The following is a 144,179-nucleotide window of genomic DNA, read 5'->3' as shown; positions in this document are numbered from 1 at the left end:
ACTTCTTACTTGATGTGCTTTGCCCTCTGAAGTAAACTGCACTGGGAATGGGTGTGTGTGGCTGGCTGACATACCCGGTAGCAGACGTGGTGGGGAGGAGGCGAGAGTTAGTGTGCTGCAGCATACTGGGACCTTCTCTGTGCTCTCCCCACCTGTTGCATCACATGGCATGGTGCAGTGCATTGCAGTGCAAATATCTTGGAAACACAGCATCCTGGGGCCTTGAAACATGGTTTTCCTATCAGTTTTGTTCCTCGCGCCAAGACACCTAAAATGAGCTTTGTCCGGTCCTTCCCAGATTGATGTTTTGCGGATTTCAGGCAGCAGTGTCATGTGTGAAGGGGCTGAAATCCAGGGAAAGTGGTGGGGTGTCCAAATGTCATGTAGCCAGTAATATCTGCAGGGTCCTAACAGGTAACTATGCAATTTGTGGGGCTGATTGGTGGAACAGTGTGGAATTGTACAAGGAACAAGGTAACAGATGCTCTGATTTATATGTATAGAGATAGAGATGCGCGAGTACATATCATGAATGGAGGAGTAATAAGAGAAGTCTATTGTTTCTCTGTACAGTACACGCCATAAGTCTATCAGATTGAAAATGTAAATACTCTTATGTATTTAATGCGATGCTAGGATAAGGGTTCAAAGCGCTGAACATTAAAATGAAAACACCTTACAAGAACAATGAGTAGGCAGTTACATCTAGATGGCAATCACTCAGGGTGTTGAAGTAGGTATGTTTTTAGAGAACCACGGAAAAGAGAATAGACAGTAATAGAGTAAAGAGAAAGTGGGAGGTCATTCCAGTGGAGAGGAGCAAGAAGTTCAAAAGAATGAAAACGAGACCGAGCACAGGGGGGGTGAGGAACCAGGACTCTAAAGTTGGAGGAAGACCGCAGAGGGTGAAAAGGAATGTAGAAAGATATGAGTACATTAAGATAGTTGGGAGAAAGGCCATAAAGAGATTTGAAAACAAGGCAAAGAAAGTTAAATTTAATTTGAGAGCAGAAGGACAGCCAACCAAGCGTTGCGAGAGATGAAGAAATTGAATCCTGATAAGAAAGAAGACACAGTAGAAGGATAGAAGAGTTAAAGACTGATTTTAAAGGGGCAAGACAAGATCTGGGAAGAACAAATAGAGTGGTAAAAGAATAGAAACGTTGAGAGAAGATCAGGGAGGAAATTCAAAGTTTAAGTTTGAAAAGTGAGAAATGGGCAAGCTTTGCAGATGTTGTGGCGATGAAAATGACAGGAACGCGAAGTGAGGTAGATATGATGAGAAAAATAAATGTTTGAGTCAAAGTGGAGACCAAGATTACGAGCTGTGGTTGATATTGAGAGCTTGGAAAGTGGAAAAGATATGAAAGGAGGTGGAAAATGAGGAGGAAGATTGTTGGCGCGGAAGAACAAAACCTCATTCTTCCCTGAGGGGCAGAAAATGAGAGAACATCTAAGATTTAATAGAGACACGACAGGCTGAGAGAGTGTGATGAATGTCCAGGGAAAAGGAGGAAAAGGATAGAAATAGTTGAGTGTCGTCTGCATAGAAATGATGTGATAGACCAAAGGAGGAGATAATGGCAGCCAGATGTGATGTGTATAAGGAAAAAAGGAAGCGGCCAAGAACTGACCCTTGAGGTACCCCATGATCGAGCCAGAAAGATGTACAAGTCTTATCACTTGATGCATTCATGATCGTATTAAAATCCTTAGCTCATATCATTTGGGTGTCTGCATATTTTAAACATCAATCTGCTAAATCAGAAAAGAACTGGAGGAAGTCAATGTTAGGAGCATATATGTTGATAAATGTAAGTTTCGTGCCAGCTAATAATCCAGAAATTATAACATACTGACCTTCGTGGTTGATTTACAAAGCTGTTACCTCAAATGGAAATGATTTGTGACTAACACTAAGCACGCAGTTCGAGTTAGATGAATAAGTTGTAAAGAACCATGTAGGACCCCATGATTTTGCAAAAGTCAGATTAATGAAGCCATTTCGATGTGAATCATGAAGCATGAGATGTTTGAACCCTGACGTTCACAAAACACTTTGATTCTTCTGGCTTTAATCACATTATTCAAACATCTAACATTCCAGGACGTTAGTGTGATATGGTCCCCTATTATGAGTTCAATTGTTTACTATTCATCAAATGAGAAAAGGGCGTACTATACTGATGTGTGTGATTTTTGGCAAATAGTGGCGTGTTTAATTTTAATAATACACTATCTAATGAAGATAACTAAATATTGAGTTTCATCTCACCCTCACTGCCAACCCCCAATTTGCTATGTCAAACCCACATTTAATAAACCTTGAACATATGAGAAACCATAACCATGGGCTACCACCAGAAGTTGTCAAATGTGCCATTTCCAAGATCATTACTAATATCTCCTGCTTAGGGGGTACACTTAAATCAATGAAATATAGGGTGGACTGCCACAATACATTCATAAAAACATTTATGAGATTTGTGGGCAAATCCTACCCTGTAACAACACAAATAATGTATTAAGGTACCTTATCGTGAGATGACCAATTCTACATATGTTGAAGGTAAGGCATCAAGGAATATATGGGTTTCCTGAGGGGTGATAAAAAAAGAGTTTTGGTTTTATGAATGACTGGTAGCTTGGAAGGGAAAAGCATTTCGCCTTTATGGCCAAAGCAGAAAGACAAGCTTTTTCAGTGGCCAACTTCAAATCAGGATAGATCTTTGTTATGTTATGTTATGTTAGAAGCATTTCCAAAGTGCAGCCTTCACCAGCTAGGGCGTCATGGCGATAAGTGGATAGAACTGTATAGGAGACTACTGGAAGAACACAAAGCTGGACACAAGCTGAGAACAGAAAGGTCTTTAAGACACGCCAAATAGACAGATGGTCAGAAATCTTATGAAGGAACAGCAGGATGGAGATCCACAACTAAGCAGTGGCCACTGAAAAAGAGCGACCTCCCACACAAGAGTACTTACAGCAAGTAACAAACAGGAATCAATGGGGCCGTGGAGCACCAGGGAGGGAGGGGGAAAATACTGACAGAATTTTTCTTGAAGATATTCAGGCCCCATTTTGTAAAAGGCCATGTGAACTATACAGAGGGCCTTAAACGTGATCTGTTTGGACACAGGCAACCAGTGCAGGGCATTATGGAGGGGAGAGGAAGACGAGTAGCGAGCAGTGCCCCTCTTTAATTTATATCTTCAACCGTTGATGGAGGTCTTGAGGCGTCACAGGATGAGCTATCATTCCTACACTGAGGATACCGAGATCTTCATCAAATATGGTGACTTTGAGGAAACCTTTACTATGGTTAAACATTGTCTGGAAGAAGTCAGTGGGCCTCATTACCACCCAGGCGGAAAAACATGGTGCTAATAGCACCATGGTCCATGCCAGTAACTTACCGACTCCGCCATGGAGAAAGGGGGAATTACCACCCCATTACAAGGTTGGCGGGGCGGTAATTTCCCCTTCCTTCATGGCCCTTCCCCATTCCCATTTTTGCCCCATAGGGCATAATGGGAATGGGGAAGGCGGTAATTATGGTACCGCAAATTGCGGTACCGTAATTAGCACCAAGGTCCCTTTGCGGGTCCATTCCTTAACGGCTGGTAAAACCAGCCGTTAAGGTGGGAACCCACAAAGGGACCTCGTAATCAGGCACTAAGGGATTACCGGTACGGGTACCCTTACCGGTACCGGTAATCCCTTAGCGCCAGGGTCATAATGAGGCCCAGTGAGTGGATGTCTACTAACCAACTCAAACTGAATGTGTCCAAAACAGAGTTTGGCCTGTTTGGACCTAGACATGAATTGTCAGTTCGCAATCCTTTGGGTGTAAAGTTAGGCTTTGCACCCACCGTAAAGAATCTGGGATATATTTGGCAAGACAATCTGGGTAGTGAAGGTAGTGAAGGCCAAGTACAGGCAATGTTCTACTCATTGAGACTGATATGGCAGGATTGCCATATATTCCAGATGAAGATCATGCAACAGTGCTGTGGGCATTAACGAATGCCCATATGCAATACTGTAATATCCTGCTGATGGGCATTCCAGCTAAACAATTTCCTAGACTTCAAAGGGACCAGAATGCGGCCATTAGATTGTTCTGCAGGCTGAGTAAGTCAACTCATGTATCTCCATCTCGCAGATCACTTCATTGCCTGGCAGTGGATGAGCGTATCAAATTTAAGGTGACATGCCTTATCTTTAAATGTCTAAACGGATCGGAACCAGTCTACCTGAAGGACAAGATTAGCCACTATCAATATCCAAGGTGCTTATGATCAAAAGACCAACTGCTATTGAGTGTTCCTTCATCTGTCTTTGTGTATTGCGGAGATGATTGGGCCAACCAAGAATGGCCTCTGGAGGCCAAAAGCTAGACACTTTTGTCAAGGCTCAAGTAGTCATGAAAAAGGAAGCGAGCACTCACGGTGGATTCTCCTCAGGAGATCAAAGGGCCGTTTCACGGAAGACCTGGGCAGAGTGTCACTGTTAGCAGATCTTAGACAGTTGCAAGTTCCAGCGGGGTTGGATTGGTCCGTCCGTCAGCCATTCTGCCCTGGCCGGGCCAAAATCATTTTGAGGGCGAGGCCCTGGGGGCCAGTACCACGCTCAGGCCAGTTTGGGGGTTATTACGCCCCCCCTAGTTCCCGCTCCCGAGCATATTGTTCGTCGTTCCCTCTTTCCTGGGCATGCACTGCTGACTGTATTTTGGTGCAAGAGTTTCATACATTTCACTGTTCGCTCAGATTTGTCTTATACTTTCTTTGTTGTTGTGCTTCTTTTGTTTGGACTAGCAATCACGCTAGTCTAACGAGATAAACAAACACCTACACAAACATGCCTTGCGAATGATGGTGTGAAGGATGGATGCAGGCGCTGGACCAAAACCTGAGCAAAGTCTGCCTAGCAGCTGGTTTAGGAAAGCGACTCAGCAACTACAGTAGAAACCGTCTCCATGGACGGTTGGCTCATCTTCCGTATAATGCAAATACCCAGACTTGCAGAATGCATGCTTCACTTTCTTTGTTCCAGTGGGGGTGACATGCTGTAGCATCAATTCATGCCATTTAAAATACCCCGCACAGTGCAGCTTCTGATCTCCTTTAACACAAACACTGGGAAATGGCCATGACTAGCTAACGCCACATTAATCAAAGCCAGGTCTCTAAAGAATGGTTCAAGTGTTGGGGAATCACCTGCTCACACTTTCTGTCGTGTGACCAACCAGTGCACAAAAGATGTTTCAGAGCGTGGGCCTCTTGATGCCATCCATTTCTGCATTTGATACACCTTGAGCTAAACACACCCTGGGCAGGCAGCTCCTTCTGCATAGTCAAGTTCTCTCCCAAGCTCGAGGCAATGTTCTTTACCATAATGGAGAATGTGAAAAAGCGCAGGGCTGCAAGGCTGGGGGATGGGAATGGAGGGAAAAGTGCACTACGCTTGGGGTACACTGGAGATGCCGCCCCTGATACCTGCAGTACTCCAAGTCCCTTGAAATTAAATTCGACTATACACTGCACAATGTGCATGGGATTCTGTTATTCAAGCAGCACGCGACTAGTAATTTGCAAAAAGTAAACTTAACGAGTTCCAAGAAAAGGTTGTCTTGCACTCCATAAGAATTTGATTGTTTTTGTTTTTATGTTCGGTTGGTAGACATCATTTTTCTTTGCGATCTTACAGTTTCATGGTGCTGTCAGAAACAAACCCCAATACTCGAACTGCCATTTCTCTGCCGCGGTAATGCACTGCAGTGTGTTTCAATGTAAAGTCCACATTGTAATGTCATAATTTTAGAACGCCACCGCTCCAACATTTACATTGGGAGCTATGTTGAATTCTACATGCATGTCAACTCTCTGCATATGTTTAAGGTAGACATTACCACTCACATGGAGTAGTGATATTGTTTACGTGTGTCCCTCCTAAATATATTTAACTTCCCGTGAAATATTTGATGCAATACAATGCATGTATTTTAATGCTGAGATAGACGGGCTTGTACAGCTATCGGTGGGTATGTTGCTGGTGCTTGTTCTTGGAGGTTCGAGTAACACTGTTCAAAACCAGTTCATCGCCTTTTAAGAGTGGCTAAATGTTTGAGGTCCTACGAATTACATTAGTGTAGATATGAAATTGTCGATTCTCTGACCTGAGTCACAGCAGCAAACTGGTAATTGTTACTAAAAATGAAGAGCAAAAGCAAACTAACATAGCCAGGCCTGTTCGGGTTTGACCCTCTTATTGCTGTTTTCTGAGGTTCATGAAATTCAGAAGATTTCAGCATTGACAATTATGTTAACTCATAGTCCCCACTCCCGCTGCTCAGCCCATGACACATGCATGAGATCACAGGTCGGGGATGAGGGGGCACCAACGATGCTTCCTGCCTGGGGTGCAATCTGGTGTAAGACCGGCCCTGTCCATGGGAGTCTCGAGGGTACTCATCTCTGCGGTGTTCTCTGTCGAGGTGCTTTCAAAACACACAGAATCACTCGCCCTTTCTAGAACAGGGTTCCGCTGAGTTTTGTGCATTGTGGAGAGTTGTGGCTAAGGTTTCAGAGGAAAATGCAGTGATTGTTTCCTGTTTGTTTTGGCCATAAATGTTTTGCTGTTTAGACATATCTGTGAAGAGTATTTCTTTCTAAGGTATAGTAACAACATGGACAGCAGGCCTCCTTTATTATGTGGGTAACCCACGGGTGTCGGGTGATCAAGGAATCCAGGGTTCCTCAACCAAGAGCTACATGGAGCAGCTTAGCATGTGTCAGTCCGTGTTTGGAAGGTTATGTTACCAGTCCCACCATCGTTGAAGCAATTAACTTGAACCCCCTTTAAGTTTCTTCTTTCAGTATGCCCTACCACGAGATAGTCGGAGAGGGGGGAACACAGTACTCCCTGTTTCCCACCGTAGGCGCAAGGGACGGTAGTTTACACCAGGCTCACCGGCCCACATGGGAGACCGGACGGGCCTTACGGAGTAGTTAGTGTGCTCCTGGTAACTATTTCCCCCTGATGTAATCGGTCAGAGGCTTACCGAAAACGATAGGGGTTCCATCCTAGAAAAAGGAATGGAGCCACGCCGGTCGGTGCGCTGGGCATCAGATAACTGACGGCACAGCGCAGCAGTGCCTCTGCGAGATCTCAGGCTGAGCCTCCCGGACCTTTGGTAGATGAGTCCAGCTCGGGGCGCAGTTTGCGTTCCGGTTGGCTTCATCCCACTAGCGCAACCGAAACCCGGCCACCCGAGTGCAAAGAAGTGTCGCTGGGCATTTGAGGAGGGAATTTACCGCTAACTGATGTGTCCACTGAAAAACGACTTTTGATCTGTTTTCCTCACAGAGCTTCGCAGCTAAGCTGTGATCTTGGGTAGTGACTCTCTGGTGCCCAAGCATGTGTTATTTATAATGCATGGAATAAGCGGGGCTGCTGATGTCTGATAGATGAATGTCGTGATCTCAACATGCGCCCTAACATTTTTGAAATATGACCTAACTTTTATCACTCATGACTTGGAGGTTCACACAATAAACATTGAACATTTCCCGTCAGAATGCGATTAATATAACTGATTAAATAGCAAGAAAAGGAAGGTGATGTACAGTGAAGAGAAGAGAGCGCTTGTAACTTTGCATGAAAGCGACAATGCTGCCAAACTAGTGCTCTCGTGGTTCAACCAGGAAAATCTAATACAAAATAATAGCTATGCAAATGTATTTCTATGCAGAATGCCATCTTTTCTCTTGTTGGGAAATATAACAGCATCTAATGGATTTAGTCTTAGCAAAAATGACTTTGTAGGATGAAGGGCATTCAGAGAAATGTAAGTTGCCAAGGACTACAAGGTTAAGGTGTGGGCAGAAAGCTGAACGGAGGACTTTACTGTTTAAAAGCACAAACAACAGTGGCTTTGATTAAAGTTTTCGCAATAAAAATGAAGTGGATAGTGTGAGGTCACTGAAACATTTTAAAAGGTATTAGTAAGGAACAAGAATCCAACCCTACACAAATCATACACGGCCTTGCAAACAGGTTCAATAGCAAAGTTGTTTTACAAAGATAAGTTCATGAAGACGATTTATCCGAATTAGAAGCCCCAGGAACCCTATGTGTGTTCGCAAAATAGCAATTAAATGTTAATTAACAATTAATTCTAACGAAAAATGTCATGAATGTTTGAATACATCATGTTTTCACGTATTCCTTTTACATCCTCCTGGAAAAATGATACTGCTACATGTCCCATAGGGGATAGTTTTCAGAATACAGTCTGAGAAGCACTATGTAAACGCCTAGAGGCACTTTCATTTGTGGGCACATTTCCACAAGGCCACGACAATTGGTGCTGTGTACCCCCTGATCTTGGAGCATGCAACAGATTTGTATCTTTGTTCTGTTCCCTCCCATGTGTTTTTAAAGAGCCCACTGGATGAAGCGTTGCCCCATCAGGGGCTTCTCAAAGCAGACAATCCACCATAAAACAAGAAACAAGAAAAGAAAGCAAAATGATGCATAGAAAAAACACCTGTAGAATGGCGGGAACAAATAAAAAGTGTAGGAAAGAAGTCCAAGAGTGAGCCCCATCAGTAGATCCTAGGTGAACAGAACATGTCCCAGCTGACAATTTAGCCCTGCAGTAGGAATCGATAACTCCAGGTCCATGCCTTCTGCTATGCACATGAGTGTGACATCCCCCAATTCAGGCCGATCCACAAGCCTTTGCCCTCAAAAGGTGTAAAGGAAGAGAGGGATGCTATGATACATTTGTGGTAGGAGGACAGAATAGTTAATCCAGGGGCCTGGGGGAGAAAGAAGAACCCAGAGCCAGCCGAAAAAGGCAAGGACCCAACAAGGGTCTCCAGTCCTCCTACTGTGCCCCGGGAGGCCTGTCAAAGAACATTGTAATGGATCTCAAGAGTAGGTTGGAGGGAAATACAATGAAACGTCACACAGTGGTAGATGTTGTGTTATTTCAACTTATAGATCACTCTACTTCCACAGGTGAATTTTGGGGGAAGAGATGTCTGGCTGTAACATCTAGAGTTGTGTTCAATTGTGTTAGTTACTGAATGTGCTAGATTTGTCCCTCAGAGCTAGGTTTGGAATATGCTTTGGCTGGGTGGTTTGGACGTGAACTGGATTTAGTTGCCATTTTTAGCAACATTTAGAAATATGGATGGTGACATCTCAAGATCAATCACTTGACTGCCCTAAAGATATATGTATACATCCTATGAAAATGGCCTTGTTTTACCATTGGTCATATGCTAAGTTACTATGCTTTTCTGCTGTACTACACCACCAAAGCAGTAGTTTTTCTCTCTCCCTGGTGTGTATGGGAGTCAATTCCTAGCAGCCTGGGACTCTGGGCCCCTGTGGGGACCAAGGCGAAAGGGTTAAGTAACCAGTGTGAATCTCACTGATGCCGACTGCATCAGCCCTATCTACTGTCACTGTGTCACATGCTCAACCAGTGCTGCATCAAAAGTACAGCAACCAAGTATAATTATCCTACCTAAATGTTCCAGCTGAAGCTGAGTAATGAAACTCTTTTTTCCCCGCATATCGACATACTGTCCCTTTCGCACAGTTCCTGGTTGTTCTAGCTACTCTTAAAAGGCAAACTGGCCATTTGTAGCCGAAAACATGAATGAATGTATACCACTAATTCAGGCACGATTTATAAGGTTTTACCCCAAAACATTAGAAAAACAGGGGCGTGGCATTATCTTGAATCAGGGGACACTTATCTAAGAGTGACAAATGTGCAGTGCAGGTTCTGGGATCTAGAAGGGCCTGTGTGGCAAAATACGTCTGTGTCTTTTTCTTTGCTTAATGTATCAACCTCACCAAAAATGGACTAACAGCACGTGGCATTAATGGAGTGACATCATTCTTTCATACACAAGGGCATCATGGGAAGTTATTTTACACAATGTTGCCTTTAAAAGGCCAAGAGCCAAATAATGTTGTGATGTGCCATATATGAACAATTTGTATTATTATAATATATCGGAAAATACTAAGAGTGAGGTTATTTCAAACAGCCTAGAGCAGGACGTGCAACCTTTGGATCTGCACACATGTTGGACTATGACCCCCACATAACGCCTCATGATTGGCTATGCTCAAAAGTACTTATGAGGATTGTAGTCAAAAACATCTGCAGAAACAAAGGTTGCACACCCCTGACCTAGACTACGAAGATAATCAGTACTATACTACATGTTTGGGCAGACAATGCACAGTGAGATAAAACGATTTATCCAGGATCACACACTTCAGTTAAGAGGGGAAGTTTGGATTTGAGATCCGTTTGCAACTTCGACTCTGTACAACATATCTTCTCAGGTTTAATTTGTAGCAACATGTGTTAATATTTGGCTTTTAAAAATACTGCTTTATAGAGATGACTTGAAACATATATATCATAATACAACCTGACAAATACAACAATCCATATTATAATATATCAAGCAAAAATAGTATGATTTTACTCATCTTTTTTGGAACATACAAGTACCAGAATGCAAAGTAATGTAAGGCTCATACATTTCTCTGGTTTCAAAAAATGTTTGTTTCAAGACTCAGACATACAATATAAAATGCTGTGTAATAAGGTATATTTACAATATGCAAAACAAGGGGGGTTCTGGGAACCTCTCTACCAGAACGGACACAGCCCAATGACCTGTTCTTGGGTGAATAAACCCTGGGAGAGACTCTACCAAGTCTTTAGCTCAGTGTCCCTTTCACAGAGAAGACATTTCCTTGCATATCAGTCTTTGTCCTGCCCAGGGGCAGCCCAGCACCGAAATACTAGGCAATTCTCCTCTGAACATGAGTACCAACAGCAACCCCATACATGTGTTTCAGCCTTGGTGGGCAACATAAGTGAGGTGAAGCTGTGCCTCTCTAAGAACAAAGAGCAAAGGAAGGAATTTCTGGAAGGAACTTGGGGTTGGTCACCCTAAGTTGCCTGGGGGCAACCAGACGTGGACTCCCTGCTCACTGTGCTCAGAGAGGCACAGCTTCACCTCACTGATGAGGCCCAACAAGGCTGAAACACGTGTATGGGGTTGCTGTTGGTACTCTTGTTCAGAAGGGAATTGTCATAGCATTTCGGTGCTGGACTGCCCATGTGGGCGCGACAAAGACTGATATGCAAATGAATATTTCCCATCTGTGAAAGGTACAGTGAGCAAAAAGCAGATGGCTGCAAACTCTCAAAGTGGTTCAAAACCTCTGAACAGGTTATCATGCCATGTTCTTTCAGAAGAGGGGCGCCTGCTACCTTTTTTATATTTACAATGTGTGTAAGATACATTTCTGTGGTTATTTTGGAGAATGGGGTTGGGGGTGCCAAGGATGCTTACTGCGTGGGTGCTGTCACTCCCTGCGTTTCCATCCACTGAACCCATCCCAAGGAGACCTTGAGACCTTGCAACAGCTTCAAAAAGGCGAGAATGGACTACTCTACAACCAAGCACTCATAGATCACAATAGACATATGAGGGTGTCAGTTAGCAATGCCAAGTGCATAGCTGTAAAAAAGGACGCAGAGTTGTGCAGGGGATGACTGGGTTTTGGTACTGCACACCATTGTAGTGTGATGTACATAGTACTTTGATGTGGTAGGGGTGGTTTAGGGTGATTTGCCATCATCCCACAATGATGAAATGCACATTGTGCATTAGCATACATTGAAACTGATTTTCAAACATGGAAAGTGCACTCAAGTGAAAATTGAGTTTTACGATAATTTTCCCTTTAAGTGTTACTACAATCCGGAAAAGAAAAGTGCAACATGGCTTTCAGAGATGCATTGAACCATATCATGGCAAGGGCACTTTGCATGTCTCCCGGGGTTAACAATGGATGTGAGACGTGTTGCACTTGCATAGGCCGCAATCGAACATTATGAAATGATGCCATTATAACAATGTCCCCTGTTAACAATGACCATATTGACAACACACATCTCTGTACTTCTTGCAAATGGTATCATGATAGTTGGCTACACAAAATATGTGATATTATAATGAATGGATCTGATTTCATTCATGTATTATTTAATTTTGATTGTATTGGTGTTATGAGTGTTACAAGTGTAATCAAAAGGTTCTATGTTAAAATAGCGAAAATAAAATAATGAGGCCGAAAATAACGGGAATATATATTTGAATTGCAGGAGGGCAAGGAGACCCACTCATGCCTCCCCCACATCCACCCACCTTTATGTATACCATTACCTCACCCCTATATATTTATTCAAAAAGGATACCAAAATACTGCAAACATTTTACTTTTAAAACTTCCTATTTTCGGCCTCGTTATTTTGGTTTTCGTTTTTTGGGGCTAATACCAGTATCAGGCCTCAATGTAAGAGGCAGGCTCTAAAGAAGCAGCTCTGTGGCAAGTCCCCTGCTTTATTTCCTATTTCCCCACATGCTTAATTTCCTCACTGTACTCTCAAAATCAGGCAAAGTTTTGATTTAGCTTGGGGGGATGTACGAAAGGATTCAGCGTATGTAGGGGAGTGAGGCAGGGATGTGTTCTGGCACCCCTGCTTTTTAACATCTATGTCCAAGAGATCATTGACGCCCTGTTAAAAGAATGCCCTAAAACAGGTGAGGTAAATCTCACCTTCTGGGTGAAAAAGATCAAAGGGGAAGTGCCTCAAAGAATGATGTTGGCACAGAACCGTCCTGAATATTTTAACGACGATATGGCCCAGGTGCCTGTCTCAGTATGGACCACAGGCCCCTATGACGTAGGCTTATTGAAAGGAGTCAGAGAAGTAAAAATTAAACTGATGCCAGGAGAAATTCTACCAAAACCACGACAATATCCCATGTCCAGGGAAGCAGATGAAGGGATTTTTAAGACAATTTTGGCTATGATGGAGCAGGGCAGCTTAGTGATGTCAGAGTCATCATGCAACACTGCGGTTTACCTGATTAAAAAATCAAAGGGAGGGTCTTGCCGTTTGATCCAGGATTTACGCCCGATAAATGATATTGTAGAGGCGAGTTCCCTTTAGTCCCTAACCTGGCTACAATTCTATGTGATATACCTGTTGAGGCAAAATATTTCACAGTGATTGATTTGAAAAATGCATCACAAGATCTGACGTCATTTACGTTCAGACAAATGCATCTGAAAAGCATGAGGCTACCCCAGGGGTGCTGTGAGTCTCCTTCTATTTTCAACAGAGTCCTGCAGATGGACGTAAGCAATATTTGCATTAGAAAGTGTTGTATTATTTTCATCATTGTTTCACTGTCACTGACGATTAGAACTGCATTTTCTAATGGTGCACAAACCATTCCAATTCCAGTGCACCCACCTAATGATGCACGCATTAAGCCTACAAAGGCACCCAGACCTTACATAGTAATTCCAGTGCCTAGGAGGTCTGATGGTGGAATGAATTAACTTGAGATGGATGTGATTAGCAATGACACACAAACATTTATGGCAACAAGCCAATTGAAAAGCCGGAGATAGGGTCGGCAAAGTATGAATGGAAAAAGGTTACCGACAACCACACGCATGCAAACATTGAATGCACACACACCAGGCCTAGTGTCAATAACTGCAGAACCACAGGCCAAAGAAGAAAGGAAGGTTGGACAACCAACAATGAGACGTTCTATGATTGGCAAAGTTAAGAGCCACAGGAAGAAAGCGAATCCCATGAAAAGACAAAAAGCGTTGGGGAGGAAACCAACAGAAATAACATTAATGAACACCCTTGATACAACACTGATGGAGACAAAGGGAAGCCCAGAGGAAATCTCACAGGCACATATGATAGCAGAATCAATATGGTCATTCATAACCAGAGCCAAGAAAATACAAGAGGACAAAGAAAGAATTGCCAGACTTTCCTCCACTCGACTGGCACAGATGAAGGTACCTGCACCATGGATCCGGATACCTGAGAATCCTCCAGCAAGAAGAAGCCATACAGATGCATTCAAGGATGTAGTTGTAGCAAACTACATGAAAAGCTTACGAATCAAGAGAAGCATACAAGGAGATGACAGTGAACTAAATGATTACTTGGACAGCATAGCACATTTGGGAAACAACATCTGGTACCAACACATGAAGGAAGCTGGAAGACGAAGTTCAGAGGGGGAATGCTTTGTTTGTGCACTCCTACCTTACAGAATGGGGAAGTCAAAGATCTTCGTAGCTGTAGAAACTGATGTCCAGATAGCACACTGTCTGTCGCACGTGGCAATGTGTAAGAACAGAGGCCAGTTCATGGGTAGTGATGCCTCACTTAAAAGGGCAACTGAAGCAACCGATCCAAATGAAGACGACTATGTACAGGACATAAAAACAAGAAACAATGGAAAGACAAAACACATTCTGCCTCATTACGACCCAGGCGGTAAGTTACCGCCTGGGCCGTGACTTTACCACCATGGCGTAAACTATGTTTACGCCATGGTGGTTGGCGGACTTACCGCCCCATTCCGACCTTGGCGGGGCGGTAAGTCCCCAATCCCCATTTACCCTTCCCCATTCCCATTTTTGCCCCATAGGGCATAATGGGAGTGGGGAAGGCGTTAATTACGCCACCGTAAATTACGGTGGCGTAATTAACTCCATGGTCCCTTAGCGCCATGGATTTTAACACCTGCTAAAAGCAGGTGTTAAAAGCGCCATGGCGCTAAGGGACCTCGTACTCAGGCGGTAAGGGTCGGCGCTGTTAACGCTGCCGTAAACCCCTTACCGCCTGGGTCGTAATGAGGCCCAGTGATCAGATATGAGAAGCCTGGAGTTAAGGGGACAGACATCAAAAGAGAAGCGAACCAGAAGATAAATGTCCAAGGAAAATCTCCAGAAGAGGCTTGAAGTTGGAAGAACAGAGGCCAAATGCAGATTTGGGGAACAGTGCTTTCGCCAGACAAATGGGAGAAAGGATTAGTGATTTGCAGAGCATGGATGGTCATTGGAGCCTGCAAAGAAGCAATTGAAAATGCACAAAGGATATGCAAGCCATTGTGGCCAAGGCTTGCAAAGCTGCTGACATGGGTCAAAGATAGAGGTAGAACCCTGCAGATAGTATCACTGCAAAGCTCAAAACTGTGCTTCAGGAATAATGGCACATGAAAGATGGGAGAGAATTAGAACTGTGGACGAGTCTTTGATGCTCCAGGAATGTTGCATGGAACTGCAGTAATTATGGAACATTAGTGGGCATGTGGATCCAAAGCATACATCAGACTGCCGAGAAACTGGGGAGGTATATGCACATTAGTGAATGTCCATGTTCCAGCGATGGTGATTCCAAAAAGTTATCTGAACATTGACAGTTTCCCGAAAGCAGTTGCTCACCTGAGAAAGAAGAGATCTGTGAATCTGATGAACCGAATTAAGAGAGAGAATTACTTTTCTGCAAAATCAGAAGAAACTTTTCATGCAATCCCGTATGAACACAGGCTGTTCAGCCTCACCACATCAGTGTTCACGACAATCTTCATGCCAAGAATTCAGGTTGGGGCTAATACTAAATGGTTGTAGGTAATCAGATGAGAGTTACTGCAAACCATCAACACGACCATAAAAGGATTCAATGCAGTTAAAGAAGAGTTAAGGGCAATACGACTGATGATTTTCCAGAACAGATATGTACTTGACATGATCACAGCAATGGATGCAGGTGTTTGTGCAAAAATTGGAGAATCATGTTGCAAATTTATACCATGGGCCTCATTACGACCCTGGCGGTAAGTTACCGCCTGGGTCGTACCTTTACCACCATAACGTAAACTACATTTACGCCATGGTGGTTGGCGGACTTACCGCCCCATTCCGAGGTGAGTGGGGCGGTAAGTCCCCATTAATCCATTTACCCTTCCCCATTCCCATTTTGGCCCCATAGGGCATAATGGGAGTGGGGAAGGCGTTAATTACGCCACCGTAAATTACGGTGGCGTAATTAACAACAAGGTCCCTTAGCGCCATGGATTTTAACACCTGCTAAAAGCAGGTGTTAAAACCTCCATGGCGCTAAGGGACCTCGGAATCAGGCGGTAAGGGTCGGCGCTTTTTACGCCGCCGTAAACCCCTTACCGCCTGGGTCCTAATGAGGCCCCATATCACGATGAAGAAAATTGAACTCTAAGAGAGGCTATAGGTATGCTGACAACACTACAGAATCAGATGATTGATGAAACTGACGAAGTTGACGAAGACAGCTGGTCTGGATCACTAGTTTCATGGGTTCCGCTATGGATGGCAGATGCATTCAAGTCCCTAGGAGCCCTGCTAGTGTTGATATTGCTTGGATTTTGTGTTATCAAGGTAACAATCTCTCAGTGTCAGAAAACTGCAAAAAAGCTATAGGGATGAAAATCATGATTGATGTCGAGCCAGGATGGAAGCCTAAAGACTTGACTGATGAAGAAATAAGAGACTTTGCGAAGGCCAGCATTCATGCACCAGAAGGAACAAAGTTTCAATATCCCAGGAAGCATTGAAATTATGTGGGATGATGGTTCTACTGCAGCCAAAATGGACAGTGTCAACTAATGACATTGAACAAGGACGAACACGTGAGAACAGCAGGAAGTTTAAAAGGAGTCTTAAAGATATGGACCCCAAACAGACATTTCTTAGACCCAGAAAATGAAGAAAGAATGGACCCAGGCGATGAAATGAAGGTGAATACAGAGGAACCAAAGAAGATGGATCCAAAGGAAGAGATGAAAGTGGTTGATGAATCGCCCAGAGGGGGGAGTATAGAGTAGGTCCCAAGTCCAGCCCACACTCCAACCGTCCATGTTGAAGTACCAGGAACATTCATGCCAAAGTATGTGACGTATGATGAGCAAATAAACCAGCAAAGAGCCGCAGTGGGGCTCTGTCCAGTACCCATCGGAAGGACAATGCCTATTGAAGATCGGCTAAGTACAGTTCCTGAAGAAGCCAAAAAGGCCTTAATGGAAGACGAATGGTGACATCACAAGAACCCGGATTGACTCACATATAGAAGATATGACGACCAGAGAATGACTTAAAGAGACGAAACGCCATAGACAAGGGACATCGTGAACCTAAAATGAAAGAACAATGTCAAATGCAAGAAGCCTATGCTCTGAGCATGACGAAGATGTTCAACCAGTTTACAAATGTACATATGCTTGGAACCGCAAGAAAGCTAAGAAAATCGTGCGGCTTGCTATGCTTAGTAGAAGACAGATTGCGACAAGGGCCACCTATACATATCTACCTCAAAAGAAGCATGTTATAAAGTATACTTCAACTATGCATAAGAAGCAGAATCAACCAAAGGTTACTAAAGGCCACACGAGGAGAGCTTCATATTTAACAAATCAAGAATAAGCGGCAGAAATGAAACTCAGCAGAGGCAAATCATGTCAAAAAAGCCAAGGTTGTATCAGTTAAAATAGACAAACAGTAGCTACAATTAATTGAAGCAAAGAACAGAATATCCTGCTCAGAAAGGTCAAGATAAGAAACTGAAGGCAGGTGGTGGATAAAACGAAAATCAAATACACAAATTACATGAAGAAGAGGCAAATTCACGGTGTCTGAATCTGACCAGCCGAGCGAGAAGAAGTGAGACTTCCACACCTACACATTGCATGGCAGTGGGCCCGGCCAAGATAGCAGAACTTTTCCAGACAGGAGATGCAGTCTCGAGACCAACCACAGTGAAATAATTGACACATGCCCACTAAAGTGATGATTGATTGTAACAATAATCGGAGGAAGGCCAGGGAGCTGGTGGGCACCCTGGACCTGGCTGACCATTCTGTGTGCTGCTAAGAAAGGTGGAAAAGTATGAGTGGGGTTGGTGCCAACCCAATGATAATGAACCAAGTAATCTAGGGTCCTATAGTTAGTAGAACCAATGGGACGTCATACTTTTAGTGATGTGTACAGTAGCCATTTTGAAGGAAGGGCTTAGATGTCCCACCTGACAGTGTTTACCCAATCCCCTTACTCTGTTACCATATACAGATATAGTACCTATATTAAAGTTACTTTCTTAGAACCAATAGAATTGTGTTTTCAGTATAAATGTTATGTGTTTTATGAAGTTCGTAGGAGTTGTGAAGCGAGAGAGAAGATCACACATCCGTGATATTCATATGACTCCCCGTTTTTTGTACTTGTCATTAAATGGACTCCCTTAGCCAAACCGTTGAGTTGTCAGTATTGATTTGATGCTTGAGTATAAATCTGCATCCCCATCCATCTCACGGGTGCTGCTATTCCATCTTAAAGTGCTATTGGGCAAACCCCAGCTCTATTGGCCAGTTGGGGCTCCTGGTTTGCAGAAAGGAGTGGTTAAGGGAAAGAAAAGGGTTAAACAGGTTCTCGGAGCATGTGAGCACTTACATCTTCCAATGAAGACAAAAACCTTTCCCACCAAAAATAGTTAAAAACCAAGTTATCACCCCTGAGGGACAGTAAATATCTAAGTCAAATGGGCTAGAAGAGTCTTCAGGGATCCAGGACAGACAAAGTCAATTGGCGCACAGCCTATGAAGCTGAGGCACTTCTTAGATAACAAAGTCTTGCACAAAGTTAGAGAGTTTGTTGAAGACAAATTACTGTAGGGTCACAAGCTATTACACTTTTGAAGGGTACAGCTGAAATCAACTTTAGCAAAGTAGCTACTGCAAGGCAAGGGTCTACTGAGAAGAGCAAAACTAAAGACACAGAGGTAAGTACCTCAAGTTGGAATAGTACCTTTGCTTAGAAGAAGAAGAGTGGTCCAGCTGGCTTCTGTCTGGTTGCAGTGATGCAGATCCTGGGTTCCTGGACCTCAGTCGTGGGGACAAGAGGGAGGACGTTTGGAGGACACCTGTGGCAGCAATTCGGAGGTCGGGGGCAGCTACAATCTCTTTTTGTGTCAGCGGCACTTTGCGGTTTCAGCGCTCGGTAAAAAGCACCATCGCGGATCTTGGACATCGGTTGGGCTTCCTTCACTCCTTGAGTCCTGCACTCTGGTGAGGGGACTCTAGCTCTGGTCTTCCTTCTTCTGGAAGGTCCTGGGGAGACCCCTGGTGCTTCTGGCAGGATTGCAGACATTGCACTCGACTATGGATTTCTAGACACCTGGCACTCGGTTCCTGCAGAGAAGTACAGCCAGTCAGGGAAGATGGTCCAGTGGAGTTCGTCTCAGGGTTAGTTGGTCCCACTAACCCAAGGGAAGAAGTTGTCCCTTCTGGAGCTTCTCTTGTCGATCAGAAAAAGGAGTTTCAGCACAGCAGCAGGGTTTCACCGCGCAATTCAAAGATCCAGGAGGATGCAGCAAGCTACGTTCATGGTTTCTGCATCGGGTTGTTCTTCCCAGTGGTTGACTCTGTCTTCAGTCCTGAAATCCTCGCCTTTTGAGCAGGTTTCTCACATTCATGCACAGCCTAGCTGTCAATCAAACAGCAGGGTGGCTGTCCTTTCACCAGCCAGCCAGTCAGGACTGGGTGCATTCAGGCATTCCTAAAGACAAAAGACAGGGGAGCTTCGGGAACCTCCCTCACTTCCTGCCCTTCCAGACACACTGGAGCCAGAGACGGGTTTCAATACCGAAGCCCGCCAAAGGCAAAATAAACAAAGGACTCAAACCTGGCTTGGCGCACAGAGTAAAACCCAAGATGACCTCATAAACAGAAAAATGGCAAAAAAAGAAGACCGGGGCCATTTTGACAAAAAGATCACCCATGGGTGCTATACTGCAGCTGAGGATTCAGTGTGTGGTAGAAAAGCACTTGGTAGGAACATTAAACCACTGCCACCAGCCACCATTTAAAGTAGTGAGGGTAACATAACATTTTTTACATGAGTAAGTAGGATAAGGGGCTACTAAGTAACCCCCCCCCAGCACTCCACATAGGATGGTGTGTGCTGGAGCTACAAAGAGAAAAAGTAAGTCAATTTCACTTTATTGTTCTTGGGAACAGTAGTTCACACAAGAAACTGTATTTAAACCTTAGGAGAAATCTAATGGATTTCTCTGTGACACTGCTGCACTGGAGGTGCTGTGTGCCACCATACAAAAAGTGGATGCCTATGGAGTCTGTCAGACTCCAAAAACAAAGGAAACACATAATCCAAATCAGGTCAAAACACATGAGAGAGTGAGAAAAAGGGCTCACTCACTCCAGAGTTAAAATTGAAAAGTCCTAAAGTCCAGCAAATGAGATGGGGGTCTCTAAGGTTGAAGCAAATTAGCACCGAAATGAGAGTTCTCCCTAACAGGATGCTTACGGTTGCAAGAGTCCCTAATCTTTGGACATCTCAAGCATCGTTCATGTGTCCATTATACAAGACCTCCATAGAAGATGTAATGCATTTTAAGGTATTCTGCCAAAATAATTTCGCAGATATTTGAGACCAACTTTAATTTCTGCTGGGATTCATAACACAAGAGAGGCGTTGATATTCTTAAGTAACCCCCAAAGTGTTTGTGTGGTATTCGCCACAGCTCGTTATATTCACAGAGCTTCATTATTGAGGGCAAGAGTGTTGAATAAATAGGGGGCTAACACCCTGAGATGAATAGTATGAGGAGACAATAGCAGTGCTCTCCTTATGGTTACTCTGCATATATAAATTGTAATGTTTTAGAATATCGTGATGGATTTATTAGTTTTAATGTTGTGTAAATGAGTTATCATGTCATTTTATGTATTGTTCTGTGTTGCTTTTTGTTATAATGTGTCTTATGTATATCGGTATATATGAATCGCTGGATGTTTTTTCGCATAGGTTTTTTACCGCAGTTTGCTTAATAGAAAAATCCCATCAAATCTTTTTTAAATTATGGTTGGGCGGGTTCCCCTCCCAGCCCCCCATTCCCTTTAATTTTTTATTGTATTCATAAACACCACCACCCAGATATATAATTTTCTACCCCCCCCTAAAAAATGTGATGGGTTTTTTCATTATAAAATTCACGGTAAACAACCCTGCGAAAAAACACCCCGCGGTGAAAGGACGTTGTACCATTTAAATGGTGCCAGGTAGGGACAGTGTGATGTAACTAACAATCTAAGTGGAGTGTTATGTGTTAAAAGGGTTCCAGTGACAGCCATTGTTCCTTTAGTCAAGAGGGAGGCTGTGCTGGGGGTTTGTGTATTGTTACTCAAATAAACGGTCGTAAAGACGTTCCCGTGTAACATTCTTACACTTCTATGGTCTTATGACTGAACAAAAAGATTTAGAAAATATTTTTTTCTATTACCCCACATGCTTTATCTTGTGTCTTTAGACTTTTCCGTGCTGAGTCCTAATTCCTAGAGTTTATCAGGATGGGCTATCTGGCCTTCATATTGCTACTGTTCCTCCTTCCTCCATACCAAGACACGCCATGCCTCTTTACAGTTTATACCCCTCCTGGACGAGTGCCATCTTTCAGATGTTTTGTAAAACTTCCACCCTGGCAGAGTACTTAATTTACAGAGAGCATATCGGTCTAACCCTGACTTTTCACAACCAAAATCTCCCCTCCAGAAAGCACGTCAAGCCCCAGGTCTCATTTACACTGTCTGAAGGAAGACAACATCAGTAAAAAAATCCAAAATGATTCACAGTGTCATAGTGTGCTCTCTTTATCGCCTGTTCTTGGAAATTGACCAACATGTGAAGTCTTCTGAAACTTCAAATATGTTACATTACGATGTGCCTAATCCAAGTGGTGGGCCACCGATGTTAATTCTGAAAGTTCAATGCAATTTTTTATACCTCTAGTAGTTCCGCCAGTGTAAGCCTGTGAAACTTGTTTGAAACGGTCTGATCTCTGTTTCGACTCATGATATCTGCCCTTACATGCGGATATCTGATATTTTTCTGCCACTTACAGAAAACCAGGCCAAAAGAACTGTTCTCATGTATACAAAATGGCTCCTGATTCTTTAATGAGATATGACACCTATTCCAAAATGAGATATCTTGATGCAGACACTAGCCCTTAAAAAAAGTTCTGCTGTTTTACATCCACTGTTTTCCGATCATCAACCTTTAAAGCTTTATCAAAAGCCATGTCAATGGGCTCCACCTTGGTTGAGCATGACGAGCCAACTCTACTGTTTTTATTGACAAAGACATGTGCAAGAACCTAAATTGTGGCATCGCCATTCTTTATTTACACTTCTGTATCCCTTTCTGCAAAGCATTTTTTTCCATTTAAATTATATGTTACTGTTCATATGTACTCGGGCAAGGAATTAAAATATCCACAATATTCACACACAATCTCAGTTCAGTACGTGTACAACTTGTGCATATACCTCCTCCATTAACATGTTTGTTTCATTATATGATAGGTTATTTATAACACGCTTAATATCCAGAGGCATCTAAGCGCAGACCCGTGGATTGAACCTGTGTTGCTCCCTGTCTTCTTGCTTCCAAGGGGAGAAGGTTGTCCCTGAGCTATCCTCCGGAGACCCGCAAAACAAAGCATGTGCTTTGTCGGTTGGGTGATATTGGGCCTCATTACGACCCTGGCAGAAATCCATGGTGCTAATAGCACCATGGTCCATGCCGGTAACTTACCAACTCCGCCATGGAGAAAGGGGGAATTACCACCCCATTAAAAGGTTGGCAGGGCGGTAATACCCCCTTCCTCCATGGCCCTTCCCCATTCCCATTTTTGCCCCATAGGGCTCAATGGGAATGGGGAAGGCGCTAAGTACGGTACCGCAAATTGTGTTACCGTACTTAGCACCAAGGTCCCTTTGCGGGTCCCTACTTTAACGGCTGGTGGAGACCAGCCGTCAAGGTCGGGTCCCACAAAGGGACCTCGTAATCAGGCGCTAATGGGTTAACGGCGCTGCAGCCTTTTACGGCGCCGTTAACCCATTAGCGCCAGGGTCGTAATGAGGCCCATTGTATGTAAATAAGTGCTCTGTAAAGCGCTCTGGATTAAGGCGCTATACAAATATCATTACTTAAAGTCTATTATAAATATTACAACCCAGGCAGTAAGTTCCCTACTTTACCACCATGGTGTAAACTCCGTTTACACCATGGTGGATGGCGGATTTACCGCCCCATTCCAAGGTGAGTGGGGCGGTAAATCCCCATTCCCCATTTACCCTTCCCCATTCCCATTTTTGCCCCATAGGGCATAATGGGAGTGGGGAAGGCGCTAATTACGGCACCGTAAATTACGGTGCCGTAATTAGCACCAAGGCGGGTTAGCGCCTTGCATTTTAACACCTGCTAAAAGCAGGCGTTAAAATGGTAATCAGGCGTTAAGGGTTAACGGCGCCGACGGCGCCGTTAAACCCTTAACGCCTGGGTTGTAATGAGGCCCATTGGGCCTCATTAGGACCCAGGCGGATTTCGCGGTGCTAAATGCACCGCGAAGCACGGCGGAAAGCCGTCGATAGCGCCATGGGGGTTGGCGGATTTACCGCCCCATTCCGACCTCGGCGGAGCGGTAAATCCCCAATCCCCATTCTGCCCTTCCCCATTCCCATTCTTGCCCCATAGGGTATAATGGGAGTGGGGAAGGAGTTAATTACGCCACCGTAAAATACGGTGGCGTAATTAACAACGAGGTCCCGTAGCGCCATGGTTTTCTCCGCCTGGTAAAACCAGGCGGAGAAAACCTCCATGGCGCTAAGGGAACTCGTAGTACGGCGGACGGGTCCGCCGCGATTAGCGCTGGCGGAAACCCACTCCGCCTGGGTCCTAATGAGGCCCATTGTCTTTTCTGAAACTGTCCTTTCCTTGTTCCACAAAAACCCAGGCTTTGTGCAGTTCTTTTTCTACTCGTGTGCTCGCTCTGTTCTGCAGCAGGGAGACCAGCAATTGAAAGGCCTTTTTAGTTTAGCTATTAGGTGGTGCTTAAACAGCACCTGTAAATATTGCAGCACAGGTCGGATAGAGATGACATGTTAGGTGGGACACACAGGTTGTGGGTGCTGCTTGTTTACCCACCCATTAACTGCCCACGGCCATGTTAATCATTTTACCGGTCCCATTGCGCCCAAAACACATCCACCTGGGATCTCCTTGAACGTTCTTTATCAAGCAGTAACATCACATGTTAGCCTGCCAGAGTTATTCTTTGCACCATGCTAAGACTCTTAATTGCAGCTGCAAAATGACTACGGGTGTAATAAAATATCAGTTCCTTGTTCTGAAGTTTAGTTAAAAACAAGCACTGACAAAGCCAACAGTTTTTGCTCGAGGCCTCTTATAGGCATTTTCCAGATACTGCCATCATATGTCCATTACTCACTGTACTTTTCAGCTCTTTTGATCTGATGGCCAGGCAATATCATTATATCAGTGCCTAGTAAATGCATATCCCGTACCAGAACTATACAAAACTCCAAACTGTTGGCTTTGCCAATGCGTGTTTATTGTCTCCCGCTTCTGGGAGATCATGTGCCACACATGCCACTCCCCACTACCAATCCCCCTGTACCCGCTCTCTACTGCCCATACAGCCATTTCGGAGGTGGCATTATGGCCTCGGATCAGCCAAGGAACACAGCACCACCATGGATCATGGCAGTACCGCATTCAGCAGAACCCTCCATGCCCAGTAGCCAGGGCTCTGCCAGCGTGGCGTCCCCCATTCGTTGTGCTTGAACCGCCGCTCTCTGAAGAATTGTTGGCTGCAGGAAGAAAGCCCAGAAAGCCTTTTCCCAAAGTCACCCCACCCCACATCAGAATACTAGCGACGTTTCTAGAATAAGACACTAAGATACATTGCATAATGTGCAAATGGTAGAATTCAATTAATAATGATCTTCGCATTGTTCCTACTTCAGTCAATCCTACAAAAAGAGAAGTGTAACGCCAGCGTACTTTGGTTTCCTCTCTTCTTAGAACGGCTGCTCTCCACTAATGCATCTTCAGAAAGGGCCTGCGCCTGAAATCTCGCAGAAGGGACCAGTCACTCTGACATTTCTGTTCCCTTCTCTGAAGAATGCCCGAGCATTACACCGCGGAGTTATGCCCGTGCACAAAGGAACGCTTGATTGCCTCGCCAGACCCTCTCCTGCGGCGCAGCCCCTGCATTAAGCTCTTTCTTTCCGAGCCTGAGGTGAGGCTGGGACTTCTGAGAGGGAAGCGGTGCGACTGCACTGGGGGACAAAAGGAGGTTGGAGCTGCCTAATGAAGCCGCCAATCAGAAGAGAGCGCAGCCACACACACAATGTCCCCATCTGACCAAGGAACAGTATTTGATGAAATCAAAACCGCTTTAAACGCGGGCCGGTGTTAATTCAATAGGACGAGTCTTCATGTGGATGTGTTAGGTTTTGAACAGGATGAAGGACACAAAGGCACAATTGCCATCAAAGTGGGGCTTGTAAGTGATACCAGACAAAGGGCAATTGTGACAATAATTGATATGCTTTTCCCAACCCTGAGCCTGTGTGTAGACCAGACAGGTGGTGGGCATGTGTGTCTACCATGCGGAGCTATCTGATTCTTGCCACTGTAATGCCAGCTATAACTACGCTGGCGGCAGCATTCCACCCCCTTTTTTTATAGGCTCCCCACCATACCACTTCCACTCACCACTGTCTACTACCCTTCCCGTTACCCATCATTTTGCTGGAAGCAACCAGGAACACTGTTGCCGTCTTGGGGGGATAGCTCAGGGCAACGTGCTCGCCTTAGAAGCCGACAGCGCGGAGCAACACAGGTTTGATCCCCGGGTCCGCGTTTAGAAACCTCTGGGTATTAAGCGCATTATAAATAACCAATTACAAATTTACCACTACCGGAATGCACGATCAGCTCTGCATCAAGCAGACGGGCTGTGCTCCACACAGAGGACAGACACAGCCGCTCTACTTTTACCCTGGTTTATTCAGTATGACTTCTTGACTGAAAAATGAAACACGCATCTGTAAAACCAACAGTCATTTTCCAAGCCCTGCCATAAGGCTACTTCCTAGCCATAGGATGGCAACAGCTGGCAAATGGCTTTAGCAGCTGTGCATACTATGGCAGTGCTAGCTAATGTATTGCATTTATATTCAATGCTTTTAGCTCACAAGGAACTTTTCACATCAATAAAAATGAACAAATACAAAACTGTTAAACATGACTTCAATTAATCCAATAAAATACCATAGTTTGAAAAACAAATTGAATTTAGGAGAACTCTGAAATCAGAAACATTTCAACTATGGTCCAGATTCGATATAAAGCAATCTGGAGGTCTGTTAAACCAGAATTCTAACAATAAAACAACACATATTTAGGCTTCATTGAATTATGATCACACACAAATGATTCCAGATTAGACATATAAACATCTCCCAATCTCATAGCCTTATTCAAAACAAGTCCAGGGGTCTCAAGTACATGAGCAAGTTTTACAATACCTCATGTTAGGAGATAGGCCCAACCTAGGACCAATAAGTTAGAGGACCTGGAGTCGATTTGTGCGTAATTTCAATATTAACCTTCTGACTTTTGAATTCAGACTTTCCAATTAGCTATTTTAGGCCTATGCAAGTGCCAAAACAGCTGGCCTTTCAATTGTGCTGTAGGCCCACTTGATTAAGGCATTTCTGTTATGGCTAAACAGCTGCAGTTAGTTAAGCCATTGCACCTACGCCACTCCACTTAAACGCATAGCACTAAGTCAGAGATCCCAGATGTCCGTCTTTTGGGTGGGGAGGGGCAGGTAGTGTGTGGGACTAGCCATAGGGACTAGCATGAGCCTTGGCGTTCAATGGGTGAGCAAAAGCCAAACACCCCCCAGAATCAGCTTGTCCCTCCCCACCTCCCATGTCTCAGCTACCTTCACGTCCCATGCCAATAGTTTGGTTTATAGGCAGTGCGTTCAGTGCCACCTAGTAGCCAAAACTAAAAGGGGCAGGATGCCAAACTGGGCGACCTGTTGCTTCCATACACCCTCCTAGGAGTAGAATGAACCGCAGTAGAAAGTACATTTTGGGCTGGTTGTGCCACTCAACAAACAAAGAAAACAAATAATATGTTCACTCTCATATTACGTGTCTGTGAACTCGAACGACACAGTATCACGTATGTTTACATGTCAGTGAAGGACAAGGCTACTAATAAAGCCAAGATGCGCCATCATAAATAGAACCTCTCTAATAAAAGACAAATCAGAAATGCAGCTACGAAATTGAAATGCAAGAGCTAAGACGTGAAATTAGCAACACATTCACAGAAGGAAAGAATAGTATACTGGAGAATTAAAGAGAACAAAAAGAAAAAGTGTAACAATATTCAATTCTACGTAAGTAGAGCTCTCACATTTCCCCATGCATGAGACCATCATCGAGTTTTGATTTTTGCTTTGCATTATGGGTCTTGTAGTGCTGAACTACCTTAAAATAAGAAAGTTAACACTAAAGTCCCGGAATGCAAATAATAAAACCAGGACTGGGTAACCTACTCAGGCATGGCAAGGGGAAGCCTAGGATACTATCATGCAGTTGTGAAATTAATGGATTCCTATTGACTCTGCCTTTGTTTTCATCTGGTCAAAACCAGGTGGATTCCATAAGAATCCGTTAGTTAACGCTGCCTGCAACACATCAGTGATTACTTTTTCATGAGACATTGGGGAAACACGAAAGAGTAAAAGCTATTGTGCGTCGTTTTTACTCTTTCCTTCTTGCCTGCTGAAGTTTGTATGCACAGTACCCCGCAGCAAACACGTGCTAACGTTGCTGGTCTCCTGCATGCAATTTGCATTTCTTGAAATATTCGTCTGAATGTGTATTTTGACAGTCACCTTTTTATTGTTGCCATCAGGGCACCCATTCATTGCAAAGTGGTTTTATATGTGTGTGTCTAGTCTCTTATTTGGCGCATGCTACCTTTGTGATGCTGTTATGCTGGGTTACATTATTATTTGTCTGCTATGCTACACTATGCCTAGTTTTGGTACGTGGCGATTCTATGCTAAGTTATTCTATCTTCGCTTTGCTCTGCCTTTCTTTGTAAATGCTATCCTATCTGAGGTTTGATGTGGTGCGCTATGTTATGTTGTCCGACGCCATGTCATATTTAAACTGCTGGGGCCTGGTGTGAAAAGTTGGTTCTGTTAGGATCTATCCTGTACACACCTTCCTTTTGCTTTCCATCGGGGTACCCCTCTTAGACCGTGCAGGCCCCAGTTTGGACTTCCACTTCCTCGGTCACCTTATCTATAGATAACCCTACTCCACACTTTGCTTTCCTTTCTTAATTCTACCTTCCCATTTGCGAGCTTGTAACTGATTTTTTGGTTTAGAGTTTTTTTGGGGGTTCTTTTATGGATTTATTGTTCATATATTATTCTTTGATATTTTTGGGATTTTATACAAGCTGTTATTTTGTACTAGTCTGTCATATTGTTTCACATGGATGTCATGTTGCTCTGATCAATGCTGGCAAGCACTTAGAAGCATGGGCGTAATTTTAGGGGGGACAGGGGTGTTTGCCCCCCAACTTTCATGGCACACCATTTTGTCCCCATTCATTTGGCTGGGGCACCTTTTCTGCAGATGTCATGTCCCCCCCAACATTTTCAGCAAAGTCCCTCCACTGCTTAGAAGCAACCAGGAGGTGACATGTAGCACTCCTAAAATACCCAAGTCAAGAAAAGCTACGGGCAAGCAACACTTGAAAAAGGCCATTGCTCCAAAGGTAGACCTTCAAATAAGCTGGTAAGCAGACTCCACACCCCAGCTGGAACTAAGGTCCCCCCTATGCTTCCCTCTCTTAACAGGACAAGGTAACTGCATCCCAGCTCGAGACGGGTAGACAAGACTGCATTATGCATATTAATGTGCACCCTCACACCGAAATGATTCCTGGCTCAAACAGCATTATACCCATCACCATAACGTTCCTACCAGACCTCAACTTCCAGGGAGACCGTCCAGGGCTTTGCTCCCAAGGGAGCCACAGTACAAAACCATCCGCCTTGTAAGAGTGCCCACAGTTTCTCCCAGCTTTTCTGACCATAGAACGTGGCAAGGCAGTGCCTAGGGGAGTAAGTAGACGGGATATGTTACCCATCTTTCTTGGGCATGGTTTTAACATGTCCACGCGCACAATGACACCTCAGCAATGTGTAGTGCTTACGCGTATGACCTTTCCTGAGGCAGAGTTGTGCTCATGAATTGAAATGTTTTTCACAAAAGGACAATCCTCGGTGCTCTGAGACCACCATGGTGGTGAATTGTGCAGTTTAACATAACATAAAGAAAAAACAGGAAATGTTTTCCAAAATATAAATGTAAAATGTTGCCCATTTTTTAGAGAGTCTTGAAAATGGCAAATAAGCATTTCAGACACACAAGCACTCCCAACTGTTGTTATCAAAAGAATTTTTTTGGTGAAAACTGCCCTGATCACCAATTCTTTGTCCAATGAGTCCGTTTTGTAGCACGTTCACTTTTATTTCACTCCCATTCTCTCCACTTTCGCTGGCTGTGGTGCCCATGTATGTTAATCTTAGGACGCACTGCTGTTCAGGTTGTTGGCTTGCATCCTGAAAGAGTCCCTCCCTGCTCCTCACTGCTGTGATGTGGCCTTCTTGTGATTTAAGGTACTGTACTAGCAACAAAGTGTGTCATATCCTTACATTAACAGTCATGTAACATAGGCAGCTCCCTGCTCAAGAACCCGGAGCTGTGCAGTGACTGCACTTGCAGAGAATATGTCATCAGAATAGCAAACGATTCCCTTCTCCTTCTTGACAGGCTTGACACATGTCCTAGAATGTGTCCATGGATCCATGGCAGCCCATGGAGCAATTTGTGGAGTGCCAGAGCGTAAATGGAGGGGCTAAAGACAGGCGTAACAAAGGTATGGCTGTCTTAACGCCTCCATTCACCATCTGTGGGATTTTCATTGATTTTAAAGGCGGAGGGCAGAGGCGGGATGGGAGTTGCATTTCCGCCTCCCGTTTGCCCTCAGCCTTCAATAAATGAACTGCCTTTGCGTCAGCGTGACATTTTCATGACATTTGGGTTTTGCTAGTAAGCTTTGGCAATGACGGCTGCATGATTGATTGTGTTGCAGAAGGAACCTTTGCATGTGGACTTGCTCCTGGCGTGCGTCAACAGTGTGGATGACACACTCACTTCTGCTATTCACATTTAAAAGAGGCTGACAGGTATTTATACACCTGTGCCGGTGTAGAGGGATTGGACTTTAAGTTCTGACTGTAAGTTCCTGGTTTATAGCTCTTACTTCATTTGGTGTCTGCAAATGATCATTTTTGAATGTGACTCCTTTTTCAGACGTGTCTCTGTACCTTAGAATTTGAACAGTAAAGTGAACAGATAACAGTATTGGAAATGTTTTGTTTAGTCCAAGTTAAAAATAGGTATGTGCATGAATAATAATAAGTGTCCTTTCACATGGTATGTGTCCAGTGGTCTTTATTTAGTTTCTTGGTTTTGCTCCACAGTTGTGTCCTGACGGCCCTGAGGAAGACAGTAGCACTGTTTGTCATTGTCGAAACTATTGGCTTGTTTGGGTAGCTCTACATTTGGGTTAGATGTGTAGCCTCTGTTAGAGCCTTCTACTACAACCGGTATTCTTCTGTTGCAGTTGACCACTAGTTGGCCCTGTGTACCTTTGGTGCACGGTCTAGTGCACTTTAGATGTACAGTGTTTGGATGGTTTGTGCCATCACACGATTGCGCCTCCATACCAGTCACTTGAGGTATATATATATATAATATATATATATATATATATATATATATATATATATATATATGCATATATATATATATATATGAATATATATATATATATATATATATATATATATATATATATATATATATATATATATTACACGGCCACAGTAGTGGCTGTGTAGTTATGGTTAAGTTGCTGTTTCCATAGGAAGAGCACTTTTTGGGCGGCTTAAAACTCCGCTCCCCCTGGACGAATATATATATATATATATATATATATATATATATATATATATATATATGTACCTGATTTGATTTGTATCTTTTACGATGTCTGATTTTAGTGCTTTTATTATCTTTGAGATTCAATAAATATCCCCCTGTGCCATCCCATTGCTCAATCATGAAAATCATGAAACTAAGAGGGTCTAGAACCAGCTTTTTAAGTCATGATATGTTTATTCATCCATCCATTTCTCTATGGAGATATTTGTGTTGCAATTATTAGTATGTCCTGGTCTTTATAGTATGTTCAGGACCCCTGGTGTTATATGTTTGACATTGATCTACAGGAATGCTTGAGTAATTACAAATTCTCTGCTGTACCTCTTTCAATGTTCAACTTAGATGGTACAATGACTTTAGCTGCAACCAAAAGCAAGTTGATGAAGATACTGGAAGAGTAACAACATACAGAGGTTTCTAACATGACAGAGGTCTCTTCATCTGTTACTGAGGACAGATTATCTGTACCAGAGCAAACATATTCAGCAGCAGTCCTTAACGTAATGGCAGAATTGCAAGCCTGCAGAGACCATCACAGAAACCATCACATGTGAAGACATTCCGTGACCTTGCAATTGAATTCAATGAGAAAATAGAACCTTATCTGCCCAAGTACAATGAAACTCATTTATTATTTGATACCTGCCTAGAAAATTCATTGAAGAACTCCATGCGAACGAAAAGAGCAGGAAAAGCAACACCTATTCAGTACAAAATCACAGATTATACAAATATTTCAAACATTTCCATGAGAACCCTCCTATTGCATTCTAATACTAAAGATGAGTTAAGAGCTTACCCCTCCAATAAAGCAATTCTGCATGCATACAGAATAAAAAGAAACCTGGTAGCCAGTTGGAAAAACTAAGCCAAGTCATCAGATGGAAATGATGTTGGAGACACTGAAAGCAAACATGAGGAGGCAAACAAAAATATCTTCACTACCTTTATGTATCACATCGTCATGCTACTACCCTCCACCTTTTTCCACTTGATACCAATGTTTTTGTCCTTTCAATGTGTGGATCACTGTTATTCCCATCTGACAGCATGTTTGTCACAGGAGTTGGAACTAATAGAAGATGTATAGATCTGAAACATGTGTGCTATTTATTTATTTACTAATTTCTATTGCGCCGGTAATTCGCAAGTCTCGGAGCGCAGATACATGGACACAAGAGACAAACAGAAAAATATAACAGGACAACTCTATGTGGAGGCCTTAGATGTCCGAGGTATCTAGGTGCATTGGATTCGTTGAATAGATGAGTTTTCACCAGTTTACGAAAGCGTTGATAATTCCGTTCTTTCCTCATGTCAGATGGCAGGTTATTCCAGATGCCTGCTGTGATGACTGGGAAGGATTTACCCAATCCCAGCTTGCGTGTGTGTGTGTGTAGCTACTGCAATCCTGTTTTGATCCATTGATCTTAAACTGCGGCTGGGAGCGTCTGTGTAAATTATGGATTTCAGGTGGCCTGATGCCTTCCCATGAATTCATCTATGAGCTATTTTGAGGGCCTTGAAGTGGGTTCTACTTTCCACTTTGAGCCAATGTAGCTCCTTCCTAGAATCACTGATGTGGTCGAATTTAGATTTGCATTTGATAATCGTGACTGCATTGTTTTGAATGATCTGATACACCTGTAAGCTTTTTTTGTTTGCTCCTACCATTAATGCATTACCGTACTCTAGGCGGGATAGAATAGTTGCCCTTGCCACGGTAGCACAGTTGTTCTCAGAGAGGTATGGTCTGATGGATTTGAAAAGTTTTAGGTAGTAATTAAATGTTTTTTAAATGTATTGTGTCTGAGCTTTGGTTCGTAGGGATGCTTCCACCATCATACCTAGGGTTTTCACCTTCTCGAGTACTTTGATGTTTGTGTCTTCAATCTGGAAATGGACGTAGTCTGGAGAGAGAGAAATTCTGGCTTGAGAGGACTCAAAAACCATCAGCTCAGTTTTCTTGCCAGTCAGGCACATCCAGTTTGAGTCCATCCATTGTTCAATGATATTGTATATCCTAACTTAGTTGTCATTGTCTTTTTTATGGTCCCCGCTAAGTTCTAGCACCAGCTGTGTATCGTCAGCGTAGTTAGTAAAAAATATATCTACATGGTCTAATAAGTATCATAGAAATCTGATGTAAAGATTGAAAAATAGCAGTGACATGCTGACTCCCTGAGGAACCCCACAAAAACACCTGTTGGTATATTATTGTATGCTCCCCAGTAGGCATGCCTCCCCTTCATTTAAAATCCCACAGACCAGGTTATTTTAACAGATGCCCCTCAACTACAAGGGCTTTGCTCCCATGGTAGCCACACTACAAAACCATCCATCATTTAAGAGTGTGCATCATTTCTTTGAGCTTTTCTATCCATAGAACTTTTCCATTCGCTTCCTAGGAGAGTAAGTAGAAGGGATTTGCTCTCCTTCTTTCTTGTGCATGGTTTTAACATGGCAACGCTCAGAATGACAACTTAACAATGTGAAGTGCTTACAAGTTTGACCACTGCAGAGACGAAGTTGTGCTCATGTACTTCAATATTTTGCACAAAAGGACAATCATAGGTGCTCTAACACCACTGCGGCAGTGAGTTGGTGCAGTGTAACATAACATAATGAAAAAAACAAGAGGCTTTTCCAAAATGAAAACATAAACGTTTGCCGTTTTAGGGAGTCGTGAAAATGGCAAATTTGCATTTCTGACACATAACCACTCCTGACTGCTGTTATCAAAAGGATTTCTAGCTGTACAGCTGTCCTAATCACTGATTCTTTTGCCTGTGACTCAGTTTTGGAGCACATTCACTTGTGTTTCACGCCCATCCTTACCACTTTGGATGGCTGTGGTGCCCTTATATGTTGATCTTTGGACACACTGCTGTTCAGGTTGTTGGCCTGCATCCTGTAAGAGTCCCTGCTCCTCAGTGCTGTGATGCAGCCTTATTGTGATGTAAAGTGCTGTACTAGCAACGAAGTGTGCCATATCCTTACGGTAACAGTCATGCAACACAGGCAGCTCCCTGCTCAGGAACCCTGAGCTGTGCAATGATTGCACTTGCAGAGAATATGTCATCAGAATAGCAAACAATTCCCTTCTCCCTCTTGACAGGCTTGACACACGTCCTAGAATCTGCCATGGATCCATCGCAGTCAGTCCTACACTTTTGTTCTCTAACCACATTCATCTTTTGAAAACCCGGTCCTAGACCAACCAGACCATTCCAAATTACTATTTGGGAGTTTGCCCTGTGGAATAATTTTAAAGCTAATCCTGGGTCATTTAAAGTGGGTGGCTATTGCACCCTTTGAGCCAATCATGCAGGGAAACACTATGGAGCTCATTTTGGAGTCCCGGAGCGTAAATGAGGGGGCGAAAGACGAGCATAATGATGTTATTTTTGTCTTTAACACCTCCATTCACCCTCTGTGGGATTTTCATTGCTTTTAAAAGCAGAGGGCAGAAGCGCAACAGGAGTTACATTTCCACCTCCCGTTTGCCCTCCACCTTAAAGCAAAAGTGTTTTACACCAGCATGACATTTTCATGCTGGCGTAAAATCTATGATTTCCTTTGCAACCCGCCTGCTTTTGGCACCATTGCCATGCATGTGTGGCAGGCAGCATTTACTCCATTTGCACATTTGCAAATTTGCACTTCACTGCAGACATAAGGCCCCCCGTCCAGGCATTTTACGAATTTTACAGAATTAGCTCCTATGTGGTTATTTCCTTTCTAAACAGCTTCTCATTTAGATCTGCTTCGTGGCAGGTCCATAGGAGATTGCTATATCTCCAAGGTCGGGTTCTACATTTTACACTAAATTCACACTTTCCGAATGCAAACCTTCCTTTTGTTGTGAACACTGCCATGCTTTCTGATTCTCACATCTACCAACACAACAACTAACTTAATCAGGGAAGGGCTCTGAGGCATTTTCTGCGCATTTTATAGATATATATAAGGAACTACATTCCTTAGGTAACTTTGGACACAATATGTTGCCATTGCTGCGTAACTCTAAAAGAGCATCTTATGCCTCTAGGTAGAGTAAAACAGTTAAAAATGTAAATAAGGAACATGGTTATCATTAAACAACCTCAGCTCTATCTAGAAGATAGTCCATATATAGTGGACTAAGATCCATTTACACTAATACGAAGAATTTCCCCCTGCCTGACTGCCTATCTGCACCTGACTGCCTACCTGTGCCTCACTGCCTATCTGCGCCTCACTGCCTACCCGTGCCTGACTGCCTACCTGTGCCTGACTGCCTATCTGCACCTGACTGCCTACCTGTGCCTCACTGCCTATCTGCGCCTCACTGCCTACCCGTGCCTGACTGCCTACCTGTGCCTGACTGCCTATCTGCACCTGACTGCCTATCTGCGCCTGACTGCCTATCTGCGTCTGCAACCCCTTGGGGAAAAATACACCTGGGTCAAGGATAGGCGCTTTGAAACTACTATAGAAGTACAAAAGCACAGCAACATGACATACCATAACTAATGGGTTTAGTGCTCTGTTAGGGCATTTCAGCCCCATGATGAGGGCTGTGCAAGTCACTCTGTATGTGCCTCTACTACCCTGTTAATAAGGCACAGGAGATAGACATGTAATAGGCACCACAGCCCCCGGCTGATGATTCATAACGCCTCTAGGACATTCTAACCATCATGGTTGCACTAGTAGGATATTTTATTGGGTGTGAACAATACTATTCTAAATAAAATAAATACAATGTGTACGAATGATGGATTGATTTTGTATTGGATAGGAAACATACATACACATACTGTCTGGTATTCCTATGCCTGATTTAAAGATTGTTAACATAAGACACAAGTAATTAGATCCACCTTATTTTTCACTTTTGCTACTTTGCTCTGAATAGCTATGTCATTGTAAGGACTATTTCTCTTAGCTATAGGTTCAGGGTGTGATAGTACACACTAATCAACTCAAGATCAACAGACCTTTGCTTCCTGAGAGCCTTTATGCTGCCACTATGCAGATTCTGAATAAAGATGCAGGTGGAGGCATTGAAATTATGAGTGCCAGTAATCAACAGGGCATGACACATTTGGCTACAAAATAACTGAACTGAAGTGGGTCGTCTTGAACCTGGTGCCCTCTGGAAGCTTTTGATGGCATTGCTCATTGCGCTGGGCCTGGTGAAGAATTGAGTTCACCTACATGGCAGAGACCCTGTAACTGTCTGAGTCTGAAGACGGCAGTAATACATTAGAGTCTTCTGCAATGGTGGCAGCAAGACTTTCTCGGGTTATATATGCAGGGTAATGCAGCTGCTCAAGTGCCACTCTTAGAAATGCTGCTGGCATCACTGGCTTTCCAGTGCTTTCCTGTCTCCATAGTGCTTCTGCTGGGGATAATGAACACCTCCTACATTTCCTTAGCTCCTGCTCTTCTTGTGTGACTCTACCCTGTATCTCTATTAGTTGCATGATTGACAGCATATTAAATCCCTCTCGTATCAGCATGCTTCTATTCAATACTTATTTCATATTTTCAGTTTCGAAACTCAAAATTATGGAAGAATAAACAAACCCTTTTGGCTTCTATGTTTCCGGCTTCATTTATGCAAGAAATAAAGTCTGTTCGTTTAGTATGAACTGCACATTTTATGACCGAAATGGCTACTGGGAGTTGTAGTGCCTTAATAAGCCTGTCTAATAAAGACGCACGTTGCACTGGAGTCCCATCTGCGCAGAGATAACCTCTCCTTGTCCAGCGTGACAGCCCTGCGTGTATGCTTGACGTCACATAGGTGGAGTCACTGTACACTGTCACTTCCTGACCTTTGTGTTTCTTGAGTGCAACAATAAGTGCTACTAATTCAGCTGCCTGTGCTGAAAAATGGAACGGTAGTCTTGCACTCGCCACTACCTCAAATTCACCATTTAATCTGGGTCTTAGAATTGGCATCCTGAATGCTTCTCCCTGCTTGTTTGGTTGATTTTTGAAGAACCATCAATGAAGAGCATCACCCCTCCCGATAAAGCATTAATTTTGTATGGGATATATAATCATAAAATTCCACATAATTAGAGCAATCGTACACATGATCACCCTCTTCTACAGGTTCTGCTACCAATGTGGCTGTGTTTACTATTTTGCACCTTACACATTTTATCACTGGATTAGAAATCATAGCTTCGTATGCAGATGCTCTTTGTGATGTCAATGTACCCTTGGGTTACTCTAAAATGGCAAATAAGGTGTGCTCCACGTATAGCCTCATGGCACAGCCCATGGTAATACTTGTAGACTTCTTAATTGCAAACACGGCAGCAGCCAAAGATTGTTCGCATGGAAAATATCCTCTCATAACTGGATCTAAAATTCCTCTGTAATACGCCAAAGGTTAATACCCTAGGGTTGTTTTTTGTGTGAGTACTGCAGTCATCACTATTATCATTATTACTGACCCATTGGTGTGTGAAAACAAATCAAATTCTTCACTATAATAGGGCATTCCCAAAACTGGAGCCGTACAGATTGTTCCTTTTATTTCGTCAAATCCTTCCTCCATTTCATCAGTCCATTCTATCTTTTCCTAACCGACATGTTCTTTCTTAAGTACTTGCAAAAGTCGTTTTGTGCATGTGCTATCATCAAACACCTAGACCCTGCAATAATTGCATAAACCCAGAAATCACTACATTTGTCTCACTGTGTTTGGCTTTGGTGTTGTAATGGCATCCTAAGCTCTTTCAGGTGTCACTTTCTTTCCTTCATGTGAAATTAACTGGCCTATGTACAACATCTCTTTCTGGCAATACTGTAATTTCTCCTTGTCTTCCTTCTATCCCTTGTCTGCCTATATATTCATTAACTGAACAGCGTCCTGCCTACATTCATCCTCTGTGTCACTGCAGATTAAGATGTCATCTATGTACCGAATAACAGTACTCTTCAGTAAAATGTTGCCTATATCCATCTGTAGGACCCTGTTAAAGATCGATGGGGACTCAGAGTACTCTGGAGGCAGTTGATTATGTTTTAGTCTCTTTTGTCTCAAGATAAAAGAAGAAAGGTCTTCAAATCGATCACTGTGAAGTCAACTGGGATGCTACACAATATTGCACGATTCAGAACTAATGGAAACTTTGTTTTTCCAATATGATTAAATGGGCACATGTCCTGGATAAATCTCTACAACCTCCCTTTTGATTTTTTAATCGGATACACCACAGTATCGCATGGCACTAGGATTCCCTGATTCATCAACACTGAAATAGTCTTAAATATGCCTTCATCAGCTTCTCGAGACATGGTGTACTGTTTTGCTCAGGGTAAAGTTGCTCCTGGCTTGAGTTTTATTTTAACCTCTCCTATTCCCTTCAAAATGCCAACGTCATATGGGACCACAGTCCAAAAGACACTTGGCACTTTTTCTAAGTCTTCCTGAAAGAACACTGGTCTTTGGCGCATGAGTGCCATTTGCTGTGAGGCTTCCCTTTTCTCAATCTTGATCCAATATGTAATGCTTATAAAAAACACTACCTCATCATCGATACATTCATCTCTGAAGCTATCTTCATCTGTTATTTCAGTCTATCTGTATCCCTCTTCAAGAGCTTTCACTGTTCTCCATGCTCTGCCTTCATCATCTACCCCTTCGAGCATTGTTATTTCTCCTCATACTATATCTGCTTCCAGTTCTATAGGAATAGTCTGCCCTTCTTCCTCATTCATAGGCACTTGCGGTCTAAATAAATATTCATCAGGTATAGTCACAAAATTCCCAACTAATCCAGGTACTCATGTTAATAATATGCTCACTCCATACATGAAGCCATCCAGATCTACCGTGACTCCTCATAGAGCCACTTGTCCTGTGAATTCCAGAATAAACTCTCCTATGTTTAAATAGTGTATTTCAGGAGTGGAGCACACTATTCCTTGATCAGTGAATTAAATCGACATGTTAGTTTCATCATTAAATCTCTACCCAGAATGTTAACTGGCATTTGTCTTGAATATAACAAGGGGACATACATGTCACATTCCCCTATAGAAAGAGGTAATGTGTCCATAAAAGGAACAACATTTGTATCTCCAGAGAACCCTAGAACATTCGTGGCAATACCTGACATTAGGTACTTTCCCTCACTGATGCAAGAGCGAGTTGTCCCAGTGTCTACAAGAAAAGAAAAAGATTTGCCTCCTATCATCACATCGACCCTTGGTTCCTCTTGGGGGTCTGGTGATACTGATAGTACTGAACATATCAAGTTACCCTGTGAGCTGTCCTATTGAGGGTACACATTTATCCCTGTCCCCGTGAAAGGATTCCCTCCTATCACAATGACACCCCCTATTCTAGGTGTCAGTCTTTGCCCTGCATTCGCATTCTGTTGTATTTGCATAGGTGCTTGTTGTGATTTCCCTTGTGGTGGGTGCATTTGCACTTATCCCTGTTGCTGTGCCTGCTGTGCTTGTGTTACCTGTGTCTGATAGGATGTGTGATCTTTGACATAGCCCTCTCATGTTTATGTGTTGTATGGCGGTGGGTGACCTGACCCCCCTCTTGAATTTTGTCAGTTCTGTTGTATGTTTCCTCAGCCTCCACATACACGCGCAATATGCCATGTTATCCAAAAATTCCAACATATTGGGGGTGGCCCTCTGGCAAACCCACCATTATATCCTCCCTGAGTACTCTGACTTCCACCCTGGGCATTTTGAAATCCACCTTGGGTGTTCTGAAATTTACCTTCGGTGTTTTGAAATCCACCTCCTCTTCCTCTAAATCCTCCACCTCTACCTTGTGGCCAAAATCCACTGGGTGTACATTATTCCCCTGCGATGCCCCCGTTATTTCTTGCATTCCTACTCCTTCTCCACTGGTCAATACCGCCCCTTCTATAGCAAAGTTTGACAACTTCTTCTGAACTAACTTGGCTTCCTCAATCTTTCTGTTCTCATCTTTCTTTCCGCTCTTCTCTTGTAATATTCAGCAATGATGCACAATAGACCACAGGTTTGTTCCATTCCTACTTGTTTCTTCATTTGTCTCTGTACTTGTTCTGGCAATCCCTGACACAAAATATGATAGAATAGCACCACTGTTTCTCCCACAGTTCACGTGTCTCAAGCTGCCATCTATCTTGAATATCCTAAATATAAGGAATGGGGTCATCATCTTCTTTCACTTTACGTGTCATAATTGAACCCATGTGTGACGAATCGGGATTCTGTACCCTAAGAGCCCTCCAAACGTCTGATATGCAATTATTAAATGGTGCACTATCATGAGCAGTATTTTGTGAATAATAGTAATAACTGACTATTGGCCCTTTGGCTTTAACGAATTTTGCCATGAGGTCTAAATCTCCCTGACATTTACAGGATTTACCTTATACCTGTAGGTTACTGAGTCTGCTTGTGCAAAGCTGACACAAATATCCATCACCTGGCTCATTACCCCTCTGAAGAATACTTGACTATTCATATTTGAACTGTAGTAAATTGACCCAAAATGAGGTCTAATGAGTTATGCGCTCCCCTGCAGTGACTTCAGAATGCTCCACCCAGTAAGTAATCCAATTATTACTTCCATCTCCCTCTTTCTCGTCCCAGTACTTGGCTGTGAGATAGACCAAAGTTAGAATGACAGGCAAGGGACCTATGACTAATAGCCACACCGACACAGCATTGAATGCCCAACCTCCCCATCACTATCTTTATTGTGCTTCTGAAAACCAGAGAATGCAGCACTCATTGTCACACAGATCTGAGTGCCCCACTCCAAAGGATGTGTACCTGGAACCCTCCACATTCAATTGGTAGAGTTTGATACATGTTGATGCTGAACCAAGATATAGCCCTACAAATGTCCAGTAGGGTAACACCATGCATACTTGCCCAAGAGGTGGACAATCCTCTCCTGGATCTCACCTGGATCAGACCCTTAGGACACTGGTCCGATTGTTTGTTACTCATTAGAATCAGAGATTTGATCCAGCTACTGATGGTAGCTGTGGAGGCCTTCTGACCACACACCTCCAACTCAAAACAAACCAGTATTTCATCAAATTGTATTCATTAAACAATTATTTAGTGCTTTTATCCAAAGTGCTGAACAATGCAACATTTGGTACAGCTAAATATGTAAACAAAGACACAAGACAACAATCTAGCACAGCAACAATGTTCCCTGGGTAAACTGTAAAAGATGGAGTTTCATATGGTTTTTGAACTGAGAAATAGTGCAACAAGACTGAATCTGAAGAGGGGGATCATTCCAAAGTGAAGGAGCAAGAAGTTGGACAGAGAGGAAACAACTAGAAGCACAGGGTGTACACAGAACAGAAAGGTAAAACTGGGAGGGCAGAACGCAAGTCTCTCTAGGGTGATAAAACGAAATCAAGGAACATAAGTAAGGGGGTGCCAGAGCATGAATGAACTTAAAGACGAAACACAAGACTTGAAATTAAAATTGTTATTTGATTGGAAGCCAATGGAGCTGAGCAAAGTAGAGAGAAATACTAACTGACCAGGGTAAACAAAACAAAATGTGAACAGCAGAATAAAGAATGGAGTGCAGAGGAGGAATAGCAAAGTGGGGAAGACCAAATTAGAGGGAGGCGCAATAGTTAAGACTAGATATAGAATAGTTTGGAGAATAATTTTAGTAGAAGTGAAGGTTAAACAATGTCAGATCTTTTTAATATCAAAAAAATGAAACCGTTAATTTTACTTTTACATTTGCAAAGCACTCAAACCCACAGGTATCATGGCGCTGGTAAAGAGTTTGTGAGGAGAGGAAAATACTGACAGTACATACCTTGAATTATGCATAATAATACATTCAGAACATAGATAAATTATGCATACTTATTAAACAGTCACATTTTAAAAAGTTTTCTGAAGGCAAGGTGAGATGTTTCATTTCTTATGTGACCATGGAGAACGTTCCAGAGGGTGGGCACAGTGACGCAAAAGCTGGAAACCCATACATGCTTGCAGTTGAATCTAGGCATGCATAGCTCCTGGTAGGACGAGGAGCGCAAGGGACGCACAGATGCTTTAGCTACGATGGGTAGAGGGGACATTCTGGTGTAAACAATGGTGGGTGATGCACAATGTTTTGAATTCAATTCTTGCTTTAAACAGAAGCCAGTGGGCTTCTCTTCCTATGGTGGATATGTGGTCAGAGAGTTTAAGACCTAGTGCTGCCCTTAGTGCCTTATTGTGTAAGAGCTGAAGTTTAGCAAGGTTCTGGGGTGCCTGGAAAAAGAACATTGCAATAATCAAGCTTACTGCAAATGATGGTGGGTGCAAGAGTCAGGTAGTTCTTTGGGGAGATGGATTTTCTATTCAGGGTGATGAGTATGGCAGGATGCAAGAGCACTGATATGCCGGGTCATGCGGGGTTCGGCATCAAGGTATACCCCCAGCGTCTTTACATGTTTGGAGACTTGGATGAGTGTTCCATCAATAGGAAAGGAGTAAGAAGGGTTCAAGGAGTTTAGGTGGTGAGACGAGCCCACGTGTAGCAGGTTAGTTTTCTCGTTGTTAAGGTAGAGATTATAGGCGGCCATCCATTTCTGAATGACACTGCATATTTGGTTGATTGCTTTGACGTCCAGGTCGTAATTCCTTGACATTAGAAGCAATATTTTCAATTTCGTCTGCAAAGTTTGTGTGAGGTATGCCGAAGGAATCAAGGTGATTGAAGAGGGGCTTAGTGTAGGTGTTATAGAAGGCAGGGGAGATGCAAGCCACCTCATATGGAACAGAGATGGGGTTGACAGTGGCGGCGTCTATGAAAACCCTGGAGGTTCTCTCGCTCTGAAAGGATTTAACCCAGAGTGCTGCTTCTCGTGTAAAGTGAAAGTTAGTCCCAAGATGCTGCCAAAGGATGTTGTGGTCACAAGATCAAAAGGTCAGGGAGAAGCTGGATGGCAATGTTGTCTGAGCCTCAGAAGTAGTCCAGTTGAATTTTGAGGTCTAAGAGAGCAGATTACGTGCTGTGTTGAGGTCAGAAACCTGATTGTCCCCATTAGCATTTGTTGTTCAAGATAGGTTAGAAACCTGAAAATATGCGATGTAGTCGAAGATTTTCAGGAGGAAAGTTACTGAAGTTATAGGCCTGCAATTTGTAGGGAGGGTTGGGTCAAGGGATGGTTTCTTGATGAGTTTAGAAATGCAGGCTTCTTTGAGGCAGGTGGTGACATTGTTGGCAGCAAATGAGGCATTCACGACATCCGATATAGCTGGTGCAAGGGTAGTCGCACAAACTTTGACAATGTGGGCTGGCCATTGGTCCCCTTTTCAGTTTGAGGGTTTAAGGTGCTGCACCATGGTAATGATGTCTTCTGATGTACCAGGAGAGAAGAGGAATTGAGTAGGTGGGGAGTTGGGTGAGGGCATGGAGAGGGGACAGAGCAAAGGGTTTGTATGAAATTTGTAGTTTCTTCTCTGTAATTTTTAGTGTTAAGCATTTCAATTTTATATGCAAGGGCTGATTGGATCGTTAAACACCCATTTATATTGATAAGGATAGATGAGGGGATGGGTGAAAGGTTTTCCAGTTCTTTAAGGATGGCAAATAACTTTTTCGAACTGGAGCTTGGTTTGTTGATCCTATTATTGAAGGAGTTAGCTTTGGCCGTGATGAGGGTACTTTTAAAAGCTTTATAAGCAGTGAGAAAAGTGTTGTGGTTTAAATGTGAGTTTTTTTATCTCCAAGTATGCTTACTGGCTCCTTTGAGCCTGAGTAGAGAGATAAGGTTGTCAGTAAACCAAAAGTTTGCCCTTCTGTCAGGTTTGGTAGATTTGAGCTTGAGTGTTGCATGGTAGTTGATAGTAGGAGAGAGGGCTTTGATTATATGAGAGGTGTGAGCAAGTGGATTATTAGGCTGGGGGAGAGGTTGGGCAAGATGTTTGAGCAGAGTAGTAGCAAAAGTGTCTTCAATGAGTTTGAACGTGTTTCGGGAGAGAATAGATGTCTGAGTCTTAGCTGGCTAACATTCAGGAGGAGAGTGGGAAAGGCATAACTCAATGAGGAAGTGGTCGGACCCTGGCGGGGGAAAACTAGACATGATATTAGCAGTCATATTTAGTGTGAGGAGCCAGTCCACGGTGTGCCCTTTGTAGTGGGTGTGGGGAGTGGATCATACAACAAATGCAGTTTGAGGTTGCAATGAAAAGGACTAATTAAAAATAAACCCAAGATTACCCGCCTGAAAACCAACAGAGAGCTGCAAAAGTGGAAAACACATAGTAAAAGGAAGGGAAAAAGAGGAATGAGCAGGGAAAAACAAGATTTCTGTTTTTTGGGATTAAGACAAGGAAACAAAGAATACATCCAAGATTTGATGGCAGAAAGACCAGAAGAAAGGTGTTGATGAATGGAATCATTAAATGAAGTGAAAGGAAAGAACCCGAGTATCATCAGCGTATAGATGTGCCTGGAAACGAAAATCAAGAATCACAGAACCCTTCTATGAAACTGTGAATTAACGGTTAGAAAGATGTGAAAGAATGTGGGGTTAACCGTTTTAGATCAATAGGCTCAATAGACTCACAATTCATCCTTTCTAATATATCCAGGACAAATCCCAAGGAGGGTCACCAGATAGCTCCACTGTTCTTGTTACCATTACACTCTTAAGCTGTCTGCTGACCTGTACCTCACCTAATCAATGAACCCTTCCCTGCTCCATCATGAAGGAATTGTAAAGTGTCAGGGAGCCCACAGTCTAAGGCCGGGAGATTCTTTCTGCCATCCCAAGCTATACAATTTGCCCAGTGGCGGTCATAAGATTTATGTTTAGATAACTGATGAGCCTTTGTTACTGCTTTTGCCACCCCAGAGACCAAGCTCCTGCAGTCCCCTCCTCCCAACTTAAAAAAACCCTGATTGAATAGAAGGGAAGAATGATCAACCCTCTTCTTCCTGCAGAGGGGATGGCCATATAGGCACCAACAAAAGGGCATCCATCGTTCTAGAAGTACTAGGATCACCTCCTCCTGTGCCAACCCGGGGACCACCAAAATTGCAGTAGTCATGAATCCACGGAACCGGTAGCAGGGTTAGATTTCTTCCGTAACTTGACCGCATGCTTGTCAGCTTCGAAGACCTTGTGGACATTGGTCTCCAAGGCATCTCTGAACAGCTTCTGGCCCTCAAATGGGAGCTTTAAGGGCTTTGGCTTCTGTGATCCCCCAACTTCCAATCTATGAGGCATATGTGATGTCTTGCAGAGAATGTGATGCCCATTACCATAGCTGTTCCTCTGACACCATGGTAGAACAGGTTGGACATGAACTCCACCTGCTTCTGCTTGTCCAGCAAAATCTGTGCGCAATCACTCCTTTTTCCAGGGACTGTTGGAGTCTCTTGAAACCTGTTAGTACCACGACTGCTGCATAGGAGCCATAGGTATTCAACCTAAGTGCCAGACGAGATCCTACATAAGTCTTCACGGCCGTTTCCACCTTCTTGTCCACCGAATTGCTTCTCCAGCAGATATGGAGGATCGCCCCACTAGCCTGGCCAGGATATCCTTCACTTCCACTACTGTTGGAAGACTGGTTTCCGCCCTCTTCAGATGGTACAATTTGGACAAGAACCTAGGCATGGATATATGTTCTAGGCCAGTCCATTTCCTCAAGATCCTATTCCTAATCTCAGAGATCATGGGGTGGCCCACCATAGCGGCATGCTTGTAATGGTGTATCTTTGGATCCAGGGATTGAGACACTCTGCTTGCTCCTTGAATCCAATGGGCTGGTAAATCTGCTGCAGCACTGTCGAGGTAGCTCCTTCGTCCTCATCTTCAGATGAGAATGACTAGGTGCTAGATGCTGAGGAGTGTGTGAAAGAGGCGGATGAAGATGAGGAGGAGGGAGGAGAAGGGGACTTCATCTTCATCCCCTTCCTTGTTTCATGCTCTGCCATGACCTCTTTGAACAGTAGCTGCAGTTCCTTTCTGGTCATGGAACCCGACTTCTCCTCCACTGTGGTATTCTTGTCTTCTTACTAATAGGCTTAGAGGAACCAGTAGACTCCAGCTATGTGTGCTTTCTTTTCTCTGAGCACTCCTCCATGTTTGTGTCGAGAAACAGACAACACGTTGTCTGTTGGCATTTTCAAGTGCCACTGCGTGCCTTGCCACTCTTCAAAATGTTGCTCATCAAGCAGGGAGCATAGACGTCCCTCTGCTCTGAATGCTCCCTTTGCTGCCTGGCAACTAGTGAATGTGAGCGTACCGCCACCCAGGCACAACCCCTTGTTGCCCCACACACAGGGATTGAGAGTGTCATGCTGCTTTGGATGTTGGCCTACGATTGGCTCTTGTTTTTTTAACCTGATATATTGGGCACGGAACACACCCCGGGAAATATGATCACCAGGAGCGCCAGCCCGAAGAATGCTTGATGGAGCCAGATGCCGTCGGGAACCTCCATTATCATGGCCCTTAGTCTCCGGCTCACCTCTGACACACCCTGCAGTCCCGGAAAGATATGGCAGGCATCTTCAAGTCTCGGTGGTGCTCAAGTCACACAGGAAGGTCGACGGGATAAGGGTCGCCAGCAATTGCTCCTCTATGCCCCACACGTAGAAGAGGCCTGAATCCAGGAAGGATCGAAAGAACTGAGGTCTCATGGGTAAAGAGGAGGTTAAACCTCCTAAGGGGGGCAGAGCCACAGGGAGTAACGGATTAAAAGGGAGGTTCCTGGGAGGGCACAGGCTCTCAAAGGTAAGTACTGGGACGAGAAAGAGGGACGTGGAGGTAACGGTGTGTCCTAATGCACAAGATAGTAAAATGACGTGTTCTATTGCACCGTTTGTTTAAAGTACAGAAAGCTGAGGTAAACTGTAAACCGGAAGTAAATGGCTGGGCATTCCCAGTGGGTTAAGTGAACATGGTAGTGCACTACAGTCCAGCAAACTGTGCATTGGAGCGCTACTAGGGCGTGTTGGCTTGCAATGATATCATTTATCAAATAGCTCTGAGCATATTATCGTGTGTTTATCTTCGCCCATTTCTGCACTGACAGTATTTAATTGTCACATTTTCAGCCTTCCGTGGCAGCAATTCCTCAATTGCCTGATGTGAATGTTTACATGCAGATTTTATCTTCAAAGCCCTAAACACATTACTCACATCTTCAGGCGACATGAAATCTGAAATTGCATTTTTATCTGTCCACAATTCCTCGTGCAATATGCTGTCTCTCAGAGAGCTTACTCCAACACTCCTTTATTTGTGAGCAAATGTGGGCTGATCAGCAAGGAAATGAATTACATCTGTGAACATATCTTAAAAAAAAGGCCAATTGTAGATGAGCTGATCCTGGCCAGGCGCTCTTCTTGAAGTCATTCGGCAAACATGCTGCCAAGCATTCTGCAGGGCTTGGCAGGTCCGGAACAAGTGTATTAAATTTCCTTCACAGCTTTGACATTTATAACAGTGAGGAAATAAATCTGATTTACATTTATGTAGTTAAACAGGTGTAGAGTACAGCCTAAAGGCCACCTTATAAAGTACTAGCTTAATTTCCAATTGATTGCTGCTCAATCTGCTGGCAGTAATGACTCGTGCCCAGCACTTCACTGAGCCATAGAAGTCCCAGGATTCCTTCCACTTGCATTTTAAAGAATAAATTGCTTTTCTTTTATGTGCAATCGCTGCACAGCATATGTATATCTAAATATGTAAATTGGCAAAGGATATATATAATACACAATATAATATATATATAAATACATAAAATAAGCATATATAAACTTATATTACACATATGTATGCACGCCCCATGCAAATCGATGCGGCATGTGGTATACATTCCAGTGTGTCTGTGTGTGCATGTGTGTGTGCGTGTGTCTATATATATATATATATATATATATATATATATATATATATATATATATAAACATGTATCGCATATGTGCAGATACATCAACATAAATAAGCATTCATTCACATATTTTAAACGTATATGGAGAGGGCTTAAGGATAATGTAAGCGAACAATGTTCTATTGCTCTGTAGTGAAAATGCAGGGGCAAAAGGCAGTTGTGCCTGTCTTAACACCTCCCTTCACTCTCCTTTGGAATTCTCATTTTTGCAGGAGGGTGCGGGCAGAACAGGATTTACATTTCCCCCTCTCGTTTACTCTCCGCCTCAAAAAAATAACTGGGTTTCACGCTAACATGAGATTTTCATGCTGGTGTAAAACCAATGATTTGCCGTGCAACACGCAGGCAGAGTCCTTAGGAAGTCATTGTAAACGCTGCCTGCCATGCGTACATGGATTAGCGGTTCTGCATCCTTGAATCTTCATCTCGAAACCCCAATGCTCGAGTACTTTGTGATGCTGGAGAACCCAAGGATGCGATCTGACTGCGCCAGAAGATGAATGTTGTGCTTCTATAGCTTTAGCGGAAGGAATTGGCGTCTCAAATGGTGCTCTTTTTTTTCCTGCCTCTCAATTTCTGGCGCCGAATCGATGGATGTCAGTTTTGGGTCGTGAGGGTTAGCAGCTGCTTCCCCTGGCAATCGCCTTATATCCATTGGCACTGCATAGAGAGCAGAAGAAACAGAGGCAAAGCTCTTCAGAGGCATGGGGTGGAGACTCCATGCCACTCACAATTTAACTAATCTGAATTACCCTTTTCCTTTGACATATTATTTACAGAACCCTCTGGCCAACGGAGGCAGATATGATACAGGAAAAATAATGAAAATGAGAATGCAGAATAATGGAGAAAGAAAGGAAAGACAGGAAAATAATAAGGGCGAGACTCGTGGAAAGGGGGGAGAAATAAAGAGGGGAAGACAAATGGGTGGAAAGAAGCAATAGAAAGGAACGACTGATAGGTAAAGGGCTCCACTGAGAAAGTAAAGGACGGAAATAGCCCCAGATTTAAAGAGTGATGGGAAGAAATGGAGTAAGGGAAAAAAAGAGAAAACATTAAAAGAAAGAAAAGACGAGATGAAAGAATCAAAGAAGCAAGGAGCAAAAGAAAAATAAAGAAAGAAAGTCCGAGAGACATAAGAAAGTAAATTACAGAAAGGAAGAAGAAAATATGAGAAAAGGTCATGAATAAAGTAAGAAGAGCAAGATAGAAGGAAATGGAAAAAATGGAGGAAAGGAAACGTGTAAAAGGAAAGAGTGGAGCAGGCAGAAGGAAATAATAAAATAAACAAAGCAAGAAAGAAGGAAACACAACCAACTGAAGAAAAACGATGGTATGAAAGTGTGAAAGAGACCTAGCAGGTTTGAAGGCAGTAAAAGAGAAGTTGAGGGAAAGGTTGAAAAGGCATTGATAGAAGATAGATGAAGACAAAATAGAAGGGGGTCGAAAGGAGTGGACAATTATAGGGGATTGATTAGAAAGAGGGGAAAAGATAGGCAGATAAGAAAGAGTGTGGGAAGTAGGGGAAGACGCAGGAATTCAAGATGAATCCATGGAAGCGATTTGGTTACGGTGACAACTGAGAGGGATGTGAACTGATGGGGCACGGATGATATGAGAATTGAGAGAGTGCCATGTGAGGGAGGTTAGGAAATTAAGATGAGGTAGGGCTGGCAGTCAGAGAAACTGAGAAGGAAAGGTAAGGAAAAATGAGTTTGCGGTAGAGAAGAGAGATGGGTGTGAGTTATAAATGTGAGGGAAACAGTGGCATCATGGATGTGAAGTGAGGGAGATGCGAGGGCATATAAGAGAACACATGGACTCTGTGTGAAATGGGGTGGAGAAGGCACTCAGAGGGAAGTGGAGACATGGAGGTCGAGGATAAGAGAGGCGGAACTGTGAGGGAAGAAGAAAGTGATTGACGCCAAATGACCACAGAATGATTGGGAAGAGATGGAAACAGAAAGGAAGAGTAGACAAGGACTGGCATTGAGGCTTAGGTAAGGGGTAAACAGAGAGGGGAAAGGGGAGCCATAGGTTTGAGAACATGTGAGAGGTAGAGGTGAGATGAGGAGGTAAATGAATGGAGGAAAGAATGCGAGCGTCATATTTGGAGGAGAAGGGGAAGTAAGAGTGAGGCAGTGAGGAAATGTTTGAGTTAGAGATTGATGTAAGAGGGAGAGATGTTGAGTTTGAGGTCTGAGGGGTTGTGCAATATATTTGTGAAAGGGCAGGAAAGGGATGGATTTATGCAACTTGTGTTGCTTTTTTGGTGTTTTTGTCAGACTACAATGGGAATCCCTTTGCAGTACCAAATGGGACAGGAAAACAGAGCGATGGGGAAAACAGAATGCTGAAAATTGTGGTAAAAGGAGGTTTTGCCACAGCAGAATTGGTCAAGGGAGAATTAATTTAATTCTATTTAACGGTTTTTGCTGCAAATATATGTGGGGGGAGGGTTTAGGTTAATAATGAATTTCCGGGGCTATGTGTGACTGTGGGGGGGTCTCCTCTATCAATTCGATAAAATCGCATAGAACCGACAACTAGAGAGTGGGGCTAAGCCTGGAGACCGCATCTCTGTCTGTGACCAATCAACTTCCGGGGCAGCGGTGGTCCATGAATGAATATCGGTTTCTAAACCATCAATCAGCCCCACACGTCTAGTACACCAGGGGAGCCGAGCAGATTGGAAACACAAGGAAATGATAAACCTCCTTGTCCAATTTTGGTAACGTAGACGTAACAGCTGGCTTATCTCTGCAAGGTCATGGATCACTGGTTAGTTGCAATACAGCAAAAATACATTTATTACCCAATAATAAAAGAGACTGTCCAGTCAAGGTTGTATAAAAATATCTACTTTATTATTATCACAACAGACAGTTTTAGCACACTACAAAATACAATGCACCCTGTAAAGGAATGCAGAGGACAGACAGTATCAAGAAGGAAAATGGATACACTCTGGATACTGACAGGAGGATAGTTGGTAAAGTAATGAATCGCGCTAGTTCAAGGATACTTGGTTTCAACACAAAGGGAGCAATGGGTCATAAAATGTCACTAGGGGCCTTCGGGTAAGGACCAGGGGGGCAGTACCACAATGTACCCTGTGCTGGTGAAGAGGAAGTGTCAGACATCGTCTGCACTCCGGCCACCCTCTTCGAAGTGCCAGGAGCGTTCACATCAAATTATGTGGTGTATGGAGAACAGATAAACCAGCTGAGAGCTGCAGTTGGGCTCTGCCCAGTGCCTATCGGAATAACAGCACCTATTGAAGTACCAACACCTAAGCAAACCTGGACAGTAAGGTACCCCCCTGAGAAATCCATGTCCACAGACACGACAAAAGAGCGGTTATCAGAATACCCGAAGAAACCAAGAAGATACTAAAAGAAGACGACAGGTGACATCATGAGAGATCGGACGGACGCACATATACAACATATAATGACCTAAGAATGCTGATAAAGAGACGTAATGCCATGGATAAGTGACATCTTGGGCCTAAGGGGAAACAGGTGACTCCAAGATGAAGAAACGTATGCCATATGCACGATGAAGACATTAAGCCAGTTTAAATGTGTGCGTGTGCAGGAAACCGCAAGAAGTGAAGAAATTGTGGAGCTTGCTTATGCTTAGTAGAAAGCAGATTGCGGCAGGCACCAAATATACATATATCTACTGCAAAAGCACTTTATAGAGGAGTGAAAAATCCACTACGCATATGAGCAGAGTTGAATAGAGGTTACTAAAAGTTTCAAGAAGAAAAGGCTGCAGCAACAAATCAAGAAGTAAAGACGGAGAGAAACCCTGCTGAAGGTAACCCTGCAAAGAGGTCACTGGTCGTATCAGGCTGAAATAGGTTGGCGATGCCAACAACTAGAGATAAGAATAACAAGAGTCTCCTGTTCAGCAAGGTCGAGATAAGCTGCAGATGGTATATGACTGACAGAACTAAATCAAATACACAAAACTGCATGAAGAAGAAGCCGATTTCATGGTGTCCAAGTCACATGGCAAGGCGGCAGAAAGGGATGAGACTTTCACACCTACGCATGGAGCCTTGTCGTGCCCATACTCCTTAACTTTCTCAGACCAAGAGGCAGACTCAAGGCCAAACTACAAAGCAGTAATTGATACACGGCCACTGAGGTGATGTATGGTTGTACCATAAATTGAAGGAAAGCTAGGGTGCAGGCTTACTCCCTGCACCTAGCCAATTATTCTTTATGCTGATAAGCGCAAGTGGAAAAGAATGTGTGGGATGCATGCCAACCCAATCATAGTGGACCATGTAATCTAGGGTCCTATAGATAGTAGAGCCAATGGGACATCGTACTTTTAGTGATGTTTACAGTAGCCAGTTCGAAGGAAGTGCTTAGTTGCCCCACCTGACATTATTACCCAATTCCTTCTCCCCGTTATCATATACAGATATAGTACCTATGTTAAAGTTACCTTCCTGTAACCAATCAAGTTGCATGTTAAGTTTGTAAGATTACACGTCAATGATGATGAGTTTTTGGTATGAAGGTTTTGGTTTTTCTGAAATTAATCGGAGTTTAAGGAAGAACGAAGATCGAGCGGTTGCTGATGTTCATTGAATTCCCCGTTTTTTGTACTTGTCATTAAACAGACTCCCTTTGCCAAACTATTCAGTTGTCATTATTAATATTTGATGCAAGAGTACGAATCTGCATCCCCATCTATCTCAAGGGTGCTGCTGCTCATCTTAAATGGCTGTTTGGGGACCCCCAGTCTTAAGAGCCAGCTGGGGTCCATCCAGTTCACTTGTAGAGGTTCTTGGTGCTCGACAGGGTCGAGTCAGTTTCAGGGTGCTTTACAGCTCCTGCAACAGAGTCCAAGATGGGAGACAGCTGAGGATATCAGACAGCAGGCAGTTTGGTGAGTAAGGCTAGATGGACGGCTGCAGGCTGTCCTACATGGTGACTCAGGGTCACGGAATCGTTGTCTCACTGCTGTTTGGTGGTCTGAAGCACTGGTTGAGGTGTCTCGGATGACAAAAGCAACTGTTAGTGATGCAATCTGTTGCAGCTCGAAGGGCGTGATTGGCTCGAAAATGTCATTTAGGACAGACGCTGGTTGATGCTTGTCTATACACTCGCCCTAGCTTCTTCCCCGGACCTGTGTTGTCCTTTAAGGAGGACGGCCTAAAGCTGAGCAGAGTGTTGCAGGCACCAGCCTTGTCCTGGGGTTGGTTCAAACACTCTCTGGCACTTCCCACCTTGGAAGCCTGCTTGTAGAGTCTAGCAGGGCACACTTTGTGCTGGCTGGGTACCAGTTTTGGATCTGCTGGAGGGTCTTCCAGATTCAGTATCTACCTATGTTCCTTAGGAGATGTTTAGGGGCGGGATCTTGCCTCCCTCTCTGAAAATCCTTCCCTTCCTTCAATCTTCACTGGCAGAAGCTGTAAAGCAGACTGTTCCTTCAGCCAGGGTCCAAATGAGTCCTTCTTGTTACTCATTGCAAAGTCCTCAGATGATATGCCCAAAAGAGGGGTTCAGCCCTCTTTTTAAACCAGATGGGGCACAGTGATTGGTGTAGGCTAAGCCTACCCTTAAAGACCAATCCTGGGTCCCCACCAACAATCACCTGTATCCAAGACGTCATATACAGAGTGCTTTGCAAAAGAAAGGTAAAGGGGTGAAAACATGTAATACTAAGTCCCACCCATTGTCCTGTCTATTGTCGATCAAAGGGTCTCTCTGTGGTTACTGATTAAAGCAGCAGGTCTCCCTTGAAGTTGCGGTGAGAACAGACTTTCTGTCTCCACCAATCCACATAGCCGTACCTTCTGAATGGGGTCCCTGAATTGCCTACTGTAAACACACAGTCCCAGACATGACAGGTCACTGCCCTTGATACTGAAAGGCGGGAGCTAGCTTCAGGTTGACACAGTGCATATCAAAGGTTGTTGGGGATTACCTGTCTATTGTTAGTCCTGCGATCATGCCTCCGATGGGCCTGCTTGAATTAAGTCTGATTAGTATGCAAAGCTTCCACCAGCAGCTAACAAAAGGCAGGGTGGATCCATGGAGCCTTTATTAGTTAATTAGGCTGTCCATGACAGGAAGAAGGTTTTGCCCTCCCCTTCTGAGATTTCTTGATGTACTCTTAACTGTCATATTCCAACTAAATATGACACGGGGGACAGCGTGGTGAGCATAGGAAAATGTGTGCGGATTAGCCCCACACCTTATCCAGAGATTTGTGTACCATCATTCAATTGATTTTCAAATTTCAGAAAAGCCCAGGTGAGTGCAGACCCACCATGCGGGTGGTCGAATTACTCACATTGTACCTGTCAGACAGGAGTGTGAAAGGGACACTGTGGGACAGAGGAAAGAGGGCAAGAAAGTACCTCCCCATCTGCTCAGCAGTCTTATATTTCCTATGGAGGAGTCTGGGGAGGGGCAAGTGGTGAGAGTCTTCTTTGTGCCCTCATAGCATTAGCCTCAATCAGAGCACATGGTGCAGAAAGGAAGAGAAGGACACAGTGTGGGGTATTGCGGCATTGCTGTTTCCTTCCTGCCTGCTGCCAGTTGCATGTCAGAAGCTGTCACGTGGCTTTCTCTAACCTCCTAATGCCTATCCCATCATGGGTGGGGGAGGTGGCTTGAGGCGCATAAGAGAATTGAGGCTGTACTTGTGCAAACAAGGCTGAACTTTAACATGTGAGTGTGCACTTCGGAATATGATGCCATTAACTGAGCATGTGAGGCAGTATCTTGCACTCAATGACTGCAACTAACATATGAGGGTATGCCAGAATAAAAGTGGAAGTACCTAGGAAGTACCACAGCAGTAATAGCAGTAGGTAGGTGCACACGTGCTTCAGTTGCCATACGACAGCACGACATGGGCATGTGATGATGTATCTAGTGGATGATGACAAATAGGCAATGAATGACTTGCAATAAGAATGCAGTACCTGATCCTGTAAGTCTGAATGTAGTGTATAATGTCACTATCTATACATGTGAGGACCATCTTGGCATCTGCTAGCAGTACCAGTTCGCATGAGGCTTTTTCCAGTATTTGATGCCTGCCATATGATACTTTAACTGGCATGGATTAACAGTATATTGGCAAAATAGGTTTACTTGACAGCGCAACTGTCTGGTGTGTGTATTTTCTGGGTCCTTGTAGGGTGCTTGTGCAATGCAATGCTTGGTTTAGAACTTGATGGCAGACGGGAATGTATGATTTTTAGAAAACAGTAATGGAATAAGAAGAGGCAGGAAATGAGTCCATGAGAACAGTAATGAATGCAAGTATTCACTTAGTTGCATGCTTGGACTGGGCTATAGGACAGCATGCTACTGTGGGCCAGTTTCTGGGTCAAGATGGGCCAGTTGTGTAGCCAAGGAAGACCAATTTGATGAGCTACTGTACTGTGCAATTGGTATTTCTGACCTGTGTTACTAATCGAAAATGCTTCAAAATTGTTCATTTGCAACACATTTTACCAGAAACTCCCCATTGGGCGTACTCAAACAGCCATGTGCAATTGTGGGCCACTATTTAATCAGTGCCTGGGCAAATTGTATGTCCCAGTCCAAAACTGCTTATAGGAGAGAAATAAATGTGTTTTTAAGGATCTGCAGAAGTATTATTAGTATTTTTCCCCTCGTATTTGATACTTGGCATATGGTGAAAGTGTGACCTACGATGTCAAGGGCCGTCCTTCCCTCAGAAGCATAATCCGTGAACGGGACCTTAAACAGCTTTTCTGGATATGCTAGTTGCATGGCAGATTGCAGCCTTTTGCACCTTCAGTCCAGCTGAGTGTGTTCCTTCTGGGAAAGTGAAAGTGCCCAGTGCTGCTTTCACTTTCACTACGTCATGGCGCTAATGGGACTGGAAGGAAGCAGCCACCAGGGCCCTGGTCTGATCACTATTCACCCCTTCTGTCGCTTGGTGACAGGGAATTGGGCTTTCGGACATGGCCCCCAAAGAGGCATTGCTATAATTGAATAAAGCGTCCAGGCGTCTCTGTGCATAAAGTTGCTCCTGCACAGGAGTGATGCATTTCCTGCACTAACCCCATGGCTCTCTTCCACTCCGCTTCTACCTTTTGCTGCAACTATATGTCCCTGACTGCTCTCTCCCAAAGAACGATGTGATTCTGTATTGGGGATCTCATAAAAACACGTTGGTGGAAGCACATGAAGTAACAAGGCCCAGCTGGTGCTTCGGTCATTTCATTGCCAAACGTCGGCAAGTTGCCATGCCAATGCTATGCACTGCTCCCGAACTCCCCTTTCGCCTTTCATTTACTGTACCAATGTTATGGCGATATTTGGTGGCTTAAGCCTTCAGAAAGCGCCAAAACCAAAAATGACTATGGGCATCATTACGAGTATGGAGGTAGCCATGCCGCTTTTAGCCAAAAATGGCTACCCCTATACCGGGTACCGGGTCCGGGTTCCAGGAATGAGGAATTACCGGGCCATTCCGACCTTGGAGGGCCCGGTAATTCCCTTTCCTGGGACCCGGTGCATCCCCATTCGGGAGGATGCTAACAACGGGCCCGTTAACGACGGGCCTTGTTAGCACCCTGGTCTTATTAGCGGGTCCCGCTAAGGACGCCTGGTTTTACTAGACGTCCTTAGCGGGACCCGCTAGCAGACCTCGCAATGAGGCGGTAGAGGGTTAACTGCGCCGGCAGCTCTACTGGCACCGTTAACCCTCTACCGCCTTCCTCGTAATGAGGCCCCATTTCTCGCATTTTCTGGAGCATTATGATTGCTCTTTCCTTAGCACTGGCAGTGATATGCCAGGTATTCCAGTGACCTCACAGGTGTCCAGACGAGTGGGCTATGAGCATACTTTCTTGTTAGAGGGGGTTCTGCCAGCAACAAAGGTCTCGGACGGTTTTGTTTCCCAACTGTTGTATTTAAATCAAAAAGGTTTCAGCTGGATTGATCTTCCATTCCGGGTCATCATGTACTGTGGAATCTGTTCAATGCAGTAGGTTGTTCATGCTTGGTTCCTGGGCCTTACAAACAGTCTCTATTAATTACCATCTTTACAAGCATTGGCAAAGCCAATAGTTTTGACATGTACTGCTGTTCTTTGCATTTTGCATAACTAGGCACCAGGGTGCAAGGAGGAGAGTGCAAAGTGCAAAGTTAGGGTGGGTGTAGAAAGAGTGAGGGGGGTTGGTGGGTGGGGGTTGAGGGGGAGAGGTATGGTAGAGAGAGTGCGGGTAGTGTGGGTGGGGTAGGGAGAGTGGGGGTAAAGTGGGTGGGTGGGGTAGGGATTGGGGGTACAGTGGGTGCGTGATAGTATCTGGTGGGGCCAAAAAACATGAAGAGCAAAGCAGCCTCAGGAAGACTTGTCAAAAGTACCCCTAAAAAGTCGAAGAAAAACTCAACCAGCACATGCAATGGGGTTGGGAGGGGTGGATAGGGGTAGAGAGAGTGGGAGTGGAGCGGGTGGGGGTAGAGAGAGTGGCTGTGGGGTGGGTGTAAAAAGACAGCCTTAGGACGACAAAAAACAGATCTGCCATCAAAAGTAGCCTGACATAGCCTAATTGTCTGCTATAAGTAGCCCAAAATAGCCCAATATAAAATCACTGTGCAGCTGGGAAATGGAAAGCCCAGCACCCGAGTTGCTTCTTACAAAGCTGCTGGTTGGAGTAAATATTGTTAGGGAACTTCTTACTAGGTAGTACGGCAGAGGAGTTTGGAAAAAGAGATTTTATTGATTTGGCGGTTTAATGCCAAAACTTTGGCTGTTGCTGTTGCTATGCCAAACAGACATTCTCAGTCCAGAATCCCCGTTTTCTTTCTCTCGTTCGCTCATGTAACAATGGTTTCAGCAATTATATGGCGCAAAAACGCCACAAAAATTAGCCAAAACCAAAATAAAGGAGCCTAACCGTAACCAGCCAAGCTGTTGCCATTCTTACTTGTAACTGGTAGCACACTCCACTTTTTTTCACATGGCTAGTCTCTTCTAGGCTGCTAGATTCTGTGCAAACACCTTTTCCCATATCATTTGTGATTCTGTGTGGGTCTGGGTACTAGAGAACAGGATCAAAATGTGGGGATACAATTCAGAGGTCTATTTGGCATTTATGGATTTGACTTGTGTCGTTAACTGCCTAAATAGGGAAATATTGTGGACCCCTCTGGAGTCCAAGGTTATTCCCAGTTGCTCTCTGGAAATCCTGAAGGGACTCCACTCAGATTGTAAAGTTTCAGTTATGTTTGGGCTCAATGGGAATTTTAGCTCTCCCTTTACATTTTTGAAAAGGGTCAGACAATGCCCCTATTGTTCAACCTTTATATAAATGATCTTGAGGAGAAACATTGGGCTATAGGAGATGTACCACATATGGCAGGGTGTTTGATTCCCCTCTCATTTTACGCAGATATCCGCCCATATGTGTGACTATTCCCATGACCACTCCAGACGTTAGTGGATATATATATTAATGTTATGTCTAGTAGAAACCTGGCGCAGTATCACAATTTGAAGCCATGGCTATTGGTGTAACTTTAAGGGTTCCCAGACCTATGGTGGACAGCCGGCATGTAGAGCAGATGCACTGTTACGTAGCTCTCCTGCCCAATCCGATACACTTTGATCCTGTGAACAGCAGTGCGAACAAATTGCAGCAGAAGTGATCCCAAATGGCCCGGCAGCATGAGAGCAGCACAGGACTCTAATTCTTGTGAAGGAAGTGGATACGCATGCTCTACATGAAACCATCAGCGAGAGTCCTCACAGGCAAAAATATATCGGATTCATTGCCGACTCGTAGAGGCACTAAAGAGGGCTGCCTGTGGTCACCGCTATTGTACATCTTAGCACTAGAACCTCTAGCGATCTACATAAGAGAATAATTCAAGGTCACAGGACTACAAATAGATGAGACCACACACACCATATCCCCCTATGCAGATGATATACTGTTGTATATAAAACACCCAGAGGACAATTTAGAGATGTACCTAGAAGTGCAACACAACTTTGCACAACTATCAGGAATTTTCATTAGCAAAACCAAATCCTGTTTGTTCCCCCTAGCAGGATGGGCAGGCAGATCAGAAGATCAACTTTCTCGTCTTTATCTCCAATGGAAACCACACACGTTTCGCTACCTGGGCATAAATATATGCCATAACATGGAAAACACCCACATAACCAATCCACTGAGAGAAAAAAAGGGCCTAGAAGCATCCATAAAATTCTGGGAAAAACTTCCCCTGTCAGTGATGGGACGGATTTCGCTGGTAAAAATGATAGTCCTCCCCAGATTACTGTACCATTTTCTAAATGTGCCATACCTCATACCAAAGGCCTTTTTCAAAGACCTAAACTCAATGCTAAGTAGCTTCATGTGGGGGAATGGCAAGAAACGAGTAGCCATGGAAGTACTATGTAGAGATTATACAGAGGGCAGAGTGCGCCTCCCACACTTCGAACTATACTACCAATTGGGCCAACTCCACCACGTCGCAAACTGGCTAGCAGACATGGAAAAAATAGAACACACCCTGCAGAGCGCCACTGTCGCATATCTTCTCAAAGAAGTGCTATGTCTGGAGAAAAACAGAATTGCACAACCTCCAACGTTTTTACAGCTAGGACAGCAGATATGGAGCAGGGCAAAGAAGATACTTAGGATAGACGAACCATACTCCACTCAGATACCACTAGCAGCACTGAATGCAACCAGTAGAGAACACCCTCAGCATAGCAGAACCCACTGAGAGAGCAAAGGACTGATTACGATAGAAGACCTAGCCCCTGCAGGGACAATACTAGAATTCCTAGATCTGGTTGACACCCATGAAATAAGCCATGGTCAATACATAACCCATGCAAGACTCACCACACAGCTAAAGACTAGATGGCCATCATTGACGGCCCTGCAAACCGAGAACCCTGTGCTAAGCCTACTGTACAATGTCACCAAAGGAGGACATATGGTATCCAGGTTGTATCAAATACTTTTAGAAGAAATACCCAAAGACCCAATCAAAGGGAGTCAGATATGGGAGGCCGAAATAGGAAGAGAAATCACGGATAAAGAATGGTCCAAGGCAAAGCTCTACCCAAAAAAGATATCCAGAAACACCAGACTAAAACAGTTACAATTCTGTATACTCCATAGAGCATATTTGACCCAGAAAAAGATATCACATTTCAACGAAGCAGATACACAGAGCTGCCCAAAATTCGGAGAAGAGAAAGCAGACATGGGACATATGTTCTGGCTCTGCCCAGTGATTCAAAACTACTGGCACAAAATAGAACAATGACTTTGACAGAATGGAATAAAGGGCCAAGAATGGACAATCGACGCTTGCCTCTTAGGTCTATACAATTATCCAAATAAAGATAGAGCAATGAAAAGGATCATAGACCTGGTGTGGGCATTAGCTAAACGCCGAATAGCAATGAAATGGAAGGCCAAAGAGGGACCAAAAGTAGAAACATGGCGGAAAGACCTGAAAAGGGGGTTAACGGCAGAGACGACTGTATGGTACGAGGCGCTGAGAAGAGGAGGGAGAGAAAGCTTTGCAGACATCACATTGTGGAATAAACTAGTACAAGAAATATTCATCTCGCCAGACGACAAACCCCCCTGAATATACCCTGTGGCAAAAGGACAAGAACAAATACCCAGAAAGACACAAAATTTCTAATGAACCAAAGCGCACATCATCCTTAAAGCTAATTTGATCTGGACTATTTGCACCTCTAAGAAAGTGAACCCTGTGACTTAGTTAACATTTAAGTTGGGGTTAGGGAGGGCACCACGGGGAGAACGGGAAAAGGGAACCTATATATTTGAACAATGATTGAATATGTTTACCTGTACCTGTACAACTTTAATAAAAAGACATTTTTAAAAAAGGGTTCCCAGACCTATTGATTGTGACAGTAAAACACTGAAATGCTTGGAATCGCATGATTATTTGGGTATTACATACTTGAAGTCCATCCCTTGGTTAGGGTGTGTTATTATAAAAGCTACTAAGATGAAGCAAAGTAATTCAACAATTTTTAGATTTACTAAAAGTGTTGCCAGCTATCCAGTTGAACCCTTTTTAATTCTTTATAGGGGCAACACAAAAGAAGCAATCATATATGGACCTGGGGCTGGCATTACACAAACAGTGAGCAATTTGTGCAGCTTGGAAATGTATTTTTCAGAAGGTTTCTTGGGCTACCATAATCCGTATCCACGTGTTTCCTGCCGGTAGAGCTAGGAGCGGAATACATTGGCGACTATTTCAGATTGGAACCCTTACTCTTATGGTGCTCTTTGTGGGCCAACCCAGTGGCCACATTAGCAAGGAGCATCCCAAACGTCCTACTTTTGAGTGATGCATGCCATACAATTCCATCATTAAAGTGTGAACACAGTGGCTTGGGAAGGTGTGGACCTCAATCATGGTATCTGAACCTGGAGCAAGTTGACTGAAAAGGATTGAATAGACTGAGGGCCAGATTTTGTGATCTGAGTGAACAAAACAGAGAGTTGTCCCAGGCACGCAAACCAACAGTGAGGCGTTATCTGTTACCATAGCCACCTGAAACCCACGCCAAATACCCTTACGTGGGGTAATAACATGTATGCAAGATCTTTGCATTCTAAATTTCAGTTGAGTTGGGCATCTCTACTAAATAGAAGGCGACATATTTGAATGTTGCATGTTGTGTATTTGTCATGGTGTCCTGCAGGATCTACTGCATATTTTTACAGTGCAGACATGTAAAAGACAGAAACTATTACACACGTTTAAAGTTCAAATTTCCAACATTTATTTTGTCTAAATATTTCTGCACTTACCATGAGTTGAAAATTGCGTGTTACGGGTACAATGGACCTATTACTTCAGCCAAACCTTTGGCAAATGTGCGTGACTACACATATGCACCCTGGCCACCCTGGTGATGTGTGCTTATTCCCTGCTCTTGCATGTTTCAGGAAGTGTGCTTTGCTGGAAAGTGTACGTCCTGCATGCACCCTAGTTGCAATTGGTCGCATCTGCTGTGGTTTCATTCAAAGAGTCCCAGATAACCAAGGCGTGACTGTTCACTGTATGTGACATCTAGTGCAGCCAGCAACTATGCTATGAGTATGGATAGGGGTGAATATAGATTGTACTTACTTTCTACCGTCACAGTGCTTTGAATGACTAGACCATTGCCAGCAACATCGTAATCTCCAGCATAATGCTGGCATGCAGAAGTGAAGCCTTTCCATCTATGCACCAGCCTTTGCAACATTGTGCCACTGCATGCCATGACGTTGTTCTGCCACTCACCTGCTGTGATGCTTCCCCGTAGATGCTTGTGGCCATAGAGCTCTGCTCAATAGCACAGTATACTGCTTTTCACCATTCCCAGGTGCAGTATTGTTTACAGCCCAAATGTGCCCCAAGCTCCACTTACCCCATTCGCCGCTTTTAACAGCACTAGCCACAGCGGTGGTCATGCTTATTTTAATTCTCTAAGGGAGAGTCCCTAATAAAAGTGGATACCTGGGTATAGGATTCCTGCTCTTCATCATAGACAGACAACACAGAGTTGCTGATTGCAGAAGCGGAGTGCTGACTGATGTCTCCTCGTTGCTATCTGTTCCTTACTGCACTCCTAATCCATCTGCTGCTGCTACAGCAGAAAGCAGAGAGTGGCATAGGAAAACGGAGGCCTAGAGATATGGGGGCTAGCACTGCAGTAGTATTTGCTTGGATATACTGGTGCTTTACAGTGCTCCTGCCCTGGCAGACTTCTGCAACCACTTCTTCACCACAGGAGGCTTCCCCTCCCCCCTGAAGCCCTCAGCCGACCCCTCCTGCCCAGCTAACTATCACCTGATATCCATCACTCCTTTCCTGGGCAAACTCCTGGAAAAGCTGGCCATCTCCCAGCTTAATCTTCACAATGAATCTGTTGCTTGTCTCCATGATCATCAGTCTGGCTTCAGAGCAGGCAGAAACATGGAAACTGTTCTCCTGAACATCCGTGAAGATCTTCTCCCTAACCTTGATTCTAATCTCCCCTTGGTCCTCATCTTACCTGATATCTCTTCTGCCTTTGGCATGGTCAACCATGTCATCCTGCTAAATCGTCTCCATAATAACCTGGGTATGACTGATCAGGCCCTGGCCTGGCTGACCTCGTTCCTCTCTGATTGACCCTCCCAGGTCCAACTTGGGTCCTTCCTTTCCTTTATCGCACTCTCTACCTGTGGTGTACCCCAGGGGTCTAACCTCTCTCCCTGGCTGTTCAACCAATACCTGGCACCTCTCGCCCACCGCATTAGCGCTCTCTGCTCCAACTTTCAGTGCTATGCAGATGACACTCAGCTCATTTTCAGGCTCCCCTCTGCCTCCCCTTCTCCTCCTCGCAACTCTCTGACTATCTGCTGCTATCCATGATTGGTCTGCCACCCGCAAACTCTGCCTTAATGTCAGTAAGACAGAGCTTCTCCTCATCTACAGACCTGCACTCTCCTTTCCTGTCACTCTCTGGCCGGCCTGTCTTGGCACTCTTCCTGCTCCCACCTGTGAGGATAAGAACCTAAGGGTCATCTTAGACTCCACACTCTCCTTTTCTCCTCACATCTCTGACGTCTCTAAGAAGTCACACTACCAACTGCACCTACACAGAGGTATTCTTCCTTTCCTCTCCTTCTACCAGAAGCTCACTGTCTCTAGAGCTCTGGTACTCTCTAGGTTTGACTACTGCAACAGCCTCTTTCTAAATATGCCTGCTTCTAACTCCACCCTCTGCAACTCAGCCAGAACAGGACTGCAAGTCTTGTCCTTGGCCTCAAGCCCAGGGATCGTATCTCTCCAGCACTGAAATCTCTGCATTGGCTCCCAGTGGCTGCAAGTATTCAGTTCAAGGCCCTCTGCATTGTCCACAAGGCCTTCTGGGGCCTTACCTCAATACCCACAACCTCCAACAAAGGGAAAAACCAATAATGCAGCTGCCTTAGCTGCACACAGGTCCTGAATAAAGCAATAAACTTCTTATCTGGCTTCTTTGTGGGCAAACTCATCAAATTGCATAAACTGTGGGTTGGTACAATAATACCTTGTTCAGCCTGTCGAAAGATAGGATTTTCTGGTACACATAGCAAGGTATTGGCAGGATTTAGAGTGATTTTGACTGGCTCAGCATTGACCATATAACCAGCATCACATGTATGGGTTGACCATAATTTGACTTGGACTCGCTCCAACAGTCCCTGTCGCAAGAGTGTCAGCCGGTCTCTAGGGTTTGAATGGGTAATTTCCTGCAATACTGCCAGTACATCATGTGCTCTGTGAGCGGGGATGTCAAGATATATAACATCAGGGGAACAGTAAATATAGCAATTTAGCTTACTCAGTGCATCTAATCCAAACAATTCACAGGAGTACAGGGACTTATCAAGAATGCATCTAGGTCAGAATTAGGACCTATCGTGACCATAAACGGAGTAGACACAGGGTGAGGTATTGGTGGACCCCCTCTACCTACAGCAGTAACAATGTAATCAGAATGCATCATTTGTGAAAACTCAGAGGATTTTAGTGCAGAGCGTGATGCTCCAGTGTCAACCAAACATGACATAATTTCAGCAGCAATAACACATTCAACATACCGTGCAGTAGGATCAATCAATATGAGTGGTGCAACAAGTTCTGAGGCCCCTTGGCAATCCTAACCATCGGTCTGAAGTGTCATTCTGCTTGGTGCTGTTGTCTGTCTGCCTCGATCTTCATACTAAGGCTGATGTTGACACTCAGATTTCCAGTGTTTAAACTCTTTGCAGTAATTGCACTGGTCACTATACTTATTCGACTAATACCTCTCAAAAGTTTGCACTGGATCATATCAATGGGGTGCTCCTCTTCCCCATGTTTGCCCATGCCATCATGGCGTGGTTCAGAACCCTCCCTTTCCCTGGGAAGGTGGTAATATATGTATCTGTATTCTGCATTCTGCATTCTGTATTCTGTATTCTGTATTCTTTATGTCTTTCAATCATTTCAAGAAAGTGTTGTGCAGCTAATAAAACCTCTAGCCAACCCTTTCCTTCCCATCTCATCAGTACTGCCTTAATTCCCTCTGATACCTTGGGTTGCAAACCCATAACAAACTGAGCCACCACGGCTTATGGTTCTATAAGGGTTCAACTATGATCCCAGAGTATTGTTCAAAGCATTGTTTCAAACTCTCGAGATATTCCGCAGGATTTTCACCTTTTGTTTGCTTGTGTGCATTTCAGTGATACTTTGTACCAGCCTATCAGTAAAGGTTTTCAGTTACCTAGCAGTGGAAGCTTCTTAAGCTGGCCAGTTGGCATGCACTTTCAGCAGGGTAAAAATATCTGTGGGCAGCACTGCTCGCAACAATTGATTCAAATCAACACATGTAGGGTGATAACAGTATATTGTAACTGGCAGCTCCACTTGAAACTTAACGGGATCTTCTCGTATCTTTGGAAATCTTCGAACGATATTAAACAAACGAGTAGTGCTCCAAGGGGGCATGTACAATAGCTAAAGTATTGCATTCTCCAGGCAACTTTCCGAGCAGGAATGCAGCAGTACTTGTATTGGGTGCTGAATTTGGGAACCCTTCAAATGTGTATGAGGAAGGCGAAAATAATTTGGAGAGCTGAGCTTGTATTTCAGGTGTAAACGAGCCAACCATAGAATTTGAACTTGCCAGCGAATTTAAGTGTCCAAAATATCTTCAGGGCTTTCCTTTGGCGTGGGCCACCCTTGTATTACGGGATATAATCATGTGCACCAGGCTTTGTGAAACGGTACCTGCAGGTTGAATTACTCCATTTTCAGGGACTTAACTTGCTCCTGGAGCTTTTCTTGAGTGTCTTTTAGTGTACTAGTCTAGATAGCTTTCCCATTGTCATTGGTGTACACGTGCACCTTTCTTCTTTAACGTCTTGCACAGGTTTGTTATTTATCTAAGACAAATGTGCCTTCCTGGGGAAAGTGTCTAGGTGACTCACTCTGTGTATATGTGTGCCATTTATCCAGGTGCAGGAAGTGCGCTGGACTTCCTTTATGAGGAAGTGCCACTTGTCTAGACTGACCTGAACCCATTCTCACAGAGGTAAGATAAGGTATGACTTATCATGGATACAGGTCCGTTCCTCACTTCATCTGCCTAGGGACGCTAACGTGTCCCGCAGCTGGTGGAGTTGGTATGGCTAATAGCTGACCATTCTGCTACATCTATCCAGAAGCTCAGGTGTCACCACCTGACCTCTCTTTCTCCCCTATACAGAAATGTCAGTGACACCCACACCTGTTGTAAGATTCAGATGACTTGTGGTTCACAGCCAGGATCCCCTGTTACGCTACCCACAATGAAGAGCATTATTTCAGCTTTTTACAGAAATTTGGCTAGGTGAGAGTCAAAGACAAGATACATAATTGGTAGGGACAAAGCCTGTTACAGCTCCTGTACTAGGACAGAGGAGAGTGTGAAATATAAATCAGGGTCGCAACTGAGTTGCCCATTCAAGGTTTCAAGTGTCAAGGTACGGGATAAGAGAGGAAAATCATGGGGCTCTCATCCAAAATATTTCTTCACACTCATGCAGAACACATCGATCCTGGTCCCTAATCCATATTACACTAATCTGACCAGCGCAGTGGTCTCATGTTCTCTGAAGTCAGTAGGGAGAATGGATGCACTATATTTGCTTTTTATTCTAAACTGCGGTGGCCAACTGCTTTTACCTTTTCTTATTCAGATAAACAGTTCTGTAGGCAGGGTAACTTCCCTCCTGTATTCTTGGATTATCACCACAGATTTCAGATTTCAGAATTCTTTAACCAGAGACAAACATTTACCCAACCCGTTTCAGAAAATACTATACAAGACATGACAATAGACTGATGCAATTACCTGTTTTCACCAACCCACTATTTTCTGCGCACTCTGATCAGCTCTCCTCTCTGATGAAATCATCTCTCCTGGGCCCACAGGGATCACTGGTAGGTGCGCTCATTGGTCCTTGGACTTGGCCACAGGGCAGTGGTATTCCTAGTCATGGCACCAAACTTGTTGTGGAAAAATTACTGGTGGACTGGTGAACAACATATTATTAAAAAGCAAGCAACAGAACAAAAAACAAACTAACAACAGTACGAGACTTTGATGCAAGTGAGCACCTCCTCCTTCCAAGCACTTCTCTTGCGCCTAGGAACACTTGTGTACAGGCATGTTATAAAGGCCACATCATATCTTATATCCAAAGGAACACATGCATTTCCATGGAAGGGAGAATCCAGAAAGGGCAAGGAATCATACTGAAACAATGTTTCATGCAGGGAACAAAGTCTCTTTATCCAAGTCTTTGATACCAGCTGCATTCTTACATGTAAGACAGTGTTTTGACGTAGCACAGCATAAATTGATACATTAAGTGGAGATTAATATGTTCATCAAAAGTTCACACACGGTCTGAGGCAGGCGAGCATGCTTACAGTATGATGATTTCTGTCTGCTGAAGCTGCTTTTCCCAAAAAAGAGGAAGCCTAAAATGCGCTTACATATGCCAAAAAGGAAACAAGTCTAACGTCGGGAGGCAACAGGGCGGGCTCTCCCTGTTGCCTCCCCACGTCAGAAAACCCCAACTCCCCTTCCCCCCACCCCAATTTACCTGCGGGGCCAGAGCCTTGCACTCCAGTCCCCAATGCTCCTCCTTTCTGGCTGCCACCATCGAAATAGAAAAGGGACTAGGTCCATTTTAGGATGATGGCAGCCATTTTGGAACATGTTTTCCATGGGTGCCGTCATCTGAAAAGGGACCTAGTCCCTTTCGCATTTGAATGGCGGGAGCCATTTATTTTTTTGCATTTTTTTTTCACCGACGGGGGATAGGTTTGTGCAGAGCCCATCTCCCGTCAGTTGAAAAAAATAATAAAAACTATCCACACCCAAGTAAATCCTGAGGTACGAATAGCATTCACTCCCCGGCCAGGGAACGGACATGGGGTTTAACGGCCCGCAGCCCGAGCTCAGGCTGGTGGGCTGTAAAAACCATGTCCACCCCACAGCTGGGGCGTCAAAGCTATAATATATTCACTATGGAACAGGTTCTAGAATGGAAGAACAGTCAAGCTGTCTGCATGCCACTGCTACCCTGAAGAGAGCGAGCACCCGCATTGTTCCTGAAGGATAAATGCATAGTATCTTCCCTACAAGATGTCACCAGTGAAAAAACAGATAATATAAGCAAAAGGGAATGCATGAACTGTGATGATGCCTTTCAGTGAGTCACTATATAAATGGCTCGGGAGGATAGCTCAGCTGCAACGTGCTTGCCCTGGAAATAAGACGACATGTAGCAACATGGATTTGATCCCAGGGTCCACGCTTAGAAACCTCTGGGTATTAAGCGCGTTATACATAACCTATCATATCATATCATAGCTGGCCTTTTGTCAGAGCCCTGGACATGTCCACCAGCCTTACAGGCAAACTGCTCCAGACTTTCCATTAATGATACCGTGGGCCTGCTTGTGGGGCGTGCGTTTCGCATTGCATGGGTAGCCAGGAGATGCCCCCTCAATACTTGACTTATAGATTCAACTCCACTTGATCCGTTCCTTAACATGCTCCTTAACAAAGCACATGGCATGCCACATCCTGACCGGCCCCCACCATCACGTGTGCAAAATGTCCATGATGATTATGCCGCTGCAGGGGCATGCACTACTCCAAGTTTGCAATCAGTTTTGTAGGGTGTAGGGTAACTCATGGAAAAATGTACAATAGATGAAAGTCACCAAAAGTGCACAAATGCATTTCCCAATGCATTATCATGCCAGTCCCTTCAATATATGCCAGTATAAAAAACATGTTCATGCTGGCTGTGCCCATAAATGTCCATGCTGGCTCCACCAACATATGCTAGTATTCCAATATAAGAACATACACATGTTCACTTTGAGATGTTTTTTACAGTTTCATTACTGGCATTAGGCACAAAGTTGGCTCTGCCAATATATGCCAGTACTCATATGTAAGAAAATACTCCTGTTTGTTTGGCCATTAAAAGTGACATGTCACAATTAGAAAACATGTCCAAACTGGTTCCAATTTAAGCAAGTCTAGACCAGTAAGAACACTTATCATTCTTGCTTCATATTAGCTGCTCAGTTAATAAAAGGTCAGGCTATAGTAAGAAATATGGTTGTATACGAATTGTTCGAACTGCAATTGTTCGAATCACAATTGACCTTTGCACAATTGACCGAATTGTGAAGGTCAATTGTTACATATATGCGGGGGGAAACACCCCGCAACCCCCCATTATATATATAAATATATATATTTATATATATATATATAGAACCAAACACACACACACATATATATATATATATATATATATATATATATATATATATATATATATATATATATATATATATATATATATATATATATATATATATGCAATCAGTTGTGCAAATGTCAATTCGGACCCTTGACTTTCGGTCAATTAGGTCATTTGAACAATTGTGTTCAAATAATTTGGGTAATACCAAAAATATACAGGTACTACACCAAAATGTCAATCTAGTGAGGTAATACTACTTATCATGCTTGCTTTATCAAACATGCTGAGTAATAGATGTCATGCCACAGTAAGCAATGTCTAGACCGGCTGTACCAAAATGCCAATCTAGCGAGGTAATGACACACATGAACTTGGCTTTGCCCGAAAATACCAGTAAAACATGCAAAGTCAATAAAGGATGTGTCAAAAAGGCTCAATTGATCCACAGTCTCCCAGGTACTTAGAAACACACACACTCAGGCATCCCCTGTCACCCACCTATACATCACCTCTCACATTCATTCACACTGCATTCACCACACAGGCATGCACCCACCCACCCAGAACATTCACACACACAATCATATTCACCCACCAGTCACTCCCCCATAATATACCTTCCCTCACATACACTTACACTGGCACCTACAACATTTAGACACACACTCACATTTCTACTCACTCACCCACCATTCACTCACCCATAAACCTCTTACTTCTATTTGCACTGCATTCTCCACACAGGAACGCACCCACCCACCCAGTACATTCAAACACACACTATCACATTCCTACTTATTCACTCGCCACTCACTGACCAAATCACCTTCTCTTGCTTCCACTCATACTGCATTCTCCACACAGACACGTACCACTCCAGAACATTGACACACACGATCACATTCATACTCATTCAACCTCTATTCACTCATTCATTTACCTTCTCTTACATCCAATCTCATTGCATTCTCTACACAGGCACACCCCCACCCACGCAGAACATGCAAGCACACACACTATCACATTTCATCTCATTATCCCATCACTCACTGACCCATAGCCACTACATACATCTGACACTCACTTCACACATACAAAACACACATCATATGTTTTGAAAAAAGCCTTCTGTCCTGTTTTTCCAGCTTTGGTCCGTCGCTCCAAGCCACCCTCAACTCCTCCATGCTGCTCACAAACAGGAACCAGAAAGCTTGGAGAACTTCCTTGTTCCTGTATACAAGCCACAAGGAAGCCGGGGGAGAAGGGGTTGGAGCTAAACGTGGCACGTGGCAAAATGTCCCGGTCGGCTCCAACCCTTACTGAGCGCTTCCTTCTCGTGCTGCAAGCTCCGGCCCTGCCTTCCCCATGATGGGCGAAGACTGCACTGGGGCACCCAAGACCTGGTGTGGCGATGCCCAGCAAAGCAGGGGCTCCCGCTACTCCAGTAGTCTAAGTTTAAAAAAGTATATATATATATTTATTTTTTTACAGGGGTAGCAAGGGAGATTGTAGGGATAGCAAGGGAGAACACAGGGGTGGTGGCTGCAACCCTTGGCGACCCCCAAATGACATCCCTGCACTTGAGTACAATTCCACAGTAAGGAAATGCAACACTCAGGGCCTGATTTACAATAGTGTTTTTCAATGGGAAAACCCCATTTAAAAAAGCTTTGTAAATCTGCAGAAGCCAGTTTATTTAACCATGGTGCTGTTGATGCTACCAAGCTTCCTATATATATTGCAGTCCTGCACCTAGAGGTCGTCTATATTTATAGTTTACTACACAACCTACCCACTCACTTAGCATGTATTAGTAGACACTAACTTTTTTATACTGTGTGCATAATAAACAGCACTTGGCAAGAACATACAATTCTATATACTGCAATAGTTCATGTTGAGTCAATCAAGCTTCCATGGGCATGTTAACAAGTCCCAGAACTCCACAGAAAGCAGGCTACCACAGACCGTATTACCAGGCACGTCCCTGTAATAAACCAGGTGGATTTGGGAAGTGTTTGCAAGGTCCACATCTCAGACCGCGATGTATAAAACCGTTCTGCCAGGTTTCACTTAGATCGTGTTCTTGAAATAAAGAGCAGAGGGCCTGGACTTATAATCCTAAGTGAAAACTCTTGTCAGCATTCATTACGAACATGACAAGTTCTCCACTTGAAAAAAATGCGGGTACGGGGACCATATTTCATTTTAGGGGACATAAAATGTCCACTTACCGCAGTAAAAAAATGAATAGTAACATTCTTTTTCTGGCCATAACACAGAAAAATAGCCTACGTTAAATGTTCCTTGCACTTCTATAAGGCGAAGGGACTAGATTCCAAAACTATGGCTTTTATAATTAAAATGCCAGAGGCTTGAATTAATTCTACGTCTGAATTAGCATCTTGCAGAATTGTCAATTTTTTATAAGAATTATCTCAAATGTAATCTAAGTGTGTGCTATAATGCTAGCTCTAATTAATTTCTGTAATTTGGCCCATTGTCTAGGTATTACCATAATCGTAATGATAGCGCCAGCTGATGTTGCTTGTGCTTCCATGGCAGATGGTACAGTTAGTTAAACCTGTCCAGAGGAAACACTCCCTCTGCATTATTTTTGGACCATTGTACAGAGCAATGTATTGGTACAAGGAATTCATACACACAGCTCAACCAGCCTATGATGTGATACCAACATCATATTGCATGCATTGGCTTTACAGACTGCTTTCTATAGAAATTAGGACCCCAAATTGGGTTTTTACAATTTCATATATTTACATATTTCTGAGGTATACATTATAGATTGTCGTTATCCTCAAAGTTAACCTGACTGTATTTGACTATTCATAAGGCGTTTCTAGAAAGTGTCTATCGCCATGATTTTTATTCTTATTCTTAGGGTATTTATTAAGCGCAGAACTAGCTTCGGGAGTCAACAGAGCACTTTACAATCATAGGGGCAAGAACACAGTGAGGGAAGCAGAGAAACAAGGGTGCAGGGTGTTAACAAGAAGGGAGGCGGAGGGTAGGCAATCTGACAGCAAGGGATCTACAATCAACCAGCGGAGAAAACAGTGGGCAGCAGAACACCTAGTCTAAGGTGGGCAGTTGGGGAGTGACAGGTGGGTAGACCTAGGTATGAGGGAGCAGACATTTCTTGAAGAGGAGGGTCTTGAGCTCCTTTCTGAACTGTATAAATTAGGGGGCAAGTCTGATGTTGATGGGGAGGAGGTTCCAGAGTTTTGGGGCATAGACAGAGAAGGCCTGTCTTCTGGTTATTTCCTTCCTGCACAGGCAGAGTTCAAATCTGCATGTGTCCTTAATTCTGGTGGATCAAAGGACACCATACATGCTGAGTCTCTCAGTGAGGTAGCTTGTCGACTTGAGGGTAACAACCTTGTACATGATGCAGCACGTTTTGAAGGTAATACAGGCTCCCAGTGGGAGCCAGCGCAGTTTAATGAGGGTCTAGTGATGTGTTTCAATTTGCAGCGTCCTTTCATGAGTCGTACTGCAGCATTCAAGAGACATCCCAGGAGTGCCAGCCGGAAGGCCTTCTAATAGGGCATTGCCACCATCCAGGTGAGAGAGGACCAAGGCTTGGACAGCAGATCTGAAGTTGTTTTCTGGAGTGTCGGGCTTCATCTTCCTTGCTATGTGAAGGAGAGGTGTCTATCGATGTTGAATGCAAGTGTCTTCTTACAGGTGGCCAGTTGTGACGTGAAGTCCTTGAGGTACAAAGCAGAGAGACAAGTCTTCATGTCAGAGTGTTCAGTGTTGTTGGTCAGGAGTAGGAATTCAGTCTTGGAGGGTTTGAGTTTCAGGTAAGCACTGGACATCCAGGACTGGATCAATGTGAGGCAGACATTGAGCCTGTGTTTGACTTCAATGGAGGCTATCTTGAGGAAGCGTGCGTGTGATCTGCATATTGGTGGATGTGGATCTTGTGTGGAGCAAGGAAGGTTCCAAGCATGTCCTTGATTGAGGCGCAAAAGACCCAATCACACCAGGTTTTGAGTATAATGACTGATTTCTGTAAAAAAATTACTCCATTGAAACGTGTTTTGCTGGGACTTTCTGAAAACATGGAGTGGATGAGGTGATGGATGTATTCACCCTCAGGTGGTGGTTAATGGTTTGCAAAAAGTACCTCTCCGCTTTATCCCCCCATCTGCCAACGGCTGACTCACTGCATTTTGAGTTGGGACATTTTGTTGCATTTTATCACAGTAGATTTGGGGCAGGTATGTGGTAGGTGTGGTAGAATGGGGTTGTGAGAGGTGCGAAGGGTAAGGGTGGAGGAAACAGGGTTTGGGGTAGGGTGCACCCCATAAAAAAAACACTATAAAATGTGGTGAAATGTTCAAGGAGGCTGGATTGGTGTGACGCAATAATAATTCTGTTTGGGGGGGTTCTGCTAAGCAGCAGCGAATATAGCAGCTTGAGAGCTGAGCTGTGAGCCCAGAAACATCCTGAATGTACTTAATCCTGTCTTCTGCCTGCGGAATCGTTGATCACAGCTGTGGCGGCTGGTGGGAGTGCATCCTGCAAGTTCCCAGCAGGGAGCGTGCATCGCTTCCTGCCAAGCGATGTTGCTGGCTCCCCGGGGCTGGGCCGGCACAAGTTCCTGGCTTTGTGGCAAACTGCTGATAGCGGCCGCGGAGTGAGCAGAAAGGCTCACTGTGATCCTTGGACAGTGTGGGTGGCTGGTGATGAGAGCCTGGTGTGTCTTGTAGCTCCTGATCGTCCTCCGCTGAACATTATCAGGCATCGGGAAACTCTTGCTGCTCTTCAAGTGGTCAGTTGAGAGCTATAGGATTTCAGATAACAAATCCCTTCACCCACGTGGGCAGGTTGAGCTGATGATAGTCTCCGGGACCAAAAATGCTTGGGGTAGCGGGCCGGGTCTGTGGTGGCCTGCATCAATGAGCCTGCAGGACATTTTCAAGTGCCTACATTACCATTACCAGCAGGGAAACTGCAATACTGGCCCATCTGACTTACCAGGTACTGTTTGCCCTTTATATTTGCCCTTTATACCTGGTGGAGGGGTCTACACTGCTTCATTTCATTTTTTTCTTAATACACCAAAATATATCTCTGGTGTGTCCTGCTGGAAGTCATGAATAACTGGTGTTATCTGTGTAGCCGCATGTGCTAGGCAAGTGCTGTGTCTCACTGGTGTTGCTCTTTACTACTATTTCAACACAGTGCTGGGATTTACCTTGCTCCTCCATATTCTGCTTTTATAAGGACAAAGGGAGCTGTGAGAAAGCATGGCCCATTGGACTCCTTTGCCAGCACCCCTAGTAGGGAGGTGATCAGTGTACCCGCCACCAAAGCGGTCCCTATGTGTGGCATAGCAGCACCTGTGTGTATGAAACCTCTGATGGCTGTGATGCAGTCTGGCTTCACCTCAGTTAACACCAAACTGGATGACATCATAGCTCCCTTCAGTGCAGACTGGATGAAGAGAGTGGGTGCATACATGAGGTTGAAAAACAGATTGGCAATCTGGAGAATACAGTTAGATCTCATGTTCAACTGCTGCGAATGGTCAAAAAGGAACTTATTTCCGCTGGGGCAAAGTGTGAAGATTTGGAATCACGGTCTTGCCGTAATAATGTTTGCATCGTTGGAGTGCCTGAGAGCGTGGCGAAGGGGCCCATGGAGCAGTTTGTGGAGGATCTCTCAAAGTCTCTTTTTTGGGGTTGTTCAATTTTCTGCGCAGTTCTTGGTGCAACGTGGCCATTGGGCACTGGTGCCTGCTACTAAGCCTGGCCCACCGCCATGCATGATTATTGCTTGACTGCTGAATTATCATTACAGAGATCAAATACTATGTTTATTTCACTCCAGTTTGCTTCCAGTAGCATCCATATCTACCCAGACATTTATGCTGGGGTCCAGGCAGCTAGGAGGTTGTATGATCCATTAAAGCGCCTGCTGCCCGACTGGCAAATTAAGTATGCCATTCTTTTTCCGTTTAAGCTGCTCATACAACATGGAGGGAGAGCACATTCCTTTGAAAGTCCTGGGGATGCTATGCAGTATATCGAGGCATCAATTCCTGTCCCTGGCATCAGGCCTACAATAATACATGACTTGCCCTTAAATCACTGCTGACTACATCTCCTATTGGGGTTTGACATCAAACTATACAATTGCTGAAGTTTCTACTCCTATGCAATTTAAGAGCTGGAAGAAGTATATTGTTTTTATACTGGGTTGTTCTCTCATTTCATGTTGAGTTTCTGCAAGCACTGTTTTTTCTCGATTGTTCAAATGGGCTGGCTGGAGGGTGACACTGTCTGGTTTTAGGAGACTATGGGGGTGGGATCTAAGGGCTGGTGCAGGGGTTAATTTCAAATGTTTGGCAAACGCAATGAGTATTGTGATGTGGCAAGATGATCTGGCGTGGGAGGTGCAATGGGAATGAGTAACCACACATGGCGAGCCATGACAACATTGGTGCCGGGAAGTCATGTATGGGGTTGCTGATGATACTCTTGTTCAGAGGAAAATTGCCTAGCATTTCGGTGCTGGACTGCCCATGTGGGTGGGAGAAAGACTGATATTCAAATGAATATTTCTCCTCTGTGAGTGGTGCAGTAGCTAAAACATGGTTGTAGACCCTCCTGAGTGAGATAAATTCCATAGAACAAGGCATTGTATCCATGTTCGATCTCTGTAGAGGGGCTTCCACACCCCTTTGTAATTTTGTAAAACTTGGGGTTTCACCCTACGTAACCCAAGGTAATACAAACGTGGACCACTTGCTCACTCTGCTTAGACATGCACAGCTACACCTCACAGATGTAGACCCACCTGAGTGGAGAAATTCCACACCCCTTTGTAACCATGTATTTTCATAGTTCCACCATGTCCTGAAAGGCAAGATTCAGCATTGCCAGTACCTTTTACAGGACTTCCTATGTCTGTAAGTCTGTCTGTAGGTCTCCACGCACCAGCTTGACTATGCCGGATATAACCTCAGCTCCACATCAGGTGAAAAGAAGCACTCAGCAGCTTAATGTATCCACCACCACACTGCCCAAAGGTTTGGAGTCCCTCAACAGTTTATTATCTTCATTGCAATCATCCAGCCTCAACATTAGCAAGCACACTCGCTTTCCATCTCTTAATGCTGCAGAATGCCGCACGCCACCCCGCGACAGAAGTCAGCCAGCTCCTCTTACAACTCCTCATGTAGCTTCCTCCACTGCTCGGACAACAAGTCATTCGGTATTCAGATGAATCCAACCCCAATCTACCCCCATTAACCCACAGACCATCACAGCAAAGTCCCATACCTTAAAGAAGCTATATATTGTACATCCTTGGATCAAAATAGAAGATTAACACCCAATGATGATGAACCTAACAGAACACTTGACAGCTGAACCCCTAGAGGACTGAATGGTTTCACATGAAAGACGCTACCCAAACCATTTTGTTACGTTTCATCCTGAACTTTGGGAAGCATATTCTCGTTAGGGGATCAAGATGCACTATGCTGTAAAGTCCTACCATTCCAGAACCATGTGAATATCATGTAAGGTAGGAGGTAGGAAGTATTGTGATGAGTTGAGGGAAGCCCAGTCTCTCACAGGCAACTATATTGAGAATGCATAGACAATACATAGTCCTTGCAATGGCTTCCATCTCACAGTTGACTCTAGGTCCAATAGTAAGCAATATAAATATGCAACCATATATAAACTTCAGACTCTTAAAATAAGTCTGCCTTAACTACTTTACATTAAATCAACCCACTACAAAGAGATCTGAAGGTTTTTAAACCATTACTCTGGCCAGACAACATTTTATGCAAGGTGAATAATCAGTTACTCTCTATCTCATCTCCCCAACTCCACTCATTACATTGAGACCACCAGTGATCACAAATATGACTGAATGTCAACACCTGTGACCACCTATAACCAAGACTCTTTGGGGCATCTGCATCGGACAGTGTACATCTGGTTACATAGGGTTTTCTTGGGCAAGCAATCCTCTTCACTGCACCAGGTAACCTGATCATGCAAACCTGTATGGATCTGTAAAATATCTACATCTTCTCCGCTGATATTACAAACAAAGCCCCCCAGCTCTTGAAAGTCTTTGCCCTACTTTTACTTTTGCATGCCACATGAACCAGGGCGTCCAAGTGTTTGCTTTGTATGTTCAAAAGAGAATGATTGCCTGAAAACCTCAACTAGGAATAATGGAATAAGGCTGTGGTTATATGCCAGTAGTTTGCAGAACTCTGCAATGCTTAAGAGGGGTGGCTGGGGGCATTCAAGTTGTGCACAACCGTTACAATTATTGGACAAATGCAAGGCAACCCAAAGAAAAGATTTGCCAGTAATCTTGTCATTAATCTAGCATTAAAGTCGAATGTTTGAAGTCAATAAGATACTGTTGTAGTTTCAACCATAAACAATGATGAATAGTGATCTAGCAGAGTTATTCTTATGACCTGCCAGTGCTGAGACGTTTCCAAGATGGAGTGTGTTTGCAAAACTGATAATTTAATGCATCAATGGAAGTGCACCCCAGGAGTGTAGCCTGTAGTTTAATTTAACTCAACACTAGAAACCTCAACCCAGGCTGGACACAGAAAGTACTGACAGATTGTTAGCTGTTTCTCGAAACTGGATGGGCTGATACATAGTCACTCGTTGGTGCTAGATTGATTTGTCTGGTGTATGTAAAGAAATAAAGATTACTCCATTCTAACCAGCTAGATGATACCCAGCGGTTGGCTTTCAAGTTCTTGCAGTCAGAAGAGGCATTCACACCTATACAAAAAGTTGATCAAGGCCATCATGTCATACATACTAAATTTCTTAATTCACCCTCTAAAGGCTCATAGTTTGTTATTTGCAAAAATACATTTCTTTATTCATGTAGTAACAATTTAAACATAGGTACTACTGTGACACCACTCTATACAATGTTCACATTTTCAAGCACAAAACAAAACCATTGTTCTCAACTTAAGACCCCATCAAAACCTGGATCCAACATATATGTGTATGATATAAAAGAGCCCCTGACCCATTCAGGGACTTCTACAGAACTCGTTAATTCTTCGTTTTAGTGCACCTGCCCTTTGTTTGCAGTGTCGTGGTTACTTCTTATAAAAGATGACACAGTGTGTTTCGGCTGTCTCTGGAGTATAACTTGTAACTCTTATCAATTGCAGCATTCATCGGGACATAGTCTTTTTTATATTCCCAACCAATGTGTTTCTGTGTCTACAAATAACGAGGAAAATTTTATATGTACAAATTAAACAAATGAGGGTGTATGACATATAATTAAAAAGCAGACGTCTTATTACATCTGGAGTTATTTAATTCATCAAATTATAATTCGCTCTGCTGCCTACCTATTCTGTTGTAGCAAAGCCACTGCAAGGGTTTAAATATCCCACTCCTTCACTACAGCCTTCTGCAAAGTGTGCCAGTATCTGTGAATGAATATAGAGCATACCATCAGTATACCTCTACTGTGGTAGGTAACTAGTATCCTCAATAAATGACAGACTTCTTACCTGTATATTAAGCGAAAATATCACTGGGTGAAGCCTCTGTAATCTCCACACAAGACAGCGTAGAACAAGAATGGTCTTACAAAGGGGCGGAGTGAATCCTACCACGTCAGTTGGAACTTTGTTGGAAAATGTTTCAGTATTAGTAGATGTCATCTCTGTATCACACCCATTTTAGTGGTGCATATATTCCCACCACCAGTGGTGTGTGCACTACAGCCCATGTGCCCTACACCAGGAATAGTGTCCCCCCATTCAGCCATTATGCATGGTGCCCGTCCGTCATTTAACGATTATTTTAAAATCAATCCCAACCATCTCCAGGAATTTGGGATAACTTCTGAGCACTGTAGTTACAAATCAAAAGCAATCTGCGCTCAGCGAGTATGGCCGCCCACAGCAGGGAGCTAGGTCCTTTAGGATCTATATAGGTGACAGTGCACCACAGCCACACATATTTGGCACTAGTAGGTCTGCGATACACATAGGCTGCAAGTGTGTTACACTGAACAGATAAGTGTGTGTCGACAATCCCTGTGCAGCTTTACATATCTTCACCTTCAAACGCTTCATGAAATTGGCCAAAAATATTTGTAAACTTCAGAAAGTTGCAATGTTTTTAGCGGCCACCATCAAAATTTGCAAATCGGGTTCGGCAAATCGGGTTCCGCTGGTATTTAAGTATGGATATGCTTTTATCAGCATAACAAATCGTGCTCTGGAGATGCTCCGTTTTGCATATTCTGCTAAGGTTATAATGGTAGAACCAGGAAGTGCGTATGGAGAAATATATTCACAAAAAAACACTTAACTGAAACTATTTCCCTCAAACCAATTCATTCCAGGTCAAACAAATTATAGCGGTATATTTAGTATGTGTATTATGCAACACTTCCACTTCCTGTTTTTCTCTTGTAAATACCATGGAGTGATGACATACTTGTGATGGGGAGAATCCGGATGCATTCCTTTGGTTTGCTGAGTGTACATTTATTAGAATGTATCCGTTAATTATCTGTGAAAGTTTTAAAATGTTTTTTGGAGGAATGGATGCTAGGCTGGAGGAAGCCTGTGCCAATGTACGATTTGTTTGTGTTTGCATAGTAGTCTTCTACACAACAGAAGAGGTAGAGGACGGGGAGTCAGTTCCCGCCCGGGCCCACCGCTCAGAGTGGCAGGGGAAAGGAGAGTAGGGTGCCTTGATTTGAGCTGCGGAACTGGAAGCTATATTGTATGTTCACCTACTTTCATTATTCAGTAAACTGGCAAGCTACCCACTGCTAGGCTGTTTCTTTTCTATTTGGGGATGACAGGCAAACCTCGAGGCTTTAAATTAAAATATGAGATTATTTCAAAATCATTAGAAGGTGAATACCAATGAAACATATAAATACTATATAGACATTTGTACACATTTCTAGAAACTACGTGAAGAATAGAAAAAAATATACCATTTATATTTCATTTAAATCACGTAGGTTTCTAAAAATGTATTGAAGGATAAATATAACACATCGGACCTTTTTAACTCTTTGCAATGATTTTTTGTAATTCATGAATTCTTTGTGAATAATTATATTAAATTATTTATTTGTATACTTCTTAATCGTATTACTTTATTTTACATTCATAATTTTAATACTTTTCATTTATATATTTTTGTGAAATGCTATTAACCTTCATAATTATTTCTGATCAACATTAATTTATTTGTTTCTACTGTATTTTTCAATGTTTAGTATTTTTTAGTAATCTACATTTGTCATATCAATATTGGTTATTATGTCTGAACAATACTAATTGCATTTGTTATTCCTATAAGATTTTTTATGAATTACTCAATTGTTTTGTTCATATTTTTGATCCATAATCATTCTATTTGTATTACTATTTTATTTTTAATGACTTATTATTAATCTTGATTATCTTTTCGAACCAATATTAAATTCATAGTTTAATATTCTGTTTTCACAAATTAAGGTACGCTTTTATTCATCTTGATTATCAATTCTGATCAATAGTAACTTTATTTTATATCACTATTATATTTCTCACTTTAAAACAAAAAAGACATACAATTTGTGGAATGTAGTGGGAATAATCCCAGGGGAAGCTGTGGGAGAAAATCGCAAAATATCATGGAATGAATGTTAAATGAAAAGTAAGAAAGAAGAAAAAAATCCTGTGACTTTGGCAATTTTGTAAAATTTAAAGCAGTGCACACATTTACAGAATTGGTGCAATCAGTAATTTGTCCATTTCACCGCTCACTAACTGACGTAACACAAAGTTTGAGGGCCCCCCTGCGAGCCCCTCCAACTCTGCAACAAATCATGGGTCATGCCACACTCTGGGCTGGCCTAGATTACCACGCTTGCACAATACGCACAAACGTGCTGATGCAGGGCTATGTCGCACACTGAACTAAGAGAAAGATATAAATATGATTTATTTTTTATGTATTATACAGCACACTTTCTGAGAAAAATGTGCTAAAAGACCAGAGCATTTGCAATTGTTTTGTAGGGTAACACCAATCCGAAAATCCAGTAAATGCAAGACCAACAGTGCACAGGAACATTGTTGCTTTAATTAAAATCATGGTTTGCTATTGAAAATGCCATGCCACAATGAAAACATGTCCAACTGTCTGCCCAATCTAGACCAGTCCAGACACCTAATCAAATATTACAGTAAAGCATCCTACGCCACATTTGAACATGCCTAGACTGGTTGCACCAAAATGCCAGTCGAAGCAATAACACTTATCATGGTTATTTTACAGAGATGCCCAGAAAAATATACACTGCTGCAGTAGGAAATGCCTAGACTGGCAGCACCCATATGCCAATCTAGCCAGGTAATTACACTTAACAGGACTGCTTTATCAGAGATGCCCAGTTAATAAAAAGTCAAGCTAAATTAAGAAATGACTAGACTGGTTGCACCAAAATGCCTCGCTAGCCACTGATACTACATATCATGCCTGATTAGCCTGGACATGGATGACCATTATGGCTTATCACACAATCACCATTCCACCCCACCCATCCCCCCTCCTTTCCGCCCCATGCTCCAACCCCCAAAATCAGCTTCTCTGCCCAGAACTACCTCTACATCTCTTGTCCTTGTCCCAGTGCTTACATATGAGGTTCCTTGCCTCATAGGTAAGTACTGGGATGAGGAAGAGTGGGACTAGGAGTGATGAAGTTTACAGGTAACTAAGCCAGGCATTACCTCCATGTCCCTCTACCTCATTGCAGTACTTGTGTATGAGTCAAAGTGCCTCATACACAAGCACGGGGACGAGGAGGAATAGGGCTATAAGTAATGAAGATTGCTGATAAGTAACCAAGGGGTTAAACACAAGTAGTGGTGCAACACTATTGAGCTGACTGGGCTTCATCCCTCCCCAAATCCCCCCTTTAAAAGTAGTGCTATGTTGACTCAACCTGGCTGACCTACAGAGCCATTGCCGGACAGAACAGGACATTGATGATAAACTGCAGCTGGGTTTCGTGCTAACAAAGGCCCAGCAATTACTATTGTAAAGCATTTCACGGTTAGTTTTTAGGCAGTTCAAATCATGATGTAAGTTTAGTACTTGAATGCCAGGGGAGTGATTGGAAGGGTACAGAGGGGACAGGAGACTGCTTATTCTCACAGCAGTCCATAAGTGGGTGCTTTCAGTGCTTGATAAATTGAAGCTGCACTAGAATAGTCTAATTAGAATGCATAAAGAAGTTAGATGCCCCACACAAATAAGTTTGCCCCTCCCTCAATGCCTGTGAAGTTAGCACCTCTCCCAACATTTGAAGGGTTAGCACCCCCTGCCTCCTGAAATTGATGTTTTGTTGCGCCCCTGACCACAAGCACACACACCATTCACCATACACACATGTGCACCCAAACACCCATACATTTAAGTGTGCACCCTTTCACCATACACTCACACACACGTATCATGGGGTTGAGGGGAGCCCAATTACTTCAAAAAGAAATGGTTTCTTTTTGAAGTCACTCTGCCTTCATAAAGAAATAATTTCCATTAAGGACCGAACCATAATAGAAATAACTTCTTTATGAAGGCAGGGTGATTTCAAAAAGAAACTATTACTTTTTAAAGTCATAGAGCTCCCCCAACCCATGACATGGAGGCCTCCAGCCTAGAGGCTTCCATGTCATGGGGTGGGAGGAGCCCTCGGACTTCAGAAATAAATTGTTTCTTTTTTTCAGTCACTCTGCCTTCATAAAGCAATGTTTTCTGTTACAAAGTAACAAAAATAATTTCTTTATGAAGGCAGAGTGACTAAAAACAATTACCCTAAAAATGTATTATTTGTAGTTTTCTAGTCCAAGAGGGCCCCTCCCTCCCAGGACATGTGGTGGTGAGACCACCAGCACCGCAGAGGGTGCAGGACCCCCCGTTACACCAGTGCTTTGATGCAGACAGGTCCAGCACCTCAGTCAATTTCAAAGGCATAAGACAAATACATATTTCTCACTTGGAGCGCAGATGCATGCTTTTGTTTTCATTTGCTTACCCAGAATGCATTGCTCAGTGGTTGACGACTGTAGGTGACATGCTTGCTTGTTGGATGAAATGGCCTAATCAACTCTCACATTTCAGGTAGAAGGTTTTCTACATGCATTTTTAAAACCCACCATGACTTTGACGGTATTTAGTAAACATGCCTAACGCTCCAACCACAATGTGTATCTGGATGTCTGCATCCTTGAGAGTTGGCTGTCCTAGATCGTTAAAGCTATGTATATAATAGTGCGGCCCTATAAGACAATGGCCCTCATTACGAGTTTGGCGGTAACCATGCCGCTATTGGCGGCATGGCTGCTGCCGAAATCGTGTCGGCGTCCGGGTCCTCGGAATGAGGACTTACCGGGCCATTCCGAGTTCAGAAGGCCTGGTAATTCCTCCCTCCAAGGACGCGGACACGGTCCTTCTCCATTCCCATTTCAGCCCCCATAGGGCTGAATGGGAATGGGAGAGGGAGCAAACAACGGGCCATTACGAGATGGCCCGTTGTTTGCCCCCTTTTCCCCTCACGGGACCCGGTAACCTCACGGGACCTGGTTTTCCCAGGCGTGCTTACCGTGTCCCGTGAGGGGAACTCGTAATGCGGCGGTACGGAGTGAACGGCGCCGGCACCTTTTACGGCGTGGTTCACTCCGTACCGCCAGGGTTGTAATGAGGCCCAATATCACTTACTCAAATGGAACAAAAATGTGTACTTTTGAGCAAATGTGCATGCCCTCAAAGGATTGCTCATTTGCTCAGAACTGAGGTGAACTTCCAGGCATGGTTACTGGATGGCGCTGTGGCATGTGTGCTTGTTAGCTGAAATGGCTTATCCTATTCTCACATTTGAGGAAGATGTTTTGTTTCCTCAAATGTATTAAACCCACAATAACTTTGATTGTGTTTGGTAGAAATGCCCAAATGTTCCAACGAGAAGGATGTCAGACTGCACCACACTGATGATCCTTAACGAAGGTAAAATGTGCATGTGATTGTCTGCATCCTTGAGAGTTACCTGTCTTGGGTTGATAAAGATAGGCATAAAACAGTGCTGTCCTATAGAATAAACACACCTTTCACATATAGAGCAAAAAAGCATGGGTTTGAGCTGCTTTGCAAACACGCAATGCATTGCTCAGTGATTCAGACATGGCAATGTACTTACAGGCATGCCTACTGGTGGGCACTGTGGCATATGTGCTTGTTAGCTGAAACGGCCTATTCTTTTTTTTATTTATTTTTTTATAAATGTTGTAGTTTTATTAAAAAACTTTTCATTTATCCATAATATCATATAATACCGAAATTCACAATAATAAAAAGAAAGAGAAAGGAAAGAGAGAAAAAAGAAATAAGAAAAAGCAAGGTTTTAGCACACAGATTTCCCCATTGTCCATCCTCTCCAAAGCATCTACGGTCACTTCCTTACTACATTGAAAACTGCTATGAGTAGTAAGGTTAAGTTCTCTTCATCATGGTTATATGGTTCCAAAATTGAATTATAACCATAGTAAGGCTCCTGTTGTTCCCTGACAGTATTAGATTCTATCTGTCCTGGCAAGTGAGTTCATGCCCGGGTTTTGTTATCATTTCTCGAAACCAGTTTCTTTTTTCGGCTAATGCAGGGCAATTCATTATGATATGATGGATAGTTTCGAGCATCTGTTTATTCTCACAGAATCGACAGAATGCTTCCTCTTTCAGGATTTGTCTGTTATTTGCCATCAATTCCCGGGTCGGTAGTTGATTTAATCGTAGTCTAATAAATGTGTCCCTAATTTTCCTATCTGGAAATTGCTTCAAATACGCAGGTAAAACATTGATAGCGCGATTGTCCAAGTCACAGTGCAAGTTCATCTGATAACTTGATTTCTCCGTTAGAGTAGCTATCCAATCATTTCGCTGTAGTCTTTTTTTGGCACATTGAGGGCGATTCACAAGCATTTCCATTGTTATGCTGTTTACTGCCATCACGCTTTCCATTGCATCCTTCCATAATGCTAATGCCGTGTTCGCCACCCTAATGTTTCTTCGTTGGAATAGTTTGTATGCTGGAATTTCATCCTCATTGATCATTTTTCTGAACAGATCAAGTTTTTTCCACTCGACTATTGATCTTAATGATTGTGTTGCAATCTCATGTCTAATTCTTTTAATCGGGAATGAGTTCGCTAGTCCAAGGATTTTCCTATTCTACTCAGGCAGAGATCATACATTTATCAAATAAATCACAATATGTATACACGGTCCTGTACATATTTCATTTTCCAAACAAACTTCTTCAAGCAAGTTCCTACTGCATAGTGTATTCATACTTATATTGTTTTCCCTTCCATGCCCGTAGTCTGGTCAATCAAGATGTGATTTCCTGAGAAGCTGAACTGAACTGTGGCTCCAGGAAAGCAAACCAGAGCAAGAAAGACTTCACCCACCTCCAGGAAACCAAGTCTGTGGCTCACTCTGGAATCCAAACATACCAAAAACGTAACTGGTGCAATCACTAGTACTGGACCTAGTAGTGAACATGAAACTGCTGATGAGCCCATGGGGGTCACCCAGATTGAATTATAGGGAAGGGAAGGTGACTGGCACAGTAGAGCTGAGTCGGTCTTAGGAAGTGAGATACAGCCACAGGAGGAGGCACAAGCACTAGGAAATAGGCAAGGGCGTGCATTGGTGTTTGTAGACAAGGCAATCACTCTGAAGAAGGTGGGGATGACAGTGAAAGCAAGTGAGGAAATGAGAAAGAGCTGCCATTCCTTACCATCTCCTCTGTCAAGCAATGATGCCAGTGACACTATATGGACTGCTACAGGCCCTGGGAAAAGGAGAATGCAATAATCGACAAGCCACTCTAGTGGTGCTAATGGTGCTGCAGGTAGTCCTGGAGGTGTGGGTTCAAGAGCGATTGAGAGGCAACAGACGCGCATCACACAGCAAACAATGTCTGTGTTACCCATCAGTACCGTATTTTTGATGAAAAGAAACTAAGCCACAATAGAGCAGGTATTCAAAGTACGATAGGAAGCACAGTGTCAGCAACCGGCATGGGTCTAACAGCTCTAAAGGTCTGGGAATGTACTATGTCCACTATTGAATAGCCAACACCACCACCAAAACAGGAAGCTCTGTCACCGACGTTGCCAGTGTGAAAAAGGCCACACCGCGATTGATAAGAACAATCACAAAAACATGAGTCATGGTAGGCCAGGCACACACTATGGTACTTTTGTTCTGTAGAGCATAGATGGAAATTGAGTGCTCAGCATAAAAAGAGTTAAATTTAGTTGGCAGCTGAAACGTCTTCAGAAAGTAGAGTGCTCATGGTCGAGGAAGAGGATGATGATGGTGAAGGAACTGTGAGAACACTCCCCCGCTACGTTCTAGGTGGTATTGGGATGTCACTCTTGCACATTGATAGTCACTAAGCCAGGCACTTCTGCAGGCATAGACGCACAATTTCACAGTCTCTTTAACAAGCCATCAACAAAACGCAACCTAAACCTCTTGAGAATATTGAATGCCCTGACACCAAGGTTCATTAAAAGTGAATACCTGCAATTTGTATAATACTTTTAATGTATATGTCAGTATCATCATCCCAAATGTTTCAAACATTACTTTCTTCATCAAAACTTTACAAATCTTGTATTGATCGCCTAACTCCACAGGATCTGATCATTGGATTACAATAGATGCTCCTTTTATACAATGCCAGAAAACAGCAGAATTTGTATTGTTAGATGACCCAATCTGTTTTTTGTTTGGTTAGAATGCTAAAAAAACAATAGCATTGGTATTCTAGTGACACAATCCATCCTTACCTTGGCTAACACATGTTTTGCATAGTCGCAAGTACAACATCCTGCCTCAGTGCTTCCTCGGAGCCATTATGCCAATATATACAGAACAAATATAAACTATTTTCAAAATATGATGATTGGAAAATAATTAAAAAGAGAAATGGGAAACAAAACAGGCAAAGAAGATTTTTAATTAGTTACTGAACTAAATTGAATTGCTAATAATCCTCAAGAAAAACATGCGATAGTGAGAACTGTATATTGTACTATTCCAATCCATAGAGTTTGGTTTAATATGATCCTTTCAAACCATCTTGTATAGATCACTCAATTGATTTGTGTATAGCAATTGTCTAACCTATGGAAGAAACCAGTGCACTATAATTTAGTGGTAAGTACTGCAATAGTACTTATGTACACATTTATATACGATTCAATGTTTAAAAATATTCTTATGATCACTTATTGAATTTTCAGATTTTAGTTTTACCTAGTTTAGTTGTACAACATCTGTAAGTGTATTGATTCCAGATTCAGGTGCTATAAATTGCAGTCCTCATGTTCAGGATTTCCTTATGGTTAATGGTTATTTGTATTGTGTTATCCTGGAAATAAATTATAGCTGTGTTTGGGTTTGTTGAAGTTTTTATAGTATTTACTTTTATACATCTACACCAAAAGAACGTCCTACTACAAACTGAGCATATTTTGATGTCTTACCTAAACCGTTACGTTAAGCAGTTGACGCTGCATATGTTTTAATGCGTGTTTGCTTTCTGGCTGCAACCATTTTGAGATCCAAATACCTGGTAAACAATATCAATAAAAAATTGACTAATATTGACATGTCCAGGGTACCACCATCTTGGAGTATACCACAATCCCCATTACACCCTTAATTTGGTTGGGCTATCCCAGTCTGATTATTGTACATAATTTAAGTTACACCCACACAGCATCAAAACACTTTTCACCAAATCCACAAAGTATCACAGAAACTATTCCTTGATGTGTTTTTAAAACGTGAAGGATGTGAACAGTTAATCTCCTGCTCTATTCTTTGCTGGGCTCCAAAGGATTCAGGGCAGCAACTCTTCCAATGTTTCCCATGGAGAAGGTGCCCACAGTAGCAAATAGCCCAGTAGTTCTCAATGTCAGGTTTTTAAGGTGACTTAGATCAACATGATTTGCGATAGTTTTATTTGTCAGAGACAAAGGTACAAACATTGTGCATGTAATGGTGGCTAACAATTACTACTGAGTGTTTGAACCCCATGGTACAAGGACACAGAGGTTGTCAACAAAATGTCTGTATGTAAAATGTCGGTCAGAGCCCAAAAGACAGTGAGAAAAAATCACATTTCTATTGGCTTCTCCCAGCTTGGCCTGACATAAGAGGATTCCTATTCCTGTCAGTGGAATTCTGCCTTAAATATGCTTCAATAACCCTTGCAAACAGCACACGGCCAGCAGTAATTCTGTGATGCAGCACAAAGGTAAAACGGCATCGTCTGTGCCTTTTGCTCCTAGGGAATGGGGTATTGTGAAATGACTCATTAAGCTTCTAGTGCCTTTTGAATATGCTACATAGGTTGTTAGCACTGATAACGCTCCCGTCAGTGATGTGTTGCCTCTGGTTCATGTGCTCAAACACCAGATTGTGACTACTACAACCCACTACTATGGGGCTGTAAACTGGGGAATTAGCAGATTGTGAAGCCTTGGGTCTGGCCAAACACCAGATTGTGACTACTACAACCCACTACTATGGGGCTGTAAACTAGGGAATCAGCAGATTGTGAAGCTTTGGGTCTGGCCAAACACCAGATTGTGACTACTACAACCCGCTGTAAACTAGGGAATCCGCAGATTGTGAAGCTTTGGGTCTGGCCAAACACCAGATTGTGACTACTACAACCCGCTGTAAACTAGGGAATCAGCAGATTGTGAAGCTTTGGGTCTGGCCAAACACCAGATTGCGACTACTACAACCCACTACTATGGGGCTGTAAACTGGGGAATCAGCAGATTGTAAAGCTCTGGGTCTGGCCAATCTAACTACACAGCTCTTAGAAATAAATACCACGATCAGAACAGACATAACTGGCTATGAGGAGTTCCTCTATGCCACCATTTTTAAGTGGGCTACAGAGCTCGATTGTCTGTTTTGGTGTGTGCCTCTTATGAAGGGTGATACGGCAAAAAACAAGACATGGATACTGGGTTGAATTGCAGCACATGATAGAGTGATATCTCACTTGCAACGTCCCAGAAAAGGAACTGAAGAAACAGCATCTTCTTCCTACCACTAGCATCGCCAAATAATCCAGAAATAACAATGAGATGAGCAGCACATATTCAAGTGTGTTCTTTTCTGCAGGTGCTTCCCAAATTCAGTCAAAAGCCCAGAAATATATTTGGAAACTCAAGACACAATGAACAGAACAGATGTCTATATCAAGAAGGACAGGAGAGGCAGTGCTCCCGTATTAACAAGTGATTATATGCTGCTGGCTATGGTGGATGATTCTCTGCTTTATTGGTGCAGCAAATTGGCACAATGACCAATACTGAGCAGACTAGAAATGTGATATCTACAGAGATGTGAGGCCTAGCTAGCATACTTCATATTTGAGTTGCTTTGCATGTTCGTGGGCGGGCTACCTTTGAGTTGTATCTCGGGGCTGTGAAATGCTATAACAAGATGAGGAAATTATGTACTGTAGCTGGGTGCTCGCCCCTAGTGGGAACCTTTGAATGAATGATATGAGGGGGAGGAAGATGAGGTGAGCAGTTCTTGAGCAGTGCATAAGCAGTGCTTCCAGGTCATATTGGCTGATCTCTGCCAATCCGAGTGTTCCCTGTGGCACACTCAGTTATGCTGTATGCTGGGGGCCTGAATTATAAACAAAAAGCTGAGGAAACGATGTGCTCTGGCACAATCCTGGCTGGGAGTGGGAACCTGTGAATGAAGGAGGTGAGTATAGGCTACAGTCGGCAGCTCACTTTGGCTGTTTGCTCCTTCTGGAGATTGTGTTGCTCTTACCTGGCCAGACGTGTGGTGTGCCCCTCCTACCCAGCAACATTTAAAAAACGAGATGCACGTGAAGCGCGCAAAGTGTGGAAAGTGTAGGCTGCAGCCGGCAGCTCACTTTGGCTGTTTGCTCCTTCTGGAGATTACGTTGTTGCTCCCTGGTGAGAGCTGTGGCGTGCCCCTCCTACCCAGGATCATCTAAAAAACTAGATACATGCGAAGCACACAAAGTGTGGAAAGTGTAGGCTGTAGCCGGCAGCTCACTTTGGCTGTTTTCTCCTTCTGGAGATTACGTTGTTGCTCCCTGGTAAGAGCTGTGGTGAGCCCCTCCTACCCAGGATCATTTGAAAAAAAGAGATGCACGAGAAGCGCGTGAAGTATGAAAAGTGTAGGCTGCAGTCGGCAGTCTGTGGTTGGTGGTGGAAAAAAATCTCAGCTGTTAATGCTATTAGGTAGTGTTTACAAGATTAACAGGTTAACTGTATATTGCACTCCGTTGATTATCTTGGACTCATCCTGTTTTGGTCTACTTCTATTAATGCTTTGCTTGATTTGACCAAGAAAGGGGGAGCAACGCTGGAGTAATTGGGGTAAGATTGGCCCGACGCACATTGGGTGCTCATTCATTTCTCCTTAATTTGAATATAGGCCTTAAAAAGGTTCCACCTAATATGTATGAACTTAGGAGCAAATCAGTGCCTAACGACAGCCTATTACCCCTCACTAATAATCCAAGCGACCTTCCAGAGTCTGAGGCTGTATTCCCTGTGATGAACACAGAGACCGCCTCTCTTGAAACATTGTCTGAACTGACCGCCTCTGTTAAATCAACCCCTCATACGACCACCCCAGTCCATCATATTACTGAGCCAACTGTGGGGTCTGCTGTTTGTTGTGAGGAGACATCCAGTTTGAGTATGCAGAGAGTAGAGGAAGACTTGATTATGGCAAGAAAATGCGGTTCCTACCCAAAAAGCAGCAGAAATATGTCACTACACCAAAAAAGATGAATGATTTGCATCCCTCTGCCGGCACGAGTATAGAGACTCGCCAGCACTTAAAATCAAGACTTTACTCACAGGAAGAAAGCAACTTTATCAATGAGGTGAGCATATTAGAAGTACATCTTTTTAATGAAGAATTACATCCGAACTCGAACTGGATGACATCCAATCCTTTGTGATTGAACACCATTTTTTGTAAGACAGTGATGCAGTAACAAATGGGAGGCCTAGCACAGCAGAGGGGCTACACAATACCCTATGGGGTTTAGATCACACTGTGAAATCGACAACGCATTCTGTCTAAGTGCTAAAAGTGTTCCTGAGTTTTGTTTGTCTCACCTTATAATAACATTAAAGCAGATTTGAAGGCGAATATAATTGAGTTAAGTGAAATAAAGTTGAAATTGGAAACAATGGATGGCACCCTGAGAAAATCTAATTGTAATAGTACTAACAAAGAAGCGTCCCAAAATGTACAATCTACTACTTTAAATCCAATTGCTATAGCACCCAAAGAGGTACATCTTGAAAGAACCCCTGTCATAAAAGTCAGAAGGGTGGAAAACACAACCAGTTACCGAAAAAGTCAACTAAGAAGTCAAAAAATGGGTAAAAGATGTAAATATCTAAGCAAGATTCGAGGAAGTTCTTGCTTAACCTTCACCTGACCAAAGAAAATGCAACCATGGCAATGAAAATAAGCCTGCACAGTCATCAAGAGTTACTACGAACAAGATATATTGAGCACACTATAGAAAAAAGGGGTAAACATGGCGCAAACACCCAAACAAATGTGGATAAATCTGCTTTCATAATGATGAGTCGTTTCAATGAGCCCAATACCACCAGTTTTGCCTACCATATGGTTGTCAAGTATGAACAAAGAAACACAGACAATAAAAGAAGCACCCTGAGAGGGACCTGAGGGCGTTCTCACTTCTTTTCCCCCTGTATCCTCCTCTCAAGTGGCCATGGTAAGGCCATTGCTCTTGGATCCTGACCTTGGGGGTGGATATGCGAGGGAGGAACACCTGGGTGGAGGAGACTTAGGGAGTGGGCAGAGGATGTCCTTAGATGAGACATGGTACCCCCATTTCCTTTTCACCATGTACCCTCTATCCCACAAGACTTCATAGGCTATTGTCAGCCCTTTCCCTATACTTCCCAGGGAAAAGACCAACTAAAGCAACACATCCTCATTTTATTAATGCACACACATATAGATCTCAGCTATGTACTGAGACGAGGAGGAGGACAGCACGAGTAAGGCAGGACTGGCGTTTCAGCAGTGAGCGGTCTAGTTCTTTTTGGACCAGCATTGATGGCGGGAACTTTAAAGTGCAGAATCATTGTGGAAAGGGAGGCAGCTGTGGAAGCAGGGCTACAAACTGCTGGGTGCAGGCAGATCTTTCCGGGTCAGCAGTGTGGCAAGCAGAGTGCTCCGCACACATTAGAGGATGCAGTGGGAAGTGAAGCTGAAGGATATTGGAGGCCGGTGGCAGACCGCGAGAGGGAGACCAGCGTGATAGAGCAAAGCGGTCGCAAGAATACCTAGCTGCAGGAGGAGCATTCCTGGGTGAGCAAAGCCACAGAGAACCCCTGGGAGAGTAAGCGAGGCACTGCACAATAACGCGAGAACCTGTGATGGCAAAAGATCTAGAAGAAAATCTGTAAGCTCTGACCGGTGAGTGCACCAAGAAGGGGGAACACCGGGCTGGCAGGTGAATATGCAAAACAAGCAATCAACATTGATTTGAACAGAAGTAAGTGTTTCTCTGAGTACCTATTTGAGTGAAAGCGATTATAAGTACTTTTGAATACCGAACCGAGTGAAAGCAATTATCAGTACATTTGAATTCTGAACGAAGTGAAAACAAGTCTTGAGCACTCTTAAATATTGAGTGGAGTGAGAGAAGCTTTGTGAATCTAGCTAATACCACAAACTGCATTATATGAGAAAACAAGCATTGGCAAAATCCAAGAGAATTCAAAAGAACTGCATTATATGAGAAAACGGGCATTGGCAGCAGCCAAGATACAAGGAACTGTATTACCCGAGAAACAATTATGGGAAAAAGCCAAGAGAATACTAAGAATTGTATGGTATGAGAAATCAAGCAGTAACCAAAGCCAAGAAAATTCAAGGAACTGTATTATGTGAGAAACTAAGCATTGGCCAATGTCAAGAGAATTCAAGGAACTGTATTATATGAGAAAACAAGCATTGGCAACTGCCGAGATACAAGGAACTGTATTACCTAAGAAACAAGTACTGGCAAAAGCCACGCGAATACAAAGAATTGTATGGTATGAGAAACAAGCATTTGCAATGGCCAAGAACATTTTAGGAACTATATGTAATGAGGAAACACGCATTGGCAAGAACCAGGAGAATACAAACAGTGTAACAAGTGCAAGGTGGCTAACCAAGCCAGGGTTCAGTGTCAGGAGAGTGTGACACAGCTTAATAAATCAAGCATCACTGTCAAATCAAAGCAGTGGCCTAGTGGTGATGGAAAAGCAGCAAAGAAGGGTTATTGGATGCGTGACCTCTAGTGGGTAGACCGTATGGTCCGAAAACTGTGCCTAGACCGAGTGCCCTCCTGTATGGAAAAGCCACTGAAAGCACCAATAAAGAAGCTTGTGTTTTACAACAACCTCTTATATGATTTTGATGTCAAGAAACTGAACTGCCTATGTGAAATAGTGAAAAGTAACAATATCATAAGAGCAGGGAAGTGTCTCCCGGAATTGTGTTGTTTTGAAAAGCTGGAAGATTTGAACTCTTGGGGAAGGGAACCCCTGTGCCTTATGATCTATTTTGAACTTAGGGAATAGGGTGCTGATTACAAGCCAAGAGCTGGAAGAAGCTCTGAACTTTATTTTGAACACTACTCATGTTGACGCTGACATCCTTAGACATTGTATACAGTTAGCAGTATCGATTTTGGACACAGACATTTGCTTTGGATTTCCTGACAAGGACTATACCTTAGCATAGGGCAAGTTAGGCCTTACTCCAACCTGCCTTTTGAGTTAATAAAATTGTGTGAACCAAACTTGAACCTGTTGTCAGTGTCTGCTTTGTGATGCCTTCACAAGTGGTGTCAAAGTGGGATACTCTGAATTGGTACAAATTAGGGAACCCTTATGCTTCTGGTAGTCCAGCAACCCTCTGGGAAGCAAACAATTACAAGAGTTCAGGCTTAGGAGAAAGTTTCAACAATCAAAACGTTAATTTCCACGCAGTTGTAGATTCCGATTGAGTGTCAGGATTTAGTATATGGATCACAAATCCTGCTTGACACTCTTTCCCCTGACCGCATATCAGCTGAAAAATGGTGAAAGAATCCTTTTAAATATCAGGAAACCACAAGTATTTCTTCGACCCAGGGCCTTTGGTTCCTTTAGCTCTGGAAAAGAATTTTCCCTCTCCACTCCGCCTCACCCTTGTCCAGAGGTAGTCGGTGTCAAAGGGGAGAAAACAAACACATGTTTACACAGCCCAACTGAGACTGATTCAAGTCTTGAAACAGACAGGCACTCAGAATTTGTTTCTCTTTCTGATTCTGAAGAAAACCCAAGTAAAACCATTTTGCATCAAAATGCCATGGCATCACTAGAAGAGGTGTTGGGCCAATTGGCAGCGCACAAAATACAAGCAGAGAAAAACTTTCAAACAGGGTTAGAATGGCTGATTGTCACTCAAGAGAAACCAAATATCTTGCAGGGGGTTCTTCAACCCTTTAAAGAGGGGGGTGATTTAGGAAAAAAAGATTTAATCTTTGAAAGGCTAGAAACCCAATTCCAATAGGGGGATGAGTTGAAACTCTTTTATCTAGGTCCTTTATTAAAGAGGGAACTACAAACCTCCTACCAATTACTGAACCTCCCAGGAACAGCCACCTTTGCTGAAATCAAGGAAAGTGTCTTACAAAGAGTAGGATAAACCAATCATTTCTATCATCAAACATTAAGAAGTATTACATTACACCCCAGGGAAACACCAGTGGAATTGGGAGAGTGAGTTACGAAAACAATGGGCCTCATTACACGAATGGCGGTAAGGGTTTACCGGTACCAGTAAGGGCACCAGTGCCGGTAAACCTTTACCGCCTTACCATGAGGTCCCTTTGTGGGACCCTACCTTAACGGCTGGTTTTACCAGCCATTAAGCACGGGACCCGCAAAGGGACCTAGGAGGTAATTACGGTACCGCAATTTGCGGTACCGTACTTACCGCCTTCCCCATTCCCATTGAGCCCTATGGGGGCAAAAATGGGAATGGGGAAGTGCCATGGTGAATGGGGAATTACCGCCCCCACACACCTTGGAATAGGGCGGTAATTCCGCCATTCACCATGGCGGACTCGGTAAAATCCCGGCGGCAACCATGGCGCTAATAGCGCCATGGTTACCGCCGTCCGTGTAATGAGGCACAATGTCTTCATGGTTGGGAAAGAAAACATTGCTGGAAGTGCTGGAAGTCCTAAACATAGAACAATGTATCAACTCATTGCCTCCCTCACCTCAATGGGCCATCTTACAACTGAACAAGCCCAACCTCTCTTAAGCAATTGAAACTGCCCAAAATGTTGCTGATGCCAACAAACATTTCCATCTGTTCCACTGAGTGGAAGAGAGGAAGCAAAATAGGGGATCCTTCCGTACTAATTTCCACTGAGAGAGAGAATAAATATTACCAATCGACCCAGGTACTTTAATAGCGGGGAGAGGTGGAAAATAGAAAGAAAACCAGATCCCAAACTAAAAGACGAATTAAGGAAGGAAGACAGCAGACCAGTTAAACCAATGATCCCTATATGTTTTTCCTGCAAAGAATCTGGACATCTAGCAAGGAATTGCCGCCCACAAAATAAAAGGGACGAACCCATGGAGATTGGGTGCATGGTAGGGTAAGAATGAGAGAAACCCAAAGTAAATCCTTATTTGGGACATCAACTAATTCCGCTTAAAAATCGGTTCTTGAGAAAGGGATCCTGGTACAGGGCCTGGTAGAATCTAATAGTAAACAAACGGCAGTGCGAGCCAATCTAGTGGCCCCTGAGAAATTGAATGGTAAGAATTACTTGTGTCCATGGAGACCAATAGATCTACCCTAAAGTTGCCATTTCCATACATGTGAAAGGAACAACTACCATTTTTCCTTCAGCCATTATTCCAGTTCTACCAGAAGAAACTATCATTGGCACTGACTTCCCTAGCTTCCCATCATTAATACAGGAAGTCAGTCCATATCCTTCACAATTTTCACCCTTCAAAACTTGGAAAATAATCATCATTTATACCAACAACTTCTGTTTGAGATTATTTCTCAATCTTGGTAGACTCACAGCAACGCCCCCTCCCCTGAGAATCCATCAGCATATGTCCCTGGTGCAGGAGGCCCTATTTGTAGGGGAAGTGTATGTGAGGAACCTAAGGGCATCCTCACTTCTTGTCCCCCTGTATCCTCCTCTCCAGTGGCCAGGGAAAGGCCATTACTCTAGAATTCTGACCCTGGGGGTGGATATGCTAGGGAGGATCACCCGGGTGGAGGAGACTTGTGGAGTGGGTGGAGGACGTCCTTATATGAGACATGGAATCCTCCATTTTCTTTTCACAACAAACCCTCAATCCCTCAAGCCTTCATAGGCTATTGTAAAACCTTTCCTTCTTCTTCCCCTAAAATATTCGCCAATAAACATCAGTACGCTACTGGGATGAGGCCAACTAAAGCAACACATCCTCATTTTAATAATGCACACACATATAGCCCTCAGCTATGTACTGAGTCCAGGAGGAGGACAGCAAAAGTAAGGCCGGACTGCCATTTCAGTAGTGAGCTGTCTAGTCATATTTGGACCAATCATGGTGGTGGGAACTTTAAAAGCTGGAATCTTTGTAGAAATGTAGGCAGCTGTTGAAGCAGAGAACCATGTAGAAAAGTCATACGCTCCGACCAGTGAGTGTACCAAGAATGGGAACACCGGGCTGGCACATGAATATGAAAAACAAGCAATGAACATTATTACCAATTTGAGTGAAAGCAATTATAAGTATTTTTGAATACCAAACGAAGTGAAAGCAAGTTTTGAGCACTCTTGAATATTGAGCAGAGTGAGATAACGTTTGTGGATCTGGCTGATACAACAAACTGCATTATATGAGAAAACAAGCATTGGCAAAGGCCAAGAGATTACAGAAGAACTGCATTACATGAGAAAATTAGTATTGACAACATCCAAGATACAAGGAACTGTATTACCTGAGAAACAACTATGGGCAAAAGCCAAGAGAATACAAAGAACTGTATTATATGAGACACCAAGCATTGGCCAACATCAAGAGAATTCAAAGAACTGTATTATATGAGAAAACAAGCATTGGCAACTGCCCAGACCCAAGGAACTGTATTACCTAAAAAGCCAGTATTGGCAAAATCGAAGATAATACAAAGAATTGTATTATATGAGAAACCCGCATTGGCAAGAGCCAGGAGAATACAAGAAAGTGGCCTAGTGTTGATGGAAAAGCAGCCAAGAAGGGTTATTGGATGTGCAACCTGTAGTGGTTGGACCGTGTGTTCTGACAACTGCACCTAGACTGAGTGCCCCCCTGTATGGAACAGCAACTGATAGCACCCAAAAAGTACCTTGTGTTTTACAACAAGCACTTATGTGATTTTGAAGTCAAGAAACTGAACTGCCTATATGAACTGGTGTAAAGTAACAATATCATAAGAGCGGGGAAGTGCTTCCCGGAATTGTGTTGCTTTGAAAAGCTGTAAGATTTTAACTCTTGGAGAAGGGAACCCCTGTGCCTTATGAACTATTTTAAGCTTGAGGTAGGGGAGGCTGATTAAAATCCAAGAGCTGGAAGCTCTGAACTTTATTTTGAACTCTACTCATTTTGACGCTGACATCCAAACACATTGTATACAGTTGGCTATGAGGGCAAATATAGGTTTTGGACACAGACAGACATTTGCTTTGGGCTTCCTGACACAGGCGTTCCTTAGTTTTCTTTAGGCAGGGAAATCCCTCCTTAGCATAGGGCAGGTTAGGCCTTACTCCAGCCTGCTTTTTGATTTAATATAATTCTGTGAACCAAACTTGGACCTGTTCTTGGTGTCTACTTCCTGATGCCTTCATAACCCCACTGATATCTGAACTCAACTTTCAAAAAGTTGGACATCAACCTTCCATTATTGGGAGTTTGGATCAGCTGCCCACAACATCGGACTGGGCTAAAGGGCATAAGGAGGGCCCTTCTGGCAGCTGTCATAGAGAAATACTTAACTACGATCTCCCAAAAAAAATATTGTTGGAACTTATTATACACACCAATAGTGATGGGTTCCATGTCTTAAAATTGCGGCAAAAATGGCTGTGAATACAAAATATTGCGGCAAAAATGCTGTGGGTTTTTGCGCCACAATCATGTAAAGGATGTGGGGGACACCCCCGCAACCCCTGATCCCCTTAAATGGTATAATGGGGTACACCTTTACCGGGTCAAACCACAGCATTTTTGCCATGATTTCTTTTAGCGGTGACATTTCTGCCAAAATGTTATTACCGGATACCTAGTGATGTTGTGTTAAACCGTACCAATGTACTGAAACTGCAGCATGAAGTACCGTCCCTCAGAGTACTAACATCAATAGATATTGAGGTATTTATTAGATGATGTTAGAACAGAAATAGTCCAGTTAACGATTCCTTCTAAGATAGTGGTGAAGAAACTGCTGGCGGAAGTAGTGTTTATTAAACAGATGGCTATAGCATCTCGCCATGCTATGATGGCACAAGCTATAGGAGGGAGTCGGCTGATGTTCACTTTCAGCTAAAACTAAGTTATGCAGGGAGATTATGTAAAAATCACCTGTCAGAGGGATACTTTTATTTACATGTGCTGTCCAATTAGTGAATCCTGTGAGTACTGACGATAAACAAATACCGGATGATTGGGCAAAGCTGGCCATAACGTGGCCGGAGATTTTAGGAAATTGAATTCCCGAGGCACAGGCCATTAGCTCCAGAATGAAGTACGCTAATTTGACTTTGCAAGTTTGGAATACAAAAGATTTCAAAAGCTTTTTAACTAATAAGGATATTGGAAAATGTTTTCTTGAAGGAAGAATGGCTGCAGACACAAATAGTTATGAGCGGATATGATACCTCCCAGCAATTGGCGACGTGCTCTTTCAGGTGGCCATCTGATGGTCTTATAATTGCTATAAAAAGTGAGATTATCAAAAAGCATGATGCTTACATTTTATTGGCAGTTAAAATTATACTGAAAAAGGTGACTACGATAAATCCAGTTCTTTTTGTAAATGTTTATTGGAATCCCTTGAACTCCAGCATAGTCGAATTCTCGGATAAGCTGGCTGCTATTTGTGAGGATTTTTTGGGTGGTGGGTATAGATATTAGAAATGTTATATTGGCAGGTGATTTTAATTCAGATTCCACAGTATCTAGCTGCAAATTTGGTAAACAATGGTGCAATTTGCTTTTTTATACATTTTGATACAACAAATCTGATACCTGGACTCTACATATGGCCAATGGAAGTGTTAGAGCTGGTATCCAGTATAAATATACTTGGAAAAAGGAAACCTTCTTTTTATCATGCATTGATTACCTGTTGTTTTCTACTTTTATGTTTGATGTATGTAACTTCTGTAACACCGTGGACACAGTAACCATAATATCCTAACGGCTATTTTTAATTTTAAAAAAGTGGCTGAAATTGACAAAGCAACTGGACATGTAATAGTTTATCCAAACGGTCACAGGATAGCCTGGAAGATCCACAATGTTAGGAACTTCAATAATCGTCTAAAACAAGTTTTTCAGGAGACAAATCAGGGGAAAGAATTGCCTCCTTTACTTCGGCAAATTGTATGTGTTTTATTGTAATGACAAATCTAAGAATCATTGTATATATGGGCATAAATAAACAAAGCATAGTTTTGACCTAGTAGTACAATCCGAAAAACAACCTTACAGTGAAAATTAAGGCAATTAGCTAAACTTGACTGTAGGGATGAAGACTATAATGGAAAGCTCAGCAGCTCAAGCAGATATATAAGAGCATATAAAAACTTATTAGGTAATTGTTTTAATTTATGCAACCTTTTCACTATACATGATAAGGAAAAACAGCTAAGAACACCACCAACAGAGCATCTATTACATTAGATTAAAACATGCTTATTTAACAAAAAATGTAATTAAAACATATAAGACTAATCACTTACTACCTGTGAATCTGAATTCCCAACAGCATAAATACATCTATTAACATCCAATAATAACTAAGCAGTTTAGGAATACTATTTCCAAACATTAGATCTGACCATAAGATATTGTCCCTTTCTATAGAATGTAGATCCCCAATGTATCTAAAGTGACACTGCTTGATATGTCTTCTAAACTGACATTAACGTATCACGTACTTAATTGTCTTCTGACAATCAGATCTTTTGCACAGCCTACATAAATGGTTTCATCGTGAGCTGTCTCCAAGAGAGAGCTTGGCGTAAGGATGCAATTCCCTTTTATGTTGCAATGGTGGATTTTTCCCAAGAATTCGACACAGTGAACAGAGCTTTACTATGGACGAAACTGAAGGAGTGGATGTTACCCGATTCCCTACTAGCAATTCTAATCACTTTGGATAAGGATACAACTTTGCAGGTTACGTTTAACAGGCAAGGTGGACTAACAAGCGAATTTATAACACATGGGGGACTGCGGCAAGGTTGTGTCCTCACCACTTGCTTGTTCAACCTTTATCTATCTGATTTGGGGGATTTCTTGGACGCATCTGCATTTGCTCCACCCAGAATTGGTAGCCTCCCTATTTTTTGGTTGACATATGCAGACGATGTTGCCCTGTACGATGCACAGGTAGTACTATAATGCCTTCTTAATGCCATTAATGATTAAGCTGCAAATAACAACTTGATAATCAATGGTTTATTTTTTTCTAAATGCAAAAAAAGCTTATGGCTACACATGGAAGATTGGTACTTCTACTCTGTCCCCAGTATTACATATCATCTATCTGGGGTTTAATTGGGATGCTATGCAAAATAAAGGATTGGTCTTGTCCAGTCTAAAAAACAAAGCTATTCAATGTGCTTCCGAAATGTAGAGAATTCATACTAAGCTTTGTAGATTCTCCATGTTACCACTTATTGGGCCTCATGACATGTTTGCCAGTGGGGTGGCCTGATTTACCTTCAGCCAAGAGCTGGAGCTAGTCAAGTACCCCACCTGCAAAAACAGCTGGTATTACTGGCACCGATCTTACCGGAGTTGTTAATACTGTACATCTGCCCATGTAGTCTTATGGGACACCATGGAATGGGGATTTACATGCCCTTACTGGCACCTATAATCTGCTGATTATACCGGCAGATCAAGAGCTGGTAACGGTATTATCATCTGGTGGTACCTCACCAGATATACCGGCGGGATACCACCAGAAGTGTAATGAGGCCCATTGTCTTTTATAAATTAAAAGTTATTCTGGCAATGTTGTATGGTCAGGAACTTGCCAAAGTGTCCAGATCAATCAATCTCAATATACTTGAAGTGATCATCTGGATGTGAGGACTTCATTTGTCTAATCGCTTACCGATTGTATCTTTAAGATACAAACTGGACTTGATTTCTATGATGGGATGCTAAAATGGAAAACACTTTCTCTATATGGGCATATTCTGAATCCAAAACCAGCCTCAATCTTTTCTGGATTCAAAACCTAATGCATTTGCTAAAGACATTGGTGGAATTGTTGCCTTTGAGAAGGTAGCCAAAGATAATCTGAATGCAGACAAACGTCGGATAATTTGCTGGTGAATCCCATGTTAGTTAAAAGAACATTATTTCTGAGATACTGGATTTCCTGAATTGAGATTATGAACAGTTACAAACTGTATCAAAGTGTTACTAAAGGGGATAAAGGTCTGGACAACATTCAAAGGTATTTACAAGCAATCCCGAATTCGTTTCCTGCACTTTAGGCTCAATGTTTTGCCTTCATGAGAAATTCAGGCTATTCTGTGAAAAAGCAACCCAAGCACTAATGAGGATGCTATCGAAAACAGGGAACATATGCTAACCTACTTTCCGGCCTTACAAAATCTAAGATTGCTATTATTTAGTAGATTTACACCTATTGATGTGTGGCTACATACACAAGAATTCGAGGACAGATTATCGAGTGGTCATGAAACGTTGGTGACTATAGCTGTTCTTACATTTTTAAATCAATTAACTCAAGTGAATATGTTCACAATAGGATGGTAACTAACTTTTTGGAAAAGATTTGTAATGTTTACATAGTGGATTCACATATCCATAATTTATTATTATGCACTTTATTTCAAAATGACACTTAGCACTTTGTGAGACAAAGCCATGTGAAACTCAATGTGGATGATGGTAAAATAATCATCTTTCCAAAAGAACGATATGATTTTTATCACGAGACATTGTCATTTTGATTTCAAATAGGATATCATGCAAAGCTCTACTATGAACTTGACTTTGCTTAAGAGGTGTTTTAATTAATTTCATTTGGGTTTTTCATTAGCTGAGATGTCATTTATGGGTAAATTATTGATGATGTTGATATCTTATTCGATTATTGATTGGGGAATTAAGAATGCATTTTTTTGTGTGATTATGTACAAAAACAGGTGAGCTGGAGGAGGGCAGTGGCATTGTCCACTGCTTCTAGGTCATGTGGGCTGATGCTGTTCTAGTCAGGGCTCATCAGGGGGTGGGCACAGTCCATGACATTTGTTGGTGCACTTCAATGGAAGAATAAGCAGAGGAAATGATGTTCTATGGCTGGACACAGGCCACGAGTGGGAACCTGTGAGTGAAGGCAGTCCCTCTGAATGCAAGACTGATATTGATCCAGGGTCCAGTTCCAACAGTTGCACATTCCATGAGATACATTCAGAGATGCCTGCTGCATCCTTCAGGTGCGGGCGTGTGAGTACAACCTTCCTTCATATGAATTGCGGAGGGCCCACACTTGCAAACGTTTCAGAGGGAGGACACAAAATAGATTTACCAGCTGAGCATGAGGGAACAAGTACAATTGTCGAAATACACTTCCTATGAATCATCCCACTGAAAAGGACACGGCAAAGACTATGGGTGAAACCAGGGTCTCCCAAGGGGAGGTACTTGCTGTACCCTGAAATGCAGACGTGGCTGGCTCCTTTAAAAGGATGATGTAGTAGAGCCACAATAACAACTTTGTGGATGGCCAATGCTACTCTGTAGCATGTATGATATGATAGGTTATTTATAAATACCCAGAGGTTTCTAAGCACGAACCGGGGATCGAACCTGTGGTGCTTAATGTCGTCTTGCTTCCAAGGCGCCCCTAAGCTATCCTCCCGGGCCTAAACATCTTGGCATTTGATCTTTTGTTTGAGAATGTTGCCTTTGTTGGTGAAGATGGATTACAGCCCATCTTTGGCTGCTATTCTCGTGGTGTGACTCTGACGTAAATTTAAAATTGTTAAAAAGTCAAGTTGTAGCATTTGTTTATTGCACGCTGTGGCCTTGTAGTACTCCTTCTTACATCGATAGTTTTTGTTATTCTCTTGCTTGGATTTTACAGACCATCTCAGCTCAATCATGCCCTTAGTTTCACTGGTGGCAATCAAGATTTCTTCCAGTTCTTTTGATTTCTGCGAGTTGCCTGTTGGACTACTTGTGAACTTCTTTTCCGTGAGATTTACATTTCTTTCATTGCGTGGGAGAGTTTATCTAGAGTTTTAGCACTGTGGGTTTGAAACTGTGCGACTGGAGTGCAACTGGACAATAGCATGTTTCTTTTGATGATTTGGAGGGAGAGAGCTTTTCTCCAAAGTCTTCAATACATAGGTTTTCAGGTCAGAGCCATCCTACATCAAAAAAGCGTTATAGTTGGGGTCATGGTTGCTGCCCCAGATTGTAATTAGATAATGGTGGTCAGATCTGAATGTTTAACATATCTTCGATTCTATCAACTCGATGGGCCTCATTCTAAGTTTGCAGGTCCGGAAACAACTGCGCTGGTAAGCTTACTGGCACAGTTGTTTCTGGACCGGCAAACTATGGGTTTGCCTGCCGGAGTGCTGTGCCCGACAGATCTGTCCCTGCCAGGCACAGTGGTCACGGCAGGCAAAGCCGGCATGGAAGCACTGACACCATTATCAACAGTGCCGATGCTTCTGTGTCCTCATTCCCATATTCCCATAGAGTCCTGTCGGACTCTATGGGAATGAGGATTAACGGAATTGCCAGCGCCTGACTTCCCAGTCGCCGGACTTGGAACAGCCCGGTGGCACTGGGAAGTCAGGCAGTGGTAATTTTTTCCACTTCCGGCGGCAAGCTGCTAGTAGCATCAGCAGGGTTACCGCAGGACCCGTAATGAGGCCCGAAGTCTCAGGTGAAGATCAGGTTGAGTGTATAACCTGTTTTGTGTGGTGGTGAATGGACCAGCTTTATGGTGCTGAAATTGCTCATGGTAGTGCCGGGTTGATGTGCATCCAGGGGCTATCTTGGGATCAGCAATGTCCACATATTGCCACAGGAGTAACTCAGGGGTACATTAACCCTTCCTTTTCTTAACTGCGGTATCTGGCGAAATTTGACCACCTTGGTTTCCCAATTGTAAATCAGGAGTGTGTTCATTGGCTGAGCGTAAGATTGTCCTGATGCTTACAGGTTGACCTTGGAATCTATGATGTGAAACACAGTCGCAATTTCTTCACAGTCTCCGCCAACCCCCCCTGAGGAACACAGAATCATACACAAATAGGCAACGTTTTGTGTAGAAAACAACACAATAATGTGGATGTTAGCTCACAATCAGGTCTTCTCAGCTGAAATGCGAGCCAGAGGCGTTGCTAGGGGCGGCTGAGAGGGCTATATCCCTGGGTCTTTTGGCTGTAGCCCCGGATTAAAGGTCAGGGGATACAACCAAAAGTCTAGCTGGCCCCGAGTCCCGACCGTCCCGACATTAGCGCAGCCCTGGATGATTTCTAGACCCAGCAACACCCCTGATGCGGACCCAGCTGTCAAACACTCAGGTAGGTACCTTGTGGTTGGGGCTCCTATGCTGTTAATTCGAACTGTTGGGGTAAATAACTGGCATGGTCCTGTCCTGTGTGTTGTGCGTGCCCCTGTAACTCTGGGTCCTGCTCAGTTTGCCAAGGTTTCTGTGAGGATGAAGCAACAAAGAGCCTGTACAGGACTGCTTGCTGGGGTAAGGAGCGTTGCAGAACCTTCAGACCGACACAGTAAGGAAGGTGGCACAATTGGTAGAGTGCAGCCACCAACAGATGGTGGCACTGAGTAAGCCAATGTGTCCACTTTTAGGGTTGTCTTTTCCTGCTGCAGGGGATGGGTGTTCTCATTGATCCTCTCTTCCAGTGGTGGACTCCCTTCCCTGACCTTGCCTGGTGAGGCCCAAATGGCACACCGGGCAAGGCTTTCACCTTGGCGGGTCCCACAAAGACTTGGGAACTGAGCGCAAGTCCTGATTATACTCTGGAAAATCTGGATTCCCATAGTACCAGGCACAGCCCTGCTTTCATGGGGTCTTGGGGGCTCCTGTGGGTTCTGTCGCAGGGTTCGTCACTCCATACTCCAGTCAGTCTTTTTCCAGATGCTTCCAAGTAACTGAAGCAGACCTTCATATTTATGGGGGGTTTGGGGCAGAGTACAGATTCTAAACCCTTTTCACAGGGTGCATTCAATCAAACATACTGGTCACAAGCCAATCAATGGTTCTTGCAATGAGCATCTGAGTGGGCATCTTCACAGGCATAGTCTCAGACTGTGGATTCACTCAAGACTCTAGACATCCCAGTCTCATAGACCAGCTATAGCTATTACACCAGCACTAGCTGTGCAACTCAAGGCAGGCAAGTCCTGGCCACATTAGGGTTCCATTGTTCCATACACCTATGTCAGGTTTCTTCCATATGATTCCAAGTAACTGCAACAGACCCTGCATAAGGATAGAAACTGCCCCCAGCCAGTGTGCACTCATCACAGCTAGCCGTGAGAAGTTACCTGCCTGAGGGACACATCTAGAGTTCGGGCTCAGGGTGAGCACATTAGGTACTGGGTTATCACTGTGCTCTAGTCAGGACCATCAATAAAAAGAAATGAAAAACAGAGAGGCAAACATGCAAGGCTAGGCTGAGGATTAGCAGTCTAGCACCTGGCAACGTCGAAATAAATGTCACTGTGCAAAAGCTAAAACTGTTGGCTTTGCCAATGCTTGTCTGTACACCGCAGTTTATTAAAAAAGACACTGTATATTGAGACTGCTAGAAACCTGAATTTCTTGTTAAAACGATGTCAAAATTCGCAAATGTATATAAATCTAGCTATTTTTTTTTTTATAACAAACTTCTATATTGGCAAGTGAGCCCTTTGCTTGAGCACCAATGCAGGTGTTGCTATCTTGTATTGGATTAACTTGAAATGTTATGCAGATATGGAACAATGCATTAGCTTCTAAAGTCCCACAGACTTCTTCATTTAGTGGTGCAGCACGAAATGCGTGGCAAACAAGCCAACGCAATGGATAGTTCCTTCTCGAAGAGCACGTTTAGTTTACACTTCATTGGGTTGAGGAACAGCATTCATGTAATGCATGCTTGGGATGGCTGCCCTGCCCAAAGAACCATACACGTGGAAGCACATATGACAGTTTTAATTGAAAGCCATTCATAGGTCTAGCCAGCCGAGAGTTGCTTTTTATGAAAACAAAACCTTTTTCAAAAGCAAATGTTGAATGGAATATTTTCCTAAAGTTAGACACATAGGGGCCGATTCATGGAACAAACGTGCGCCGAAAATCCCAACGCAAGCAGGCGCAAGGAGGCGCAAGCGTGAGAAAGCAAGCGCACACGCACGCGTGCGATTCAAGGAAGGCACTGCGCTACTTTCCCACTGGTTGTGCGCCAAATCCGTGCATGGCGCACACTGGCGCACACGTCTCTAAACAGCGTGCGCTAAGCGCACAGCGAAAGCGCACATAGCGTGGCGCACACAACAAAAGTAGGCGGAACAGGGGGCATAACATGCAGAATGGGGAATAACACGTGAAAAAGAAGGCGTAACTGGGGAAGTACTGCAGGGAACTACACGGAATGCCCACACGCACGCGAACAACCCGTATTCATGGATTCGAATACGGGAAACCCGCGCACGGAAAAAGACACGCACAGGCGTCCACGCGTCCGCCACACGAAGGCAGGCGGAAGCGTCCCCGCGCACAGTATAAAAGTGCGCGCAAACAACAAACACGTATATACAGCTACGATGAATGCCCCATTTGTCGCAGCACTGATCGTGGGACACCGCAGGAGCAGGAGAAAGCCAGGGCATGCATTTTTTCACCACGGACAAGCCTTTTTGGGATGCCTGACGACCAGGTATATGGCAGGTATAGGTTTCCACCCTGTATCCTCCTAGACCTGGTCAGGGAGTGGGAAGATGACCTAACATCCCCCACCCTCTGCTCCCAAGCATTGAGCCCCTTGGAGAAGGTGCTCAATGGCCTGCATTTTTTGGCCACTGGGTCTTTTCAGCGGACTACTGCCATAGTGGGGGGCGGGGAGGTCTCACAGGCCATGCAGTCACACTGCCTACACCAGGTCTTGGCAATCATGACTGCACGCCCCTCAGTCCACAGGCACATATACATGTCAAGAAACCCGCATAAAGGTAGGCCATTGTCCAGGACTTTTACAGGGTGGCACACTTCCCCAAAGTGCTCGGTGCCATAGATTGCACCCATGTGGACCTACGTCCACCTAGGGCCACTGAGCACATCTAAACCGCAAGCACTGGCATTCCATCAATGTACAGGTGGTATGCGATGCAAAGGGAATTATCACCTCTGTCTATGCAAACTACCCTGGCCCAACCCATGACAGTTTCATATACAGAATGGCCGTCCTGAGCCGGGCCCTGGAAGCTGGCCAGCATGGCGACACACAGCTCCTAGGTGAGTACAAATGCCCGTGCACATGCATGCATGACTCACACACACACAAATACACAAACCCCAATAATCACAACCATTATCACCTCTACAGGGGACAGTGCCTACCCTCTGAGCAAACAGATGATGACGCCAATCCGGAACCCCACCACACCACCCCAGGTAAGATACAACGCGGCCCATATTGTAACCAGGGCCATAGTGGAGTGCACATTCGGAGTGCTCAAGTCACGCTTCCGTCCCCCCTTGACCGCTCTGGCGGGCAGCTACTCTATGCACCCCCAGCAGTGTGCAGGATCATTGTGGCAGCATGTGTCCTGCACTATGTTGCAACATGGCAGGGCGTACCGGTGGACATGGTGGTGCCCCCACATCCCCAACCACAGGCACAGGCGCTGCCCATGGGAGGGGATAGGGCACGTGGCGAGGAAGCATAGACCCAGCTTTTGGACAGATTTTTCACCTAAACTCCCCACCCTGCGGACTCCACACAGGCCTGGCACATACCAGGTGACAATCGATGATGACAAAGAGACAGTGAACTGTCACAACCTTACCACCCTGAGATTGTTGCCATGGAATTGCCACATTGTGTGCATCCCTAACTACTTAAACACAAGCAATCCTGTGTGACCAGAAGGCACACATGCAAGGTGTGAATCACACATACCTGCCAAACAGGCCATGACTATCACTGGTATGTCACTCAAACCCTCCAAAACCACAACATGACATGGCAAGCAATAGCCATACACCAACACAGTAACAATAAGGTACACATTGCCATGTGAAAAATGTAAATTGGCATCAGACAATGATGCCTGACATGGAATCAGATGAAATGACTGACCAACAACCTCCCACCCAAAATAAGTCATACCCAAATGCATTCCAAAAGTTGTAGTTGAAACATAACAATGAATGCATGTCTACATGCACAATGTGCATTGCAAAATCAGCACTGCACCTACTGTGTGCCGCGTCCACCTCCTGCAACACACTGCTCAGCGCACAGCACAGTGAACAGCCATTGTGTGTGATGCACACCCTGAGCATGACATCTAAGCGACAAACTACATAAAAAACCAAATTAGGCATGTACACAATCCACAAATGGTCAGAGAACATGTGCTGCAGGGACACAGTGGGCACCAGAAGGCAAACAGAGTATACACGTGGACATGGAATTGTGGTTGTACATGTTGTGGATCATAGTGCGAGCATGTGGGTCAGTAGGGACATGCACTCAACATATGCATGTGAAATCAAGTGACCATCAGTGTCATCTACACATCACATGTGAACATTCACCATGTGTATACCCCAGCATGTCAAACCACAACTATCCCCTCACACCTGAAAGGTAAACACAAAACATGAACAGGCATTGATCAGCAGAATACATCAGGATAGGAAAGCACAATTACAATTTCAGGGTGCCCATCACACTGCAGGACAAGGCAACTATCAACAACAAAACACCCCCCCCCCTCACAAATCACCACGACCCACTGAACAACTGCATCTGGGTCATTCATCGTACATCCTTGAATTCCACCTGGCCACAGGATCACCCTTCCCCTTTGTCACCATCTCCCACCTTGTGTGTAAAAAGTTGCCAGCACCCTCAGAGTCCACCTAGATTTGCAAAAGCACAAAATCCAAGAGAACCAAAGCAGGACAACACAGAAGCCAAGCAAATACCCTGCAGGCAGTAAAACAAACCAGAGCAGCCTCCAGTAGATGACTTCAAGTAGCAGTACACCACAAAGGCCAAGTACGACCACAATGATGTCAACAACCAAGGTAGCACAGTAAAACAATGTCACTACAGGATCTGTACCATGTGTGGTACATAACATAGAATGATGCAACACGAAAGGATGTCTACTGTCACAGCTCCCGTGTACAGGCCCAGGAGTGGCACAAAACAACCACCCCCACTGTGGTCTGGGTGTCTGTAAGGTCTAACTCACAGAGGCCTCTGAGACCCTGGAGGGGAAGGAGGGTCAGGGATATGCAGTCGGCACAGGCATTGGCATACTGGATAACGGGAATGAGGGGCAGGAGAGGGGAGTAGGATTGACACGGGAAAGTAGGGAATGCACCAAAATGTAGTACACACATTAACACATACACAAATCGACAAAACTTGACACATGCACATAGCAGCAAATTACTCAAATGGAAGTCAAAGAGAAACGTATCTCTGGGGTAAGTGCTGACCTCCTGCCTGCGCACTCTCCGGTCCGGTAACAGGAGCAGTTCAATGCTGCAAAGAGAGCCACAGTTAATAATCTGTGTGTGCCCAAAACACACAAACACACTACCAAATATGCCCCAAAGTCAGTGCTTTAAGTGGGGTAAGAAATTGAGGGGGGCCCTCGTTTGGGGGCGTGGCTGCCATTGTGGGCATGGCCTAAAAGTGCACAAATCATAGTAATGTGCGCAAACAAATATATAAATGTATTTGAGCATTTATATATTTGTTTGCGTACTACTATGGTTTGTGATTTTTCAAGCATTCTTTTATATACATAGCAATGTAACATATGTTTATGTTTATAAAAGACGGCTTGAAACGTAGGTATCTTTTATAAAGCGTTGGGGACGGACAAACCCCAAGGTGGCTTTGTCCGTCGACAAAGCGTTATAAAAGATGCCTTGAATTGTGTACGATTCAAGCAGTCTGTTATAAACATAGAAATATTTCTACGTGTATACAAGATGGCTTAAACGTACACAGTTGAAGGCATCTTTTATAAAGCCTTGCCAAAGGAGAAAGGCGCCTCGGGCTCAGTGATCTCAGAGATCACAGACCCCGAGCCGTCTTTCACCCTCTGCGAACCCGCGGGCTCCGTGATCTAATCTGCAGATTAGATCACGGAGCCCGCGGGTTCGCTGAGGGTCAGTGACCTGGCGAGGGAAAACTAAGGGACTCTAGTCTAGCTTCCTCTGATAGACCCTCAGATGAGGGGTCATCAGAGAAAGCTACAGTGACTGACGGAAGTGCCATCCAGTCACAGCAGCATTAAACGTTAAAGTGGCGGGCGCATCTCCCGTCGCAGCTGCTGCCACGGCGGGATAATGCGTCCTGCCATGGCGTGGTGGGGCCGCGGCTCAGCCCTGCTTTTTGGAGACTGCCGGGGCCCGGACCCGGCAGGCCCCGGCCCACTTAAAGCACTGCCCAAAGTAACAAAATACACTACAAACAGACAAACTTGTGTGGATGCTTCATACCCATAAGTAACATTACCCCTCTGATGGTTCATACACAGTCAATGCAGTAAGTCAGGCGCCGGTGGGTGCCTGGCAAATGGAACACAAATGTGTCACGATTCACACAACATGCAATGTTCCCTGTGTAAGCAGATAGACGCATATAGCAAGGTCTGACTTCAGAACAAGTCCTGTACCACCATGACCAAAATAAAGTAGCCAGTGCATATATCAATTTCTACTTGGAAATTAAATGCACTGCACCCGAGTCTGTCCCTTGCTGTCTGTCCCTGTGAGCTGCTTCATTCCCTGTCTCGGAATGTTACATGGCTAATTCAAGTGCCTCAATGGACCATGGTGGACCGGAGGGTATGTGCCACTGCCCCTGCAGGTGCCCCAGACAACTTTCACATCAACTAGCCATCAGTCCATTAACACATCTGAGCTGTATTGTGCGCTTCTACACCAATATTTGTCCAAGTTCACCGTCAGTGCTGCTACTAAGCATGCATGTTCAACTGGCCAGGTGGAAGGTTTGGTGTGTTGTGACCCCCCTGTGCTGCTCATCTTGCCTGGAGTCCCTTGAAACACGTCATCGATTTTCGGATGTATGATCGCAATCCCTGTGCCTCTGCCTGTGCATACATGCGCATGTCGGCAGCACCAAACGTGTCCTAATTCCAGACGTCCAGTGGCCATGTCTGCTGGCAAAGGTGGTCTTGAGGCTCATCCCCCTGCAGAAAGTGCATGAAACACATGATTAATGCTTAATATTCATCTGTGTGTGTCTCTTCAGGCATTACATGACTGGACCATGTCAGAGACGTACATCAGAAATCACACCATCAGTCCGTCTTTCACAGCAACAGTGTGGAACACACTATCTACGGCATGATTTGCAACAAGCACATGTTCATTAAAGATAAGAAACATAGTACACAATGCATAGCAATGACTGTACACATGAATCATTAAACACCCCATCTAGCAAAAGAAGAACAGTGGACAATTACACCCCAATCATCCCCACTAGGGGTGTTAACACACGTTCCACAGCAGCAGACATGTCACAGATATGACAGTCCATTGCCCTGTGTAATAGGCTGTCACACCGAACCATCCTTGCAAGCCCATGGATAAGGGAAGCATGAGTGGCATATGTGAGTCAAGGACCCCAAGCAGCAAACACATACACAAGACAAGCTTGAAGGGCCCAGCTGGAACAGACAGTGGATGCTTTCAAACGCCACAAAGCACCACACTGACACATGAAAGCACAATAGACTAGCAATTTTAAACTGTATTAACTAATTACACTAACTATGAAAAACCTACTTTACCTATTCAAACTAACTATTAAACAGAAACTTAACTAACTAAACTAAAAGAAAAATCAAAAATGGCCACATACGACCCGGGGAGGCTACCCAGGAGTGGGGAGGTACAGGGTGCTGCTCAACACCCACATGCGATGATGCTGAGGAAAAAAAAAACCTCCATGGGCTCAAAGCCTGCACAGCCCGCCCTATGTGGGAGATAGATTGTCGTCCGAGTCTGGCTCTTCCTGGAAAGGAGGACGTGGCACTGGAGCATGACCACGCCTAGCCGCAGCTTGCCCCTCATCGGCAGCAGGTCTGCCGGACAGGTGAGCCTGGTTCTGTGTGGTGATGACATGTAGGTCTGCATGCAGAACCTCCCGTGATACACGTGCTTCATCTTGCAAGGTAGAACGTGTAACACGGAGTTCCTCCTGCAAGGCCTGGCTTGACAACTGCTGCACCTTCCGGCAAGCATGTAGCTCAGCCGAGATGGTACGCTCAAGCTGTGCAAACCTCTCCTCTGCCCGCTCCCTCTGGGACATCAGAAGGACACCCAGAGTGGATCTGAGGGAAGCATGCTCCTCCCTCAGGGCCTTCATGTGTGCCTCTGCGTGAGCAGCAATTGCTTGACGCAGAGACGACATCTCAGCCTGGCGCGCCCTGTCTGAGGCTGCCATGCCCAGCCTGAGCGAGCGGGCCGTGGACCGTGCCGCCTGCTGCTGGAGAAGCACCTGCCTAGCAGGGGGGAGCACAGATTGGGCCACACGCTCCATGCTCACAGCGATGTTCTCCATTGCTGCCCCCTGCCGTTCTGAATGGACAGTCATGTCTTGCTCCCACTCAGTATACTGTGGTTGCGCGCTGCAACCACGTTGCTGGGCTTGACTCCTGCGGGACCCAAGGACCGTGTGTCCTTGTTGTGTTGGCACCGCCCGCGGCTGCACGACTACATGGCCCCGTCGACTTGATGTCCCAGGCACATCAGTGACTGGTGTGGTGGGTGACCCTACGTCCCGATCCACCACGGGCGGAGGTACCAAGACTGTATGACCCCTCAGTGCAGGTGTCGCGGACAGAGGAGTGTCCACATCAGAATCACTCACCCCTGACATATGGACCTGATGCTCATCCAACTCGACATGGTCGTCAGAGTGTTCTTCAGGGCTGGACTCATAGGCAGCCAGAGACAAGATGGACTGTAGCACTTGGGGGTTTTCGTGGCCTACCACCCCATGACCCCCACTTATGCTGTGTTGTTGTAGTGAGAACAACCCTGTACCTGGCATGACAACGCCATCCTCCGGCTCCATTGCGTCATCATCTGAAAAATAGAGAGAAAAAAGGTCACTACACATGTTAGAAGCACACAACACACACACACACCGACAACAAACACACCGGGCAGACATGTGACACACAAAATAGAACCTGGCATGCATGCTGGGTCAACTTGAATTTGCTTCTGTGATTAGACCTGTTGAAAGGTGGCAGTTTGCACTGAAGGGGGTCTATGCAGTGCAGCGAATATGTATGTTACTCACTACCTACATGTACAAGGACTCCATGGTGTGTGTCAGAAAATGTGAAGGCAGTGCAAGGTCAACTTCAGGCATCACGTGCAATGTGCATTCAATGGGTAGCATATCTACAAGCAAAGCACCCCTCCACCCAAGTGCAAAAGCAGGGATGCCTAGCATGGTCTCAAAAGGCTGAGCATAGACCTGTGTATTGACAGACAGTGTCAGCATCAACAGCTTCATGCGAGTCAAGTGACAACACTGCAAATGATGATGGGACAGTAAGCAGGACACATGATGAAACCTCTGGAGTCTGCCCACGTGTGAAGAAGACACTACACCAGTTGGACAGAGTCATTGGCCTTTAAACAGGCTGAGGCCTGTGACCCTCACAGATTGTCAGACCCTAAACATGTGTGCAACGCAGTCCTGAGCCACAGTTCACATGGGAAGGCAGATGAAATGCCATGCAATTAAGGTCATCTTGGACTTGTATTACAGTCATCATCCAGTCATGGACACATATGGGCATGCATGGAATGCACATGGAGCATGAATGGGCGCTCATATCCCTGCGAGGCATCTGACCTCTGCACAGTCCAAATGAGACACCTTGCATCAAGTACTAAGGATCTACCACAATGGATATGTCTGGCAGATTGGCCACTAGATGTTAGCATGTACACAGGAGGCATGAACAGGGAAGTACCCAACGGCAATATTGTAGCAGACCAGTGCTAAGGTGGAATTGGGGTGCAGAGCAGGGGGTTGAGGGGCAAGGGAGCATGCCTACATTGGGTATCCCCTTGCAGGCAGAGAACACATGCACGTCAGTCATGCTATGCATAGTTTCTGGGCTGAGAGGAAGCTCACCCCACGCTTCATGCAGAAGTGCCAGTGAGCTGGAACATGGACTGGAGGGGCAAACTGGTAACCAGCATGTGAGCAGGATGCAAAAGTGGTGATGTGGACAGTCCCCGTCTGCTCCACAAGTTCACCATCCAGCAGAGTAGACATGCATCAGGGAAGCATTGCATTACTCACACATCATAACCATGTACACGTGACATGTAGTGGCAGTCATGCGCATCACATCACACAAGTAAAACACACACGTCCTCCACAAACACGCATCAACACTCACTGGACTGTGCATCTCTCCCACTCCTTCGACCGATTCTGATGGTATGAACTCCGCAACGAGTGACTCATGCGGAGTGAGGTCTTCCTCCTCCGGTGCAGGCCCACCGCCAGTCACCAGAGTCAAGTTGTAATTTGAGGCACGCTTAGCCTTAGTGCTGCGTTTGAGGTATTTCCAACGCTTTTTGCACCCTTGCGCCGTGCGCACCTCATGGCCGAATGCACTCACATGTATCGCAACTTGCTTCCAGTGGGTATCACGGTGGGCAGCCGTAGTCTGACAATTGGCACCCACTAGCATGTCACAGCTGTGGTCCCGCACGTAGTCCATGAGGTAGTCCAGTTCCTGGTTGCAGAAAGGCTTCTTCCTCGACGTGCAGGAGGTTGTGGCTGTGTGTGGGGTCCCAGCCTGTGCTGCAGGTGCAACCTTCCTCCTCTTGGATTGTGGCGCAGACCCTGGCTGGCTGATGCCGCCCTGATCAGCATGGCCAGTGGGACCGGTGGATTGAGCCAAGGGAGTGGCAGGTGGAGAGACGACCAAAGGCCTGACTTGCGTCAGTGGCAGCTGGGTGCCCTCTAATGGACCCTGCGCAGCAACATCCGCTGTGACAGGGTCATTGACCACGACTGTCCTGGTTGGCAGACTCACAACCGGGGTGTTGGTGGGTGCATCTGCCCCTGCACTTGCCAACACCCAGCTGTTTGAGGCAGCAGATGACATTACTGCCCCAGGGACACGTGTCTTGGTCAGGGCAGCCCTGCGTGCCCCTACAGTTTCCCTCCGGGCCTGTTGGAAATCTTCCAAGGGCTCTTCAATTGCCAACGCAGCCTGCGCTGGCAGACCCTGAGCCTGGGTGGTGATGTCCACAGCTGCACCTCCAGCTACCACTACCCTTGGGCTCGTGGCAGTCGATGAAACGGACTGCCGGGTCACACGGGCGCCAGTGCCAGATGCAGAAGCTGCATCTCCCAGAACCACATGGGGTGGTGGCATGACTGCACTGACACATGGCACAACATCGTGCTCAAGTGGCGCACCCCTGCCTCTTCCCCCTCTGCGGCCACCCTGGACACCCTGGAGTCCCCCTACTCCCTGGTCACCCCGGCCTCATCCCTGACCACGCCCGCCACGAGGAGTACGCCCAGCTGAGGCGCCCCTCACCTTTGGTGGCCTCCCAACCATGGCACAGATGGAGTAGTGCCGGCACAGATGGAGTAGTGCTAATGGGAGGTGTACACCACAATTGACCTGGGCAATTGGGGTGAAAGGGGTGGGATGCAAGATGTTAACAGCCCCCTGCACCTGCAAGGCTGTATGTGACCCCGGTGATGTAGTGACGGGTCACGCTACGCTCAGGCACCCCAAAACAGCAGTAAAACCGTGCACGCAACCCTGCAGCCTAAGTGCGTGGAATCAACCTCCCGCAGTACGCGGTGGCACCCAGTAACACGGAAAACACGTACGCGTGGGACATGCAGGCTACTATGACCTCGAAAACGGGTGCGATACACAGGGGCACCCGCAGTGAGAAAAATAGCGTGCGCGACTCACCGTCTGACTAGCGCGATGCAGAAAAACATGCATAGCCAATACCCCCACCAAAAGAAGAGATACGTCCTTGATCGCTGTGAAGATGTGATGGCGCGCGAAACAACACGAAGCAGCTACACACGTCGGTCTCCACGAAAGGCACGTAAGGCGAACTGCTGGTCCCGCTCACCTTTAACCCCTGCTGAGGGAAACGCCTGCACGTGTCACGTCACTTACGCGCGTAGGCCCTTTCCTCGGATTACACGCATTCACACGCGGACATGCAGTTTTTTACGCGCTAAGGGCCTTTGGTCCAATGAAAACGCATATGTGTGCTGACACGCTTACGCGCTAAAGGCCTTTCCTCCAATTACACGCTGACATGCAATTTTTTCACGTGCCAAATCACTCCGTATCAAGCTGGCCACGCGAAAACACATGGAAGACCACGCTCCTGCCCAGAAGGCCGAATTACTGCCCCCCAGAGCCCCGAGCACGCTCCCACCTGCAATCTGCTACTGCCTGACTGCCTGCTGCCCACGTGCCCTGCCATTTGCTTCCTGCACATCAGCCAGGGGTGCAGTTGCTGTGACCACCCCTGCTGTAACTGAAGACTCCCGACTGGGATTCCATCGCTCCACAGCCCAGCCCCAGGACCCAGTTGCCCACCCACTCCTGCCTCTGGGGTTGCCATGTCCAGCAGAACACCATCGGGCAGCACTGGCAACCCCCAGCCAGAGAGGCAGAGAGCCAACAGCTTCAGTGCCAGGGAAGTTGGTGTCCTGGTGGAGCAAGACCTGGGGCAGTATGATGCCCTCTTTGGAAGTTTGCACGCCGACAATGAAGGACGGACCAGGATCTGGATGGACATCGTGACTGCCATCAACGCGGAGGGGGTGGCAGTCCGCGACTTACATCATGTCAAGAAGCGCTAGGAGGACTTCAGGTCCAGGACCCTCAACAAGGCCCGGTGCCTCGCAAAGGCAGCAGATGCCAAGGGGCGCCGGGGCCAGCTGTCGGACCACCAAATGAGGGTCCTGGAACGCATATGCCCAGCGCTCTACGTACAGATCCTTGAGAGGCAGACCCTTCTGGAGTCGAGCGGTAAGTGTACATGCAGAGTGATTGGACGCTGTGCGTGTCGTGGTGTGCCAGTAGTGTGCAGGTTGCACATGTGTTTTTATAGGGCCATGTAGGGATGTGTATGAACTTGGGCGTGAGGCTGCCGCATGTGTGTCCTCTCATGTGTGAGACACATTGATGGTGTATGTGTTGGTAAGCATGCTGGACAAATGCAGGTGTGGGAGCACACATGTTTGAATTTCTGTGTATGTACATTGGCATGGTTGTGGCATGGATGGTGGTTCCTAATGCATGTATCTGCACCGTGTACATGTGCATGTGTGTGTACTTGACAAGTGTGCAACTGTGATGGAACATGGATGCATGTGACACTGATATGTAGAAGGCTGAATGGCAGATCTGACATGCATGGCGATCTCATCACTGCAACAGTTGGAGGAGATGTAGACATGCATGTAAGTGTGGTGGCGTGTGTGCATATCTACTCCACTCCCTGTGTTTCATGTGATGTCTGGCTCACCTTTGGATGCTCATGCTGTTATATGTGTATGGATGGTGCTGGCTGTTGTGATATGGCTGTGTAATTGCTCATGTGTGTGAGTTGAAATGACGTGTGTTGGGGATTGTGATGCCATGTCTGAAGTTTGACACTGCCACTCATGTGCAACTGTCGTGTGTATCAGTCCATTGTAGAGTGCCCTGATGCCTGTGTACTATCTCTCCCTGTCTGCAGCGTCAACTGATGAAGAGGGGGGAGAGGGTGCTGTGGAGCACAGCGGCAGGGATCGCACCACCAGCCGGAGACGCAAGGCCCGGCTCCCCTCCCTGGTTGTCATCTCGTCAGGGAGTAAGGAGTCCGGTGCCGCATCCCAGGCTGCAGCTGCCGAGGGTAGGTCTAAGAGGCAGAGGTCGGAGTTGGACTCCTCAGCAGCAGAAGGGGCAGCTGAGACCCCACAGGGTCCGACGGAGGAAGATGGCACGGAGTCATCCAGGTTGGTGGGGGGTTTGGTGGTGGAGGAGGCCGTGCAAGGGACAGACACAGGGTCTGGAGGTGGGGATTTCACTGGTGCTAGTGGTGCAGTGCAGAGGCAGGGACAAGAGGCAGCACAGGCCACCGCGGAGGTGCCTGGGTGTAATCCTGTCCCCGATCCTGTGAGTGCATCATCCTGCACCAGCAGGGATGCCTACGTCCAGACCCATTTTCAGGGAGGGGATCCGCTTACAACAACTGGCCTTCCTCTCCCTGTGGACGTGGCTATCCGGGACCGGGTTGAGCCTGTCCTGAGTGGAATGGCGTTGCGTCAACGGGGCATGCGAGGTGACCTGCAGTGTTTTCGTGAGGACACTGCACGTCATCTCGAATGCCTCGTTGACCATGTTGACCTACTGGGACAGCTCACCAGGGCCGGATTCCTCCGTTTGCTGGACCTTGTTCCGACCCCCTCCTCACCTGAACCCCCTATGCGCCAGTCATCCTCCATGCCATCTTCCCACCCATGTATCACGAGGGTACCCTGTGGAGCTGCCTCTGACCCTGCGGCCAGGCTGGTGGAGGACACATCCCTGCCACAGTCAGGAGTCGGACGTCCAGCAGGGGTGGCCACATCAACAGCTGCACCCCAGCCGGAGGAGGATGTGCAGGCAGCAAGAGCCAGGGCACAGGCAGAGGCACAGCAGCAGCAACAAAGTGTGAGCCATGATGGCTCGGGGCCTTCAACATCGGAGGGGCAGGCATCGGCTAGAGGGCAGGAGGACCCAGGACTGGAAGTGTCTTCCGTGTGGCAGTGGTTAGGCCATGCTATAGATGAGGAGTGGCGGCGGGCGGAAGAGGTGCGGCTCACCATGGTCAGGGTGGAGTTCTCCATGCGTCGGGCGTTGAGGCGGGCAGAGTGCCTCGAGGCAACTCTCAGGGAGTTGGAACAGGCCATGAGTACCTCCCTGTGAGACCTCAGGGCCAGAGTCCCTCCTCCGGGACATCGACATGGAGTTCGATGATGCCCAGGCCCGGGACACCAGAGTGAGCCGCAGGACTTGCCCGGCGCCATTGTATATAGTTAGATAGTGTTAGGTTTCCTTTCCTTTTCTTTTTTATTTTGGTTGCGCTTGGACAATGCACCACGTTTTTGTATATAGTTTTTTATTAGGTAGTATTTTTGGTAGGTTTCATTTCATCAGTTGGGCTCATGGACCCTGGATTGTTCATTTGTACATAGTTCACCATTGGATTTTTCACATTTTTTTTATTTTCACCATGGAGCAATGGATTTCACTTTCTTTTTTCCTTTGGATTTGCTTTGTTGGACTGTGACTTTGGACACCATTTCTTTTGGATTTCTTTGGATTATGATTTCTTGTTTTTTATTCCTTTATGGACATGCAGCATTTCTTTAATTATTCCCATTGTTGTGTGTTTCTTTTAAATTACATTCATGTTGTGTTTAACACATTTTTTTCTTCATACTTCGATGTGTGGTATTATCTCATTGGTTTCATGCATGTCATGATATGGGTTTTCACATTCACTTGCACCCATTGTGTGTGTGTGTGTGACGGACATGTGTTCATTTACATACTTGCCTTTGGCGTTGTATCATGTAATTGCCTTTTCTATGTGGGTGGATGCAATACTTGGTTGGGTCTTTGGGCTGGGGATGCTGGCCATAAGGGCCATGATTGAGGATCGTCATGACGTGGGGGCAGGGGGACATGAGTGGGACATGAGTGGGGGCCTGCTGGCAGGTGCCCCGCACTGCTGGGGGGTGGGTGTGCAGGGGGACATGTGTGGGACATGTGTGGGGGCCTGCTGGCAGGTGACCCGCACTGCTGGGGGGTGGGGGTGCAGGGGGACATGTGTGGGACATGAGTGGGGGCCTGCTGGCAGATGCCCTGCACTGCTGGGGGATGGGGGTGCAGGGGGACATGAGTGGGGGCCTGCTGGCAGGTGCTCCGCACTGCTGGGGGGTGGGGGTGCAGGGGGACATGTGTGGGACATGAGTGGGGGCCTGATGGCAGGTGCCCCGCACTGCTGGGGGGTGGGAGTGCAGGGGGACATGTGTGGGACATGAGTGGGGGCCTGCTGGCAGGTGCCCCGCACTGCTGGGGGGTGGGAGTGCAGGGGGACATGTGTGGGGGCCTGCTGGCAGGTGCCCTGCACTGCTGGGGGGTGGGCGTGCAGGGGGACATGAGTGGGGGCCTGCTGGCAGCTGCCCCACACTGCTGGGGGGTGGGGGTGCAGGGGGACATATGTGGGACATGAGTGGGGGCCTGCTGGCAGGTGCCCTGCACTGCTGGGGGGTGGGGGTGCATGGGGACATGAGTGGGGGCCTGCTGGCAGGTGCCCCGCACTACTGGGGGGTGGGGGTGCAGGGGAACATGAGTGGGACATGAGTGGGGGCCTGCTGGCAGGTGCCCCGCACTGCTGGGGGGTGGGGGTGCAGGGGGACATGAGTTGGTGATCAGTAGTGCAAGCTGACATGTGGCTTGGCTGGGGGGCATGCCCATGGTGGATGGGCTGCCTGCGGGTCATGGCCAGGGGTGCAGGGTAGTCCCCTGTGGTGTGGGCTGCCTGCAGAGGCTGTGGAGGGTGTATAGGGAACACCTGGGAGGACCCACACTGCCAATTCACGTGTAGGACTCCCCGGGCACCCCCGAAATACACGTACCCTGCTCATATCGCATGTGAGACTTCCCGCGAACCCCAGTAATACACGTACCCCACTCGCACAGGGCCAATCGCGTGTGAAACTTCCCGCGAACCCCAGTAATACACGTACCACACTCGCACAGGCCCTTTCGCGTGTGAAACTTCCTGCGAACCCCATTTATACACGTACCCCACTCGCACAGGGCAAATCGCGTGTGAAACTTCCTGCAAACCCCAGTAATACACGTACCCCACTCGCACACGGCCAATCGTGTGTGAAACTTCCCGCGCACCCCCGAAATACACGTACCCCACTCGCACAGGGCCAATCGCATGTGAAACTTCCCGCGAACCCCAGTAATACACGTACCCCACTCGCACAGGGCCAATCGCGTGTGAAACTTCCCGGGAACCCCAGTAATTCAGGTACCCCACTCGCACAGGCCCTTTTGCATGTGAAACTTCCCACGAACCCCAGTAATACACATACCCCACTCGCACAGGCCCTTTCGCGTGTGAAACTTCGCGTGAACCCCAGTAATACATGTACCCCACTCGCACAGGGCCAATCGCGTGTGAAACTTCCCACGAACCCCAGTAATTCACGTACCCCACTCGCACAGGCCCTTTCGCGTGTGAAACTTCCCGAGAACCCCAGTGATACACGTACCCCACTCGCACAGGGCCAATCGCGTGTGTAACTTCCTGCAAATCCCAGTAATACATGTTCCCCGCTTGCCGTGCTGGTACAGGTTTAGCGCAGCCCTTTGCGCTGGATTGGGGATTTTGATGGCTTTTCCCTGCGCGAGGTGCGTTCTTGGGGGCGTAACTGGCGCTGCTGCAGGGTCGCTGTGCCACTGTGCACCACGGCTGGTTTTGGTAGCTAAAATCCATGAATACGCTGTGCGTAGAAATGGATTTTAGCGCACGCGGCTGGCGCAGACAATCGCACGCGCACAATGTGCGCCAGCCTCGTGCGCCACTTGTGTGCTAAATTCTATGAATTACCCCCATGCAGTCTTAAAGCGGGCCCATTGGCGGACTGGTCACTAGGGCAGTCTGGCGATTTCCCACTGATCCTCGATGCCATGAGCCTATTTTGTGAGGACACTGGGAATGTTTTACATTTCCGGATACAGCACGTACAATTGAGAAGTCATGATCGCTTTCCGTGTATAATATGCGGCCACCTTGAAAGAAATCATCCAGGGCATCTTTTGATACCACTGAATGGGCCCCAGCTACTTCCTAAAATTATTGCTATTCATTTAGAAACATATTCATGAAATATTTTTAAACACACGATTGGAAAGCAGGCTTTGTCTTTCATTATCCTCGCACTGTGTCTTAAATGATGGTCTGCAGTCTCAATGTAGTGTCAGAACATTGTAGTCATTTCATTACAGCTGCTGATGTTTAATACTATTTGAGATTAAGCACCCATGGTTTCCATAGTTGATGTCCTCTGTTGTCAGAACATTGTAGTCATTTCATTACAGCTGCTGATGTTTAATACTATTTGAGATTAGGCACCCATGGTTTCCATAGTTGATGTCCTGTGTTGTCAGAACATTGTAGTCATTTCATTACAGCTGCTGATGTTTAATACTATTTGAGATTAGGCACCCATGGTTTCCGTAGTTGATGTCCTCTGTTGTCAGAACATTGTAGTCATTTCATTACAGCTGCTGATGTTTAATACTATTTGAGATTAGGCACCCATGGTTTCCATAGTTGATGTCCTGTGTTGTCAGAACATTGTAGTCATTTCATTACAGCTGCTGATGTTTAATACTATTTGAGATTAGGCACCCATGGTTTCCGTTGTTGATGTCCTGTGTTCTAAACCCATAAGGGTTTCTGGACAGTCGGGTCAAACAGTTATTGCTGGGAGGTGGTACTGGAGGGTTGTCTTCAAGCTTTGTTGATGTGATTGCCATGCTGGCCCTGGACTCAAAGTTGACCATAGTGTGTCCTAAGAGCACCAATTAAATCAAAGTTAAAAAAACAAAGCAAGTGTATCCATACAAGGCATGGGTGCAGCCGAGCAGCATCCGAAGACTATGGGGCAGATTCTGAAAATTGAGCTGCGATTTATGTGCTTTTTCATTTGCTCTCATTGCAGAAATGCTAGTTACCTTATTCTCAAAGGTAACCTGCGCATTTCAAGGTGGATGGACAGCAGCGTAAAAGATGCGCTTACCAGCCCCCTTGCATGCATTAGCATAAGGAGCTAACGTAACACTGGCTCAACAAAGACACATTCCTGTGAAATGTGAAGAAAAAAAAACATTTCTATCCCTGTATGTAGGATAGAAATGCAAGTGAGACAGAAGCGGATAATACTGGTGCTGGCACACTTAAAAAATGTGGAACAGGGACGGGCTTGACCCTGGCAATGCCCATCCCGCCATTAGTCGTTTCCTGTATGCCTGGACAATGTCACACTAAAGTAGGACATCTTTCACGTGGTCCCGTTTACTGAGCATTTGAAATATTACCTGAAAGCAAATATTTAGCGTGAAATTGTATCAGTGCTGCCCAGGTCCTGATACCAAAACCACCGATTTCTGACATGAAAAATAAGCATCGCTTCACAAAATCCCGCCCACTGTGTGGAAAATGAGGACGCTCTGCATTGCAAAGCCATGATTGGGGGAAGTGGAATTAAAGTCCCGCTGGCCCCATGTTCTCAAACATCTCACCCTTTACGATATGATAAAGCATCACAGGCTTTTGGATTTTTCAAGGAACCGCGTGCGGGCGCGGGTACAATGCGCCCACGCCGTCCCACTTGACTCATCCGCGCACGTGGCGTCCCGACGCGACCTTGAACAATTAGGCGAAGCTGCTCCCTTTATGAGATTGTCAGCCGCAATCCTTCGTACATTGAAACATGAAAAAAAGAAATCCCATTCTGATGCACTGTTCTTCTTGATCAGGTGGGCACGGCCGGCTGGTGATCTTAAATCGCTGCAAGTCAGAGCGGCCTTCTTTTTTTTCCCCACCCTGACGGGGGGATTCTGGTTCAATTTGCACAGATGATCTGATGAGTTTGAATTGTGCGTCCCCAGGAGCTTCAAGGAAATTGCTGTTTAAAGACCCAAAGGGTAATCTGGTGGCATTTGCTTGCCCGCTGCCACCAGAAGCGCCTCTGAAATCCTCCCAAGGCGGAGTGTTCTCAGAACTGTTTGATGGCTGGCAGCACAATAAGCAGTGTGTTGTCCCCGCCCTTTACAAATCGCACAATGTCATGGATGCGCGGACAGGGATGTCTGCGGTCCCCTTGATCCTTGCTCATCCCTTCTGGTGAAAGGGCTGCTCCTGGATGAATCGTGCTAATGGGGACAGTGGGCACTGCTGTCTGGCACCCTTGTCACGCTAATGGCTTCTGACTGCTAAATTGGTCAATATTATTACCTTTGGGCAGCAGGTTTGAAAACCGCAGAAAGAACGGACAGGCAGAAGTCTTCACGTCGATTGTACGCGGATGGATGCCACGCAACGTGATGTGCGTTTAGTGTCACAATTCTAGATATATTGGGCCTCATTACGAGTTAGGCGGTATTCCGGTGGTAAATATGCTGGAATAGAATATAACGGAATTACTGTTACCGCCACTTGGTTCAGCCGAATTACTGCTGAATTACACGTGCCGGTAACTGAATAAATCCCACTTTTTTCAGAGTTCTTTGGATTCTATGGGAATTTTTTGGCAGAATTACGGCTGTGGTAATTCTTCTGATTTTGCCGATTTTTCAGCAGACAATGGTAGGACTTTCCTTCAGCATGACGCTGGAGATAAATCTCCCACTCCAGGGCCATACAGGGAAAAGTGCCAGTAATTCCCATAACGACCCTTTTTTCCCGCACCGCCATACTTGTAACGATCCCCAATTATCCCGTACGATAGCATAAATGGCTCTAGGCTGGCAGTCAGCAAAGATGTTAATGTTCAATGTGTTCAGAGGCCACCATCTCTTTATAGTGTCTTAGATGTTATCATGGCGGGTTTTGTGTTTTCTTTGTGCTCAATAGAATTTGGAGGCTATTAAACTTAAGAAGTTAGGACAGTAAGTGAAAGTTCTGGTTGACAGATGCCTCAGATGCCAGTCCGATAGCACAGCGAGTAGAGCACCCACTTTGACATCTGTTGACATCTGTGCAGATCCTGACGCAGGTTCGAATCCTGGCAGGGCCAAACTCAGCCTTTCATCCTTCCGAGGTCGATAAATGAGCACCACACACCGTGGGTAATAAGCAGTGCTCAGATACCTCAGGGTTCTTAGCGCTATATAAATGCTAAATTATTAATGAAGCAGGAGAAAGCAAAAGTGCAGAAGTTGTTATGCCCATTGTAACTATTCCCCCATAAACAGGGCCATTGTCAGGGATTTCAGGCACAGGCAACTTTAGTCCCACAAATGAAGGTACCCCAAGATTCTCTGATTGAGCCTCACCACCTCTTTGTCACGACCACAAACCATAGCTTGATATATTGCCCTGGCAGCAATTAAAATAAGAATGAGAACTCAGTTGAGGTAGCTTTACCCCCTTTATCCAAGCTGGAATTAGAATGATGAGCAAGTGGCATTTCAAGGGCAGCAGTGGCTGTCTATGATGAGGGCACTTGTGTTCTAGCATGGGTACAGGGCACATTTTAACACTAGCAGCATCGAGGAAGGGATACTGGCTGCAGTATAGATGGAGGGCACAGGTCGGAAATTTTATGAAAAATGCACACAGACAACCAACTCATATTAGCAGCCTCTCCGAATGTACCAGTGCTGAAGCACGGACACAGGGGACATATTGGGTGCAACAGTGCCGGATTGGGGCATACAATTGTCTCGGGCTCCAATGAAAAAGTGAACCACAGTGGCAAATGGCAATTCACTCCTTTTGTGACAGACTGTTTGGGTTGTACTCAAGGGGGAGGTTGTTGATAAAATGTGATGCAAATTGTGCATTTAAAAAAAAAATGCATTCAGTAACACTGGTCAAAACTACTAGCCGCATGGTGAAGGGACTTAAACTGGCCGACATGGGCCAAAAAAGTGGCCCACTTTGTCCAACAAAACTGGCCCACACTGCCATTTTGTGTTTTTGGATCGGGCATGGCCCTATTGCCCTATAGGCCAGTCCGAGACTGGCAAGATGAACATAACATAGCGTGGATACCGACTTGAAGTTACCAGACCAGAAACTGTGATAAGAAGAGGCCCATGCTTTTAAAGGGATGTTGCTATGAATGAGCCAAGAAACACATTTTCATGTGAAAAATGCCAATGGTCACTATTATTATGCATGAAACTAAACTATAGATAGTCAATAAAATCGTGAATGAGGTTTTGTGACGAGACCTACACAATTTTAAAATATAGGCACTGGCAATTTTGGCACATGAAACACTTTTCCCAGTTATTGTAATACAGAAAGGTGCACGTATTTGGCATTAATTATGAACTGTAAATAAGTCTTGGTTTTATAGTAAGTAACTTGGAATGTACACAAATCACATGATAAACCAAAATGACACTGCGTTTATAAAACTTTGTATAGAAACGTTTTGTGCAGAGGGATATTTATTGTACTATTTTTCTATCATAAATGTAAATTCTTCAAGTTTTACTATACTAATTCATATGAACCTAAAAGATCTCATCTGGGTTTTTCTACTGTGTTTTAAAGATTTAAATATACCACCAAAAGAAACTGGGTAATCCGTTCACCTCCGTACGGCGTATAGTCAATGTTTGTCACAGTCTTGCAGATTGATAATCATGATGTGAAGAACAGCATTTGAAATTGTAGTAGAAAAAGGACAAACCATGTTTTGTATCTAATAAGCAGGCGTGAAAATAAGCTTCTCAGACAGATGCCTTTGACTTTTCTGGTCGATGCTCTTCTGTCTAGGACCCCTTCCACTCTATGTGAAAAGAAAGAGAGGCAATGAAGTACACAATGCCTAAGAACGTGAGAAGACAAACCCTTTTACTGCACAGATCATAGTACTATACAGTGAGATAAGATGATCTGTCAAGGATCACAGTATTGTCCAATAGCAGAGCCAGGATGCTATGCCACTTTGGCTCGACTGTTTCGAATTTGGCTATGCAATCACCTATCCCAACTCTTTGCGAAGGGTGGCTGTGAGGAATTCAACCATCCGCACGGCAGCTGTGCACTCGCCTGGGATTTTTTACATTTTTTTTAAAGAAATTGAATGATGGGAGATCAACCTCGGAAAATGTGTAGGGGTAATCCACACACATTTTCTTATGCTCACCACACAACAAACACATAGTCAGGTGTACTCTGGGCAGACACAGCCTACAGGCACAGTCCTCCCGTCATGTTCAGTTGGAAAGTGACAGCCAGGAGTACCTGAAAGCAGCAAGAGGAGGAGGGCAACACATTCCTCCTGCCATGGTGTGGGATGTTTTTACCCATGCATCCAAGCCCTACCATAAAACTGTGCATTACTGGCATTGAAAACATCATGATGGCCAGAACTCCCCAGAGAGTGCACAGGGAAAACATGAAGTATAGGCTGCCACCCATTTTTGCCTATGCTGTGAGCACAGGAGGGCACTGCCTAAAACCACCATTGGGCTACACACACAGTAGCCTGAAACCATTGGGAATGGCAAAAGCAACCCAGAACTGTGGGGAATTAATTTTCTTAATGTCAAAATGGATGCAATACTGGTGCTCACCACTATCAGAAAGCCGGCGTTTTAAAACCACCAGACTTTGGTGTAAAACTGAACAAATGAACCCAAACCAGGCCAAGGAAAGACTTGCTAAGAGGTGGATACAACGTAAAACTATATTCTGAAATGACTTGAAGGAAGTAATTATTTAATGTATATATAAAAAATAGCTGGGGATATCAGCAGCTTAAGGGAAATTGGATTTAAAACCACTAAAATCGAAATGTTTAAATTAAATGAGTGACCTACTTTTGAGTGTAACATAGTTTGCAACTGTTGAAATGTCATAGTCTTGAACTTAGAATCAGCATTCTAGCTGCATGTGTAAAACATTTTCAGTTTGATTTGGATGTAGAAAACTGGGAACTAAAGTGACATTTAGCTGAATTCTGTCTGACAACTACCCCCGACAGGAGAAACCGGCTCAGCCACTCTTCCCAGGCCTAGCTGCATCCTGCTGCCCCTGCCAAAAGGAGATGACACCTCTCTGATTGGGTTAGGGGAGGAGCACCTGGGGACTGCAGGAAGTTGAACAAAGCCCTGTCCTGGACTCAGGCAAATGTTATATTGGGGGGGTCGTAAAATGGCTTCCTCTTGGGAGAAACTGGGAGGGGCAGTGCCTCTGCTAGCAAGCTGAGCTTGGGGGAAGTGGACAAACCAGAAACTCCACCATGTGCTTGGGGGAAACCACACCCCTTTAGGCCAGAGCATAATTTTTAAAAAAGATGGATAATTCATAGTACGGACTTGTCAGAATTATATAAGTAATATCATTATTCTTGGGATTTTTCTGTGCACGTTTTAAGAGGTGTTAGGACCCTGTGGTGTATTCTGGGGGGTTGCTAGCGGAAAATAGGGTCTTACTCCAAATGTCTGCATGTTAAAAATCTGACACTTCATCAATTAATGTCCATACTCCTTGCGCACATTTATGCAATTTTTGGTAAATGTCCGATATTGGTAAACCGACCAAAAAGCCCAAAATGTTGTCATTTCTGAATCCCAGCTCGCAGGAACATGGGGCTTGAACAGAGACCTGTCTTAATTCATCTGTAATATGTACATGTAATGTCAACCACTTGTGTATCTGGGAAATATGTATTTGAATCAAATATAGATTTGTGGGCAAATTGACTAGTGGAGGATCCTCTGACCCATAAACAGACCTCATCATGATGACAATCCATTTCCTTTCCCCAATCATGGGAGAAGGGAGAATTGTGCCAATGCCAAGTAGAGAGGGGCAGGCTCAGTTATGCCACACACACACCCAGTTTATAAACACATAAAAGCAGACAGTGCAGGACATGTAGGGACATTCACTTTCCACTTTCTTGCGGGACGCTTTGCCGGGAGACTTCAGACTTCACATCCAGAGATCCAGACTTCAAATCCATCAATCTCCAGAACTTGTAGCAGAAATTAACTCCAGAATTTGTAGCAGAGAGGCCTGAATCCACAAGCTGAATCCTCTTCAGCAGGCCTCAAAACCAACCAAACTATTCAACAGCCGGGCGAGCTGTTTGAATTTTTTGCCAAGAACTTTTGCAAGAACCTGTAGCAGTATCCAGAAAGCAGTGCTGTATCCGGAACCAGAGAGAACCACAGACCAGACTGTTGTGAGCAGAACCGGTGCTTGACAGGCCCAGAGAGCAGAGCTGACCCAGATAGCCGGGACTTCAGAACCACCCGCCGGAAGTCCCGTCCAACCTGACCAGACCTTGACGGCTTATTTAAAAAATATAGTGTGAGTACTCACTGTGAAAAACCAATCTCTTAGTTTAAAATAATCTAATCCAAACTATTTAGCCTATTAGAACTGCCTCCTAGAATCGTGTCATTCTGTCATCTTTAAAACTGAAAACTGTCATCTGTCATTCTGAGCTTTAAAATTTAAAATCCGAAAAACTACCTTTAATAAATCGGCCGTATCTCCGGAAACGTTTGTTCTAGGAGCGAGTTTTAACTGTCATCTTAAAACTAAGATTCTAAGCTTTCCACCGAGCCTAGACCGACTTCCTACTCCTTATAGTGCCTCCGTAATCGCGCTCAACGCACGTGACTAAATTTGCCGCGATTTGACATTTTGCTCAATTTCAGCCACATGTAAAAATATTTGTCCATGCTTTGCTTGCTGAAATTCGTGTGCAACCCGACAATCATTCATAGAGCATTGCTAAAGTGATCCTGAACTGATCCAAAGTATCTATCAACTACCCTGAACCCCCTATAGGGAATTAAAAGCCTTTTTAGCATATTTTTCACTTAATTGCAACCACATCAAAGTATCTTGCCTGTGTTAAAACTCATACCTGTTTTCCTCTAAGCTTGCTAGGGGGGAACTGAATTATATTTGATTGCATTCCTGAGAACTGTGTGTCTTCTTTCCATCTCATTATATTGCATGAAGGGGGGGGAGTGAATTGTCAAGGAAAAGTGATTACATTGTCTTTTGTTGAAGCCATGTCAAGTTATTTTCTGTACTGCATTTCATTAATCATTGCGTTTCCTGGAACCATATAAAGCATTCTTTCCCACCTCATTCTTCTGTTCCTATTCATAAGTAACCAAGAACTGTCCTACTGTAGGATTACCTCTTGCTGATTACTGCTCATATTCACAAGTGTACTATCCATTATCAATTTATTTATAGAAGTGTGATATATATATATATATTGTTTAATTTTTCAAATAAACCTTTTAAATTTGCAAAACACTACTTCTTGGCTCAGTGGGGTCAAGGGGGATTCTAAGAGAGGGGTGTTATACAAGGGTTCATCATCCAGATTATAACTTGCCATATAAATACATAAATAAGGGCTTCCCTTGGGCATCCCAGACAAGGCACTGACTTAGTGGGATTGCTTGATTGGAGTCACTTACAGAGTGGGGGCTCGTAGCCGGGTTCTTCTGGATTAGATTTACCACTTGTGCAGCTTAATACAGTGTGTCAACTGACGGGATACACATATCCGGTTAGATCACCACGCTGTTTTACACTGTGAAAGCACCCCTCAAAGGAACGCTCTAAGGAAACGGTCTGTTTCGCAAAATAAAATACAAACTTCTGTAAGTCAGGAAGGAACTCAAATTCCAGAATGACGACACTGGTAGACATCAAAATAGCCAGAGAGCACTTCTTACATAAGCTATTTGTGAGAGGTGAATGGATTGAGCAGGGCCAGGATGCGTGGTTGCAGGCAATCACGAAACAGGTCACTGCAACTGGGTTAGATAACTGGAGAGATCAGGGTCCCTTACATGTGGCCCTGAGTGAACTATACATGGCTCCTAAAGCTAAAGATGAACACGACAAGATGGTTAGGATAGCGGCATATTTGTATCTATATATGGGAGCCATGCAGGACAAATGTGCTGAAGGCCAAGATCTGGCAAATAGGCAACAGATCGCGTTAGAGAAGGCCCAATCTGACCTGGTCTCTTCTGAGCAGAGGATGCACAGAAGCCAGGAGTCAGAAAATGAGAGCAGACAGTATCTCAATACAATCAAAGAGGACATGTGCATCCTGCAACAGGAAAAGTCTGACCAGGATACCAGATTTCTGGCCTTGCAGAAGGAGTACCAAGAAGGTTTGGATTCCCTACTGCAGAGCCAGAAAAAGCTGGAGCAACAATTAGATTTCAATAGGGCATGTGCTGAGCAGGTAGTCACCCTGCAAAGCCACCTAGATAGGGAAAAGGCAGAGAGCAATAAACTGATCCTGAAAGACCTGGATACCCAGGCAGAGTTTGATCAGGAGCGCCAGAAAGCTGGTGCCCTTCAAAGGCAAAGGGACGACCTGGCGGCACAGATGCAGACTCATAGTCAGGAAAGGGACACCTTAGGCCAGGAAGTCTGCCATTTAAAAAGAAAAACTGAAGAAAATCACTTGGCCCTCCATGGGCTGGGTTACCTCCAAAAAGAGCATCAGAAGCTGTTAGAGCACACCAGGAGGGTGGAAGAGGCTCTGGCAAGAAAGGAGCAAGCCAATAGGGATGGGACTCAGTAGGTAACCCTCCTGCAGCAAAGACTGACCCAGTGCTCCAGGACCAATCAGGAAATGCAGAGAGAGAATGAGGCTCTCTGTCAGCACAACGATAGGCTCCAGCAACAGGTAGCCATGCAGGAGAGACTGATAGAGTCTAGTAAGGACTTAGTTGAGGAACTGAAAGTGCAGGCTCTTGCATGGCAACAGGGAGCAGGGGCTGATAGAGATGAGGTTCGCTGGGAAAGGGAAATACCTGAGCATAACCTCAGGAGCCCTAGTACCAGAGGCCTTCATCCCTCCCAGTCCCTGGACTCTGCCACCCCCATGTTCCCTGGCGCACATGAGCACGGGGCCACAGGGAGGGCAGATTACTATCCAGCTAAAAGTATGGGGCTCATAGGCCAGTACCACCCAGGAATGTAGGGGCAGGCATCCGGGTATGGGCACCCAAGCACAGTGCAATTTAGTGGGGAACCCCAGGAGAGTAGGCCAACTAAGGGCATCCTGAAAACCCCTACCCAGTTAGGTCAGTGGGGGGGTACCTATCAAATCCTGTCAGCAAGGAGGGATCTGAAGACTCCTCTGAGCGTCACAGGACACAGGAGACCAGGTTCCCACATTCTGCCAGCCATTCCCAGGCTCGCAGAATCCGGGAAAACCTGGAAGATCAGACGGGCACCTCTGGGAGCAGTGCTTCTGAGTCGGAGGATGAATGGACCAGGGTTACCCGAACCAAAAAGGACAATAAGGCAAAAAGGGCCTTGCTTAAGGACCCATTGAAACAAATAAAGGCAATAAGGAGTGTCATCACGCCTTATCATAAGAACGCCAGGTATTCTGTTTGGGAACACTTGGAGCTCTATGAGCAAATGATGGAGACTTTCCATTTGAAGGACACCAGTAGCTGCATCCAGTACGTCAAATGGACATTCTCCCCAGAATACTCCAGTTTCTTTGTAGGGCTGGAGGACCAAAACCATTCAAGATGGTCCGCATATAGGGCGGCCATCTTGAAACATTTTTCTGTTCATAGAAATCCCCAAGAGGCTTGTAAGGCAGCCTACAATTTGTAATGTGGGGAGGATCAGGCCCTCACAAGAATTTGTGCAAGAATTGAAGCGTGCCTTTGCGCAGACCACCAAAAGGGTGTGCACAGACAGCAAAGAGTTTGTCAATACTTTTTTCCATGCCTTGCCCAAATACATCATGACCCAGCTAGTGAGAGATTTTCACGAGAAGAGGTCACTAGACTGGGTCATTGAACAGGCTACCCGGATCTATGAGGTGCAGAAACCCATAGAAAATAAAAATAATGCGCAGAAAAACCCCAAAACCAACAGCACCCCTGCTGCTGCCAAGGTGGCAGAGGTAAAGGTTGCCCCCATTTTAGATTTGGAGATGGGGGGGCCTAAAAACCTGCCTGCACCTAATAACTCTAACACCAGAAGGCCCTCGGGCCAGTCACAGACAGGGAGTCAAGGAGGTAGTCCCACAAATGGGGTCCCTCGCTCCCCTGATTATGTAAGTCCCCGCTACAAGGGAAACCGACCCATCCTGGGTTATGTGTGGACTCCTCCAGCCCAAGTGGGGGGATCCGGCCAAGCACCTAACCCAGGGAATTTCCCTGCTAACTTCCCCCAGGAGGGCAGAAATTCACCAAACCCTGGGCAGAATTTTTTCCCCAGGTATCCACCCAACGTCCAACCCCAAAATCATCCATCCTTCTTTCCCCAATTCCCTGAGCCCAGACAACCTAATCCGGGAGAGGGGAGGCCAAGGGTGGAGGGGTACCCAAATCTTCCCAGCCCAGGGTATTACCAGAGAAGGATAGCTACCCATCCCGGGATCAGCCCAGGGGGGAAAACAGAACCCCGTATCAGCCTGAGCGGGTTTCACAACTTGAGCGCCAGGTCCAAAACATAGCACGCGTTCTGGGTCACATGCTGAGGGCGCAACATAACCCTCAGATGGGCATGCCACAAACTCTGGACCTGGTGCTCCTGAACAATGACGAGGGCAGCACCCCGATATCCCACCGGTTCCCAGGGAGGAGGCACAAAGGGAAGGGGGGTGTAAAGCCTTGGAGGAAGCTTCCTTCCTCACTTGTAAACAGCCCCTGGAAACCCACGAACCGGAAACAAAATCTCCTGCCCCTGAAAGTCTGCCTCAAAAGGAGCAGAGGGGGGGGGGTAGGAGAAACAAAGTACCCAAACAGGCCCAGTTTGTGGAGGAGGTACAGATCTTCCAATTCGAGGGAGAGGGATCCTCAGAGGATCCTGGGAAAACAATCTTCTCCTTTAGAGATGGGGGAACTCCTCCCAAAGAAAAATGGGTCCCAAGGGATTCCAATCCAGACTGGGGAGATATGGAGACTGAGCTACCGCCGCCCATCATCTCATCCCAGAACCCACAATACTGAAATCCCCTGGTTCAAACCCATCATGGTGACTGCCTCCAAAAAGGGGGGGGCAGCCCAGAACCGGAACCAAGGGAACCCACAATGGCTCTGATCTCCAGTTGCCAACTTTTTCTTTTAGATTCCCAAGGCTCTCCACAGAATTCTGCCCAAATCTCTTCTCTTGCAATGTCCAAAACCAGAAAATTGGCCCTCCAGTTGTCCAAAAATGTGCATTATCTGTGCCCCCTTGCGGAGAAGGAGGGAAGATATTATGCCCCGGTACAAAGTACAGGGCAGGGTACAATTTCAGCGCTGGTGGACTCTGGATTTCAAGCTACCCTTCTGTCCAGAAGGGCCTTTGATGAACTGAATTTAGGAAGGGGAGAGAATTATCGTATTCCTCTCACCTCTTTTCCTGGACAACTCCAGAACTTTGACGGGAAGGAAATTCCTGTCGAGGGGACGGCAGATTTGGACATTAAAATTGGGCGTCACAGGTTGAAACACCGGTCATAGTAGTGACTCCAGAGGGCATCCCTTGTTTACTAGGGAACGACCTCCTGAGAAGGTTGTCACCCCTAATAGATTGTGTAAACAAGGTCCTCTGGACCCAGACTAGCCGACCTATAAAACCATGTTAGTTTAAATAGCACCTGCCACATGGTTGAACAAAAATCTGACCAAGTAGAATTTCACTTCCAGAACAACCAAATTCCAGACGTGACAGTAATAGCAGTAGGACAACAGACTGGTGGTGGGGGGTCCTCTCTATTTCTGAAAATCAACCTTCCTTCCAGTTTAAGGTGGTATTCCACACTGGAAGGAAACACTCTGAAATTCTTTACCAATCCACAATCAGAGACTCCCACTCCTATAGTCCAGAAAGATGTGAAATCATCTCAGAGCCTAGCTGATATTCAGCAAATTGGAGAGCAGTTGTTCATCCCTGTTCAGTTAAATGATGGGAAGGACTCTGTTCTCGCCCGAGTGTGTGTGAACAACGGTAAGAGCTTCATCAGCGAAGCCATGTTCCGCCAACTCCCAAAAGATCCAGCCATTCCCACATTCAAACTGATAGACAAATGGGAAATGGACCTGGAAGCACCTAATTCCAAATATCTCCTGCCAAGCAGGTGTATGCTCAAAATCTCGATTGGCAACAAGAGCATAGTCCATAATTGTTGGGTCGTGCGAGACGTCACTGCCGCCTTTTACTTAGGCAGTGACATTCTCAATCGCATCGCCATTACTTTGGACCTAATAAACTTCAAAGCTTGGTCCCGATTAGCGGATAATCCCATGGGCTTTGATGATCAAGAAAAAGCATTTAGATCAGCTCAATTGCTACCTTATGCAGTTGAAATTCAGCTTAAAGAGGAAGTCACCATCCCAGAAAGGACCCGACAATTCTCCCTGTAAGTGAAAGTGAAAAGAGGACAAAAATTGAAAAGCCCTGATGCTTATATTCATCTAAATGCTTCTCTCCAACAGCAAGGGTTGGGGGTAAACCCAACACCATTAGTCAACATAGAACATGACACAATTCCAATAGAGGTGGATAACAGCGACTTAAAGAGTATTACTCTAGCCGCAGGCACCATTATTGGAATGGCGGTTGATGACTGACATTTCTCCATTGATTTAGGAAATTAACTGTTAGGACCAATCCCCAAGGACTGTTTTGACAGTGACAGTGATGACAATACAACGACAGACAGGATTTTCACCCGGCATGGGGGGAACTTCCTGGTGTACACTTCTTGCCCTTATGGAAAGGAAGATGTGACTTGTGACTTCAGGAGGGATGAGGTGATGTTCCAGGTGCATGAGTGCTGCCTTTCCCACCTGAAGCCTCCTGTCCAAATCAACACTCTGACCAGGGACTTCTCCACCCAGCTGGAGGAGGCCGCTGAGATAGCAAAACCAGAAGTGTTTCTAGGCTTCAGGCAGATGGTGGAAGAGAGAGTCAACCTAGATGATGCCTGTGTGACTCTGGAACAGAAGCAAAAGTTGAAACAAGTTTTCTTGGATTTCCAAGATCTCTTTGCGGTAGACTCATATGACTGTGGTCGCACCGACATCCACACCACAACAATTCCCACGGACCCTGGAATGACTCCAGTGTTTGTGAAGCAATATCGTTTGCCTCTCGCATCCATGGAGTCCCTTACTGAAATAATTAAGAACCTTGAGTCCTGGGGAATAATCCGTCCAGTACACAGCACCTTCAATAATCCGGTGCTGGGACCGTTTGAAATTATAGACAAGATCTCCCCTGTAGCGTATAAGATCGGCATCCCCAAAGGTAGTCTGGCGGAAGGGGAAGACAAGTGGGCACATATAAATCAGCTAAAGTGTTGCCATCCCAGGCACACTCTGCAGCAACTGGAGGAGTCCTCTGCAATACCAGAGGGGACCGCTCCAGATTAATTAAGTTCCCATCCTAAAATATCCCACATATAGTCTCTAAAATATTATGATTGGAAAAAGAAAATGTTTCATGATGATATCTTTTTTTTCAAAATAAGAATGCTATGATCTATTCTCGTGATTTATAAAATGTATATGTCGCCCCACCATTAATAGTGGAAAAAGTTCTAGGAATGTGTATTGCCGCTTTGCTTTGTCATCCTAGGAGAAAGAAAACCCGGAGACTGACCACGGAAGGCGACCTGGGGACCGGGAGCGAAGATCCGAGGGGCCCGGGGAACCGCCCAATCCTCCCATCAGGACCAGCAAGGAGAACTGATTGATCGACTGGAGGGAGGAAAAGATGCTGAACTGTGCCATCTACGGAATTGGAAGAAGATGAGGCGAACATCCCAGATCTTGCGAGTTCCATCAGTGAAAGTTCAGAATGGCCATCGCAAGAGGGGGGGCTTGTGGGATGTTTTTACCCATGCATCCAAGCCCTACCATAAAACTGTGCATTACTGGCATTGAAAACATCATGGCCAGAACTCCCCAGAGAGTGCACAGGGAAAACATGAAGAATAGGCTGCCACCCATTTTTGCCTATGTTGTGAGCACAGGAGGGCACTGCCTAAAACCACCATTGGGCTACACAAACAGTAGCCTGAAACCATTGGGAATGGCAATGCTGATTGCCAAAAGCAACCCAGAACTGTGGAGAATTAATTTTCTTAATGTCAAAATGGATGCAATACTGGTGCTCACCACTATCAGAAAGCCGGCGTTTTAAAACCACCAGACTTTGGTATAAAACTGAACAAATGAACCGAACCAGGCCAAGGAAAGACTTGCTAAGAGGTGGATACAACGTAAAACTATATTCTGAAATGACTTGAAGGAAGTAATTATTTAATGTATATATAAAAAATAGCTGGGGATGTCAGCAGCTTAAGGGAAATTGGATTTAAAACCACTAAAATCGAAATGTTTAAATGAAATGAGTGACCTACTTTTGAGTGTAACATAGTTTGCAACTGTTGAAATGTCATAGTCTTGAACTTAGAATCAGCATTCTAGCTGCATGTGTAAAAAATTGTCAGTTTGATTTGGATGTAGAAAACTGGGAACTAAAGTGACATTTAGCTGAAATCTGCCTGACAACTACCCCCGACAGGAGAAACCGACTCAGCCCTCTTCCCAGGCCTAGCTGGATCCTGATGCCCCTGCCAAAAGGAGATGACACCTCTCTGATTGGGTTAGGGGAGGAGCACCTGGGGACTGCAGGAAGTTGAACAAAGCCCTGTCCTGGACTCAGGCAAATGTTATATTGGGGGGGTCGTAAAATGGCTTCCTCTTGGGAGAAACTGGGAGGGGCAGTGCCTCTGCTAGCAAGCTGAGCTCGGGGGAAGTGGACAAACCAGAAACTCCACCATGTGCTTGGGGGAAACCACACCCCTTTGGGCCAGAGCATAATTTTAAAAAAAGATGAATAATTCATAGTACGGACTTGTCAGAATTATATAAGTAATATCATTATTCTTGTGATTTTTCTGTGCACGTTTTAAGAGGTGTTAGGACCCTGTGGTGTATTCTGGGGGGTTGCTAGCGGAAAATAGGGTCTTACTTCAAATGTCTGCATGTTAAAAATCTGACACTTCATCAATTAATGTCCATACTCCTTGCGCACATTTGTGTCATTTTTGGTAAATGTCCGATATTGGTAAACTGACCAAAAAGCGCAAAATGTTGTCATTTCTGAATCCCAGCTCACAGGAACATGGGGCTTGAACAGAGACCTGTCTTAATTCATCTGTAATATGTACATGTAATGTCAACAACTTGTGTATCTGGGAAATATGTATTTGAATCAAATATAGATTTGTGGGCAAACTGAGCAGGGGAGGATCCTCTGACCCATAGACAGACCTCATCATGATGACAATCCATTTCCTTCCCCCAATCATGGGAGAGGGGAGAATTGGGCCAATGACAAGTAGAGAGGGGCAGGCTCAGTTATGCCGCGCACACACCCACTTTCTAAACACATAAACGCAGACAGTGCAGGACAGCTAGAGACATTCACTTTCCACTTTCTTGTGGGATGCTTTGCCGGGAGACTTCAGTCTTCACATCCAGAGATCCAGACTTCAAATCCATCAATCTCCAGAACCTGTAGCAGAAATTAACTCCAGAATTTGTAGCAGAGAGGCCTGAATCCACAAGCTGAATCCTCTTCAGCAGGCCTCAAAACCAACCAAACTATTCAACAGTTGGGCGAGCTGTTTACATTTTTTGCCAAGAACTTTTGCAAGAACCTGTAGCAGTATCCAGAAAGCAGTGCTGTATCCGGAACCAGAGAGAACCACAAACCAGACCATTGTGAGCAGAACCGGTGCTTGGCAGACCCAGAGAGCAGAGCTGACCCAGATAGCCGGGACTTCAGAACCACCCGCCGGAAGTCCCGTCCAACCTGACCAGACCTTGACGGCTTATTTAAAAAATATAGTGTGAGTACTCATTGTGCAAAACCAATCTCTTAGTTTAAAATAATCTAATCCAAACTATTTAGCCTATTAGAACTGCCTCCTAGAATCGTGTCATTCTGTCATCTTTAAAACTGAAAACTGTCATCTGTCATTCTGAGCTTTAAAATTTCAAATCCGAAAAACGACCTTTATTAAATCGGCCATATCTCTGGAACCGTTTGTGCTTGCAGCGAGTTTTAACTATCATCTTAAAGCTAAGGTTCTAAGCTTTCCAATGAGGACTTCCTACTCCTTATAGTGCCTCCGTAGTCGCACTCGACGCACGCGACTAAATTTGCCGCAATTTGACATTTTGCTCAATTTCAGCCATGTGTAAAAATATTTGTCCATGCTTTGCTTACTGAAATTCGTGTGCAACCTGACAATCATTCATAGAGCATTGCTAAAGTGATCCCGAACTGATTCAAAGTATCTATCAACTACCCTGAACCCCCTATAGGGAATTAAAAGCCTTTTTAGCATATTTTTCACTTAATTGCAACCACATCAAAGTATCTTGCCTGTGTTAAAACTCATACCTGTTTTCCTCTAAGCTTGCTAGGGGGGAACTGAATTATATTTGATTGCATTCCTGAGAACTGTGTGTCTTCTTTCCATCTCCTTATATTGCATAAGGGGGGGGTGAATTGTCAAGGAAAAGTGATTACATTGTCTTTTGTTGAAGCCATATCAAGTTATTTTCTGTACTGCATTTCATTCATCATTGCGTTTCCTGGAACCATATAAAGCATTCTTTCCCACCTCATTCTTCTGTTCCTATTCATAAGTAACCAAGAACTGTGCTACTGTAGGATTACCTCTTGCTGATTACTGCTCATATTCACAAGTGTACTATCCATTATCAATTTATTTATAGAAGTGTGATATATATATATATTGTTTAATTTTTCAAATAAAACTTTTAAATTTGCAAAACACGCCTACTTCTTTGCTCAGTGGGGTCAAGGGGGATTCTAAGAGAGGGGTGTTATATAAGGGTTCATCATCCAGATTATAACTTGCCATAAAAATACATAAATAAGGGCTTCCCTTGGGCATCCCAGACAAGGCACTGACTTGGGATTGCTTGATTGGAGTCACTTACAATGGCCAGCCTAATTAAATATCAAAGGCTCCATGGATTCACCCTATCCTTTGTCTGTCTGCTGGTGCAGCACATACTGATGAGAGTTAATTTAAGCAAGTCTGCAGGTGGCCTGGTTGCAGGACTGACAAACAGGACAGGAAACCCAACACCCTTTTGATATGTATCTGTGTCAACTTGAAGTCAGCTCCCGCCTCTTAGTATGAAAGGCAGTGAATGTCATGTCTGGGACAATTGTTTACAGTGGGCATCCCTGCAGGGGGACCCCATTCAGGAAGTCAAAAGTATGTGATTTGATGGAGACAGAAAGTCGGCTTTCGCCATAACTTCAAGGGAGACCTGCGCTTTGATCAGGAGCCACAGAGAGCTCAATTAACCAGAGAGACACTTTGATCCACAACAGACAGGAAGATGGGTGGGACTTAGTAGTACATGTTTTCACCCCTTTACCTTTCCTGTTGCAAAGCACTCTGGTTATGACCTCACACATGGGGACACAGGATTGGTTCACTAAGGTAGGCTTAGCCTGCACCAATCACGGGGGGCCCATGTGGCTTTAAAAAAGGGCTGAACTCCTTTCTTAGCAGATCAGCTGATGACTTAGACAGGAGTAAAAAGAAGGACTAATTCGGTCCCTGCCTGAAGTTACAGTCTATTTTACAGCGTCTGCCAGTGAAGGAAGCCCAGGATTTCCAAAAAGGAAGCATTCTGGACCTCTGGGTATCACCTACACTAACTATGCAGATGATACACAGATTCTCCTCCCGCTTTCTGGGAATCATTGTAAGGACTTGGCGCTGGTGAATAGGGTATATCTCATCATCCAGGCATGGATGGCCACTCACGGCCTATGCCTGAATGATGACAAGACAGAGTTGATCATTTTAGGTACATCAATAAATTAGGTCACAAATACTCATCATTTACCATTGATGGTAACATTATCAAAGTATCCAAGGAAGTAAAAACTCTCGGATTCTATCTGGATTCGACTATGTCCGTTGATAAACAACTGAAAGCACTGGCCTCTACCACAGCATACACATGTAAGCTCATCAGAGCTGGTAAGCCGTTTCTATCTAATGAAAGCTGCATTATCCTGGCTAGAGCATTAATCTTTTTCCAGGTTAGACTACTGCAATGCTCCCTACAGTGGTGCTGATAAAGCAAATATCCAGAGGTTACAAATCTTACAAAATAATGCACTAAGAGCCGCATTAGGCATCAGCAAAAGAGTACATATCGCCTCGACTAGACGTCAACACAAGTGGCTCTCCACCTACAATAAAATACAATAAAAAATGGCCTCCCTGACTCATAAAGCCTTAAATAATGTGGCCCCAGCTGCCTAATAGACAAACTGTTGAGAAGAACCTCTAACAGGCCCACAAGAGTCAGTAATTCTAACTGCCTCGTGGTACCAAGATTTAAACTCACCAAGATTGGTGGCAATAGGTTTCCAGAAAGGCTGCTAAACTTTGGAACTCCTTGCCTCATGACTTGAGAGTAGACCAACCTTACTTACACTTTAGAAAGAGATATATCACCCATCTCAAACGGACTGAAGGCTAGTTAGACTCCAACAACTGCCCATACAAAATTAGGCTAAGCTAATGATGCCTACTACTGTAATTTTAGCTGGATCGGTACTGTATAGATGTGAACTGTATATAATCTGAACATATTGTCTTATCTTCTGCCCATAACCAACTTTTACCCATACTTTTAAATGTCTATTTTGTTAATCATTTGAAACTTTGTAAGCTTTGCATTTTCTTATTGTTGCGCCCTTTTACCTCCGGGTTTGGTGTGCATTACAAATAAATAAACAAACAGACAAACAAAGAACCCTCCCCTAAACATCTCCCAGTGCAAGAGAGAGATACCAAAATCAGAGGGCCCATCCAAAACCTCCAGAACCGGAACCCAGACAGCACACAGCGTGCCCTGCCAGGTTCTACCAGCAAGGTTCCTAGATGGAAAGTGGCAGGGAGTCCCTGAAAGAAGGACAAGGCCGTTGCCTGCAAACACTCTCCTCTGCTTTGGGCCGTCTGCCTTACAGGATGACACAAGCCCAGGGAAGAAGCTAGGAGGAGTGCCATGACAAGCATCCACCAGCATCCATCTTTTAAGGACATTATTGATGCAGTTGAGCCCTGGTACCGCGACTGGCTACACGTCCGTCTGTTGTCACGCTGCAGTCACTAAAGCCATCCAAGACTCCTCGACCAGCGTGCCAGATCTGCCAACCAGCACAGAGACAATTATTCTTGACCCCGAGCCACCGGGTAGGCCAGCCTGCAGCTGTCTGTCCACCTTTGCTTGCCAAACTGCCTGCCACCTGATACCCGAAGCTGTTTCCCACCTTGAACTCTGTCACAGGAGCTGCAAAGCATCCTGGAACTGACTTGACGCTTTCGAGCACCAAGGTCATCTCAGGCACCGGGTACATTGTGGTTCTGTCCCAATGGTCCTTGTCCGAAGGCCCCTAGTGACATTTACGACCCCTTGCTCCCTTGGTGCTGAAACCAAATAACCTTGAACAGTTAAGACTGATTGCTTTACCGACTACCCTCCTGTCAGTATCCAGAGTGCACCCCTTTCCTTAGTGAAACTGTCTGTCTTCTGTGTTCCTTTACAGGGTAGGTTGTATTTTGGAGTGAGCTAGAACTGCCTGTTATAATAATAATAAAGTACATTTTTTATACAACCTTGACTGACCAGTCCTTTTTATCATTGGTTAATAGTTGTATTTTCGCTGTGTTGCAACTAACCAACAATCCACGACCTTGCAGATATAAGCCTGCCATTCCGTCCACGTTCCCAAAATTGTACAAGTAGGTTTATAATCGACTTGTGTTCCAATCTGTTCGGATCCCTTCTGGTGTGCTAGAAGCGTGGGGCTGATTGATGGTTTAGAAACCGATATTCATCCCTGGATCACTTGTGCCCCGGAAGTTGATTTGTCACAGTGGCTTCACAGTCTTTGCAAGTCCTTGTTTGGTGGGACCAAGCTCTAGACTTGCACTTATATCGATCCTATGCAAGCCCCGTAGGTGTTACTCTCACGAACGTTTGTCTACTCGAGTTTGTCAACTTCAGAGGGAGGAAAGGCTAAGTCTGCCTTGCTTGGATTAGAAACTATGATCTGCATAGGAACACAGATATTTGTAATCAAAACTGAGCTGTCTTCTGAATCACCATTTGGTTATTTCTTGTGATGAATGTATTACCCAAAGAAAAGTAAAAATGTTGCACAAGTTGTTCTATAGTAAACAGACACATTTTCCTTTTTTTGTCAAAGTGGGTTGTCAAAGTGGGGCACTTTTTGGGCCCATGTGGGTCATTT

This window comes from Ambystoma mexicanum, chromosome 4q (assembly GCF_040938575.1).
Source record: "Ambystoma mexicanum isolate Mex_15411 chromosome 4q, UKY_AmexF1_1, whole genome shotgun sequence".
NCBI lineage: Eukaryota > Metazoa > Chordata > Amphibia > Caudata > Ambystomatidae > Ambystoma > Ambystoma mexicanum.
Note: the sequence above shows the minus strand (reverse complement) of the source record.